At 44.2% G+C, this 116,907-nt stretch overlaps 1 pseudogene; it reads left to right on the forward strand.

Moving 5' to 3' along the window:
• Positions 1-45,962: 45,962 nt before the first annotated feature.
• On the forward strand, positions 45,963-113,804 carry LOC118363985 (partitioning defective 3 homolog B-like; annotated as a pseudogene).
• The last annotated feature ends 3,103 nt before the right edge of the window (positions 113,805-116,907 follow it).

Below are 116,907 nucleotides of genomic sequence, written 5' to 3' on the forward strand. Positions count from 1 at the left end.
TTCACGTGCCCCTTTAAGGCAGGAGATTGAGTATGAATCGTGGAAGCATTGCCTTCTCTTCCCTAGCAGTTGAAACTCCAACATAGAACAACAACCTAGCTTGTGAACAAAACAATATAAATAGCCAAGAAACACAAAAACAAAGTCTCACTTCACTCGACTTTTGTTTCAAGTAAATTAGACAGAATTTTATGCATGTGCACTCCGCTTCTAAAAATGAATCTTTCACTTAGCTCTTCATGTGTGCACAACGAGGTGAAATAGCCTATATATGATTGTTTGTTCTTTGACTTTGTGCCGTTCATTTACCAGCTATGAAACGAAAAGGCAGAAATACTTTGAAAACAGGTACTGCAGCATTTATTTGACTGTAAATGTGATCATATTTGACACTTTGTATCCACAAACTCGAGTGAAACGCTCGTTCTATCGAGGCCTGATCACCTGCCAAGTGGCTGGTCAATAGACATCTTAACCGCCAATGCCAAAATCTACAAGCATTTGGCAGGTGGTGGGTGTTCATTTTAGGCCCTGGAACTGGACGTGGCTCGGGTGACTGAGGTCGTTCATAATCTTCTTGCCTTCCTGTGATACCGGGTGCTGTAGATGTCCTGGAGGGCAGGCAGTGTGCCTCCAGTGATGTTGGGCTGATCGCACCACCCTCTGGAGAGCCCTACAGTTGCAGCTGGTGCAATTGCCGTACAAGGTGGTGATACAGCCCAACAGAATGCTCCCTGGTGCATCTGTGGAAGTTTGTGAGAGTCTTAGGTGCCATGCCAAATTTCTTCAGCCTCCCACCATGGTGTCGGTGTGGAGGTAGGTTATTTGCCTGTAAACCACTCCACCAGACTCTCACCTCCTCCCTATAGGTTGTCTTGTCGCTGTTGGTAATCAGGCCTCCACAAGGCTCATTATATAGTAGGCCTGTGTGTGTGGTTATGCGTGGAGAGTGAGTTGGGTTGGCTGATGCTCACAGCCATTTTTGTGTGTTAGGAGTGTATGTGCGTGCGTAGATGTGTGTGCGTTTTATACTATGTATGAATGCATTTGTGCGAGATTGGGGTATGCTGAAACCCACGTGTGTGTTTCAAGGAGGGCTCCCGAGTAGTGCAGTGAAATATGGCACTGCATCGCAGTGCTAGTAGGCATCACAACAGAGCCGGGTTCGATCCCGGGCTGTATCACAACCGGCCGTGATCGGGAGTCCCATAGGGCGGCGCACAATTGGCCCAGCGTCGTCCGGGTTAGGGAAGGCTTTGGGCGGGGGAGTTTTACATGTAGGCCATCATTGTAAATAATGACTTGCCTGGTTAAAGGTTAAATAAATAAATAAAATCAAACATCTGGATGTATGTTACAGACACACAGGGAAGTAGACATAGGATTAGGGGAGTCTAGATGGTAATCGATCCAATTTCCTACTTGTTTTTAACAGCTGTGTGTGTGTGTGTGTGTGTGTGTGTGTGTGTGTGTGTGTGTGTGTGTGTGTGTGTGTGTGTGTGTGTGTGTGTGTGTGTGTGTGTGTGTGTGTGTGTGTGTGTGTGTGTGTGTGTGTGTTCGACTGACTGTGTGTGTGCACAGATGCGTAAAGCATTGCATCATTGGAGTACATTTGGGTATACTTTTTTTACACCGCATGAAATGATGACTCATGACATCAGTAGGTTTTCTTCCATTCATAACACCCTCAGCACCAGAGTCACCTGACACTGGACTCTACAAATGCCAATCAGGCAAAACTCAAATGCATTCTTTCTTCCTCCCTTCCTTGATGACTTGATTAGTGTAAGGTTGGGAACAGTTCTATAATACACAGTAAGTAGCCTTTCACCAATCCAGCCAATGTCAGATCAGTGATTGCTTCAAAGAAAGGAGGAAGGAAGGATGCATTTTAAGGGCCCAGCAGTTTTCCCTTCGTTCTATTCTTCACAGTTTTGACACGTGATTCCGCTGGAATTTCAGTTTCTGAAAAGCAACTTCCATCAGGTTTGGGTTTGAGATCTGATTCAACCTATGACTAAGGCTGTGTACCAAATGGCACCCTATTCCATTTGGGTCCTGGTCAAAAGTACTGCACTACCTAGGAAATATGTTACCGTTTGGGAAGCAGACTAGCTGTGTGCTAACAGAGGTGTAAGGTTTTCTACTTCTTTCAGAGGTTTAGAGTAGACCCTATATTTAAGAGAAGGCCCCCCCCCCACGCTTTCAGCTAAACAGTTCCTTGACTGCTTGTGCGTGGAAGGGTGTAGGGAGACGGAGATGATTGGATAACTGTATTACCGTCACGATGCAGCCCGCGCCTCGCTTCCCGCATTATGCATTCCAGGAGTTTCAAAGGAGAGAGGGGGGTAGGAAGAGAGTGGGGGGACTCTTAAGATGCATGACAGGCAGACAAAAGCACAGCAGCTCAATAGAGATGTGCCACACACCAACAGAGGCGATGGAGAGCGGAGAGAGAGAAGGGAAGGAATGTTTGGAGAGAGATGAAGTATGTATGTGGGGGGAGGGGCAGGTGTGTGTGTGTGTGTGTGTGTGTGTGTGTGTGTGTGTGTGTGTGTGTGTGTGTGTGTGTGTGTGTGTGTGTGTGAGAGAGATATGGTTGAAAGACAATGGGCTGTAGTTGCTGTTGCTTTGAGCTAGGTGGCACTGTTCATCTGTTCCCATGTTCCTACATGTGAACCTCTGTAGACTGAGTGGCTGATTACTTTGTTTTGGACATGGAGGAAAGGGAGCTTGTTACAAGCCACAGACATTTGCACTAAATCTACCTGGACTGTATCCCCTTTGACAACAGGGTCATATATAGGACTACCTGATCTTTCTTGTCCAATAAGAAACTCTTGTTTTCATTTTCCATTGCGAAACATTTTGCTACAGTGTAATGAATATGACCCAGTCAACCCAGCATTGTGTATAGGTCCAGAGAGCGTAAACATCAGTGTTCAGGTGTTCAGCTTGGCTCTTGAGAGGTACAATAGGGGAATAGTCCCTCAGGAACACACACACCAGTCCACAACACACTGTTTATTATTCTCTCTGAGTTGTTTGATTCAGATGTAAACTTTTAGCTATGGCCCAAGGCTGTTTGGAGCAGCCAGGTCACTCAAGATCCAAGGTGATTATTCAACGTTTGTCCAAGTCCCCAGGAAGTCGGGAGATTAATTCAAAACCGGACACTAGAGGCAAAGGTGAGCGCTATTACCAAGTAGGCTTGCTAGGGTTTTGTGGATGGAGGATGGGTGTAAGCCGCGAGAGCTGGCTTCAGTCAATCAATCAATCAATCAATCAATCAATCAATCAAATTCATTTATAAAGCCCCTTTTACATCAGCCTATGTCACAAAGTGCTGTACAGAATCCCAGCGTACAACCCCAAACATCAAGCAATGCATATGTAGGGTTGCTCGTTCAATCCCAGTGCTAGGCACTCCTTACATTTTTTGGGGGTTTTAACCCTGTCCCAGACCTTAACCCTTACCTTAACCGTTTACACTCATGGGAATGGTCCTATATCGGGTTAGGCCTAAATTGAAATGTTTCCTAAAGAAGAAATATGGAAAGTATATGCATAAACATGGAAGTAATCAATATGGAACAATTTTGAGATTACCGGAAAATTATTAGACTAGACTGTTGATTTTATGTGCATTTTACATTAACTGTAATTTTCGCCGCATTTGTTAACGAAATCTGAAAATACTATGGATACGTTCAGTAACATAAGAATATTATTTGAAAATGTGGGATAGGTGCAACATAAGACAAAAAAAATGACATGGGTTTGAGTTAGAGGTCAAACTGGTGTCCCAAGTGGCCACACAGTGTGCACAGTTCCCAAGGAATTTCAATGAACTTTTATGACTCGAAGACGGGTCCAACTAAAATTTTAGCTCCTATAGCCCTGCATCCCTGCCGACACACAATTACTTCTTACGCAATACTAAGACGGTCCATTATAAATCGCAATCTGGGTCAAGTGGGCATCATTGGGAAAGCTTGTTCTATTGCAAACATGACTAGCTAAGAAATTAAAATATATTTACAATAAATATATATGGCAATTATGCAGACAATTACATTGATGGAAGCAACAATCTATCTGCAATATTAAAGCTGATCTACCCCTCTAAAAAAGTGTTTGGCTTTCTCATGGCAATTCAGAGAAGATCGTAATTTTGGTGTCATGAGTGCATTCAGATGCGTGGTCCGTGACAAATTGTTTTAGGCTCATTCTGTTGAGGACAACCCAGGGTACGACGGCATGTCATCTTGTAACTAAATCAAATATTGTGATCATAAAAGTCGGCACTGTATATTTGGACTCAGGTGTTTGGCTTGCTTGTATGACATCGACATGATATTTCTTATAATCCTCAGCGTCTCATCTTTCGAGTCCTCTTAATTTACAGCATTTCCCTCACTCAGATTTTTTTTTTTTTCAAAAGTTGCCCAATTAGCGGGATGGATGGAGGCAATTTGCGGTGCTCAAATTTATAACGACTGTCAGTCATAACCCATACAGGGCTGTGAAGCCTGAGCTCTGAGCTCTGACGTCATGTATAGCTAAATCTGCCTAACTTAATTCCTAAACTTAAACATAGAAATGTTTTTTTTTTATCCCCCCCACTTCAGTATTCCACAAACGTGCAAACTTGTTGGTTTAAAGCATACTGATGATCATAGTAGCTGTTGTGTGCAAACATCTTTGTGTGCGCTTACACCATCAGAGTCTGGTCACGCGTTGTAGAGAGAGAGAGCCCTCCGTTTCCACACCTATTGTGGTGATTCATTGACCGTCTTTATATGACTATAAATAAAGCCAGTGTGTCTATGTATGCGGATGACTCAACACTATATGCGTCAGCGACTACAGCAAGGGAAATCCTTGCAACACTGCAGTTAGCTTCAGAATGGGTGGCAAGGAATAAGTTGGTCTTAAATATTACAAAAGCTAAAAGCATTATATTAGGGAAAAATCATTCATAAAACCATTATTGACCAGATTGAGGTGACTAAACCGCTTGGAGTAACCATGAATCGTAAACTGTCATGTTCAAATCCTGTTGATACAACAGTAGCTAAGATGGGGAGAAGTCTGTCTATAATAAAGCACTGCTCTGCCTTTCAACAACACTAACAACAAGGCAAGTCCTACAGGCCCTAGTTTTGTCGCACCTGGACTACTGTTCAGTCGTGTGGTCAGGTGCCTCAAAGAGGGACCTCCGAAAATTACAATTGGCTCAGAACAGGGCATTACGGCTGGCCCTTAAATGTACACAGAGAGCTAACATTAATAATATGCATGTAAATCTCTCATGGCTCAAAGTGGAGGAGAGAGTGACTTCATTACTTGTTTTTGTAAGAATTGTTGACGTGCTGAATGCACCCTCTGTGTCAAACTACAAGCACACAGCTCGGACACCTATGCATACCGCACAAAAACAGCCACCAAAGGTCTCTTCCTAATCCCCATGTCAAGAACAGACAACGGGAGGTGCATGGTGCTACATAGAGCCATGGCTACATGGAACTCTATTCCACATCGGGTAACTGATGCAAGCAGTAGAATCGGATAGAGAAAAACCTGATAAATACAGCGGGGACTGTGAAGAGAGACACAGACACACATACACGTGATAAGAAATGCAATCTACACACACGTGCACGTGGATGGTGTATTGTAAATATGTGGTGGCATGTGGCAACACTTAAGGTGTTATGAAATGTAATGTCATGTAGTATTTTTAACTATCTAACTGTCATGTAGTATTTTATAACTATCTAACTCCCTTGGCAGCAGCTAATGGGCATCCTGAATAAATACAAATACTGAGTTCACAAAACATTTGGAACACCTTCCTAATATTGAGTTGCACGCCGTTTTCCCCTCAGAACAGCCTCGATTCAGCCACAATCCGGGTCTCAATTTTCTCAAGGTTTAAAAATCCTTTCATCTTTAATCTCCCCTTCATCTACAGGTGACATCAATGAGGGATCATAGCTTTTACCTGGATTCAACTTATCAGTCTATGTCATGGAAAGAGCAGTTGTTCCTAATGTTTTTTACACACAGTGTATGTGATCGTATACAAATGTAAGCAAGGTTTGAAATTATTATGTTTTAGTCCAATATCTGTTTGGGCTTCTTGTGATCAATTTGCAGTCTACAAATGATTTGTATTTAAGAAACAATCGTCCCGCAGCTGAATCTAGTTGATGATCCCTGTCCTAAAGTATGCACTTCCACACTTCCTGTCATGAATTTAACATTGGTGGAAACTCATTCCAGCTTATGAACCACCAATCCAATGGATTTACATGCATGATGGGAGGTGTGCCTGTCCACACTTTGGGTAAAGGGTGGAGAATCGGGATAGTGAGACAGTGTCCCCATCCACCCATCAGGCCAATTAGGACCCCACTGATTCAGGTAATTATATCATCAAGTTAGGTTGAGATGGCATAATAATAATATAATAATAATATATGCCATTTAGCTGACGCTTTTATCCAAAGCGACTTACAGTCATGTGTGCATACATTTTACGTATGGGTGGTCCCGGGAATCGAACCCACTACCCTGGCGTTACAAGCGCCATGCTCTACCAACTGAGCTACAGAAGGACCACGGACCATGGTATGCGTTGCAATGCATATCACCTGTCAGTAGGGTTGGGCTGGGCTGCATACCGTATACAGGGGTATTTGGAAATGCACACGGAACAGTGTTTACCGATACCATTGAAACTATTTTGTTAAAATTGTTGAATACATCTAAATATTTGTAGCAACTTTTTAAGTAAATACCTGCAGTAAACTTGTCCAGTATGTTAGGAGATAAAGCAGACTGTGTTCTTCATTTTGCTTGTCACATTATTTTTCATTATGAAGCTTACCATATTTCCCCAGAACAGCAGCCAGTCAAGTGTTGGTTGTAAAGAGCACAATGGGAGAACACGGGAGCGGGTGAGTCCACAGCGTTCTGTATCTATCGCTGAGTCTCTCTCTGTTGTGCGTCGCACATTGATGAAGTTACCCTTGTATGCAATTCACTACTAGATGTTTGCCATCCGATATCTTATAACTGTCTAAGATGTGCTACACTCTCCAGCTGTGTTTTTGTTAGTTCGCTAAGTAAGTGGCTGAATTAATAAGGAGATTGGGTGTTAGCTTTCTACTGTGTTTGAGAAGTCAAAGAGTTCTGGATGAGCTACAGTTGAAGTCGGAACTTTACATACACTTCGGTTGGGGTCATTAAAACTCTTTTTTTCAACAACTCCACAAATTTCTTGTTAACAAACTATAGTTTTGGCAAGTCGGTTAGGACATCAACTGTGTGCATGACACAAGTCCTTTTTCCAAAAATTGTTTACATACAGAATATTTCACTTACAATTCACTGTATCATAATTCCAGTGGGTCAGAAGTTTACATGCACTTCTCAAGTTGACTGTGCCTTTAAACAGCTTGGAAAATTCCAGAAAATGATGTCATGGCTTTAGAAGCTTCCGATAGGCTAATTGACATCATTTGAGTCAATTGGAGGTGTACCTGTGGGTGTATTTCAAGTCCTGCCTTCAAACTCGGTGCCTCTTTGCTTGACATCATGGGAAAATCTAAAGAAATCTGCCAAGACCTCAGAAAAAAATTGTAGACCTCCACAAGTCTGGTTCATTCTTGGGAGCAATTTCAAAACGCCTGAAGGTACCACGTTCATCTGTACAAACAATAGCACGCAAGTATAAACACCATCGGACCACGCAGCCGTCATACCGCTCAGGAAGGAGACGCGTTCTGTCTCCTAGAGGTGAACGTACTTTGGTGCGAAAGGTGTAAATCAATCCCAGAACACCAGCAACGGACCCTGTGAAGATGCTGGAGGAACCTGGTGCAAAAGTATCCATATCCACAGTAAACAAGTCCTATATTGACATAACCTGAAAGGCCGCTCAGCAAGGAAGAAGCCAGTGCTCCAAAACCGCCATAAAAAAAGCCAGACTACGATTTGCAACTGCACATGGGGACAAAGATCGTACCTTTTGGAAAAATGTCCTCTGGTCTGATAAAACAAAAATAGAACTGTTTGGCCATATTGACCATCATTATGTTTGGAGGAAAAAGGGGAAGACTTACATGCCAAAGAACACCATCCTAACTGTGAAGCACAGGGGTGGCAGCATCATGTTGTGGGGGTGCTGTGCTGCAGGAGGGACTGGTGCACTTCACAAAATAGATGAGGGAGGAAAAGGATGTGGATATTTTGAAGCAACATCTCAACACATCAGTTCAAGCTTGGTCGCAAATGGGTCTTCCAAATGGACAATGTCCCCAAGCATACTTCCAAAGTTGTGGCGAAATGGCTAAGGACAACAAAGTCAAGGTATTGGAGTGGCCATCACAAAGCCCTGCCTGACCTTAATGCTATAGAAAATTTGTGGGCAGAACTGAAAAGCGTGTGCTAGCAAGGAGGCCTGACTCCGTTACACCAGCTATGTCAGGAGTAATGGGCCAAAATTCACCCAACTTATTGTGGGGAGCTTGTGGAAGGCTACCTGAAATGTTTGACCCAAGTTAAACAATTTAAAGGCAATGCTACCAAATGCTAATTGAGTGCATGTAAACTTCAGACCCACTGGGAATGTGATGACAGAAATAAAAGCTTAAATAAATCACTCTACTATTATTCTGACATTTCACATTCTTAAAATAAAGTGGTGATCCTAACTGACCTAAGAGGAATTTTTACTATGATTAAATGTCAGGAATTGTGAAAAATTGAGTTTAAATGAGTTGGCTAAGGTGTATGTAAAACAAGTACAGTTGAAGTCGTAAGTTAACTTTATGAGCTGTATTTGCGATTAGTGCACTCGTTAGCATTTAGTTAAAAGCGTCCATGAAAATTCACTATTAATTATTTTGTTAGCATTCTGGTAATAGCACCCCCTTGTGTGCTATGCCGGTAATAGCATAAATCCCGGGATGGCAGAAGAACTGTATGAAAATCTGGATACCGCCCAAGCCTACCTGACAGTGCTCCTCAGCGTGCGCATTATCAGCCCTTAGCAGTCTACCGGATTTGTTAGCACCCTTTGGCACACATGAGCCCTCTTTATCCCACTTTGGCACTCCTTAGCACTGACTGCCTGCATGTTTGACTCATCAGCTAAGATTAGGGTTAGATAAACAGTAAGCTTGCATACACACACACACACACACACACACACACACACACACACACACACACACACACACACACACACACACACACACACACACACACACACAGGAAGGCTCCAGAGTTTTCCTGACTGAGTATAAAGAGGTTGGGACTAGAGGTCGACCTACTATGATTTTTCAACGCCGATACCGATTATTGGAAGACCAAAAAAAGCCGATACTGATTAATATTAATAATAATAAAAATAAAAAAAATAAAAAAAATAATAAAAAATATATATATTAATAATAATTTTAAACGTATTTGTAATAATGACAATTACAACAATACTGAATAACTTAATATAATACATCAATAAAAATCAATCTAGCCTCAAATAATGAAACATGTTCAATTTGGTTTAAATAATGCAAAAACTAAGTGTTGGAGAAGAAAGTAAAAGTGCAATGTGTGCCATGTAAAAAAGCTAACGTTTGAGTTCCTTGCTCAGAACATGAGAACATATGAGAGTTGGTGGTTCCTTTTAACATAAGACTTCAATATTCCAAGGTAAGAGGTTTTAGGTTGTAGTTATTATAGGACTAGTTCTCCCTATACCATTTGTATTTCATATCTTTGACTATTGGATGTTCTTATCGGCACCTTAGTATTGCCAGTGTAACAGTATAGCTTCCGTCCCTCTCCTGGGCTTGAACCAGGAACACATCGACAACAGCCACCCTCGAAGCAGTGTTACCCGTGGAGAGCAAGGGGCACAACTACTCCAAGTCTCAGAGCGAGTGACGTTTGAAACTCTATTAGCGCGCACCCCGCTAACTAGGTAGCCGGGTGCTTCAGCCTAATCATCGGTTACACCAGCCTAATCTCGGGAGTTGATAGGCTTGAAGTCATAAACAGCGCAATGCTTGAAGCATCATGCTTACGAGCATGCTGCTGCCTACAATCGCTCAGTCAGACTGCGCTATCAAATCATAGACTTAATTATAACAATAACACACAGAAATACGAGCCTTTGGTCATTAATAAGGTCAAATCCGGAAACTATCATTTCGAAAACAAAACATTTTATTTCAGTGAAATACGGAACCGTTCGTTATTTTATCCAACGGGTGGCATCCATCAGTCTAAATAGTCCTGTTACATTGTACAAACTTCAATGTTATGTCATAATTACGTAAAATTCTGGCAAATTAGTTGTGAGCCAGGCGGCCCAAACTGTTGCATATACCCTGACTCTGCGTGCAATGAACGTAAGAGAAGTGACACAATTTCACCTGGTTAATATTGCCTGCTAACCTGGATGTCTTTTAGTTAAATATGCAGGTTTAAAAATATATATATAATATATATGTATTGATTTTAAGAAAGGCATTGGTGTTTATGGTTAGGTACAGTCGTGCAACGATTGTGCTTTTTTCGCAAATGCTCTTTTGTTAAATCATCCCCCTGCGTTGCATCGATTATATGCAACGCAGGACACGCTAGATAAACTAGTAATATCAACCATGTGCAGTTAACCAGTGATTATGATTTATTGATTGTATTTTCTAAGATAAGTTTAATGCGAGCTAGCAACATACCTTGGCTTACTGCGTTCGCGTAACAGGCAGGCGCCTCATGGAGTGCGATGTAATAAGGTGGTTAGAGCGTTGGACTAATTAACTGTAAGGTTGCAAGATTGAATCCTGGAGCTGACAAGGTAAAAATCTGTCGTTCTGCCCCTGAACAAGGCAGTAACCCACCGTTCCTAGGCCGTCATTGAAAATAAGAATGTGTTCTTAACTGACATGCCTCGTTAAATAAAGGTGTTAAAAAATGTTTAAAAATCGGTGGCCAAAAATACCGATTTCCGATTGTTATGAAAACTTGAAATCGACCCTAATTAATCGGCCATTCCCATTAATCGGTCGACCTCTAGTTTGGACTATGTTGAAGACCACTACCTACTGTTCCTATGGCTATTGGCTTGCAGTGCGCGCTATTGGCTTGCTGTATAACCCTCTACTACCAATTTACATGCTACTCTAGACTTTCCTTGGTACTAGTGCCCAGAGGCTAGACTAATTGAGGAGATCTGTGTGTGTCACCATGACTATGGGGACACTGAGGATAGGTGTATCAAGGAGTAGAGATGGCTCTTGCTCTCTTTTTGAGCTGTTTGTGACACGGGTTTCTACAACTCTCATCACATCCACATTAGTCAACTCTCTCATCCTCTGTGAGAGACAGTCATCTGATTTAGAAAGAGGTAAAGAACAGGAAAAGACCAGGGAAGAGAGGAAAAAGGAAAAGACGAAGAGGCATCAATCAATCAAATAGTGCATATGCTTTTTTTTCTGGCCCCTCCCTCCCTCCGGCTGATGCTCTGTGGCCAATTTCCTCTGGTTTGGGGCGTGGAGGTGTCAGGATATTGAATCATGGCAGAAAGGGTGAGAGTGAGAAGCGTGACATTCACGCCATGATTTATGATTTATTTCTACCCACCATGTTATTGCTTATTGTTTCCCCCCCACCCCCCAGTTATGGGTGCAGATGATTCCGAAAAACTCTCTTTCTCTGTTTCTCTTCCTCTTTCTCACTCATTTTCTCTCACTCACTCCCTCTCGCTCTCTTGCGTGCGCACACACACCTCCTTCCTATGAATCTATGGCTCTCTCTTTCTTGCATTTGTGTCTCACTATTCTTCCTCTGTCTTTGTTTTCACTTCCCCCCCCGGTTCTGATTATCATTCTCTTTCATTAAGTGGCCATTTCCTGTGCTAGCACTGTTTAATGAGAGCGTCACGCCAACAAAGTGCTAATTTGTCAAACGTCAAATTCACGGCAGCGTGTCGGAGGACCATTACCCTCTATTCTCTCTCTCTCTCTCTCTCTCTCTCTCTCTCTCACACACTGTCTCTCTCTCTCTCTCTCTGTTCTCCATCCCTCGCTCTCGCACCTCCATCCCTGTCTCCGTCCAGCTCGTGGAGGCAACTGTGTCATTGTGTTTGACAGGTTCTGATTCTCCTGTCAGATTTAATTTGACTATTTATTCCGACACTCCTCAAATCCTACCACTGCTGGACTGGGTTTCTGTGGTGTGTGTGTGTGTGTGTGTGTTTTTTAGTAAACACAGTTAACCAATAGCGATTAACACATGGGAACACAGACACACACTGTGCATATGTATGTTTCTGATTCGTAAGGCTAACTGAGTTTACTAAACTGGCCTCATGGAATGTGTTTTGCTGCCACGATAAGACAAATTACTCGTAACTTCTATGTGTTATTATTATCTGGAATGCACAGATCACATTCGTATGCTGCTCTTGTTGGTATGCCCTCATATACCGTCTTGGGTTGACAGAAAGCGATAGAGCTGTTTTGATCCCTATAAATCACGTAGGGCTTGCCTGGCATTCACACACACACACTCACTCACATACACACCTTCTCTTTCTCAATATCCCTCGCTCTCTCTCTCCATCGCTGTTGATTGATGGTATTTGTGGAGCACCACATACTCTTCCTGGCCAAGAGAATGCACAGCCCTCTCCCTACTGTTTGGCAGATAAGTCTGTTTTGTGCGCTTTGCGACTGCGTACGTGTGTGAGGATGCGGGAGGCGGTGTGTGTGTCTGTCAGGCTTATGCTAATGTTAAGTGCATTTCCCACCAGTTCGCTTCCCACAGAGATGAATTGCAGTTGTACGTGCAAAAAGCATGAACATGAGCATTTACTATTGTCACACCATTACATTCCATAAAAGGGTCTAACGAGACTAGATTGTCCCTCTGTCTGTTGATAACCACTCTTTCTTTGTTGACAGTAGGACCACTTTCACACATTCTGACACCCACCCACTCAGGTTTTACTTGCCACCCATTTGGAAATAGGCCATTTGACTCTGTGTCTGGTTGGTGTACAGTATGACTCTACTACAGAATGATTCTATTGATAATTATGTTGTATTTAAATAAATAAAATGCATGTTTTATTGTCACATACAACGGATAGGTGCAGTGAAGTGTGTTGTTTTACAGGGTCATCCATAGTAGTATGGAACCCCTGGAGCAAATTAAGATGAAGTGCCTTGCTCAAGGGAACATCAACAGATTTTGTTTTTACCTTGTTGGCTTAGGTATTCGAACCAGCGACCTTTCAGTTACTGGCCCAGCGCTCAAACCGCTAAGCTCCCTTATACCACCCTATTGTTTCTATTCCTGTATGATATCAGTCCGGTTGTGCGTCTGTGCTTATATTTTAGCTGGTGGCAGTGTTCGAAGCACAGGAGTTCCAGAGGAGGGCGACAGCGAGCCCAGCGGGCAGCGACGGGGGCTCCACGGGCCACTCTAGCCCCAGCCCTTATCCCGATCCTGAACCCTACGAACACCAGCCATCCTACTTTCAGCCAACCAGAGGAGGAGAGATAGAGGTTAATGCCTCCACCCTCAAAGACAGTACGTACCACAGTAGAGCGTCACTAACAAATTTTAATGTACAGGGCTATGGCATCAACAGTTAAGTAACACCCATGATTTGGTGGTACATGTTGGTGTGGGACAATGCTTGATATGAGCCAGTACACAATTCAAATGGTGAACTGCTTGAGTACCAGCACCTCTTATGGAATATTCACTTTATAAATATGTTGAGTACCGGCACCTAAATATAAAGACTAACTGCAGTCAAATTGTGTACTGGCACATAGAGTATTTCAGTCCGCTTCAACTATTGGTATAGGATGGTAACACTGTTGGGTAGTAACATAGTAATGACATTTAAAAAAAATATTTCTATAGTTTTACGCAGGAGCACAACTTTCACTGGGGATGGGGGGACGCCCCCCCCCCCACACACACACACACACACATATTCTGAAATTGCATTTTTGTCCCCTTCCAGGTGTATCATTGGAATGTGACACAAAACGAGGCAACAGTGTAATTTATCATAGGTACACTTTAACTATGACAGACAAAATGAGGAACAAAAATCCAGAAAATCACATTGTAGGATTTTTTATGAATTTATTTGCAAATTATGGTGGGAAAAAAGTATTTGGTCGAAAACAAAAGTTTATCTCAATACTTTGTTATATACCCTTTGTTGGCAATGACAGAGGTCAAACGTTTTCTGTAAGTCTTCACAAGGTTTTCACACACTGTTGCTGGTAGTTTGGCCCATTCCTCCATGCAGATCTCCTCTAGCGCAGTGATGTTTTGGGGCTGTTGCTGGGCAACACGGACTTTCAACTCCCTCCAAAGATTTTCTATGGGGTTGAGATCTGGAGACTGGCTAGGCCACTCCAGGACCTTACATATATACATATATATATATATATATATATACATACCTTGAAATGCTTCTTACGAAGCCACTCCTTCGTTGCCCGGGCAATGTGTTTGGGATCATTGTCATGCTGAAAGACCCAGCCACGTTTCATCTTCAATGCCCTTGCTGATGGAAGGAGGTTTTCACTCAAAATCTCACGATATATGGCCCCATTCTTTCCTTTACACGGATCAGTCATCCTGGTCCCTTTGCAGAAAAACTGCCCCAAAGCATGATGTTTACACCCCCATGCTTCACAGTAGGTATGGTGTTCTTTGGATGCAACTCAGCATTCTTTGTCCTTCAAACACGACGAGTTGAGTTTTTCCAAAAAGTTATATTTTGGTTTCATCTGACCATATGACATTCTCCCAATCTTCGTCTGGATCATCCAAATGCTCTCTAGCAAACTTCAGATGGGCCTGGACATATACTGGCTTAAGCAGGGGGACACGTCTGGCACAGCAGGATTTGTGTCCCTGGCGGCGTAGTGTGTTACTGATGGTAGGCTTTGTTACTTTGGTCCCAGCTCTCTGCAGGTCATTCACTAGGCCCCCCCCGTGTGGTTCTGGGATTTTTGCTCACCGTTCTTGTGATCATTTTGACCCCACAGGGTCTTGCGTGGAGCCCCAGATCGAGGGAGATTATCAGTGGTCTTCCATTTCCTAATAATTGCTCCCACAGTTGATTTCTTCAAACCAAGCTGCTTACCTATTGCAGTTTCAGTCTTCCCAGCCTGGTGCAGGTCTACAATTTTGTTTCTGGTGTTCTTTGACAGCTCTTTGGTCATGGCCATAGTGGAGTTTGGAGTGTGACTGTTTGAGATTGTGGACAGGTGTCTTTTATACTGATAACAAGTTCAAACAGGTGCCATTAATACAGATAACGAGTGGAGGACAGAGGAGCCTCTTAAAGAAGAAGTTACAGGTCTGTGAGAGCCAGAAATCTTGCTTGTTTGTAGGTGACCAAATACTTATTTTCCACCATAATTTGCAAATAAATTCATTAAAAATCCTACAATGTGATTTTATGAAAAATGTTCCCTCATTTTGTGTGTGTGTGTGTGTGTGTATATAGGACCAACTTTGGTTTTAGAGGTGGGGGGGGACATAATTATTTTATTTATATTTAATAGGCCCTAGCCTATTTGCCGAGGAAACACCACGGCTGTGTCCGAAATTTGTCTTACTTTTACTTACTAAAACTACATAAAACTACATAATCTGCACTAATAAACTACATACTATTGTTTTGTGAAAATGTATGCAGTAAGCAACAAATATCAACATTGTACACTCACACTCTTCCTCCACAGCATACAAGAATTCGTATTAAATGAAAAGACTAAGTGAGTGTAACATTCTGGCATTTATAGCATACCAAATTTCACATATTAGACATTTTGAATACTCCAGCAGCCTACTATTTAGGATGCAGCTATGGGTATCAGACACTTCCCACATCTCATGTTTTGTCAAATGGTGTTTCACTGGCTGTGTGAGAAATATGAGTATCCGACCACAAAGTATGGCTGTTGGGCCAGAAGCTCTCCCTGTATATCCCAGCTTGGGGCCCTCCTAGACAGCTGAGCCCTTCTTAGGAGGCTCTCCAGGGTTAAACAAACACTACGTTTCCCAGGTCTCCCCTCTGCGGTGCTCCTAAGGGCTACCCATGCTCCCCAGGTGGGTTTCACTTTAGCTGCCTGCCAAGGCCAGGCTGAACGCAGGCGCACGCACGCAGGCAGGCAGGCAGTTAAACTCACACGCACTAGATGGGGGAAAAACATTGGGGCTCTGTGTGTGGGTGTGTGTGTGGCGTACGTGCGAGATGGCGCAACAATGTACGTGTGTGGGCACTGTAGTTTGTTAGTATACGTGTGCAGTTTTAGGTGAGTGGTTGCATGACTATGCATACTTGCATGCATGTTCATTTAACAACCTCACATAATTTAGAACTGCTATGTAAAGAGAAGCTCAGCTTTTAATTCACTGCCTGTGAAAGAGGATGTAAGTGCGGCTCTGGCATTCTTTGGGATAAGTCATGTCCTTTAATGTAAACATCTAGGCCAAGGTGTACCATTACAGAAAAAACTTAACCTCCGGCTCTCACACTTTTCCCAAATCCCCTTCTTCCTCCTAATTTTCTTCTTCCCTACTTCCCCTTTCTTTCTCTTCCATTTCTCGCCTCATTTTCTTCTTTCCTCAATGCCCCTTTATTTCTCTTACCCTTCTCCTCATATTCTATTTTTTTTTCTTCTCACCTTTATTTAACCAGGTAGGCCAGTTAAGAAGTTCTCATTTACAACTGCGAACTGGCCAAGATAAAGCAAAGCAGTGCGACAAAATCAAACAGCACAGAGTTACACATAAACAAACGTACAGTCAATAACACAATAGACAAAATCTATGTACAGTGTGTGCAAATGTAGAAGAGTAGGGAGGTAGGCAATAAATAGGCCATAGAGGCAAAATAATTACAATTTAGCATTAACACCGGAGTGATAGATGTGCAGATGATGATGTGCAAGTAGAGACACTGGGGTGCGAAAGAACAAGAGGGCAAGTAATAATATGGGGATGAGGTAGTTGGGTCGGCTATTTACAGATTGGCTGTGTACAGGTACAGTGATCAGTAAGCTGCTCTGACAGCTGATGCTTAAAGTTAGAGAGGGAGATAAGTGTTTCCAGTTTCAGAGATTTTTGTAGTTTGTTCCAGTCATTGGCAGCAGAGAACCGGAAGGAGATGTGGTCAAAGGAAGAATTGGTTTTGGGGGTGACCAGAGACATATACCTGCTGGAGTGCTTCAGGTGGGTGTTGCTATGGTGACCAGTGAGCTGAGATAAAGCAGGGCTTTACCTAATATAGACTTATAGATGACCTGGAGCCAGTGGGTTTGGCGACGAGTATGAAGCGAGGGCCAGCCAACGAGAGCGTACAGCTCGTAGTGAAGGGTAGTATATGGGGCTTTGGTGACAAAACGGATGGCACTGTGATAGACTGCATCCAATTTATTGAGTAGGGTATTGGAGGCTATTTTGTAAATGACATTGCCGAAGTTGAGGATCGGTAGGATGGTCAGTTTTACGAGGGTATGTTTGGCAGCATGAGTGAAGGATGCTTTGTTGCAAAATAGGAAGCCAATTCTAGATTTAACTTTGGATTGGAGATGTTTGATGTGAGTCTGGAAGGAGAGTTTACAGTCTAACCAGACACCTAGGTATTTGTAGTTGTCCACATATTCTAAGTCAGAACCGTCCAGAGTAGTGGTGCTGGACGGGCGGGCAGGTGCAGGCAGCGATCGGTCGAAGAGCAGCATGCATTTGGTTTTACTTGTATTAAAGAGCAGCTGGAGGCCACGGAAGGGAAATTGTATGGCATTAAAGCTCATCTGGAGGGTTGTTAAACACAGTGTCCAAAGAAGGGGCAGAAGTATACAGAATGGTGTCGTCTGCGTCTATCTGAGAAGTAGTTGGTGAACCAGGCGATGCAGTCATTTGAGAAGCCAAGGCTATTGAGTCTGCTGATAAGAATGCGGTGATCGACAGAGTCGAAAGCCTTTGGTCAGGTCGATGAAGACGGCTGCACAGTACTATCTTTTATCGATGGCGGTTATATCGTTTAGATATCGTTATAATATTGTTCTTTCCTCACACCCCTTTCTCTCTCCTACTACTGTCCTCCTTTTCTCTCATCCTACTCCCCCTTTCTTTCAGTCTCTCCTCCTCTCCCACCATCCATCAGATGTTCCATGACCCAGAGCAGAGTGCCAACCCCTCTGACCCCCCCCCATCCTCTTTCTGCCACCCACTACCACACCATTCACCACCTGCCAGTCACTCACCCAACCCCCAGCCAGACCCCCCCCATCTCTCTCACCGCATCCTCCCTAACCCTTGGCTTTTGGATCACAGCTCCTCGTTAACCAACCACAGTGCTCTGGGATGGGGCTCAGCAACTAACTGGATTAATGCTGTAGCCTGTTAGCGTGCCCAGGGTCCAGCCGAGCATGAACACTTTTTTCCAATGCCTCTCATTTCAATTCTTTAAAAAAAAACATTTTAGGGCCCCTTCCTGCCACCCCTCAACCCCTTATAGAGTTAGGACATGGCCCTGTGGAGCTCTACCACATAGGTTGAGATGACAAAAGAAGCTTATTTAATTAGTCTCAGTCTACTAACAAAAGCATGGGTGGATAACTCACTTAAACAGGCTCAGCCTAAACCCGATCATCCAGCCACTGCTATGACTGTCTGACAGGGACCACTCTGTATGTGTGCACAGGGGCCTTTTTTGTTTTGATGATCTTCCTCAGAATGCCCTCCCAGGAATCCCAGTTCCACAATAAATGTTTGTTTTGATCGATAATGTCCATTTTTGTCCAAATAGCTACTTTTGTTAGCACGTTTGGTAAACAAATCAACTCACAAAGCGTGTTCACTAGTTGCAGACGAAATGTAAGTTCCGTTACAGTCCGTAGAAACATGTCAAACGATGTATGGAATCAATCTTTAGGATGTTTTTAACATAAAACCGCAATAATATTCCAACCGGAGAATTCCTATGTCTTCAGAAAAGCAAAGTAACGAGAGCTACCTCTCATGTGAAATGCGCGTGGCCAGCGCGTGACTGCTGGCAGACCTCTGACTCATTCCCCTCTCATTCAGCTCCCCTTCATAGGAGAAGTATCAAACAAGTTTCTAAAGACGGTTGACATCTAGTGGAAGCCTTAGGAAGTGTAACATGACCAATATCCCACTGTATCTTCAATAGGGGCTGAGTTGAAAATTGACCAACCTCAGATTTCCCACATCCTGGTTGGATTTTTTTCTCAAGTTTTTGCCTGCCATATTAGTTATGTTATACTCACAGACATCATTCAAACAGTTTTAGAAACGTCAGAGTGTTTTCTATCCAAATATACTAATAATATGCATATACAGTATGAACAAAAAGTATTTAGTCAGCCACCAATTGTGCAAGTTTTCCCACTTAAAAAGATGAGAGGCCTGTAATTTCCATCATAGGTACACTTCAACTATGACAGACAAAATGAGAAAAAAAATCCAGAAAATCACATTGTAGGATTTTTTCATTAATTTGTTTGCAAATTATGGTGGAACGGAGAGCGATATCACGCAGTCACCTGGAACAGCTGGTGCTCTCAAGCATGCTTCAGTGTTGCTTGCCTCGAAGTGAGCCTTAAAGGCATTTAGCTCGCCTGGTAGGCTCGCGTCACTGGGCAGCTCACGGCTGGGATTATTTTTGTAGTCCGTAATAGTTTTCAAGCCCTTCTACATCCGAGTGTCAGAGCTGGTGTAGTAGGATTCAATCTTAGTCCTGTATTGATGCTTTGCCTGTTTGATGGTCCGTCTGAGGGCATAGCTGGATTTCTTTATAAGCAGCTGGATTAGTGTCTCGGTCCTTGAAAGCTGCAGCTCTACCCTTTAGCTCGGTGTGGATGTTGCCTGTAGTCCATGGCTTCTGGTTGGGAAATGTACGTGCGGTCACTATGGAGACAACACCGTCGATGCACTTATGGATGAAGCCGGTGACTGAGGTGGTATACTCCTCAATGTCATTGGATGAATTCCAGAACATAGTCCAGGCTGTGCTAGGAAAACAGACCTGTAGCATAGCGTTCGTGTCTTCTGACCACTTCCGTATTGAGTGAGTCACTGGTACTTACTGCTTTTAATTTGAGCTTGTAAGCAGGAATCAGGAGGATAGAATTATGGTCCGATTTGCCAAATGGAGTTTATGTATGTGTGTCTGTGTGTGGAGTAAAGGTGGTCTTGAGTTTTTTTCCCCCCGGTGGTTGCACATGCTGGTATAAATGAGGTAAAACCGATTTTTAAGTTTGCCTGCATTAAAGTCCCCGGCTGCTTCTGGGTGAGCATTTTCTTGTTTGCTTATGGCCTTATACAGCTCGTTGAGTGTGGTTTTAGTGCCAGCATCGGTTTGTGGTTGTAAATAGACTTCTACGAATAATATAAATGAGAACTCTGTTGATAGATAGTGTGGTCTACAGCTTATCATGAGGTATTCTTCCTCATGCGAGCAATACCTTGAGACTTTAATATTAGACTAGCAGTTATTGACAAATAGACACACACCCCCGCCCCTCGTCTTACCAGATGTAGCTGCTCTGTCCTGCTGATACATGGAGAAGACGGCCAGCCCTAATTATCCATGTCGTCATTCAGCCAAATCTTGGTGAAACATAAAATATTAGTTTTTAATGTCCCGTTGGTAGAATAGTCTTGATCGTCCAGTTTGTTTTCCAATGATTGCACGTTGGCCAATAATACTGATCATCTGCGAATTCTTACAAGTTACCCCGCCCTCTTCCCCCTTTTCCTCCATCTTCACGCTTATGACGAATTTGGGCCTTGTCTTGACAAAGCAGTATGTCCTTCGCGTCAAACTCGTAAAAAAAAAAAATCTTAGTCCAGTTCGAGGTGAGGTAATCGCTGTTCTGATGTCCAGAAACTATTTTTGGGACATCAGAGACAGTAGTAGCAGCAACATCATGTACAAAATGAGTTACAAACAATGCAAAAAGACGAATAAAATAGCACAGTTTGTTTGGAGCCCATAAAACGGCAGCCCTCCCCTCCAGCATCACTCTCCCTCAAAACTTGAGACATCTGTGGCATTGTTTTGTGTGACAAAATTATTAATTTTAGAGTGGATTTTTATTGCCCTCAGCACAAGGTGCCCCTGTGTAATGATTATGCTGTTTATTCAGCTTCTTGATATGCCACACCTGTCAGGTGAATGGATTATCTTCTCAATGGAGAAATGCTCACTAACAGGGATGTACAAATGTGTTCCCAAAATTTGGGAGAAGTACTTTTTTTGTGCTTAGGAGACATTTCTGAGATGTTTTATTTCAGCTCATGAAACATGGAATCAACACTTTACGTGTTGCGTTTATGTTTTTGTTCAGCGTACATGGTCTTGTTTTATGATCGGTCATGATGTCCTACTTATGTGCCGTAACTAGGGCACAGTTTTTTTTCTGTTCATAGTTTTGTCCTGTGGTGAGTGCATTTTCACTTCAGTTTCTCCTCAATTCACGCACCTTGATTGGAAAGCGAGATAACGGCAGACAACAGTAGTTCCTTCGCTAGCCGCTGTGGTGAGGAAATACTTCTGGCCCCAGTCATAACCCTGGGTGTTGTTTAGTGGTACAATTTGACAGCTGTGTGTGGATGTGCTATAGCAGTGTAGAGGACAGGATTGGAACTTGGTTGTTTTAACATTGTGATTGAGCCACAGCAGAGTCCCAGTTGGATGATAAGACCTGCATCGATCCCTGTACTGCACTGAGCGCGCACACACACACTCTCCTGTCGACGAGAGGGGATGACAGTCCTTATCACTGCGTCCCACAAGCACCCTGGGCAGGAGGGTTCTATTGATCTGACTAGACAAGATCACTCTGGGCCCGCACAGACACGCTCCCACAGAGACGCGTACACTCACATCCAGGACTGCATGCCAAATGGGAATGGTTATTTCATCTGTGGCTTTGCCTTAGTTTAGATGAGCTCAATAACTGTTTTGAAGAGGCTTTTTTTCATTGAATATTCAACATTCCATTACAGATTACAAACAGAATTAGCAGTCCATTAGGATACATACTCCTCAATGGATTATCATTAAACTCAACATTGAGACAGAGAAGACTAAACAATCTACTGCCCTTCTCTTCTGGGCCTTCTGATCTCCCATGAACCTATGCTTTAGGGTCAGAGGTCATAGACGTTTATCTGTGGGGTTGGACCTCTGGCTTTCTCATCCAATGGGTTTTTGAGAAGGAGCCGAGGCGAGAGGACGTGAAGAATATGCAATTGAGATTCTCCCTCGCTCTCCCGAAATACCTCAGGTTTAGGAAGCACATTTTCAATCCCACTTAAGCAAAAAACGTAATCTCCCATTGAAAATTCTACTTAAAAGTGGGAGTTAGGATTTGCCCCTTAAAGTGGGAGCATTGAAGAGAGAGACATTTTACTGATCTGTAGTTAACCTCTACCTTGGTCATGAGAGTTTGTCCTGGTCAAGTCAGGTGAGGATAAACTCTGTGGCCCTAAATTATGTGTAATCAGCCTCTTCATATAACAAAATCATAGGTACCTTTCCCTGGGAGGACTCTGAAGTGCTTTTTGTCTGAGCCGGTATTTGGTAGGACTGGGAATTGCCAGGGACCTCTCGATATGATATTATCATGATACTTAGGCGCCGATACGAAACTGTGCCTTCAGAAAGTATTCATACCCCTTGACTTATTTCACATTTTGTTATGTTATTTCCTGAATTCAAAATGGATTAAAATGTTGTTTTTTTACACACCCATCTACACATTATACCCCATAATGACAAAGTGAAAATGTGTTTTTTGCCAATTTATTGAAAATGAAATACAGAAATAACTGTTACACAAGTATTCACACCCCTGAATCAATACTTTGTAGAATAACCTTTGGTCGTGATTACAGCTGTAAGTCTTTTTGGATAAGTCTCTTTGCACACCTGGATTGTACAATATTTACTCATTATTTTTTTCAAAATTCATCAAACTCTTTCACGTTGATTGTTGATCATTTCTAGACAGCCATTTTCAAGTTGTGCCATAGATTTTAGTCAAAATTGTAACTAGGCCACTAGGAACAGTCAATGTTGTCTTGGTAAGCAACTCCAGTTTTGGCTTTGTGCTTTAGGTTCATGTCTTGCTGAAATGTGAATTAATCTCGCAGTGTCTGTTGGAAAGCAGACTGAACCAGGTTTTCACCTGTGCTTATAGATTCCGTTTCTTTTATCCCCCACAAAAATCCCTAGTCCTTGCCAATGACAACATACCCATAACATGATGCAGCCACCACATGCTTAAAATATGAAGAGTGGTACTCAGTAATGTGTTGTGTTGGATTTGCCACAAACATAACTATTTTTTGCAGTATTACTTAAGTGACTTGTTGCAAACGGGATGCATGGTTTGGAATATTTTAATTCTGTGCATTCTTTCTTTTCACTCTGTCATTTAGGTTAATGTAATGGAGTGACTTCAACGTTGTTGATCCATCCTCCATTTTCTCATTTCACAACCATTAAAATCACCATTGGCCTCATTGGAGCGGTCTTTATATGTATCACAGAAGAACCAAGAAATGAAGAGGGACACCATGGCTGTCCTTTTTGGGCTTTTATGTAGATCTGCAAGGGTATTATGAAAAGTCAGGTTAGGAATGATTATCAGTCTTCAATGCACCGTCTGACAAGTTGTTCTCTCTCTCTCTGTTTTCACGGACCCACACAATCACATTTATAGATAAAGCAATACTGTATAGACTACAGTAATAAGCAAACTTCAATACACAGACTGTATAATAGCAATTCATAGACGATATAACCATACCTGCAATGGTATTATGAAAACGTCAGGACTGGAATGCATCATTCTTCAATGTCAAGTTGTTCTTTGGAGGAGCATGGAGGAAAGTAAAAACGCATTCTGTCTCACATCTCCATTTATTTATTGTGTGCTGGATTTCACATTATGGACTTCTACACAGGAGTAATCAGCGACACCCATTTCTCTCTGTGTTTTCACGGACTGAGGAGAACGGGAGCTACGGGTAGTACCGGGGTGTTAGTAGGTGACGTAAGCACTTAGATGAAATGAAGTAGATTTAATCAAATAAAAACTGAAGATGTTAATATCATCCAGCTGCTGTAGCTACCTCCTTAACATCAACAGGCAGTACTAGTAGCGCAACAGATGAAAATATAAATCAAAGTATGGTTCCTGGCGATCATAGCGATCTGTTTCCTCCTTCTGTCTGAACTTGGAACATTCCTGTTCGCGATCTTGTGCCTCTGAACCTTAACCTGGATGTACTGTTCTGTTTTGTGAACTATTCTAATAATTTGAAGTGTGATGGAATAACCATTTTAACTCTCCTATACTATGGTGAAATCCACCTTTAACCACTATTGAACATGTAATGAGGTCATGCAACGTATTGTGCAATTTGTTTGGTACATTTTTTTAGGCTTCCCAAAAATAACAGAGGGGTTGAATACCTATTGACATTTCAGCTTAACATTTTTTATTAATTTCTAAAATGTACTAAAAACTCAATTCCACTTTGACATTATGGGGTATTGTGTGTAGATCAGTGACACAAATCTCAATTTAAACCATTTTAAATGCAAGCTGTAACACAACAAAATGTGAGAAAGGAAAAGGCTTGTGAATACTTTCTGAAGGCACTGTATGTATTGCAATTCGATATTGCAATTTGATGTTCCAAACATCTTGCTGAAGAGACAGCATGAGACAATTGGTTTTGATCAGTAATGGAAATAAAATTGATACTCCGTAGTCAATACTCGTAGTCAAATATCGATTATAATTACAACTCTACGTGTATTTATTTGGATCTCTTGAGTGGCACAGCGGTCTAAAGCACTACATCTCAGTGCTAGAGGCGTCACTACAGCCCCTGGTTCAATTCCAGGCTGTATCACAACCGGCTGTGATTGGGAGTCCCATAGGGCGGCACAAAAGTGGCCCAACTTCATTAGGGTTTGGCCCGGGTAGGCCGCCATTGTAAATAAGAATTTGTTCTTAACCTTTATTGAATTAGGCAAGTCAGTTAAATAAAATAATAAAAAAATATATATCGAGCTGCGTGTGTGTGAACGTAAAGTGTCAATGCATATGTGTTTTAGTTTGTGTTTAAGTCATATTGAGATGTCATGCAGGTAGGTCCACCAGTAAGAGAGACTGACAATATTGGTTGTAAAGCTGTCCATTAAGGTTTTACTAGGGTACTGCTTCTATATACAGAACCCTTTTTAAATATCAACCCTATGTGTACAAATGGAAATGTCAGTGAGAAAAAATCTGGGTTTGGGGTGTACCTAGAGTTATTGCCTGGTCTCTGCCTCGAGATGTCATGAGCAACATTTTAGATTTAGTATTGTTTTTAAAGAACAGTTTAGTTCATTTAAGTCAGAGAACCTAGAGTAATTGAGAGAGAGAAAGGCACACACACACACACACACACACACACACACACACACACAGAGTAACAGACAAATGCCGTGATAGACAAATAGGAAATGGATCCAAGTGACATAGAGAGGATTAAACACAGAGCTTTACCTCACAGACAGACAATACATCATCGCCTAACAGAAGCAGTGTTCGGTTTAACATTGGGGACACTATTCTAATGTGTCTGTTTCTTTGTAAATCGTTGGAAAAATGGGCTTCCAGATGGTAGGTCTTTTATAGGAGCATAGCACTGTAAGGGTTTTGAAATAGGTTGTTAAGGTGGAGGCATTTCTGGATTCCTTAAGATGTGTGCCTGCCTCAAAGTGTGTGTGTGTATTTACTCTAGAGAGCACCTCCTGGTAGGTCTGGTCTGAGGTTGTCTGTATGGTGTAGGGTGACTTGCTTGGTTGATGTGGTCAGCAGCCTGGGTGGGTCAACACTAGGAGCAAGGAGCGCTTGTCCTGGTCAGGTCATGTGGTCAATAAAAATGATTGGCCCCTACTCCTGTCTCTGCAGAGGATCTATCCTTTAGGCCTTTCATACCGCTACCATAGGGACGGACATTCCACCATAGTCCTAACATCAAAGCAAGGTCAAAGGAGCAAAGTGGGACTGGCCGATACAGTGCACTAACACTTCTTCTCCTTTGAACTTTTTCATATACTTGATACTCATCCGTCTTTTATTTTGGCCCAATTGGACCAGAAAGACCTGGCCTCTTCCCCTTTAAAGTGAGATTGATGACGGGATTATAAAGATCAGAGGGATCACTTTGGCTTCTCTCCCTCACTCCTCCCTCTCCTTCGCCTTTTTCTATCTCGCTCCTCTGTGGCTTCCTGGTCTAACCAACTCTCTTTAGGTTACAGTCGTATAAAAAGCTCAGTTGCCCCTACAGCTCTTTAGATGTGTCCCAAATTGCACCTTATTTCCTATGTAGGGCACTACTTATGACCAGGGCCTCCCTATTCTCTATATAGTAGTGTACTATATAGGGAATAGAGTGCCATTTGCGAGTTAGCCCAGGCCTATTTGAGGTCTGGCCCTGATGCCGCTTTTAAAAGCAGAGTAATAATATTTTCCTCCCCCGTAGTTCGGTGTACCTCTCTGGTACCCCAAGCCGTTTCATGTGGTGTAATTGGCTTGATTGCGTAAGGGGGAGTGGGTTAGGTTGCAAGGCATGGGTGTGTTTGGGGGCGCAGCAGCTGCTGATCAGATTGACTTCCCATTTAAGGAGGGGTGGGGGGCGCAAAGTATGTTTGTCCCGGCTCACTCGCTCTTTCTCTCCCTCCCTCTGTCCCTCCGATGCTTATTTCATCCTCCTGTCAAAAAGGCACTGAAATCATATCTTGACAATTCAAAATCGTGGGCAAATTTACAGTGGATTTGTGTTGTTGGAAAACAGTGCCTAACTTAATACCAAGCGTAGATCAGTTTACACAAACACAATCAGTGTACTACTGCATGAGGCTCACATTTGCATTGATGGACAACATTGACCTCCCTCTCTGTTTCTGTGTGTGTTGGTATTTCCCAGACATCCCTCTACTGGTGAGGAGCAGCAGTGACTCTCCCCTGGCCCCACCACTGGAAATTGTGACACCTCGCCCTGATGACCTCAATGCCAGACCAGCTGAAATGGTGAGAAAGACTGTCTTAACATTTACATTTACATTTAAGTCATTTAGCAGACGCTCTTATCCAGAGCGACTTACAAATTGGTGCATTCACCTTATGACATCCAGTGGAACAGCCACTTTACAATAGTGCATCTAAATCTTTTAAGGGGGGGGGGGTGAGAAGGATTACTTTATCCTATCCTAGGTATTCCTTAAAGAGGTGGGGTTTCAGGTGTCTCCGGAAGGTGGTGATTGACTCCGCTGTCCTGGCGTCGTGAGGGAGTTTGTTCCACCATTGGGGGCCAGAGCAGCGAACAGTTTTGACTGGGCTGAGCGGGAACTGTACTTCCTCAGTGGTAGGGAGGCGAGCAGGCCAGAGGTGGATGAACGCAGTGCCCTTGTTTGGGTGTAGGGCCTGATCAGAGCCTGGAGGTACTGAGGTGCCGTTCCCCTCACAGCTCCGTAGGCAAGCACCATGGTCTTGTAGCGGATGCGAGCTTCAACTGGAAGCCAGTGGAGAGAGCGGAGGAGCGGGGTGACGTGAGAGAACTTGGGAAGGTTGAACACCAGACGGGCTGCGGCGTTCTGGATGAGTTGTAGGGGTTTAATGGCACAGGCAGGGAGTCCAGCCAACAGCGAGTTGCAGTAATCCAGACGGGAGATGACAAGTGCCTGGATTAGGACCTGCGCCGCTTCCTGTGTGAGGCAGGGTCGTACTCTGCGGATGTTGTAGAGCATGAACCTACAGGAACGGGCCATCGCCTTGATGTTAGTTGAGAATGACAGGGTGTTGTCCAGGATCACGCCAAGGTTCTTAGCGCTCTGGGAGGAGGACACAATGGAGTTGTCAACCGTGATGGCGAGATCATGGAACGGGCAGTCCTTCCCCGGGAGGAAGAGCAACTCCGTCTTGCCGAGGTTCAGCTTGAGGTGGTGATCCGTCATCCACACTGATATGTCTGCCAGACATGCAGAGATGCGATTCGCCACCTGGTCATCAGAAGGGGGAAAGGAGAAGATTAATTGTGTGTCGTCTGCATAGCAATGATAGGAGAGACCATGTGAGGTTATGACAGAGCCAAGTGACTTGGTGTATAGCGAGAATAGGAGAGGGCCTAGAACAGAGCCCTGGGGACACCAGTGGTGAGAGCGTGTGGTGAGGAGACAGATTCTCGCCACGCCACCTGGTAGGAGCGACCTGTCAGGTAGGACGCAATCCAAGCGTGGGCCGCGCCGGAGATGCCCAACTCGGAGAGGGTGGAGAGGAGGATCTGATGGTTCACAGTATCGAAGGCAGCCGATAGGTCTAGAAGGATGAGAGCAGAGGAGAGAGAGTTAGCTTTAGCAGTGCGGAGCGCCTCCATGATACAGACAAGAGCAGTCTCAGTTGAATGACTAGTCTTGAAACCTGACTGATTTGGATCAAGAAGGTCATTCTGAGAGAGATAGCGGGAGAGCTGGCCAAGGACGGCACGTTCAAGAGTTTTGGAGAGAAAAGAAAGAAGGGATACTGGTCTGTAGTTGTTGACATCGGAGGGATCGAGTGTAGGTTTTTTCAGAAGGGGTGCAACTCTCGCTCTCTTGAAGATGGAAGGGACGTAGCCAGCGGTCAGGGATGAGTTGATGAGCGAGGTGAGGTAAGGGAGAAGGTCTCCGGAAATGGTCTGGAGAAGAGAGGAGGGGATAGGGTCAAGCGGGCATAGGGTCAAGCGGGCAGGTTGTTGGGCGGCCGGCCGTCACAAGACGCAAGATTTCATCTGGAGAGAGAGGGGAGAAAGAGGTCAGAGCACAGGGAGGGCAGTGTGAGCAGAACCAGCGGTGTCGTTTGACTTAGCAAACGAGGATCGGATGTCGTCGACCTTCTTTTCAAAATGGTTGACGAAGTCATCTGCAGAGAGGGAGGAGGGGGGTTTCAGGAGGGAGGAGAAGGTGGCAAAGAGCTTCCTAGGGTTAGATGCAGATGCTTGGAATTTAGAGTGGTAGAAAGTGGCTTTAGCAGCAGAGACAGAGGAGGAAAATGTAGAGAGGAGGGAGTGAAAGGATGCCAGGTCCGCAGGAGGCGAGTTTTCCTCCATTTCCGCTCGGCTGCCCGGAGCCCTGTTCTGTGAGCTCGCAATGAGTCGTCGAGCCACGGAGCGGGGAGGGGAGGACCGAGCCGGCCTGGAGGATAGGGGACATAGAGAGTCAAAGGATGCAGAAAGGGAGGAGAGGAGGGTTGAGGAGGCAGAATCAGGAGATAGGTTGGAGAAGGTTTGAGCAGAGGGAAGAGATGATAGGATGGAAGAGGAGAGAGTAGTGGGGGGAGAGAGAGCGAAGGTTGGGACGGCGCGATACCATCCGAGTAGGGGCAGTGTGGGAAGTGTTGGATGAAGTTGGATGAGGAGAGGGAAAACAATAGAAAAAAGCAGTACTTTGGACCTCCAGCAGGGCCTAAAATTACATTTTCAAATTAATTTCTGCAGTTTTGTTTGATATTAAGTAATGCACAAAGAAATCGGACTCCTACCGTTATAGCTATCCCACCTCATGCAGCAATACTATCTGTCTGGGGTCTGTGAGCACAGACAGTGAAGTACTGAAAAAGTAGTTTTTAGAAACAATGCGCACAGGCATAAAAGTTGGTCTAATTTACTCAAGTCTACTAAAGTGAGACATTGTCCTCACATTTCCTTTCAATTTACATTGTTTTGTTCAAAAGGTTACCTTTCAATGTTTGATTTTGCTTCCACTGCTAGCAAAAAGAGACATTGTCAGCCTCTACTAGTGAGATTCTCGCAGGAACAAGTGATGACTTGAGTGGCCCTCTTACCAAAGTAACCTTAAAGGGGCAACATTTTTGCCTCTGTGATATTTTGGTTAAAAGAATATTAAATTGAGCAGTATACCACATTGTTACTAGTAATACATTTCTTGTTTTAAAACGTTACTAAGCATTCTCGTGTTTTTTGGTGCAATTATACTGAAAAAACAAACATTGTGTCTGGTAAAAAAATCTGAGTGGCTGGTAGATTTCTTTATTTACCTGTCACAGTGGCTGGTATACAGAAAAGTTAGTCTTTGGCCCTGACCTCCAGGGTAGGATTTGAATACCCCTGGTCTAGAGGTTACTTTATTTCTTCTCTATTTTTGAGACTTGACTATGTTTCCACCATCTCACAACTTACGTCCTGTAACCCAGACAAGTCACTGTTGCCCTGTTACTGCGTTGGAGGACATGCAGTTGTACTCCTATACCCTTATACCCTTATACTCCTATACCTCCATCCTTGCCTCACACACCTGTACACTCTTCAGAAAGCAGGCTCCTACAGTCACTCCTTGTAAGAGGCTCCACACAGAGCCGAGCGTGTATATACACACACAATGTTCCCTCAGCCTCCCAAACATTCCGTGACCGGGTCATGGAAATATGATCTGTCTCGCTTTACACTCTTTATGTCTCTCCATTGTCTTTACCCCTGTCTCCCTCTCTTCCGCTCCCTGTATCACCGATTTGTATTCCGATTCCCTCCTCCTAGTCTGCAGGCTATTGCAACCTGTAACTCCTCCATGTCTCCCCCCTTCTTTTTGTCTCTCCTTCTCTAGCACCCCCTTTCTCCCTCCTCCTTGCGCCCTCTAGCTCATTCTGCCCCCCCCAAAAAAAACCTCCTTTCCTCCGAGCAGCCCTGTGGTCTCAGTAATTTCCTCTCTCTGAGGTTGTTTTTAATCCTCATGGCTAGCAGCACCTGCAGCCCTCTGTGAGACCTCACCACCAAGCCCCCCCCCAACCACAGAGTTATTTTTGTCCAGGGTCTCACAGCACATAACATATGCAGGGATGCAAACTAGTCACCTTTCGGCAAAATTTGCCGTTTTGAATCCAAAATAGGTGACCTAAGTGAATCGTGTAGATCCAATGAGAAAAAGTTGGGGTGGGGGCTTTGGATCATTACTGGCTGTAAGTGAACGAGTGATGCATGTTTGGAGCAATACTGGCTGTATCCAAGGCTCAGCCAATCGTTCACATAACAACAGAATGCCGCATGTGACAGTAGAGAGAAGAGACCACCAATTTGCTGGTTACAGAATCAGCGCGTGCTCTGGCAAGACAGCAGATCGTGCAATGCAGTTACAGCAGCGCATCCCCTGAACGATAACGGAGAGGTAGGTGAGAAGCCTTACAGGTTGACTGCATGCGATGCGAGCATTGAAAAAATAAATTTTGAAATCTATATATTTAAATTATTGCACCCACACGGCTCGCGCGAGCCAACGAGCGTCTGCGTTGCTAAGGGCTAACATGGAACCCAAACTGGCTTCGAGTGCGCCATCCTGCATAAATTTATTTTGTCCCCCCACACCAAACGCAATCACGACACGCAGGTTAAAATATCAAAACAAACTCTGAACCAATTATATTAATTTTGGACCGTTCGAAAAGCATTGAACATTTATGGCAATTTAGCTAGCTAGCATGCACTTGCTAGCTAATTTATCATATTTAGTTAGCAAAATAGGACAAAATACATTTATGCATGATGGCGCACGTGTGCTGCCGGTTTGGGTTCCGTGTTAGCTAGCCAGAGAAGTTGAGCAACAATAATTGAGTTTGTGTGAAAATTAGCTGACTAATAGTCAAACAGCTAACATTAGCTAGCTAAACGTTACAACATCAGATGAGCTAACATTCCTCAAGTTTTAACGAGTTAGTTGCTTACACGGAACCCAAACCGAGCCGTCCATGCTCCATTGTGCATAAATGTATTTTGTCCCCTCACACCAAATGCGATCATAACGCGCAGGTTAAAATATCAAAACTATTTCTGAACCAATTATATTAATTTGGGGACAGGTCTAAAAGCTATAAACATTTATGGCAACGTAGCTAGCTAGCTTGCACTTGCTAGCTAATTTGTCTCATTAAGCTAGCTTGCTGTTGCTAGCTAATTTGTCCTGGGATATAAACATTGAGTTGTTATTTTACTGAAATGCAGAAGGTCCTCTACTCCACCAATTAATCCACACATAAAACGGTGAACCGAAAAAACGGTCATCGTTCATCCTTCCAGGCCTTTTCATCTCTAGACTTTATTTTGCGATAGGCAACTTTCATAAATTAGGTGCATTTCTAACCTTGTTTGTCTTCAGTCACCCACATGGGTATAACCAATGAGGAGATGGCACGTGGGTACCTGCTTCTATAAACCAATGAGGAGATGGGAGAGGCAGGACTTGCAGCACAATCTGTGTCAGAAATGGAACTGACTTCTATTTTATCCTTTGGCAACGCAGACGCTCGTTGGTGTGTGCGAGCAGTGTGGGTGCGAATAATTGAATAATATAGATTTCTAAATGTATTTTGCAACGCTTGCACGTGTCGCGAGCGGTGTAGTCAGCCTGTAACTGGACCTTGGCAATCTGTGTGAAATGTTAGCAGTTGGTTCGTTAACTGAATCCTACAGACGAAGAACCATATATGTGACCATTTTTCCATTTTAAGATAATCAGTTATTATTAATTGTGTGTACCACATTAGGTGTTTTATGGTTGACAAATAATTCACCATACCCACATCTTCCAACAATTTATATTTTTTTATTTCAAAAAATACTTTTTATTGCCGTTTTTAATTTTTAGAATGTGGAAGAACAGTATATCTCCAGTGATGATTTCAGTTTGTGGAAGATGTCCTTTTTAAACACCTGATATGATGTTTTAAGTACTTTAAAGTACAGATGCACTTCATGTAAATAACTTAAATGCAATATGTTATTCATTCATTTGTATGGAGGTTCAGTTAAAGGTGGTCTATCAACTTTAGCACTGATGACTTTTCTTAAAAGTTTAGTCATGAAATCATTTAAAATGAAGCCCTCAATGTGAACATACAATAGAATAACTACAAAAATAGAATACAATTAAATTAATTCAATCAAAACAAGCACAACTTGTACATATCAAATATGGATTGTTAAGAAAACCATTCTCTTTGTGTTTAACGCTATGATCAGCAATTGTGTTTTGAATTGCGTTAAACCCATGCTAAAGGCAAGAAAGGTCCTTTTGTACTGAGGTGACAGCAGTACATACAGTGCCTTGCGAAAGTATTCGGCCCCCTTGAACTTTGCGACCTTTTGCCACATTTCAGGCTTCAAACATAAAGATATAAAACTGTATTTTTTTGTGAAGAATCAACAACAAGTGGGACACAATCATGAAGTGGAATGACATTTATTGGATATTTCAAACTTTTTTAACAAATCAAAAACTGAAAAATTGGGCGTGCAAAATTCAGTGCAGCAAACTCTCTCCAGAAGTTCAGTGAGGATCTCTGAATGATCCAATGTTGACCTAAATGACTAATGATGATAAATACAATCCACCTGTGTGTAATCAAGTCTCCGTATAAATGCACCTGCACTGTGATAGTCTCAGAGGTCCGTTAAAAGCGCAGAGAGCATCATGAAGAACAAGGAACACACCAGGCAGGTCCGAGATACTGTTGTGAAGAAGTTTAAAGCCGGATTTGGATACAAAAAGATTTCCCAAACTTTAAACATCCCAAGGAGCACTGTGCAAGCGATAATATTGAAATGGAAGGAGTATCAGACCACTGCAAATCTACCAAGACCTGGCCGTCCCTCTAAACTTTCAGCTCATACAAGGAGAAGACTGATCAGAGATGCAGCCAAGAGGCCCATGATCACTCTGGATGAACTGCAGAGATCTACAGCTGAGGTGGGAGACTCTGTCCATAGGACAACAATCAGTCGTATATTGCACAAGTCTGGCCTTTGTGGAAGAGTGGCAAGAAGAAAGCCATTTCTTAAAGATATCCATAAAAAGTGTTGTTTAAAGTTTGCCACAAGCCACCTGGGAGACACACCAAACATGTGGAAGAAGGTGCTCTGGTCAGATGAAACCAAAATTGAACTTTTTGGCAACAATGCAAAACGTTATGTTTGGCGTAAAAGCAACACAGCTCATCACCCTGAACACACCATCCCCACTGTCAAACGTGGTGGTGGCAGCATCATGGTTTGAGCCTGCTTTTCTTCAGCAGGGACAGGGAAGATGGTTAAAATTGATGGGAAGATGGATGGAGCCAAATACAGGACCATTCTGTAAGAAAACCTGATGGAGTCTGCAAAAGACCTGAGACTGGGACGGAGATTTGTCTTCCAACAAGACAATGATCCAAAACATAAAGCAAAATCTACAATGGAATGGTTCAAAAATAAATGGAAGGAGCAACCGATGCTTGCTCCGGAGCTGGCCAGCTCCGTCAGTCGCTCCTGAGCTCCGTCAATCACTCCTGGGCTGCAGTCACCTATCCGGACCGGATTTTCCCGCCTACGCGGAGCCCCACCGGGCCTTCACAACTGGACTGCCGGCGTTATCTACCCGAAGGAGATCCGGCTGGCTCCTCCGTCGCGACGTTACCTGAACGCCCATCTGCGGCCTGCTAACCGTTAGCTGTCTTACCGGCTGCTCTCAGAATAGACAATCGGACAATTTATTTATTTTTATTATTATTATGTTTCTTCTTGGGCCTCTATAACTATATCTATCTATTGTTTTTATTTTATTTTTGTTGTGTGATTTGGACTAATCCCCTCTACCACACGGAACCCCACTAATCTACTTACGGAACGCAAGAGGTGGCTAACAACAGACCTCCATCCTATGCTAGCTTGCTACCGATGTCCTGGCTAGCTGTCTAAATCGCCGTGACCCCCAAACCAACCACTCCACTCACTGGACTCTTTTGATCACTCGACTAAGGATGCCTCTCCTTAATGTCAATATGTCTTGTCCATTGCTGTTCTAGTTAGTGTTTATTGGCTTATTTCACTGTAGAGCCTCTAGTCATGCTCACTATACCTTATCCAATTTATTAGTTCCACCACCCACACATGCAATGACATCTCCTGGTTTCAATGATGTTTCTAGAGACAATATCTCTCTCTTCATCACTCAATACCTAGGTTTACCTCCACTGTATTCACATCCTACCATACCTTTGTCTGTACATTATACCTTGATGCTATTTTATCGCCCCCAGAAACCTCCTTTTACTCTCTGTTCCAGACGTTCTAGACGACCAATTCTTAATGCTTTTAGCCGTACCCTTATTCTTCTCCTCCTATGTTCCTCTGGCGATGTAGAGGTGAATCCAGGCCCTGCAGTGCCTAGCTCCACTCCTATTCCCCAGGCGCTCTCTTTTGATGACTTCTGTAACCGTAATAGCCTTGGTTTCATGCATGTTAACATTAGAAGCCTCCTCCCTAAGTTTGTTCTATTCACTGCTTTTAGCACACTCTGCCAACCCGGATGTTCTAGCTGTGTCTGAATCCTGGCTTAGGAAGACCACCAAAAATTCTGAAATTTTAATTCCAAATTACAACATTTTCAGACAAGATAGAACTTCCAAAGGGGGCGGTGTTTCAATCTACTGCAAAGATAGCCTGCAGAGTTCTGTCCTACTATCCAGGTCTGTACCCAAACAATTTGAACTTCTACTTTTAAAAATCCACCTCTCTAAAAACAAGTCGAATCGTGGCGAATCGCATCTCTGCATGTCTGGCAGACATATCAGTGTGGATGACGGATCACCACCTCAAGCTGAACCTCGGCAAGACGGAGCTGCTCTTCCTCCCGGGGAAGGACTGCCTGTTCCATGATCTCGCCATCACGGTTGACAACTCCATTGTGTCCTCCTCCCAGAGCGCTAAGAACCTTGGCGTGATCCTGGACAACACCCTGTCGTTCTCAACTAACATCAAGGCGGTGGCCCATTCCTGTAGGTTCATGCTCTACAACATCCGCAGAGTACGACCCTGCCTCACACAGGAAGCGGCGCAGGTCCTAATCCAGGCACTTGTCATCTCCCGTCTGGATTACTGCAACTCGCTGTTGGCTGGGCTCCCTGCCTGTGCCATTAAACCCCTACAACTCATCCAGAACGCCGCAGCCCGTCTGGTGTTCAACCTTCCCAAGTTCTCTCACGTCACCCCGCTCCTCCGCTCTCTCCACTGGCTTCCAGTTGAAGCTCGCATCCGCTACAAGACCATGGTGCTTGCCTACGGAGCTGTGAGGGGAACGGCACCTCAGTACCTCCAGGCTCTGATCAGGCCCTACACCCAAACAAGGGCACTGCGTTCATCCACCTCTGGCCTGCTCGCCTCCCTACCAATGAGGAAGTACAGTTCCCGCTCAGCCCAGTCAAAACTGTTCGCTGCTCTGGCCCCCAATGGTGGAACAAACTCCCCACGACGCCAGGACAGCGGAGTCAATCACCACCTTCCGGAGACACCTGAAACCCCACCTCTTTAAGGAATACCTAGGATAGGATAAAGTAATCCTTCTCACCCCCCTTTAAAAGATTTAGATGCACTATTGCAAAGTGGCTGTTCCACTGGATGTCATAAGGTGAATGCACCAATTTGTAAGTCGCTCTGGATAAGAGCGTCTGCTAAATGACTTAAATGTAATGTAAATGTAAGTCTCTCACCGTTGCCGCCTGCTATAGACCACCCTCTGCCCCCAGCTGTGCTCTGGACACCATATGTGAACTGATTGCCCCCCATCTATCTTCAGAGCTCGTGCTGCTAGGCGACCTAAACTGGAACATGCTTAACACCCCAGCCATCCTACAATCTAAACTTGATGCCCTCAATCTCACTCAAATGATCAATGAACCTACCAGGTACCCTCCCAAAGCCTTAAACAAGGGCACCCTCATAGATATCATCCTAACCAACTTCCCCTCTAAATACACCTCTGCTGTCTTCAACCAAGATCTCAGCGATCACTGCCTCATTGCCTGCATCACTGTAAAACGCTCCCTGAAACACTTCAGCGAGCAGGCCTTTCTAATCGACCTGGCCGGGGTATCCTGGAAGGATATTGATCTCATCCCGTCAGTAGAGGATGCCTGGATATTTTTTTAAAATGCCTTCCTAACCATCTTAAATAAACATGCCCCATTCAAGAAATTTAGAACCAGGAACAGATATAGCCCTTGGTTCTCCCCAGACCTGACTGCCCTTAACCAACACAAAAACATCCTATGGCGTTCTGCATCAGCATCGAACAGCCCCCGTGATATGCAGCTGTTCAGGGAAGCTAGAAACCGTTATACACAAGTAGTTAGAAAAGCCAAGGCTAGCTTTTTCAAGCAGAAATTTGCTTCCTGCAACACTAACTCAAAAAAGTTCTGGGACACTGTAAAGTCCATGGAGAATAAGAACACCTCCTCCCAGCTGCCCACTGCACTGAAGATAGGAAACACTGTCAACACTGATAAATCCACCATAATTGAGAATTTCAATAAGCATTTTTCTACGGCTGGCCATGCTTTCCACCTGGCTACTCCTACCCCGGTCAAAAGCACTGCACCCCCAACAGCAACTCGCCCAAGCCTTCCCCATTTCTCCTTCTCCCAAATCCATTCAGCTGATGTTCTGAAAGAGCTGAAAAATCTGGACCCCTACAAATCAGCCGGGCTAGACAATCTGGACCCTTTCTAAAATGATCTGCCGAAATTGTTGCCACCCCTATTACTAGCCTGTTCAACCTCTCTTCCGTGTCGTCTGAGATTCCCAAAGATTGGAAAGCAGCTGCGGTCATCCCCCTCTTCAAAGGGGGGGACACTCTTGACCCAAACTGCTACAGACCTATATCTATCCTACCATGCCTTTCTAAGGTCTTCGAAAGCCAAGTCAACAAACAGATTACTGACCATTTCGAATCTCACCATACCTTCTCTGCTATGCAATCTGGTTTCAGAGCTGGTCATGGGTGCACCTCAGCCACGCTCAAGGTCCTAAACGATATCTTAACCGCCATCGATAAGAAACATTACTGTGCAGCCGTATTCATTGATCTGGCCAAGGCTTTCGACTCTGTCAACCACCACATCCTCATCGGCAGACTCGACAGCCTTGGTTTCTCAAATGATTGCCTCGCCTGGTTCACCAACTACTTCTCTGATAGAGTTCAGTGTGTCAAATCGGAGGGTCTGCTGTCCGGACCTCTGGCAGTCTCTATGGGGTTGCCACAGGGTTCAATTCGTGGACCGACTCTCTTCTCTGTATACATCAATGAGGTCGCTCTTGCTGCTGGTGAGTCCCTGATCCACCTCTACGCAGACGACACCATTCTGTATACTTCCGGCCCTTCTTTGGACACTGTGTTAACAACCCTCCAGGCAAGCTTCAATGCCATACAACTCTCCTTCCGTGGCCTCCGATTGCTCTTAAATACAAGTAAAACTAAATGCATGCTCTTCAACCGATCGCTACCTGCACCTACCCGCCTGTCCAACATCACTACTCTGGACGGCTCTGACTTAGAATACGTGGACAACTACAAATACTTAGGTGTCTGGTTAGACTGTAAACTCTCCTTCCAGACCCATATCAAACATCTCCAATCCAACGTTAAATCTAGAATTGGCTTCCTATTTCGCAACAAAGCATCCTTCACTCATGCTGCCAAACATACCCTTGTAAAACTGACCATCCTACCAATCCTCGACTTTGGCGATGTCATTTACAAAATAGCCTCCAATACCCTACTCAACAAATTGGATGCAGTCTATCACAGTGCAATCCGTTTTGTCACCAAAGCCTCATATACTACCCACCATTGCGACCTGTACGCTCTCGTTGGCTGGCCCTCGCTTCATACTCGTCGCCAAACCCACTGGCTCCATGTCATCTACAAGACCCTGCGAGGTCCCCCCTTATCTCAGCTCGCTGGTCACCATAGCATCTCCCACCTGTAGCACACGCTCCAGCAGGTATATCTCTCTCGTCACCCCCAAAACCAATTCTTTCTTTGGCCGCCTCTCCTTCCAGTTCTCTGCTGCCAATGACTGGAACGAACTACAAAAATCTCTGAAACTGGAAACACTTATCTTCCTCACTAGCTTTAAGCACCAACTGTCAGAGCATCTTACAGATTACTGCACCTGTACATAGCCCACCTATTATATAGCCCAAACAACTACCTCTTTCCCAACTGTATTTAATTTATTCATTTATTTTGCTCCTTTGCACCCCATTATTTTTATTTCTACTTTGCAAATTCTTCCATTGCAAAACTACCATTCCAGTGTTTTACTTGTATATTGTATTTACTTTGCCACCATGGCCTTTTTTGCCTTTACCTCCCTTCTCACCTAATTTGCTCACATTGTATATAGACTTGTTTATACTGTATTATTGACTGTATGTTTGTTTTACTCCATGTGTCGTTGTATCTGTCGAACTGCTTTGCTTTATCTTGGCCAGGTCGCAATTGTAAATGAGAACTTGTTCTCAACTTGCCTACCTGGTTAAATAAAGGTGAAATAAAATAAATAATTTTTTGTGCATTTGTGTATATTAAGGTATGTGTGTAATTGGCCCCTGTCCTATAAACTTATACATTACGTACCAATAATTATAAAAGCATTGGACTGGTGGAGGCGGCATGGTCTTTCTTATACCAGTCATTTCCTTTTCAAATCATTGAAGGAATGTGAACAAGATAACACTTTGGGATGAAGAAGAAATGGTTGGGACAATCATGGATTGAGAGAGAAAAAGGGACGCCGCCACCCTCTCAAGAATAAAATCACATTTTATTTGTCTGTCCTTCTGCTGGCTCCCGCACGATGGGATGGACTGTTGCGTAATCTTTCTGATGGATGGGAGAGAGAGACCCCCCCCTGAGAAAGTATTCACACCCCTTTTTCCACATGTTGTTACAGCCTGAATTTAAAATGGATTCAATTTAGATTTTGAGTCACTGGTCTACACAGTATCCCATAATGTAAACATGGTATTATGTTAAACAAATGTTTACTGATAAATAAAAAATAAGTATTCAACCCCTTTGTTATGGTAAGTCTAAATTCAGGACTAAAGATTTGCTTAACAAGTCACCGTGAGTTGCATGAACTGGCAAGAATAGTGTTTAACATTGATTTTTCAATGACTACCTTATCTCTGTACCCCACACATACAATTATCTGTAAGGTTCTTCAGTTGAGCGCTGAATTTTAAGCACAGATTCAACCACAAGACCAGGGCGGTTTTCCAATGCCTCACAAAGAAGGGCACCTTCCTATTGGTAGGGTATAAATAAATAAAAAGTAGACATTCAATATCCCTTTGAGCATGGTGAAGTAATACATTTAACTTTGCATGGTGTATCAATACACCCGAAGATACAGGCGACCTTCCTAATTCAGTTGACGGAGAGGAAGGAAACCACAGGGATTTCACCATTAACATTACCATAAACTTAAAACAACTTAAAACAGAGTTTAATCGCTGTGATAGGAGTTACTCCACAATACTAACCTAAATGACAGAGTGAAAAGATGGAAGCCTTTATAAAATACACACATTCCAAAATATGCATCCTGTTTGCAATATGGCACTAAAGTAAAATGTGGCAAATAAATGAATGGCTGCATCATGTTATGGGTATGCTTGTTGTCAGCAAAGACTAGTGAGTTTTGGGGGGAATATTAATCTAGGGAATAGAGCTAAGCACAGGCACAATTCTAGAGGAAAAACTGGTTGTCTGCTCTCCAACAGACACTAGGAGACCAAATCACCTTTTAGCAGGAAAACCTACAACACATGGTCAAGTATACACTTAAGTTGCTTACCAAGAATAAATTAAATGTTCCTAAGTGGCCTAGTTACAGTTTTTATTTAAATTGGCTTGACAATCTATGGCAAGGCTTAAATGGTTGTCTAGCAATGATCAACTTGACAGAGCTAGAAGAATTAAAAAAAAAGAATGCGCTAATATTGTACAACCCAGGTGTGCAAAGCACTTACCCAGAAAGACACACACCTCCAAAGGTGAATCTGACATGTATTGGCTCAGGGGTGTGAATAAATTACATTCCTGTATTTCATTTTCAGTAGATTGCTAATATTTCTAAAAACTCACTTTCACTTTGTCATTATGAGGTATTGTGTGTAGATGTGTGAGAGAAAAAGATTTAATCAATTTTGAATTTGGGCTGTAACACTGTGCTGTATTAGGCCACTCTATTGTTTATGGTTTTGTTTACATGGAGGACTGATTGGACTCATTGCTTCAAGTTGAAAAATAAATGCTGCTTTCATTGAATGGGATGGTTTGAGCACTACCGAAAAATGCTATTTGCATGTGAATAATGAATGCTATTTGCTGCATTTTCTATAGGCCTCTTGTTTTTGTTGGTGACACTTACCTGCAAATGATCACGATTGCAATCTAAGTCTTTTAAAAGTGTGCGTGTTTGACTGTGTGTAGGCCTTTTAGAGATTTTTTTTATCAGCACTTATTAGATTGAGCAATAAAATCCCCACAGATGGTCTTCTTAAATGAACTTGTTTTTGACAGTATGGAGCACAATACCACGGAGGAGTTTAGAAGGGAGGATTTATTCATATTTCTTCCATCAGCTGGGATCCGCACTATGCAGCTGTTGCGAAAACACTTTTTTTTTCACTGACTGTCCCCTGGTTGCAAAAACAATGATTGTTTGGCTGCTTAAACTTTTAAATTCAACCATTATTGTGTTAAAATACGCAAACACATTTGTGAACAGCCATCCACAACAACCACAATCCGTAAAGCGCAAATAGCTCATAGAGGGCAGCAGTGTGATTCACATCAATGTGGTACAGTATGTAGATATCAATGAAAGTGATATCCGTATCGCCCATAGGCTACACCACGGCTGTTGGCCTTACCAGTTGGAATAGCTTGTATGTGGTGGCAACCCTAGCTCCCTTACTGTCGCGCCCTTAAACAAGATTGAGGCTGCAGTCCATATGGCACTGTATTTCCTATGGTGCACTACTTTTGACCAGAGCCCTATGGGGGACCTTGTCAAAAGTAGTGCGCGATGTAAGGAATAGGGTGCCACTTGGGATGTACTCTTTTTCCAAGGGCCGATGCACTAGCGTCTCATCCGTACTCTTCTACTGCATCCTTCGCTTCCCTCCTTTTGATCCAGCTCTCTCACTCTCTCTCCCTCTCCCTCTCATTCCCTCATCTTCTCCTTCAATCTCTTTCCTTGGGAAGATCTCAATTGCATACTCCTCGGGTCATCTCTCATCTCCTTCTCAAAACTCATCGGATCCAAAAGCCAGAGGTCCCTCCCATCTGACCTTCTCCTCCAATGGGCTTTGAGAAGGAGGCGAGGACGCGAGGAGTATGCAATTAAGTTTCTCCCCTTCTCTTCCCCTCCCTCTCTCCCTCTCTTTCTGAAGAGGGGATGGCGAAAGTAAGATTGTGTAATTAAGGTCAGTGCAGCAATAAACATCCCAGTTTGTCCCCAAATAGATGTTTCTGCTACGGTGGTGTTCTCGGAAGTCGCACAGAGTGAGGTATCAAACGTAGCAGGACCTGCACCCTCTCTCTGCCGAGGCGGCTCAGGTGAAACCTTTCCACCCTGGAGCTGTCTACACACACTTGCGCACACGCAAAAACACATACGCACACACACTCCGGTGGGCTTTTTTTAGGGAAGTGAACACTGCCCGTGAGAAAGAAAGTCTTACACCCCTTGAGCTTTTATCACATTTTGCTGCCTTAAAGTTTTTAAAATGACCTGTCGGTTATAGAAAAATGTACAAATTATAAACATTTGCAAATATCCAATAAGATATTTAAGTTTAAGTCTCCGCTCCCCTGAGTTAATACTTGGTCGAAACACCTTTTGGCAGCCAAACTACAAGGTTAGGTCAAATCCAATACAACACAACAGAGTGAAACCCTCTCTATTTTCAAATATTGTGGTGGCAGCATCATGTTATGAGTATGCTTGTCATCGACAGAGACTGGGGAGTTTGTCAGCATCAAAATAGATATAAAAGGAGCAAAGCCCAGATAAAAAGTTTGAGGAAAACCTAACCCTGGGTTAGTTTAATTTTTCAGCGAGGCAATTACACAAATATAGATGCCAAAGACACACCATATTGGCTTTCCAAAAGGTGGTGACTGTTCCTGAGTGGTCTAGTCAAGATTTGAATATTGCAGTCCATCCATCACTGATTTCCAACAAAATGTACATTACACCGGCACTGGCCACAATAAACAGCCACTCTAAAAAGTGCAGTTTTGTCACACATTACAATGCCACAGGTGTTTAACATTTTTAGGGAGTGTGGAATTGGCGTGCTGACTGCAGGAATATCCACCAGAGCTATTGCCAGAGAATGTAATGTTTGTTTCTCTACCATAAGCCGCCGCAGTACATCCAACTGACGACCATGTGCATGGCATCGTGTGAGCGAGCGGTTTGCTGATGTCAACGTTGTGAACAGAGTGCCCCATGGTGGCTGTGGGGTTATGGTATGGGCAGGCATAAGCTACGGACAACGAACACAATTGCATTTTATCAATGGCAATTTGAATGCACAAAAATACTGTGACGAGATCCTGTTGCTCTTGTGAGGCCCATTTAAAGAAAAGTTATCTGTGATTATCGTGTGAAATCCATAGTTTTGTGCCTAATGAATTTACTTCAATTGACTGATTTCCTCATATGAACTGTAACTCGGTGAAATCTTTGAAATTGTTGCATTTATATTTTGGTTCAGTGTATATATATATATATATATATATATATATATATATGCTGCCATAAGAGTTGTCATGTCAAAAGATTCATAGCTGTAATGGCTGCCAAGGTGCTTCCACCAAGTATTAACTCAGGGGGGGGGGTGGAGACTTTTCCAATTCTCATATTTCACTTTAGATTTTCTCTGAATTTGGAACATTTTCTACAACTTTCTTTCACTTTGAAAATGTGGAGTAAGTTGTGTAGATCTGTAGGGGGGAAAATGTAATTGTATTCCCTTTTGGATTACATTTTAAGACGGCAACATGTGAAAAAAGCTCAAGGGGATGTAGACTTTCTATTGGCACTGTATTGGGACGTAGGCCATATTTCACCTCCAAACACTGAAACTAACATGTATCACCCCACATGTAAACAAGTGAAGGGTGTGAGTGTAGGGAAAGTTTTAAAGGGCAGCAGTTTTGGTGTGGTTTTACTGCTCCATACCCTGTAATGTTGAGTGAGAACTGTACAGAGGAGCTCACGTCAGTAGTACGTGTGTGTGTGTGTGTGTGTGTGTGTGTGTGTGTGTGTGTGTGTGTGTGTGTGTGTGTGTGTGTGTGTGTGTGTGTGTGTGTGTGTGTGTGTGTGTGTGTGTGTGTGTGTGTGTGTGTGTGTGTGTGTGTGTGTGTGTGTGTGCGTGCGTGTGTGTGTGTGTCCTGACCCCTTCCCTAGAGGGGTAATGCTTCAGCTGTGAGTAAGGGGCAATTCTGTGATGGATATGACAGGGGTCAAGGGTCACAGGAAAGTACTCCCCGACACAGACACACACACACCATTTCTCACCACATCTGACGTTTAGCAGATCACAGAAGCGTTCCCAGAGAACACACTCACACCTCATTTCTCATGCGTATGACAACAACCACACACACACACCTCATTTGTCATGTATGTTCTCGCTGGCCCCGGCATGTATTTGGCCACAGAATACTTAATTTCTCCTGAGGAAAAAAAACGGTCACAAGAAGAAAAAACGCAGCGGCATACAATTATTTACTTTATGAAATCCAAGCATCAGTGCGTTTCTATTAGAATGTATTGGATACTAATCATGGGAGATAATTAATAAGGCGGTTTGAGCACAGCAACAACAAGAAGTTGCCCCCATCCCTCCCGGTAATTGGGCCCCTTTTTCAACTTTTTTGTCGTCTGAGTGAGCTGTCATTGAAGAGAACTCGCGTGAGTCCAAACGTGCACTTCACATTTCCATGTCATAAAACTCGTGTGTCAACGTTTATGATCACAATGTTTGATGCACAGTTAAAAGATGACATGCCGTCATACCCTGGGTTGTTCTGAACAGAATGAGCCTATGTTAAGTCTATTGTTAAGAAAATTAGCTGTGGAACACTCACCTGAATGCACTCAAATAACGATCTGTTTCTCTGAATTGCCTTGTGAAAACCTAACCCTGTACGATAGTATTTTCTAATTTAGCTAGTCATGTTGTCAATTGAACAAGCTTTCAAATGATGCCCACCTGACGCAGATTGCTATTTAAAATGGGTGTTTTTTGGATTGTGCTAACAACAATAGTATTTGTGTGATGGTGAGGATGGTGTGTTTCTGTTCCAAACAAAACAACTACAAGTGCGCTTGCTCTAGTTCCTCAACGGCACAGCTAGAAGAGTAACTTAAAAAATAAAAAACGTATTGTTGACTGTTCTTTGAGTCATAAAAGTGCGTTGAAATAACTTATTAACTGTGCACACTTTAGAGAGGTGTGTGTGTGGCCACTTGGAGACACCAGTCTTCTCACTCAAACCCTTCAAAATGTTTCGTCTTATGTTGCACCTACCCCCACATTTAACAAGAATATTCTTATCATGTTACTGAATGTATCCAGAGTATTTTCACATTTAGTTATCAACAAATGCAGTGAAAAGTACAGAATGTAAAATGCACATAAAATCAACAGTGTTTGGATTAAGTCTTGTCAGGTGAACTGTTGTGTCCTCAACTTTGGTCTAATAATTTTCCCATTATCTCCAACACGTCCCCTTTCAATTGCTACCATGCTTATGCATATTTCTTCTGTAAGAAACATTTAAATTTACCCCTATCCATATGGGGTTAAACTCCATTTTAGCCTTTTGTCCTCTCCCCCCTCACACTCGCCCTCTCCCCTTCTTTCTCTGTTTCTCTGTCCATTTTCCCCTGGGCCGTGTGAATATAGCAGAACTCTTAATGGGTGAGATGGAGGAATCGAGGTGCGATGCACAATCACAATGGAGACATGGTAACATGTGGCCCATTGTGGATAACAGCTTAGCGGGCCTAATAATTGGGCCACTATTTGTCTACCTGTGCACGGATCATTGTGTGTTGTGGTGGTGTTGAGATGTGTGTTTAGGAGAGGAGAAGCAGGGGTTGGACCGAGGGTCCTGGCTGGCCAAGGGCGTAGGGATCGGGGAGGGGTAAGTGGGAGGCCCCCCTGTATGTGTCATTACGAGGGGGTTGAGACAATGGAGGAGGTTGGTGACACAATGAAAGTGACTAGGCAGAAGGTCGTCATTTTTTTTCCCCCATTTTTTTTTTCTCGTCCGTCAACACTCTGATTCCGCCGTTTTTATTTATTTAATATATTTTTTCCTCTTTCCTTTACATTTCACTGCGGGGCTGCTGTTGTGGTGCTAGCATGCATGACTTCAAATGAGCCTCTCTCTCCTGAGCGATATGGAAGGAGAGCAAAACAAAGAAGAGCAGATCGAGTTGACGGAGGAGAGAGGGACACTCACGGATGAGGTTGGAACCCAGGTCCATCTGGCCATTGTCATGTCTAAAGGTCTTTGACTCTGTGATTGATATCAACTGAAGATGTTGTTGGGTTGGTTGGTGTCCCTGTTAGTGGACTAGTGGAGAGCGAGGGACTGAGATACCAACAGTAGACTTGGCTAACTGTGTGTGTGTGTATGTGTGTGTGTACACAGGATGACAGCCATCCACTGACCCACAGAGGAGAACCCGAACACCGACTGAGGCTTGACATCCCCACCACAGCCAAGATGAGCCGGGTCACACTCAGGTAGGGGGGGTGTGTGTGAACACACAACTACATATTCACATGTTTGCATGGGTTGATATGTTTACAAGGTTTGTGTGTGTGCTGTTCTCTTATTTCATAAGCATGTCTGTGTTTGCATATCTGTAACTACTTGTCTCTTATGTGTGTGCATCTCTCGCTCGCTCTCTCTCCCTCTCTTGCTCGCTCACTCTCTCGCTTTCTGGGCTGGACTGACAACATTGAGAGGGATTACAAATGCCTCCGTTCTTTGTTCTCCTGCTGTGAGAAGATTAAACTGCCTTAGCCGTTAGCCGTGTGTGTGTGTGTGTGTGTGTGCTAGAGAGAGTTCCATTGTGAGAGAGTTTTTAGTCCACCATACCTTTTGACTCCTGCCCAGTAGCCGCCCAGAGACTTCACTCTGCAAGCTGAATTTGTAGAGACCTGGCTAGGCGGGTGTGTGTGTCTCTCCATGGCAACCACTGCTGTCTGTTAGTGCCGCCCATGGCTAGTGCCCCAAGAGACGATTATATCCCAGTCTGTCGGTGGTCATGTGACTCCCTGTGGCGTGTGACTGTGTGTGTGTGTCTCCACTTCCTGTAGTTGTCACAGTCCCAGGTGCCAGGATGCACAACCTAACCTGATATACAGTAAACCATGACCAATATATTGACAGTGTGCTCCAGTATTTTCGTTCTGATTTAAGAATGGATTCAATGCCTATAGAGTTTAAAGAACTGTACTTTGTAAATGGAGAGAACTCGCCTATCTTACGAGCAGTGAAAACACTTTCAACACCAGCAATTGGCTTCATTTATCACCAATAATTTGCCATTTATATGGCAAAAAAAATAGAAAGCAAGTTTGGTAGTGAGGAGATTCTTCAGACCAAAGTAGATCTACGACTAGTCAGAAAAGAGTGGGTGTTCCATCTCTTTCTCCTCTCCCTCTTTCCCTCCCTCCACCACCTCAGAGGAATGGATGTGTTTGTTTGTGTATGCACGGGATGCTAAAAAGGGAGAGGAGCGTAGCATGCATGTATTATAGCCTGGCGCTAACAAGCTCTGGCTTCCTCTGATGAGCTTGTTTGTGCCAGCGTTTGTTTTTGTGAATGTAAATTTGTTGCAGAGAAGGGGGAGAGAGTGTGTGTGTGTGTGTGTGTGTGTGTGTGTGTGTGTGTGTGTGTGTGTGTGTGTGTGTGTGTGTGTGTGTGTGTGTGTGTGTGTGTGTGTGTGTGTGTGTGTGTGTGTGTGTGTGTGTGTGTGTGTGTGTGTGTGTGTGTCTAACCTGGGATGCAGGTGTACTCTCTCTATGAACTTCCCCATAAACAAAAGGACAGAACAGAGGAAAAGAGAAATATAATAAATGACAGTGATGAGTTTGTGTCTCTCTTTCACCAGTTTATCTCCAAAGCACTGAGCTGTGGCTTTCAACCAGAGATAAACAAGGACATCACAGCGCCGATAGTCAGAGAGCACGGCCTTTGATAGTGATAGAGTTCCCATAGATAAGATCAGAGGAAACCGCAGTTTGTATGCTTGTGCGTATTCACGCGTGCGTGTGTGCATTTGCGCATGTGTGGGAGTTTGCACACGTGTGTGTGTGTGTGTGTGTGTAGAGCTCAGGGACATAACTAATGTATGAGGATCATTATGGTAGTCATTAGTGTGTGCAGTATAATGACTAGGGAAGGGTTGTTTTGAGAAAGGACAGAAGAGAAAACGGTCACTGGAAAGTCCAGGATATGTTAGAATTGAGTACGGGTTGTATCTGGGTGGAATGGGTCAGGTTTATTCCCTACATGGCTGGCATCATTTGAGAGAGAGGGAGGACTCCACTGTCACACTATTCTTTTTAACCTTCACTAGGGTCTCTCTCACTCACACACACACTCACACACTGCATACATACAGTACTGGATTGTACTGTGCACAACCTCTATGAAGTGACATTAACACATACTCACACATCCAGTTATGTTCATTGTATATTGAGGCTCACACAGCCTTACCTAAATTGAATGCATGCAAACATGCATCCATACTAGTGGTGCTTGTACCTTAAAATTATAAGTATTCACCTGCCTACCTTAATAAAATTACAGTCGTCTAAATGCACAATTGCTAACAAATCACGTGCGAACACACACACACATGCATGCTTCCTCTCTCTCTCTCGCTCTTTTTCGCTCTCTGTCACTAACGTGCACACTCAAACACACACACACCCTTCTTTCCTCCATTGTTCCACCTCCGCACACCTACATTTTTAAGCTCATTTGTTTGTCTTAGTGTAGCTTTCAGGAAACAGCAAATGGATCTGAAGTGGATGCTAAGGGGAGGGAGAGGGCGAGTGTGTGCATCTGTGTTTCTCTAGTGTGTGTGTGTGTCTACCATGTCCTTTCTGCTCTCCACTAACATGGTCCTGTGTTATTGATAAAGGCTTATATGATAGGCAGTTGATTACCTTGCTCATTCAGGTTGATTTGCTTGCATCTCGTTTTCTCTCGCCCTCCCTTTCATCCTTTTATTCCTCTTTTGCTGACTTACCTAATGCTCATTCCTCTCTCTCCCCCCTCTTTCCCTCTCTCTCTCTCTCGCTCGTGCTCCCCTCACTCTCTCTCCCCCCTCTTTCCCTCTCTCTCGCGCTCCCTCTCACTCTCTCTACCCCACGCTCCCTTTTTCTTTGATGCATAACCACTCTAATCAGGCTCCTGTTCTCCTTCTCTCTCTCTCCCTCTTTCTCCACCTTCCTTCCCTCCCTCTCCCTCCCTCTCTCCTGTCTGTGTGTATGAGTGATAGTCAGTTCTCCTGTGTTTGTAGCAGACCCCCAGAACCACAACTAATTACACTGCCCTAATGAGCAGGACAGGCAGCCAGCCAGCAGGTCATCCCTTGTGTGTGTGTGTGTGTGTGTGTGTGTGTGTGTGTGTGTGTGTGTGTGTGTGTGTGTGTGTGTGTGTGTGTGTGTGTGTGTGTGTGTGTGTGTGTGTGTGTGTGTGTGTGTGTGTGTGTGTGTGTGTGTGTGTGTGCGCGAGAGAGGGAAAGTAGTTGTGTTTTTGCATATGTATTATTCATGTTCATGATGCCCAGCCCACATGGGCCTGTAAGACAATGAGTACGTTTACATGCACACTAATACTTCGATATTAAACTGATTATGGCAGTAGGCTGAATATGGCAATAGCCATGTAAACGCTTTACTCTGCTTATCTTGAAAGTTCAAAATCGAAGTAAGCATACACTGATTAAAACACCTGGTTTTCTGAGCTTAATCAGCGCTCCAGCCGTGCATTTGATCTGGTCATGTGTCAGCAACGGTAGCGCAAGCCTCCCTCTTATTCACAAGTGAAGTTCACATTAAGTTCACATTAAAAAAATGTATAAAACGTTATAGTTTTCACATACAAACTTTATATGTCCAAACTCCTAATAGGCTTCGCAAAAATAACATGGTCGCTGTGGTAGAACTTTTAAACATTTTAAACAAACTATTACATTAATATATCCATAATAATTGTATTATACTGGTAATGGTGAGAGGTTCATCTCCCCTGGTACTGGTAATGGTGAGAGCTTCACCTCCCCTTTTACTGGTAATGGTGAGAGCTTCACCTCCCCTGGTACTGGTAATGGTGAGAGCTTCACCTCCCCTGGTACTGGTAATGGTGAGAGCTTCACCTCCCCTGGTACTGGTAATGGTGAGAGCTTCACCTCCCTTGGTGCTGGTAATGGTGAGAGGTTCATCTCCCTTGGTGCTGGTAATGGTGAGAGGTTCACCTCCCCTGGTACTGGTAATGGTGAGAGCTTCACCTCCCCTGGTACTGGAAATGGTAAGAGGTTAGCATCTCGTGGGGGTATCTTTGTGCCTCTGTAACGCTCTCACACAATTATTCATGATTCTTTCAGGATTACCGTGAATCATGGTAGCATCCACATTAATGTAGACGTGTTCAGAAAGCCTTCCGAGGGAAATGAAAATAGTTTAAACTTAAAACATAAAAACATTGTCTTATCTTCTAAGCTTTGGAAATAACATTTGCACCCAGGAACACTTATTTTTCTAAATATCCATTCAAGTTTGTCTTAATCACTAATCCAGAATTGCTATGGTTTACAGTAAAAGTACAGTAAAATGAAAGTACCATTCATTCTCCATCCCGTTCCTTCTTCTTCCCTAAATTGCAGGCTGTACATAGCCGCTTTTCTTCATCGATGGCATTGGACCTACATACTTCAATTTCCAGAGGCAGTATCCCGGTTCTCAACTGGGCATACAGGGTCTTTTGATGCACATTTGAGTGTGTATGTGTGTAGATTTGTGGCCAGCCAGATCTAGTCATTAGCTCCATTCCCCTGCTCAGTGGTGTGTTGGTAAATCTATGCACATTCACTGTGAGAATCCTTCCCCTCTGTCTACTAGGGTCTAATGGCAGCCTGGTATGTGTGTACGCGAACTAGATTTGTTACAGTAGAGGGTGTGTGTATACAGTCTTGGAATGCGTCCCAAATGATACCATGTTCCCTCTATAATACACCACTTTTGAACAAAGTCATGGGGCTCTTGTCGAAAGTAGTGCACTATATATAGAAAAGGGTGCCATTTGGGACACACACTAGGTCGAAGGGCAGCATGCCCTGTGGCCTGAAACCAATCACGTTCGAAAGGCAAGCAGCTAAACCTAGCATCACACACCTCTCCGCTCCACCACGCTCCAGCATCATACTTACACAACCTGACAGGGCAGGTTTCACACGCTTGCATAAGCGCAGCTGGACCATGTAAATGCCAGTTAATTCACCTTGACCTTGTTCACTCAACCACTGTCTGGCTCAGAGAGCGAGGGAAGGGGGGAGAGAGTGACTCTGTTTTTTGTCTCTGTTTTGCAAGTGTTTAAGTTCTGTCACTGCAACGTATATACATCATATGGATTCTAGAGAAGTCGTTTTTTGAGATCCGTGTAGATCCACGATAAAAGTCTCTGGGGTGTTTGGGGGTGGGCTGGTTTGGAGATGCCAGCCTAATACAGAAGCATGTCTGTTCTACGAAATACAAAACTTTATTTTCACTGTTACGCTTTGTGTGCTGGACTGACATGCACGATTGTTGCTGACACTGAGGTTCAGATGAAGGGAATTAAACCATCTATAATGCTCACCACCACCGCGGCGCACAACTAAAACTGCTAATGGCACAAATTTTTACGCATTTTTTCTCAATTCTTACCAATATGTTATTGGGCTAATTTCTCGAGGTGGAAATTATATTTTAGATGGTGTCAGTATAATGACATTTTTATTCATTTGGGAGTAGAATGTCCTTTTTAAAAAGTAATCAGAACTGAGCTTCTCAGTCCTTCTTCATAAAAAATTATCTCAAAGGACACAGGACCCCTTAAGCAAGGGGATTGGAATTGGTCAAACTTGCAGGTAAATAAATGTACAAAATAATCCCCTTTCCCTAGAAGCACTATGGTCATTACTTTTTGACATGAAAGGGGAGGTTAACTTGCACCCAGAGATAGATGTATTTGTTGTTGCTTTAACCCGTGTGTGTGTGTGTGTGTGTGTGTGTGTGTGTGTGTGTGTGTGTGTGTGTGTGTGTGTGTGTGTGTGTGTGTGTGTGTGTGTGTGTGTGTGTGTGTGTGTGTGTGTGTGTGTGTGTGTGTGTGTGTGTGTGTGTGTGTGTGTGTGTGTGTGTGTGTGTGTGTGTGCTCATCTCACAAGTGCCAGTAAGATCTTGTAAATGTAAAGACTGAACGTACTCTAGAAAAGGGATGTGGGTGTATGTATTACTGTGTGTTCCTATTTGTAGGTATCTGTGTTCTTGTTACCATTTTTGTGCGTGAGTGAGATTGACAAACACATACTCCCTATCTCTTGACTGTGTGTTTTGTCTCTTCAGCCCCCTGACCGAGACAGTGGGGAGCTCTATGGAGAACAGGGACCGCTGGGGATCCATGTCGTCCCCTACTGCTCCTCGCTGAGTGGACGGTGAGGAACGCACACACACTCACTTTCACTCGCTCACTGTAACGCACTCACTGTAACGCACTCTCTTACACATTCCCTACCCATGCATTGAAGGCTGTTTGTGTGTGTGTGTTCAGACTGTGTTTATCATCCGTTCTCAGGAACCTGGGCCTGCACATTAAAAGTATCGAGGCGAATAGTCGCTCCAAGAGAGAGGGCCTTTTCCGGGAGGATGAGCGCATTCAGATTAGCGGCACCGAGCTAATGGACAAGACATTTGCCCAGTACGTACCTCGGCTCTACGCTATCGCAGGATGAGTTTCAAATGTCTCTGTATTCCCTTTATAGTGCACTCCTTTTGACCCATAAGTCCCTGGTCAAAAATAGTGCACTATGTAGGGAATAGGTTGCCATTTGAGACGCGTCCTGTGTCATTTTGGATGCAAGCCTGCCCTACACTATCACAAATCTACCAGTATGAGGCCAGTCTGTCACTCAGTTTCCCTTTTATTTTCCCTTTTATTAGGAGCCCTTCTTAATCCCTGCTCTTACAAATCCTCCCTATTCCTGGATTTATCTCACACCCCATCTCCACAGCAACAAAAGCGTGTGAGAGAGAAAACGAAAGCGAGAAACACTCATTCTCTCGCTTCACTGTTGTCGGGAATAGGTTCATTTATGACCATAACAGCATTTGGTTAGACTTCAAAAGGAGTGGGGCTAGTGAGTGAGAAAGATAAGAGATAGACAAACAGTAAAAAGAGAAGGAATTGGTGGGCATCAAGGAGGATTGTCTAATCCCCTACCTGAATGAAATGCCCAGTAAAAGAGGTGGACCTTGTTAGATCTGATAGTATAGCCCAGAAGAGGCTTGACAATAGGTCTGACACTGGTTCTGGATAAGCAGTTGCTGCTAGTGACTACTACTATAGATTACTTGTCTAAAGACTATTGTCTCTAATGAATTGACTCTTGAGGGTCTAGTCTGTGACCTCTAGTCAATGCGGGTGTTGAATGAGAACTTAGTAAGCTTGAGTTTGTACTGGTGTTGATACCAATGGAAGCTCTGTGCTTAGTGGAAAACTGTACAATTAAGTCTGATATAACAGTATTCTCAACCTTCAGTCATGTCCTCCAGAGGCGGACATTGATGATGTCACTTCCTCACACCCATAGGTCCCAGGAAGTGTTCCGTCAGGCCATGTGTTCCCCTCTGGTGCGCCTGGAGATCCTGCCGCTGGCTAACAAGCAGCGATACGAGAAACGCCTCATCGGGCAGCTCTTCACCGACAGTCACGACTCCGTCCCCAAAGCCAAGAGCCCCCTCATGATCCACCAAAAAATGGCCGCTAAACCAGAAGTGAAACCAGAAACCGTGAAACCAGAGCAGATCAGTCCCAAACTGGAGCCGAGACGTCCAGAGCTCCGTGTCCTCCGCTCCAAGACCCCGATCTGCCAGCCTCTCTCACCCCGCTATGGGAGCACCAGACTGGCCACGTCCCCGAGGAGATGCCCCTCAGTGTGTCCCCAGCCCCGGTGGTCAGATATCGGGATGGGGCCTCCCCCACGGTGGTGTGGGTCAGCGAGAGCCCCCTGTCCCGGGGAAAGAGTCCCACTGGGCTCCCTAACCTGGCCAACCTGGCCAACCAGAAGGGAGGCCGGAAGCTGAAGATAGACCGGAGGAAAGGTATGGAAGCACTATGGAAAAGGGGGTATAGCTGTGTTCGAATACTCATACTAACATACTGTATACTACATACTTAATGGGTATATACTTCATACTTAATGAGTATATACTACATACTATTAGTTCATTTTAGTATACTAGAAACAAACTACAGTATATCCTTTCAGATGAGCGTACTAGAGTTTCGCCTGTCTACCGGAAGTTGATGCTGCTCCTATGCAACCTCTTGCTAGCTTGTTAGCTTAACAAATGACTAACTAAACATTTTACGATTTCGGGTGTGTTCGTAAATTCAATCTGGAGTGCTAGAGTGTGCTCTGGGCATTCGTAAATCCAGAGCGTTGTCAGAGTACAGAGCGCACACTGGACGCTCTGGCCGAGGAGAAGGGTTGATCCGAGCATTCAATGGCAGTCAGGCACCCAAGCTAACTGGCTAACGTTGGCTAGCTACTTCCAGACACGAATGAGAGAACACCTCACAGAGGATTTTACTTGCCCTAGCAGAGCTGGTTAGGCTGTTCATGTTATCCAGTGCGTTGGTGACTGTAATTGTGCTGCTGGCAACAATTAAATAACTTTTTTATTTTGCTGATGTTTACTGACATCGGCCGTATTCAACGGGTGTTGAGTGTTCGTAAATTCATCAGTTATTCTGCACGAGAGTGCTCTGAAATCGGAGTAGATAGCCAATGAATCGCACGACTATACCACTTAGCTAAGAATTATGTAATTAATCAAGTCAATAAATGTTGGGCAGATGGTTAGATAGCAGATAGTTAATATACTGCCTGGCAATTTCGATGTACACTACCGGTCAAAAGTTTTAGAAAACCTACAGTACTCATTCAAGGGTTTTTCTTTATTTTGACTATTTTCTACATTGTAGAATAATACTTAAGACATCAAAACGATGAAATAACACATTATGACATCATGTAGTAACCAAAAAAGTGTTAAACAAATCTAAATATATTTTATATTTGAGATTCTTCAAATTGCCACCAGTTGCCTTGATGACAGCGTTGCAAACTCTTGGCATTCTCTTCACCTGGAATGCTTTTCCAACAGTCTTGAAGGAGTTCCCACATATGCTGAGCACTTGTTGGCTGCTTTTCCATCTCAATTGGGTTGAGGTCGGGGGATTGTGGAGGCCAGGTCATCTGATGCAGCACTCCATCCCTCTCCTTCTTGATCAAATAGCCCTTACACAGCCTGGAGGTGTGTTGGGTCATTGTCCTGTTGATAAAGAAATTATAGTACCACTAAGGCCAAACCAGATGGGATGGCGTATCGCTGCAGAATGCTATGGCAGCCATGCTGGTTAAGTGTGCCTTGAATTCTAAGTAAATCAGACAGTGTCACCAGCAAAGCACCATCACACCACCACCTCCTCCATGCTTTACGGTGGGAAATACACATGCAGAGATCATCTGTTTACCCACACCGCATCTCATAAAGACACAGCGGTTGGAACCACAAAAAGACAAATTTCCTTATCGTTTTTCTTGGCCCAAGCAAGTCTCTTCTTATTATTGGTGTCCTTTGGTAGTGTTTTCTTTGCAGCAATTGAACCAGGAGGAACCCACTAAGCCCCACAACAGATTGTTGTACTTTTGTAAAGGTATAATGTGTTGCTGTGTTGGGGTCAATTTAGTTTTCAATCCAGTCGATTCAGTGAAATTAATCATCCTAGAAAACTGATAAATTGGGAACTGAGTTCTTAGGCTGTGTTTACACAGGCAGCCCAATTCTGTTATTATTCACATCAGATATTTTGCCAAAAGATCAGAATTGGGCTGCCTGTGTAAACCTAGCCTTAGATTGTGGTTGTGCGTCAATCAGCTGTAGAAACAATAATTTATCCCCGCCCCTGTTTCGGTATAAAGCTGAGGTATGGGGCTGGAGAAATGTAACCACTCTCAAATCAATAGTTTAGATAGTTATAACCATGTTTTGAGGCTATATTGTGTTTTTTTTTTTACATTTACTTTGTTTACAAACATTTGAGTAAATGTATATTTTATTTATTTAACCTTTATTCAACTAGGCAAGTCAATTAGGAACAAATTCTTATTTACAATGACGGCCAAACCCGGACGAAACTGAGCCAAATGTGATATCGTCTGGATTTGAAGCAGGGTGTCTGCAGTGACGCCTCTTGCACTAAGATGCAGTGCCTTAGACCTCTGTGCCACTTTTGGAGCAAACAAGCTTATATTTTGTAATCTGATGGGGTACGACAGTTGAACTAAGCTCATAAGGCATTCATAAATTACATTCATCAAGAACCATTGGGTACATACCACTAATTTATAAGTCAAAAAATGTATGTAGCAAATAATGATTTCCCCTTTAAAGACTACTCTCCCACTGTGAGTGACTGCTAGGAGGTTTAGAAGCGTTAATGGAAGGTAGGCAGAAGCTTAGCTGCCAGATGAGATTTTATCACTTACTATCTTTTAGTATGCCTCTTTTGACTTTTCTCCACTGCTCACCAAGGTGGCAGTTTTCACTCATTGCTTGGAGGCACGTGCACAAACACACAAATAGATACACATGTGAGCTTGGATGGACACACACACACACACACACACACACACACACACACACACACACACACACACACACACACACACACACACACACACACACACACACACACACACACACACACACACACACAAGCACTCTTGAAATCAAACTGTGAGTCCACAGGGAGAGGAGCCATGCGAGAGGGAATGATATCTCCGGATACCTCTCTCTCCCTCCCCTCACCTTCCTTCTCTCCCTTCACCTTCCTCCATCAGGCAGTGTGAGGCCTGCTCACACGTGAAATTGAAGGCAGTCCTCCTCTTAATCCACATAAGAAAACTGTTTTTCCGCTGGCTTTTGGCTGAGGTCTGCATCCCGAATAGCACCCTATTCCATTTATAGTACCACTACTTTTGACCAGGACCCGTGTGCACTATAAAGGGAATATGGTGCTAGCAGAGAGCGCCCCACAGCAGACCAGTGGAAGTTGATCACCAGTTTACTCAGGAGGAACCCACTAAGCCCCACACCGGATGCAGGGCAAGTGGGGAGATGTCACCCTGCATTTATTAGCACACCAAGTGACTTATTGCGACGTGATGGGATGATGTGGGGTCGTGATGATGGGGACAGGTCTGTCCGTAATGCTCTGCTTTTTTGACACCACACTCCAGTCCTGCAGGCGCTAGTTTTATCTTATCATGATTGTTGTCCAGTCATATGATCAAGTGCTGCAAAGAAAGACCTAAGCTGTGTTCGAATACCCATACTAATGCACTGTATACTACATAATGAGTATATACTACATACTATATATTATTAGTTCATTTTAGCATACTGTTCAGTTGAGCGTACTAGCTCTTCGCCTGTCTACTGGAAGTTGATGCTGTTGCTAGTTAGTTAGCATAAAAAATGACTAGTTAGACTTTTTATTACCCCTTTTCCTTCCCAATTTCGTGGTATCCAATTTTGTTTCGTCGCTGCAAATCCTGTACGGACTCGAGAGAGAGGCGAAGGTCGAGAGACATGCGTTCTCTGAAACACAACCCAACCAAGCCGCACTGCTTCTTGACACAATGCCCACTTAACCCGGAAGCACACCGTACACCTGGAGACCGTGCTGTTGTGCGGAGTCAGTAGTGCGCGGTGGGACAAGGACATCCCTGCCGGCCAAACCCTCCCCTGACCCGGACGACGCTGGGCCAATTGTGCGCTGCCCCATGGGTCTCCCATGGCACAGCTAGGACTGCAGTGCCGTAGACCACTGTGCCACTTGGGAGGCCCTCTAGTTTGACATTTTACATTTGTGTGAGTTCTTAAATCCAATATGGAGTGCCAGAGTGCACTCATACATTCAGAGCGTTTCGCTCTCGGAGCGCACACTGGACGCTCGGGCCGAGGAGTAGGGTTAATTTGAGAGTTCTGACCTTAAAACGTCAAGCACCCAAGCTAACGTTGGCTAGCTACTTCCAGACACAAATGAGACCACTCTGACCATTCTACTTGCCATAGCAGAGCTGGTTAGGCAGTTTTCATGTTATCCACAGCGTTGGTGACTGTTACTTTGCTGCTGGCAACAATTTAATTACCCTTTTTTTACCGACGTTTGCTGACACCGGCTATATTCAACAGGTGTGGAGCACTTGTAAAATTAACTACAAATTCAAGGAAACATAAAGTATTATACAGAGCCATGAGTGCATGGAACTCCCTTACGTCTTATAATAAAGCGCAAGGGAACAGCAAACCAGGTTTCAAAAAACAAATAAAGCAACGCCACACGACACAATGCCTCTCACCCATGTCACTTGTTGTTGTGTGTATGTACTGACATGTATGTGTAACTGATTGATGCGCGCGCACACACTACGTGTGAATGTCTGTAAACTGTCAAGTATTTTGTGTGTAATCTCTTTTTCGTTATGTTGGACCCCAGCCATTGGCGTCAGCTAACGTGGGATCCTAATCAATCCAATCAAGGAAAAGAAAGATGGTATAGTTAAGACTGTTATCAGGATAGCTAATATCCCTCTGTCCCCCACTCACCTTCTATCGCTCTTGTTTTTCATCTCTTTTCCTATCTCTTCATCATTCTCTTTCTTTCCCCCTCTCTGTCCCTCTATCGTTCCTCTCCAGGTACCGAGGGGCTGGGTTTCACCGTGGTGACTCGACAGTCCATGGCCCGGGGCCCATCCTGATCAAGAGCATCCTTGCCCGGGGCGCCGCCATCAAAGATGGCCGCCTGCAGCCTGGCGACCACATCCTGGAGGTGAAACCTCTGACCTTTGAATTTCTTAAAAGTGCATCCTTCCTGCCATCCTTAAAGTAATGACTGATTCGGCATGATTCGATAGGTGAACTCAAGTGTTCCACCACACGGCATTCACCTGTCCATTCATTTCTAATCATCAGTGATTGCTTCATGGAATGGAGGAAGGAAGCACTTTTTCAAGTATTCAAACAGTGCCGTCTGGCTGATAAACTAGTTGTATTTCTTTCTGGAAGGTGGTCCTTAAACCTTTAAAAATCTAGGTATAGGTATTCATTCTATGTATTTATATGCACTGTGAAGCACATTGTGTATATACTGTACATATTTGAACCCTTTCCTGTGATGTGTGTAGGTGAACGGTGTAGACCTGACGGATCGAACTCAGGAGGAGCCGGTGGCCATGCTGCGCAGCACCAAGCAGGGGGAGTGTGTCTCTGTGGTTGTGGCCAGACAAGAGGAGATCTTCCTACCCAGAGAGCTAGTGAGAACAGACACCTTTACAGTGCCTTGCGAAAGTATTCGGCCCCCTTGAACTTTGCGACCTTTTGCCACATTTCAGGCTTCAAACATAAAGATATAAAACTGTATTTTTTTGTGAAGAATCAACAACAAGTGGGACACAATCATGAAGTGGAACGACATTTATTGGATATTTCAAACTTTTTTAACAAATCAAAAACTGAAAAATTGGGCGTGCAAAATTATTCAGCCCCCTTAAGTTAATACTTTGTAGCGCCACCTTTTGCTGCGATTACAGCTGTAAGTCGCTTGAGGTATGTCTCTATCAGTTTTGCACATCGAGAGACTGAAATTCTTTCCCATTCCTCCTTGCAAAACAGCTCGAGCTCAGTGAGGTTGGATGGAGTGCATTTGTGAACAGCAGTTTTCAGTTCTTTCCACAGATTCTCGATTGGATTCAGGTCTGGACTTTGACTTGGCCATTCTAACACCTGGATATGTTTATTTTTGAACCATTCCATTGTAGATTTTGCTTTATGTTTTGGATCATTGTCTTGTTGGAAGACAAATCTCTGTCCAAGTCTCAGGTCTTTTGCAGACTCCATCAGGTTTTCTTCCAGAATGGTCCTGTTTTTGGCTCCATCCATCTTCCCATCAATTTTAACAATCTTCCCTGTCCCTGCTGAAGACAAGCAGGCCCAAACCATGATGCTGCCACCACCATGTTTGACAGTGGGGATGGTGTGGTCAAGGTGATGAGCTGTGTTGCTTTTACGCCAAACATAACATTTTGCATTGTTGCCAAAAAGTTCAATTTTGGTTTCATCTGACCAGAGCACCTTCTTCCACATGTTTGGTGTGTCTCCCAGGTGGCTTGTGGCAAACTTTAAACAACACTTTTTATGGATATCTTTAAGAAATGGCTTTCTTCTTGCCACTCTTCCATAAAGGCCAGATTTGTGCAATATACGACTGATTGTTGTCCTATGGACAGAGTCTCCCACCTCAGCTGTAGATCTCTGCAGTTCATCCAGAGTGATCATGGGCCTCTTGGCTGCATCTCTGATCAGTCTTCTCCTTGTATGAGCTGAAAGTTTAGAGGGACGGCCAGGTCTTGGTAGATTTGCAGTGGTCTGATACTCCTTCCATTTCAATATTATCGCTTGCACAGTGCTCCTTGGGATGTTTAAAGCTTGGGAAATCTTTTGTATCCAAATCCGGCTTTAAACTTCTTCACAACAGTATCTCGGACTTGCCTGGTGTGTTCCTTGTTCTTCATGATGCTCTCTGCGCTTTTAACGGACCTCTGAGACTATCACAGTGCAGGTGCATTTATACGGAGACTTGATTACACACAGGTGGATTGTATTTATCATCATTAGTCATTTAGGTCAACATTGGATCATTCAGAGATCCTCACTGAACTTCTGGAGAGAGTTTGCTGCACTGAAAGTAAAGGGGCTGAATAATTTTGCACGCCCAATTTTTCAGTTTTTGGTTTGTTAAAAAAGTTTGAAATATCCAATAAATGTCGTTCCACTTCATGATTGTGTCTCACTTGTTGTTGATTCTTCACAAAAAAATAGAGTTTTATATCTTTATGTTTGAAGCCTGAAATGTGGCAAAAGGTTGCAAAGTTCAAGGGGGCCGAATACTTTCGCAAGGCACTGTATCTCTCTCTAGCCACCTTCAATTGCTCTTGACTCTGCATGATCTTTGATGCAGATACGTTACCAGGAATTTCCACCTTTCCCCTCCTTGTCTTGTACATGTTGTTACCCCTTGAAACGACTTTATCTTTCTATTACTAGTGAAAGGCGTTCAACCTCTTTCAACTGCCCTTTTGCCCCCCTGCACGCATGCACTCACCTCCAAACAAGCACTGACACACACACACACACCCAGGCCCAGCACACATACCCAGAGCCCCATTCCTCTTCCTGCCCTTATCTGGGTTTGTTGACTCAGAGGCTGACAGGAAGTCACACACACGTCCCTGCGGCCTCGCAGGAAGTGGTGCGTGCCGACACACGCAGGTGTTAAGTGACCGTTTAGCTGTGGCCAGAGACCTTTCTGACTCCTAGCCGGGTGGCGTGTTTTGACCCCTTTATCTAAATAAGCTGCCTGTCAACTGCCCCGGTGGTACCCTATAGGAGCGTGTGTGTGCATGTGCGTGTCCTGTGTATTGAACTGTGTGTGTGTGTGCATGTGCGTGTCCTGTGTGTGTGTGTTGGTCCTCTCAGAAAACAGAGCTCTGTCCTTGTGTGCCACTCACTACTCCTGTGATTATTCACATTATTCAATTTCCTCAACTTCAAAGCATTCAGGAGGGACAACTCTGACGCTTTGTAGTGAACGATGCATATTCACATGGAAACACGCATGCATGCACACATACACACCGTGCTCACATTAGCCCTCATTAAAATACCCAACATTTCCACAACATCCACACTAAGGTGCTTCTTGACTTCCTCTTATCTTGTTCTTTTTGAACTCTGTCTTTATCTGGGCTGTTGAAGTTAGATTCCCTTAAAGATGAACCCCTTATCTTCTCTGCAGGCCTCCTCCTCAAATATAGTTTCATGTCCTTCAAACTCATGTACATGTTCACCCTCACTCAAGTTTAGCAATACTCACAGACAGAACTTATGCAGGCAGGCGCACACACACACAATCGACCACAACTCATTCCAATACCTTAAACTTCCACATTTAGATGCAATTGTGGTCCGTTGTACAGCAAACGCATACGTTCATAACACTTGTCTTCTCTCCTTATTCTGCCTCAGTCACAACCCTAATACTGCAACTGCGCTCACAAAGCCCCCAATACAAAGACCCATCTATTTAGCCCCCCCCCCCAACAACAGAACCGCTGCTGCTGGGAAATCAAAACTGCCCAACTCCTTGGAGCAGCTTGTGATGCCCATCAGCCTTAATGCTTCATCCTCAATAAGTCGCATTCTTGAGGCCGTATTTACTCTGTTTTGGAGAAAGAATCCCCCCTCGACGGGCACACTGGAAACAAGGACAATCAACACAATCTTCAGCTAAAGTCCCTTATGAAGACCTGACGTCTAATGTGTGAGTAGAAATAGAAACACACACACACACGATACTAATTTCCAAGCAGCTTGAGGATTTATTAGCCTGTAGTGGTTTTGCCTTTGAAGTTGAAGCACATTGATATTTCCATCAATGAATAAAAAGCATGATTTTGCATAATTTTTTTTTCTTTCTCCCGGACAATTTGGCCGGTAACACGTACGTTGTTATTCTGTCCTTGTTGGGACCTAAAATGTACTTCCATTCAAAATCCTATTTTCCCTCAACCTAACTCCTCAACCTAACCCCTTACCCTAACCCTTATTGTAACCCCATGTGTAAACCTAAACCTAACCCCTAAGCTAAAAATAGTCTCCTGACTCCGCACAAAGTGCCTTTGAACGTGGGATGGCTGAAGGTGCCAGGCGCACTGGTTTGAGTGCGCCAAGAACTGCAATGCTGGTGGGTTTTTCATGCCCCACAGTTTCCTGTGTGTATCAAGAATGGTCCACTACCCAAAGGACATTCAGCCAACTTGACACAACTGTGAGAATCATTGGAGTCAATCAATCAATCAAATTGATTTCTAAAGACCTTTTAAATCAGCCGATGTCACCAAGTTCGATACAGAAACCCAGCCTAAAACCCCAAACAGCAAGCAATGCAGATGTTGAAGCCCGGTGGCTAGGAAAAACAAAGCACGGTGGCTAGGAAAGCATCCCCGTGGAATGCTTTCGACACCTTGAAGAGTCCATGCCCTGACGAATTGAGGCCCTTATGAGGGGAAAAGGGGGGTTCTTAATGTTTTATACGCTCAGAGTATACTGCCATGTAAATTACTGCCACATGCTTATTAATATTGTTTGGAAATATTCATACAAGCCACAAACTGTGCTGTCCATCAGATGAGCTGAGGCCCTTGTTTAGAAGCGAAATGATAGCTTCAAGTTCAATTTGCACATGCGCAGGACGTGACTCCGGTTACTTAGACAATAACTGGGTCCCGGGCCTGTTCTTAGTAGTTTGAATCGAGGTGTGATCCTCGCCTTTCAAGAATAACTTGCTGATAAAAACCTGATCTGGACTTGATTGTCAGTGTTTAGTTTGTCCTTCGGATTGAATTTGTGATGCAAGGTGGTTTGTAGATCTCAATCAGTCTCGACTCGCCATTAAACGTGAGCTGCGTTGGTCGCTCCTTTTGTCTTTCTGTCCATCCGTCCGTCTTCGGACAAGCTCAGCGTGGTGGTCACCTACACGTCTGCATGCCCATCACGCATAGAACTGTCGGCATGCCCATCACGCATAGAGCTGCTTCCTCTCCCTTCTCCACTCCTCTGCACTTCTTTTCTCATTCTTGGGTTGGCACCAGGGTGGTTGTGTCCTGGAACCATGGTAGCTAACCACTCAAGGTCACAAACACACACACACAAATGATCCCAACCATCAGCAATTTGGCTTCCCCTCCTCCCCCTACTGAGGCACAGGTATAGGGAACATAGGAACTCAACACTACTTTCAATAATTGGCAGACTTCATTTCTCTCCGATCGAGCAGTAGCGAGAAAGATCTCATCTTAATTGAATGTCGCTCTCGTCGCTAATCTGCCACTTTGAAAAGCGTCTTTTCAGAAGCCCGGCTGACAGGAGTGTGTATTAATCGGTCTCCTTACACCCCCACCTCTTCTTCTTCCCCATGGGTAGAAAGGTTCCTTTTGTCTTCCTCGTTCCTCTGATCAAGGGTGGTCTCCCCTCTTAAAGCCTGTTAACAAGCACTTGAGGAGAGACAATGAGGCGTGTTGTGCGCCAGTGGAGCCACAGGGCTCAGGAATGGAAGGGTTTTGCTCTGTGTGTGTGTGGGGGGGGGGATTATATGTGTGTGTGTGTGTGTGTGTGTGTGTGTGTGTGTGTGTGTGTGTGTGTGTGTGTGTGTGTGTGTGTGTGTGTGTGTGTGTGTGTGTGTGTGTGTGTGTGTGTGTGTGTGTGTGTGTGTGTGTGTGGACCACCAGGGGTGTGTGTCTTACACCGGGAGATTTAGTTGGCTGTTTAAATGTGGTTTAGTCCCTTAAGAACGGTGGACATATCTTGTGTGTGTGTTTAACTTAGCCTGCCACACAGTGACCCAAAAAGACAGCTCTTTGCGTCAACAGATCAAACCAAAGACATTCATAAAAAAGTTTAAATAACTTTAGTTACAAAGTGCTGCTGGAATATCTCTCCCCTTACACTGACAATGGAATATCCTGCAGCTGTTACGTCTCTTCAGATTCCACCTCTCCTCTTCTCCTCCTCTCCATTATGGATGTGTGTCAGGGATAGAGATGCCCAACGAGACCCGTCTGTCTGTCACGTCAGCTGTCAAAGTGTCTAGTCTGAGCTGGATTGCTGGATCCTTGCATCAGTCTTCTCACTGACTCCATTGAATAAAGAATAAATGAAGCTTCGTTCCGAATGAAAGCTTCCCATCTTTACTACTCAGTGTACAACGGAGTTTCCACAATAGCTCAAGGTGATGGTGATGGAGCTCCATGAGAGTGAGGCCCCAGACTAGACTGCCCATTTTCCTAAGGGGCTCTACCCAGGTAAAGAGGCTTTCAGGTCTTCCCCTGCTGAGGATCAAGGGGTGGAGAACAGTGGGGGTGTTCTGTTGGCTAAACAAGGGCCTCCTCAGGACTCAGGTGAATGTCACCCAACACTAGTGGGATTATAGTGAGAAACCTGTAAAGCTACACTGAGCCGTTCTTTCCTGCCTCTGTCGCTAGACCGCTGGCCATATTATATGGCAACCTGGGAGGTTCAAAATAAATCTGCTTCCAATAACAGATAAGGTATGAAGGAAAGCAGCTCAATGAGCTTTTGGATTTTATATTGGGCAGCTGTGCAAAAACAAAATCACAGACACTTCACATACACACTCGGTGTCTCTTAGTTTGGACTAATGTGGCGTAACACACACCATTATTGTTAACAAATGTAAACATATACAGTACACACAGTATTTTTCCCCACCTGCGTTGTTCGCTCTCCTCCTCACAGGAAAATAGGCCGGCTATGTGAAAGAGCCTCAAAGCACCTCTTTACAGGCCCGTTTCCCTGGTGACAAAACCCTAGCACCACTTTCTCTCTCACCACTCTGTCATAATGACAGACATTTTTCTTTTCTTTTGTTGCCATTTCTTTGTCTTCTCTCTCTCTCTCTTTCTTTCATTTGGTAGCCAATTCTCGCTCCCCGAACCACCGGGTCATTTTGTTCACGTTAAGAGTGGGATGAAGGAGGAGAGAGAAAAGAGGGGGAGACTGCGAGGGGGAGAGAGTGAATGGGAGAGTGGGTATCTCCAGGGATGGGTTATTACTTTTAAATGATCCCCCTGTCGCCCTCCCTCCATCGCTCTCTAGAAGGATGTATAAAAAGGTTATTGTGCTTCCTTTTGAAATGGCACGCTCTCTGTCTGCCTTTCATGTTCAAATGGAATTACCTCTCTGCCTGCCGTCTCCTCCCTCGTTCTCTCTTTCTCACCACCTGCTCCTTCTCACTTCCCATCATCCTCTTCCTCTTTTTAAATTTTTTTTCCACCATCTTGGATCCATAATGCAAATATCCCTCTTCTTTTGTGTTTGACCTTTTTCACCTTTGACGAGATGTTTCATTTTCTGTGTGTCTATTTCACTCTCAGCGTTGTATTATTTTTTTTTCATTAACTGCCCTATGCTTGTTTCACTATCAAAACAATCTCTCTTTCTCTCTGTCCTCTTCTTCATTCTTCTCTTTCCCTCTTTCAGAAAAGGGAGGAGGCAAGCCCCCTGGTGCTGGAGGATGGGCGGGAGCAGCTGATGTTCGAGGTGCTCTTGAACGACACTGGCTCGGCCGGCCTGGGCATCAGCCTCAAGGGCAACAAGTCCCGGGAGAAGGGCGAGGACCTGGGCATCTTCATCAAGTCCATCATTTGCGGAGGGGCCGCCTTCAAGGTACAGAAGCAGGAATGAATGGTGCTGTTTTGCTTCGGCCTTTTTTCTATCTCAATGTTTCCTTTCTCTGTTGTCTCTCTTTTCCTCTTTCCAATTCTCGCTCAGCCTGCTCTCTTTCTGTCTCTCTCTCCACCTTGGTTCCCTTTCTACTGTCGCTTTCCTTCTATCTTCCGGCTCTCTCTGTCCCATCTGTTTCTCTTTACTCTGTAAACCCCGATACTCAGCAGTCCTGTCCAGTCTGAAGCCCACATCTGTTTCAGTTCCCCTGACCTCTGACCCCTGGTGACCCCATTGACCTCGGCCCTCTGGCAGTGTGCTCAGACTTTTTTCTTAGACTTTTCTCTTTTCGGGTGGATCGGATTGAGGGCCCTTTCTAGACTCTTCCACTGAGGGCCACACTCCATCACTGTAGTGACACTTGGAGTTGATAGATACACTCTGAACTCCCCTGGTTCCCATCTCTTTCCACAGATCAGATGAAAGCAGTAGGGCAGGTGTTGTGTCCCTGTGTAGATAAGGCTTGCACTGGGAACAGGGAGATGAGGTACTTGAGCAATACTAGTACATCAGTACTTCGATGGAAGCCTCAAACTGGACTTATAAACTCTTCTCTCAGAGGTATTTGGTATCCATTAGGATCCCCATTAGGATCCCACTGCAAAAGCAGCAGCTACTCTTTCTGTCCACATGAAGCATGACATAATACATGGTACAGAACATTGTTAGTCAAGGACTGAACTACATCAATTTAAAACGTCTCACACAGTCTACATCTCAGTACATACATACTATATCTAGGTCTAATGCATAATACAGTGCAAATTACAAGACAAGATATATAAAACGGATGTTTCTCTTCAAAGTCCCCTTTTGTGCAGAAATGTATTATTTTAGTTGTTTTTTTTTAACCCTGGTTTTATTGCTAGCTTCCATGTCTTCATAGCTCGATTTAATACTGTTTTTTCCAAGCCTCTGTTCTGGACCTGGCGACTGTGAAGAGACTTCTGGATGCGCGTGTCTTGTGTTGTACCGATGAGTGTCTGAACTGTGTGCCAACTGCTTGAAGAGACAGTTTGCGACCTTCAACACATCAGTACATCACACAAAGACCAATATTGATGCTGTCAATCTCTCTTTAACTTTGAGCCAGGAGAGATTGACATGCATGTTACCGACACTGGCCCTCCGTGTACATCTAGGGGCGATACACGCTGCTTTGTTCTGGACCAACTGCAATTTACCTATACTACCAGTCAAAAGTTTGGACAGACCTACTCAGTCGAGTGTTTTTCATTATTTTTTTACTATTTTCTACATTGTATAATAGTAGTGAAGACATCAAAACTATGAAATAACACATATGGAATCATGTAGTAACCAAAAAAGTGTTAAACAAATCAAAATATATTATATATTTGAGATTCTTCAAAGTAGCCACTTCTCTCAACCAGCTTCATGAGGAATGGTTATCCAACAATCTTGAAGGAGTTCCCACATATGCTCAGCACTTGTTGGCTGCTTTTCCTTCACTCTGCGGTCTAACTCATCCAAAGCCATCTCATTTGGGTTGATTTAGGGTGTTTGTGGAGGCCAGGTCATCTGATGCAGCGCTCCATCACTCTCCTTGGTCAAATAGCCCTTACACAGCCTGGAGGTGTGTTGGGTCATTGTCCTGTTGAAAAACAAAGGATATTCCCTCTAGGAGTAAACCAGATGGGGTGGCGTATCCTTGCAGAATGCTGTCGTAGCCATGCTGGTTAAGTGTGCCTTGAATTCTAAATAAATCACTGACAATGTCACCAGCAAAGCACCCCAAACCATCACACCACTTCCTCCATGCTTCACGGTGGGAACCGTTTACCTTCTCTGCGTCTCAGACACGGCAGTTGGAACCATAAATCAAAATTTGGACTCATCAGACCAAAGGACAGATTTCCAGTGATCTAATGTCCATTGTTCGTGTTTCTTGGCCCAAGCAAGTCTCTTCTTATTATTGGTATTATTAGTAGTGGTTTCTTTGCAGCAATTTGACCATAAAGGCCTGATTCACGTAGTCTCCTCTGAACAGTTTATGTTGATGTGTCTGTTACTTGAACTCTGTCAAGCATTTATTTTGGCTGTTATCTGAGGTGCAGTTAACTCAAATGAATGTATCCTCTGCAAATCAAAGACAATTTTATTGGTTACATACACGTGTTTAGCAGATATTATTGCGGGTGTAGCGAAATGCTTGTGCTTCTACCTCTGACAGTGTAGTAATATCTAACAAGTAATATCTAACAGTTAAACAACATACCGAAAATACACGTACATCAGTAACGCTTGTCGTCTGGGGAAGGAGAGGAGGACCAAGGTGCAGCGTGGTAAGTGTTCATATTATTTAATGAAATATGCAACACTAGACAAAACAACAAACACGACAAACAGTCCTGAAATGTGAAACAAAAACACTAAACAGGAAACAACCACCCACAAAACACAATGGAAAACAGGCCATCTAAATATGGTTCTTAATCAGGGACAACGATTGACAGCTGCCTCTGATTGAGAACCATACCAGGCCAAACACAGAAATAGAAAATCATAGACAAACTAACATAGACAACCCACCCAACTCACGCCCTGACCATACCAAAACAAAAGACAAATCAAAGGAACTAAGGTCAGAATGTGACAACATCTAAGTAAGGAATGGATTAAGGATATATATACATAAATCAGAGCGGCGTTGGACTAAGGTAGCGGCATAGTACAGAGTACAGTATATATATATATATATGAGATGCTTGATGCGATATTTACAAACAATTCAAGTGACTAAGATGCTGTAGAATAGTATAGAGTACAGTTTACACATATGAGATGAGTAATGCAAGATACAGAGACATTATTAAAGTGGCTAGTGTTTCATTTCCTTAAAGTGGCCAGTGATTCCTAATCTATGTCTATAGGCAGCAGCCTCTGATGTGCTAGTGATGGCTGTTTAGCAGTCTGATGGCCTTGAGACAGAAGCTGTTTTTCAGTCTCTCGGTCCCAGCTTTGATGCACCGGTACTGACCTCGCCTTCTGGATGATAGCGGGGTGAACAGGCAGTGGCTCGGGTGGCTGACGTCTTTTTGGCCTTCCTATGGCATCGGGTGCTGTAGGTATCAAGAAGGGCGGGAAGTTTGCCCCCAGTAATGCGTTGGGCAGACCACACCACCCTCTGGAGAGCTTTGTGGTTGTTGGAGGTGCAGTTGCTGTACCAGGCGGTGATACAGCCCGACAGGATGCTCTCAATTGTGCATCTGTAAAAGTTTGTGAACTTGATGCTTTCCACCTTCTCCATTGCGGTCCCATCGACATGGATAGGGGGGTGCTCCCTCTGCAGTTTCCTGAAGTCCACGATCATCTCCTTAATTTTGTTGACGTTGAGAGGTTATTTTCCTGGCACCACACTCCCAGAGCCCTCACCTCCTCCCTATAGGCTGTCTCATCGTTGTTTGGTAATCAAGCCTACCACCGTAGTCTGCATAATTGATGATTGAGTTGGAGGCATGCTTGCCACGCAGTCATGGGTGAACAAGAGGGGGCTGATCACTCTGGGTCTTCCTTTCCTATGGCAGTCCTCATGAGAGCCAGTTTCATCATAGTGCTTGATGGTTTTGGCGACTGCACTGTTTTTCGACATTTTCCAAATTGACTGACCTTCATGTCTTAAAATAATGATGGACTGTCGTTTCTCTTTGCTTATTTGAGCTGTTCTTGCCGTAATATGGACCTGGTCTTTTACCAAATAGGGCCATCTTCTGTATACCAACCCTACCTTGTCACAACACAACTGAGTGTCTCAAACGCATTAAGAAGGAAATAATTTCCACAAATGAACTTCTAACAAGGCACACCTGTTAATTGAAATGCATTCCAGATGACTACCTCATGAAGCTGGTTGAGAGAATTCCAAGACTGCAAATCTGTCATCAAGGCAAAGGGTAGCTACTTTGAAGAATCTCAAATATAAAATATATTTGGATTTGTTTCACACTTTTCTGTTTACTACATGATTCCATATGTGTTATTTCCTAGTTTTGATATCTTCACCATTATTCTACAATGTAGAAAATAGTAAAAATAAAGAAAAACTCTGAAAAGAGATCTATCTCCTCTTCTGGTTGCCTTCTCAAAATGTTTTAGTCTAAACCTTTTTCAAAAACAAGAAACAGGGAAGAAAGGGGATTGAGAGAGATTTAAAAAAGGCAAACTTGGAGCGAGAGAAAGTTGATGAGATATTTTAGCATAAATTGAAAGTGTGTATGTTTGGGGGGCTGAGGTGTGTATGTGTGCGCGTGTCTCTCTCTTCTTGTGTGTTGCATGTGCGTGTTGCTCGTTGTCACAGGCTCTCTCCCTGCGCTGTGTGTGTGTGTGAATGCTAATTGAAAACTCTAAAGAGGCTAGCTAATGAGCGTGTGCAGGGAGGGCTGAGACAATCCATCTGTCCCCAGTGTCTCTCTCTCTGGCTGTCTCTCTACAGGCAGCCAGGGGAGGAGAAGCCACAGCCTCACACTGAAACTGGGACCTAACCCAATTCTGACAGTGTTTGTGTGTTTTTGTTTGTTTTTGTGTGGGGGGGAGGGTTACTATTCTTGTGGGGACCAGAAGTCATGTGGAAGTCAGTTTCCTTGTGAGGACCAGAAGTTGAGACATTTTGCTGGTCCCCACAAGGAAAGAGGGTTAGGGTTAGATACATTTTTGAATTTATTTAACTTTAGGGTTAGAATTGAGGTTAGGTTTAGACGTCGACCGATTAATCGGAATGGCCGATTTAATTAGGGCCGATTTTCAAGTTTTTGGATATATTTTGGACACCGATTTTGCCTATTTTTTATTTTTATATATATATATTTTTTTACACCTTTAAAAAAATAACTACAACCTAAAACTTCTTACCTGGGAATATTGAAGACTCATGTTAGAAGGAACCACCAGCTTTCATATGTTCTCATGTTCTGAGCAAGGAACTTAAACGTTAGCTTTCTTACATGGCACATATTGCACTTTTACTTTCTTCTCCAACACTTTGTTTTTGCATTATTTAAACCAAATTGAACATGTTTCATTATTTATTTGAGGCTAAATTTATTTTATTGATATATTATATTAAGTTAAAATAAGTGTTCATTCAGTATTGTTGTAATTCTCATTATTACAAATACATTTTAAAATCTGCTTTTTTTGGTCCTCCAATAATCGATATCGGTATCGGCACTGAAAAATCGGTTGACCTCTAGTTAGGTTTGGTGTTATGGTTAGGAAAAATTTGATTTTTTTGTTGTTGTTTTTTAAAATTTTACCCCTTTTTCTTCCCAATTTCGTGGTATCCAATTGTTTAGTATCAACTATCTTGTCTCATCGCTACAACTCCCGTACGGGCTCGGGAGAGATGAAGGTTGAAAGTCATGCGTCCTCCGATACACAACCCAACCAAGCCGCACTGCTTCTTAACACATCGCACATCCAACCAGGAAGCCAGCCGTACCAATGTGTCGGAGAAAACACTGTGCACCTGGCAACCTTGGTTAGCGTGCACTGCACCCGGCCCGCCACAGGAGTCGCTGTTGCACGATAAGACAAGTACATCCCTACCAGCCAAACCCTCCCGAACTCGGACGACGCTAGGCCAATTGTGCGTCGCCCCACGGACCTCCCGGTTGCGGCCGGTTACAACAGAGCCTGGGCGCGAACCCAGAGTCACTGGTGGCACAGCTGGCGCTGAACCACTGCGCTACCTGGGAGGCCTGGAAAAATAGGATTTTAAAAATCAATTGTTTGGTCCCCACAAGGATAGTGAAACAAACGTGTGTGTTTGTGTCTGACTTCCTGTTTGTGCATGTCTAAAGGTGTGTGTGTGTGCGCTTGCTCACACACGTATGTGTAATTCTCTGTGTGTGTGTGTGGGCTTCTGCTTGCCTGTACGTGTTACTTGGTGTGTGTGCTTGCTTGCATGTCTTTGAAATTGTGTGTGATCTGATAGGATCAGAAGGTTATTGGTGGTGTGAGAGGTCAGGGCCCGGCGCGGGCTGCTTAATGACTGAGGTCAGTGGTGACTAATGGCTTGATGGGGCTGGTGGCACTGGGGAGTCTTTAGTACCTCTGGCCATGTCTCTGTATGTCGGTCTCTCTCACTATATATATATGTGTGTGTGTGTGTGTGTGTGTGTGTGTATGTATATATATATAAATAATATATATATATATATATATGTATATGTATGTATATATACACACACATGTATGCATATACACACACACACACACACATATATATATATATATGCACACACATATATGCATATACATACACACATATATGCATATACACACACACATATGTGTGTGTGTCTTGGTCTCTATAACAGTAGCTACTACATACAAATTATCTCTCTCTCTCTCCACCTCCTTGTCTCTCTCTCCTTAATTTCTCCATGCCTCTTTCACTCTATCATTGTTCCTACCCCTCTCTTTCTCTCTCACTGCTCTCCCCCACCTCTACTATTTCCCACCGACTCCCCTCTCCAGGACGGCCGCCTGCGGGTCAACAACCAGCTGATTGTGGTGAACGGCGAGGAGCTGCTGGACCTCTCCAACCACGTCGCTATGGAGACCCTACGCCACTCCATGTCCTGGAAGGGCAATCCCCGCGGCACCATCCAATTGGTGCTCCTCCGCGCCGCCCCCTCATCTGGCTCCGCCCACAGCGCCAACGCACAGGTACGCTAAGAACAGGGCACAGGGACAACGATCGCCACGGTTCACTACTTCGCTGGCAAGCCTCTGACCCGAGGGGTCTCCGATACAGGCACAGATATATGCAGGGCTCAGCGCAAAGCTATACACTTAGTGATATACACAGGTACACAACGCAAGGGAACTTGCATAGTCCAACACTCGGTAACATACACAAACACATGCAAGGAGCACACAGCAAGGTACAGAGCAACACACACAGATACTCTAAAGGCACACACGTAGCCACTCACCCGACAACATACGCATCAGCAACACACATGCCTATGCAGAGAGCATAAGGGTGCTGACAGGGGCAATGTACGGTGACTTACACAGACACGAAAAAACACACAACCACTTAGACAGAAACAGAGACACACAGGGATCCAACTACACACACAACCAGGACCTGATGCGACATCACCACCGCAGGCTCTCGGGAGGACTTTGAGAGAACACACACATGTTTGTGCGGATATTTATATATATATATATGTGTGTGTGTGTGTGTGTGCATTTACTGATACGTGTGTATCTATGTGAGGTGTGTGTGTGTGTGTGTGTGTGCAGCATTAACTCTTTCCCCTTCCCAAACTTTTCCCTCTTCCCACAATGACCACCTTCATACAGGCAATGACTGTTAACCAGAAACCCACTGTGACAAAAACAATGTCTGTGCACTACTTATAAATAATGAATTGCGTATTAATGACCATTATTAAGAAGTTACCACTAATTTTGTAGACAATAGTTGTAACTCACAAAAATGTTTCACTGTCTTCAAATCTTTGTCTGCAATGCTATTGACAATCGGGTAATATTACCATTATCCCTGAAATGCTTGTTAAACCTGTTCTGTTCCTTGTATTTGCTAATTTATTTATTTTCATTATTTTTGTGTTGTTCATTTGTCAAGCAACTAGTCACTCAATGTTATGGTTTTAATCTCACAATAGTCCTTTGTTCAATAAAAAGTCTTCCTCTTGCATGCTGTCTGTTTCACTGTGGTGGGGGTGGTGATTCCTTTCTAATGGCTAGTACTCCTTTCCTCTCTTTCCCTGATGTTTATATACCTATCCATCTCTCTTTGGAATGATTTGTTTCCATCTTTGTCTCATTCTCACTCTGGCCTTATTCTTTCTCTCTCTCCGCTGGGTATCGTCCCTTATCCCACATACCGACCCCTAACACACACAGTCAAGTGACTCGCTGAGTCTCATCTAAAGAAGCCAAAGAAATGTGGAAAAACCAATTTCCAACTTAGTGATGGTCACGTTTTCTACTACTGTGTAGTTTACTGCACTATCCTCTTTCTATGAGTATATGCACTTCAGAATTCCACGGTCAGAAAGGGAAGAGCAGTATGTAAGCGGCTATAGCAATATGACAGAAAAGGAAGAGCAGTATGTAAGCGGCTATAGCAATATGACAGAAAAGGAAGAGCAGTATGTAAGCGGCTATAGCAATATGACAGAAAAGGAAGAGCAGTATGTAAGCGGCTATAGCAATATGACAGAAAAGGAAGAGCAGTATGTAAGCGGCTATAGCAATATGACAGAAAAGGAAGAGCAGTATGTAAGCGGCTATAGCAATATGACAGAAAAGGAAGAGCAGTATGTAAGCGGCTATAGCAATATGACAGAAAAGGAAGAGCAGTATGTAAGCGGCTATAGCAATATGACAGAAAAGGAAGAGCAGTATGTAAGCGGCTATAGCAATATGACAGAAAAGGAAGAGCAGTATGTAAGCGGCTATAGCAATATGACAGAAAAGGAAGAGCAGTATGTAAGCGGCTATAGCAATATGACAGAAAAGCGGACTCATGACAATATAATACAGACAGACTGCCATACTTAGTTGTTTTTTGCACTACTACCAATTATTTTGTTTTTTGTTACTGATTTGTTCGCATTCTCAGTTAATAAATGTAGGGGCGAACTCGGTCTTGCTTTTAAACTTCCTCTTGAAAGTTGGAAATTGGGTAGTGTATCATCACTTCCTCTTGTCACGTTAGTCATTATATACCTTGGAGAGCTATTTTATAATTTATCAGAAATGTCCAGATTAACTAGATCATGTCAGCTAAAAAAATAGTTTTTGTGACACGTGCGCACGGGTGGCGCGGGATGTTCCCCAATGCTAGGGGGGGGGGGGGCCCCCCCGAGTAAAAAAATAAGTTTGATTCCCAGCCCTAGTGAACAGCTGTACCTTGGTTAATCACAACAGCCATTCAGAAGCATTGTGAACCGTGACGAGGTAGCTATTAGTGGAAGAAGAAAGACTAGAAAAAAATGAACTATTACGGTGTTAATGGCTGATGGTAGGGTATAATGGAGGGGCAGGGTGGAGAATGAGATGAGACAGCAGGGGGTTATGGGATTAAATGGGTGTGACCAATGACCCGCCCCTTTTGTGTCCTCCTGTCAGTCTCTCCTTGGCCACACCAAGTGGTGCGGTCTTAGGAAATTGGCATGGAAAATTGTGTATGTGGGTGCAAGATCCCTACCCCACATCCTTCCAAATCGGCAGAAAAAGACATTGTGTTTGTGCTCCCTCAGAGCCTGTAGGAAAATTGTATAACTGCCAGTGTAGTTCTCACTGCATATCTCGGTAGGCCTCAGCCTATGTTCACTCAGCAATCCACACACACACCAGGTCTAATCTTATCACACCACGAGACCCCAAGATGAAAGACCAAAGCCTTGAGGGTAGCTCCAGGACCCCCACCTCTCTCTCTCTCTCTCTCTCTCGCTCACCCTACCCAACTCCGAGGAGCGGGTGTTGGGGGACACCGTGTGCGTTTGGTGGGGTGTTCCTCCATAGCCTCATTGTGTTGACCAGCAGGTTCTTATTGTTCTGCGGATTAGGATGTGAGCTCCTCTCTGGCTTCTTTGATGGCTCTGCCTGGCTGTCAAAGCCCCATGAGACAGATGGGTGGATGGAGCAGTACCGTGTGTGTGTGTGTGTGTGTGTGTGAGAGCCGTTCTGACAGACTAAGATGTGTGTGTGTGTGACAGTAATACATGTAAAGAGCTGTGGTTTGCCGGCTAATGATACCATTGGGAACGTGTGTGACTGCACGCAGGAACAAAAGCACAACGGACACCCCCCAAAGCCTAACTCACACACTGTGCTACCGAACGCACACAATGAAAATCCCCTTTGATATGAGGATGATGGCCTAATGAAAAGAGTTATCACATAGAGACGGTGAGCGTGCAACACCACCACTGCTCATTACATATAATGTGTCGATGATGCAAAGCCCATAGCCACACACCCACAGAGTTCGAGAGAGACTGGGTGTGGGTGATTTTGTGTCTATCCATTTATTTGTGTGTGTGTGTGACAGCTGTAGATCCCACCACACATCGCTCTCAAAGGAGAGTCATATCTTATCTGCGGTACATCTCACTTTGCCACCAGCCCTTCCTATCTGTCTGGTTGCGTCCCAAATGGTGTCCTATTCCCTACATCGCACGCTACTTTTGACCGGGGCCCAGAGGGTGCTTTTCCGCCTGTTCCTCTGTGGCGGTGGACACTGTTCGATAACATGCCTGTCATCAGCACGAGGGATTCATGTAGTTACGCTATTTATGAACCCTCAACCAAACAGTCTCAGTGGCGCTATTGTCCTCTCACTGATGAAACACAATGAAAGCCAATGGGAAGATGTCCGTTATGTTTTCAATATGAAATAGGTAGAGTTCTTGTACAGTGCATCAGGTAGAGTGTGTGTATAGTGCATTGATTCTGTGCAATAGCCGTTCAGAAACTGACACTACTTCCATGCGAGCCAGTGCATGCCGCCGCCAGATAAGCTTGAAAATCGATAGACCAAATAAGCGATTTGATTACTTCCTGTGGTCTCTCATGAGAGCATGAGGAAGATTCCGACTGAAGTCAATGGAAGAGTGGCACACTCTCATTCACTGGCGTGTTGAGTTTCTCGGTTTTCAAGCTTCTCTGACGCTAGCCCACTGTGGCTCGAACGGAAGTAGAACGATAGTGGGTAAGCGGCTACTGTGTCTCCGACTGTAGTCATAGATATAGTACTCTGATTCTCAAAGATATTCTATGATCGTAAGTACACTTCAGCACGACATATGTGCATATATGCACTTATTGTCCTCATACCTTTTCAATTAAAAATCACATATATATTTTTATCACTCTGATTTAATGTCCAGTGTCATCCTTCTCATATTTTATATACGTACCTTTTACATACCTCTCACATGAAAACTTAAAAACACATTCAATGTGCATCCATTGTGGGAAAACTCTGGGCCATTCCAAGTCAAGTGATCAGGAAAAACTCCCTAGGAGCAGGAAAAACTCCCTTGGCCCTAATGCAATGCACTGACCTCTGCTCCTCTCCCCCTGGCTGTGACAGGAGAGCCAGGAGGCGGCTTGCCACCAGATCCCAGACGGCCCCTCCGGAACCCCGGCTCTAGCTGCAGCCCTGGAGTCCCACCACCACAGCAACGGTCCCAGCCCCCAGCCGTCCATGGTCCCAGCTTTGGAGGTGAGAGGACACAGTAGGGCCTGAACTAGGGAAGAGATGAGCACACTCATACTGGTGCTTGACTTACACACCCAGATGAATATAGTATACACACAGACGCAAACATTCACACTTGCCATAAAAACAAACAGTGTACAGCGGCTTTATCACAACAGTTATATACCCTGAACAAAAATATAAACGCAACATGTAAAGTGTTGGTCCCATATTCCATGAGCTGAAATGTTCCATACCCAGAAAATATGTTTATATTTTGTGCACAAATTTGTTTATATCCCTGTTAGTGAGCATTTCTCCTTTGCCAAGATAATCCATCGACATAACAGGTGTGGCATATCAAGAATCTGATTAAACAGCTTGATCATTGCACAGGTGCACCTTGTGCTGGGGGACAATAAAAGGCCACTCTAAAATGTGCAGTTTTGTCACAAAACACAATGCTACATATGGATCAAGTTTTGAAGGCGATTGCAATTGGCATGCTGACTGCAGGAATGTCCACTAGAGATATTGCCAGATAATTGAATGTTCATTTCTCTACCTTAAGCCACCTCCGTTGTTTTAGAGAATTTGGCAGTATGTCCAACCGGTCTCAACTGCAGACCACGTGTATGGCGTCATGTGGGTGACTGGTTGTGAACAAGGTGTCCCATGGTGGCGGTGGGGTTATGATATGGGCAGGCATAAACTAAGGACAACGAACACAATTGTATTGTATCAATGGTAATTTGAATGCACAGAGATGACGAGAGCCATTGTCATGCATGATAATGCATGTCACAAGCATCTGTACACAATTCCTTATACAAACTGTAACTAGGTCAAATTTTTCAAATTGTTACATGTTGTTTTTATATTTTTGTACAGTGTCTGTTAATATATAAACTCAGCAAAAAAGAAACGTCCCTTTTCAGGACCCTGTCTTTGGGTGGGTTTGTGCCCATAGGCGACGTTGTTGCCGGTGATGTCTGGTGAGGACCTGCCTTACAACAGGCCTACAAGCCCTCAGTCCAGCCTCTCTCAGCCTATTGCGGACAGACTGAGCACTGATGGAGGGATTGTGCGTTCCTGGTGTAACTCGGGCAGTTGTTGTTACTGTCCTGTACCTGTCCCGCAGGTGTGATGTTCGGATGTACTGATCCTGTGCAGGTGTTGTTACACGTGGTCTGCCACTGCGAGCATGATCAGCTGTGCGTCCTGTCTCCCTGTAGCGCGGTCTTTAGCATCTCACAGTACGGCCATTGCAATTTATTGCCCTGGCCACATCTGCAGACCTCATGCCTCCTTGCAGCTTGCCTAAGGCACGTTTACGCAGATGAGCAGGGACCCTGGGCATCTTTCTTTTGGTGTTTTTCAGAGTCAGTAGAAAGGCCTCTTTAGTGTCCTAACTTTTCATAACTGACCTTAATTGCCTACCGTCTGTAAGCTGTTAGTCTCTTAACGGCCGTTCCACAGGTGCATTTTCATTCATTGTTTATGGTTCATTGAACAAGCATGGGAAACAGTGTTTAAACCCTTTACAATGAAGATCTGTGAAGTTATTTGGATTTTTACTAAATATCTCTGAAAGACAGGGTCCTGAAAAAGGGATGTTTCTTTTTATGCTGAGTTTCTATGTGTGTGTGTGTGTGTGTGTGTGTGTGTGTGTGTGTGTGTGTGTGTGTGTGTGTGTGTGTGTGTGTGTGTGTGTGTGTGTGTGTGTGTGTGTGTGTGTGTGTGTGTGTGTGTGTGTGTGTGTGTGTGTGTGTGTGTGTGTGTGTGTGTGTGTGTGTGTGTGTGTGTGTGTGTGTGTGTGTGTACACTACCCTTTAAAAGTTCGTGGTCACTTAGACATTTCCCTGTTTTTGAAAGAAAAACTTGTTTTTGGTCCATCAAAATAACATGAACATGATCAGAAATACAGACGCCTCACAAGTCCTCAACTGGCAGCTTCATTAAATAGTACCCGCAAAACACCAGTCTCAACATCAACATGGAAGAGGCGACTCCGGGATGATGGAAAGAAAAGCCATATCTCAGATTGGCCAATAAAAATAAAAGATTAAGATGGGCAAAAGAACCTAGAAGGCCTGCATCCCAGAGTTACCTCTTCACTGTTTACGTTGAGACTGGTGTTTTGTGGGTACTATTTAATGAAGCTGTCAGTTGAGGACTTGTGAGCTGTCTGTTTCTCAAACTAGACACTTTAATGTACTTGTCCTCTTGCTCAGTTGTACACCGGGGCCTCCTACTTCTCTTTCTATTCTGGTTAGGGCCAGTTTGTGCTGTTCTGTGAAGGGAGTAGTACACAGCGTTGTACAAGATCTTCAGTTTCTTGGTAATTTCTCGCATGGAATAGCCTTCATTTCTCAGAACAAGAATAGACGGACGAGTTTCAGAAGAATGTTTCTTTCTTTCTGTCCATTTTGAGCCTGTAATAAACCCACAAATGCTGATGCTCCAGATACTCAACTAGTCTAAAGAAGGCCAGTTTTATTGCTTCTTTAATCAGGACAACAGTTTTCAGCTGTGCTAACATAATTGCAAAAGGGTGTTCTAATGATCAATTAGCCTTTTAAAATGACCAACTTGGATTAGCTAACACAACGTGCCAGTGGAACACAGGGTGATGGTTGCTGATAATGGGCCTCTATACATCTATGTAGATATTCCATAGAAAGTCAGCCGCTTCCAGCTACAATTGTCATTTACAACATTAACAATGTCTGCACTGTATTTCTAATCAATTTTAGGTTATTTTAATGGACAAAAAAATGTGCTTTCTTAAAAAATCAAGTACATTTTCTAAATGACCCCAAACCTTTGAACAGTAGTATACATGCATACATACATACATACATACATACATACATACATACATACATACATACATACATACATACATATATATATATATATATATATATATATATATATATATATATATATATATAATATAAAAATAAAGAAAAATAAAGAAAAAATGAGTAGTTGTGTCAAAACGTTTTACTGGTACAAATCAAACTATATATATATAGTACCAGTAAAAAAATCAAATATATATATATATATATATATGTGTATATATATATATATATATATTTTTTTTTTTTTTTTTTTTTTTTTTTTAAAATTTTTTTACTGGTACTATATATATATATAGTTTGATTAATTACAAATTTTTTCTTTATTTTTACTATTTTCTATGTTGTAGAATAATAGTGAAGACATCAAAACTATGAAATAACACATGGAATCATGTAGTAAACAAAATAAATGTTAAACAAATCAAAATATATTTTAGATTCTTCAAAGTAGCCACCTTTTGCCTTGATGACAGCTTTGCACACTCTTGACATTCTCTCAACCAGCTTCATGAGGTAGTCAAATGGAATGCATTTCAATTAACAGATTTAACCTATTAATTTGTGGAATTTCTTTCCTTCTTAATGTGTTTGAGCCAATCAGTTGTGTTGTGACACGGTAGGGGTGGTATACATTTACATTACATTTACATTACATTTAAGTCATTTAGCAGACGCTCTTATCCAGAGCGACTTACAAATTGGTGCATTCACCTTACGACATCCAGTGGAACAGCCACTTTACAATAGTGCATCTAAATCTTTTAAGGGGGGGGGGGTGTGAGAAGGATTACTTTATCCTATCCTAGGTATTCCTTAAAGAGGTGGGGTTTCAGGTGTCTCCGGAAGGTGGTGATTGACTCCGCTGTCCTGGCGTCGTGGGGGAGTTTGTTCCACCATTGGGGGGCCAGAGCAGCGAACAGTTTTGACTGGGCTGAGCGGGAACTGTACTTCCTCAGTGGTAGGGAGGCGAGCAGGCCAGAGGTGGATGAACGCAGTGCCCTTGTTTGGGTGTAGGGCCTTATCAGAGCCTGGAGGTACTGAGGTGCCGTTCCCCTCACAGCTCCGTAGGCAAGCACCATGGTCTTGTAGCGGATGCGAGCTTCAACTGGAAGCCAGTGGAGAGAGCGGAGGAGCGGGGTGACGTGAGAGAACTTGGGAAGGTTGAACACCAGATGGGCTGCGGCGTTCTGGATGAGTTGTAGGGGTTTAATGGCACAGGCAGGGAGCCCAGCCAACAGCGAGTTGCAGTAATCCAGACGGGAGATGACAAGTGCCTGGATTAGGACCTGCGCCGCTTCCTGTGTGAGGCAGGGTCGTACTCTGCGGATGTTGTAGAGCATGAACCTACAGGAAGGGGCCACCACCTTGATGTTAGTTGAGAACGACAGGGTGTTGTCCAGGATCACGCCAAGGTTCTTAGCGCTCTGGGAGGAGGACACAATGGAGTTGTCAACCGTGATGGCGAGATCATGGAACGGGCAGTCCTTCCCCGGGAGGAAGAGCAGCTCCGTCTTGCCGAGGTTCAGCTTGAGGTGGTGATCCGTCATCCACACTGATATGTCTGCCAGACATGCAGAGATGCGATTCGCCACCTGGTCATCAGCAGGGGGAAAGGAGAAGATTAATTGTGTGTCGTCTGCATAGCAATGATAGGAGAGACCATGTGAGGTTATGACAGAGCCAAGTGACTTGGTGTATAGCGAGAATAGGAGAGGGCCTAGAACAGAGCCCTGGGGGACACCAGTGGTGAGAGCGCGTGGTGAGGGGACAGATTCTCGCCACGCCACCTGGTAGGAGCGACCTGTCAGGTAGGACGCAATCCAAGCGTGGGCCGCGCCGGAGATGCCCAACTCGGAGAGGGTGGAGAGGAGGATCTGATGGTTCACAGTATCGAAGGCAGCCGATAGGTCTAGAAGGATGAGAGCAGAGGAGAGAGAGTTAGCTTTAGCAGTGCGGAGCGCCTCCGTGATACAGAGAAGAGCAGTCTCAGTTGAATGACTAGTCTTGAAACCTGACTGATTTGGATCAAGAAGGTCATTCTGAGAGAGATAGCAGGAGAGCTGGCATAGTATACAGAAGATAGCCCTATTTGGTGAAAGACCAAGTCCATATTATGGCAAGAACAGCTCAAATAAGCAAAGAGAAACAACAGTTCAATTACTTTAAGACAGTCAATACGGAAAGTGTGTGTGTGTATTCTGTACATGTTTCATGAGACGTACAGAGTTGGCCTTGCTCAGCTAAATGAAGTATGGATCCATTATTCAAGGAGAATCAGTTGCATTCATTTCCATTGTGTATGTGCTTGCGTGCACACAGTTGAAAATCTATCCCTCAATACTGTTTGTCTCCATCAGTTGATTGAGTGTGTTTAGGTCTACTGCATTACTCTCCTAGGCAGGCAGTCTTACAGACAACTAGCATTGACACAGCTTCCAACGCAATGGCTGTATACCAAATGGCACCCATCGGGCTCAGAAGTATTGCACTATATAGGAAATAGGGTGCCATTTGGGACATATCCAATGCCTCCTGTCTCAGTGGCCCTTCATGAAAAGTGATGACTGCGTTAGCTCCAGCCAGAGGAAGACATATGTCTCCTCTTATAACAGGACTATCACTTTTGCCAAATGTGATCCTGCATTTACATGGCATAGACCTCATTCATGTGTCTGAGATTTCCTGTATGCGTGACACAGTAGTAGTAGAGTAGAAGTTGCCAGTCAGCACTGATCTAGGTTCAGCTTAACCACCCTCAATCTTAACCGTCGTCTTTAGGGCGATAGACTCAAAACTGGTCTTAGATTAAACACCCCATCCTACTCTTTTAAAGGTACTGGTCACTGGTGGAATTTCTGATTGATATGTGTCTGTCTGTGCTGTTTGTCCATATCCTCTCCCCGTCCAGCTCCTCCCACTAACGGTGGCTACGCCCATCACGAGGAAGAGGAGGCGATAGAGGAGGATTTTCCCCTCGACACCTTCGTCTGGCTCCGTGGAGGAGACGAACGCTAAACTCCCATGCACAACACAACCTCACCGGAGGTCATTACACTGTGGCCCTGTTTGAATTCCAGACCAGGTCAAAAGTAGTGCACTAAATAGGGAATAGATTGCCATTTGGGACGCGTTCCTTTAAAATTATACATTGGTCATATTCATTAGTGTACATCAAAGCAAAAAAAATCTGCACGAAAACAAACATGCTTCCATTTGGTTCCTAGTGAATACGACCATGATTGGATAGGTGGACGCATGGGTTCCACCACGTACTGTAGCTTTCACCTGTCCAGTCCTTTCGAATAAGTGATGCATGATTCAGCTCAGATCATGACACAACTATGTTATACACTGAGTATACAACACATTAAAAACACCTGCTCTCCATGACAGACTGACCAGGTGAATCCAGGTGAAAGCTATTATCCCTTACTAATGGCACTTTGCTCAGTGTAGATGAAGTATATGGTTGTAGGTGCCAGGTGTACCAGTTTGTGTCAAGAACTGCAGCTCTGGTGGGTTTTTCATGCTCAACAGTTTCCCGTGTGTATCAAGAATGGATCTACCACCCAAAGGACATCCAGCCAACTTGACACAACTGTGGAAAGGATTGGTGTCAACGTGGGCCAGCATATATATATATATATTGAAAACTCAACTTAGATAAATTGCAATGAAAATCTTTAGTCGCAAAACTTACTGTTATTTTCCAGTCCATTTAAATGTTGAGCTCGAGGTGATTTAATCCTCTAACCGCTAGAGTGTCCCAAGTTAGGTGGTGTCCCATGTTGGGGGAAAATTAGCTAATACATGTGTAAGATTTGAATATATGTGTTTAGGTGGCCCACTGCCACCACTACAAAAAATATTTTGTAAATGTTGTTGTATAATCATTTTTTGCCAAGACATTCTTTTAAATGGACTGTCATTAGCTCAATGACTGGAAGTCTATAGAAACAGCTACAATGTTATTGCTCTAATGCTAGTAGCAATGCACCCCCCCACCCCCCACTACCCTTGCCACCACTGCTGGAAAAGAAGTAACACTAGAAGTATATTTACATAAAATACACTATGAAAGCGAGGTTAAACATTAAAATAGGACATAACAAACGTACAGGCTACAATGTTAGTAGTGTTGATTATAATCTGTGGTGGTTTTTCTCAGTGAGCGGAACAAGACTCCCTATTCTCCTGAGGGTCCCCTTCACCCAGACACACAGAGAGCACAGCAACCCAGGCAGACGGACTACCCTCAGACAAGGAACTCTTAAGAGCACGGACCTGGGTGAGCACACAGTGTTGCACACATGCACTCTTATTCCGATATGGAGGGATTTCAGTGCCAACCGAAATTGCATTTGAATTCCATAGTTTTTAATTGGTATTGAATTTGAATTTATTATTTTTTAATTGGTAATGCACAAATTGAATAATTTCATTCATAAATTCAGTATTGTATTTCATGATTTGAAACGGACTTGAATGAATATTGCATTCAGTTTAAAAATCACTTTTCAAAAAAAGATTTATATTGAATTTCTGTTTGCTGATGTCAATGTTGTGAACGTAGTGCCCTATGGTGGGGTTATGGTATGGGCAAGCATAAGCTACGGACAATGAGCACAATTGTATTTGATCGATGGCAATTTGAATGCACAAAAATAACGTGCCGAGATCCTGAGGCCTATTTATTTTATTTTAAAATATCTATGACCAACAGATGCATATCTGTATTCCCAGTCATGAAATCCATAGATTAGGGCCTATTGAATTAATTTCAATTGACTGATTTCCTCTAATGAGTGTCTGTCACTCAGTAAAATCAATGAAACTATTACATGTTGTGTAAATATTTTTGTTATTATATATAATATATGTGTGTGTGTGTGTGTGTATAACGAGTAGGTGTGCAAACATTTCACTGTAACCAATGTTTTTAACAAATCAAATCAAAGTATATTTTATATTTGAGATTCTTCAAAGTAGCCACCCTTTGCCTTGATGACAGCTTTGCCCAGTCTTGGCATTCTCTCAACCTGCTTCACCTGGAACGCTTTTCCAACAGTCTTGAAGGAATTCCCACATATGCTGAGCACTTGTTGGCCCTTGTTGACCCTTCCACTGTCCACCATGCATACAACATCTGTAAGGTCCCTATTGCATTCCAAGCACAGATTCAACATTAACACATGGGCCCATTGTAATGGTCTTATAATGTTATGTTAAGGCACGCATATGACATGAAATGTTTGCCAATTTTTTTAACATGATATATTTTGGGGGGTATTTTACCCTCTTTTTCACCCAATTTCAATTATGATCTTGTCTCGTCGCTCCCCAACAGACTCGGTAGAGGCGAAGGTCGAGGAATTCGTTCCCCGAAACATGACCAGAGTGTCAGAGTTAACGCACCGAAGTCAGCCTGCAGGCGCCCGGCACGCCACAAGGAGTCGCTAGAGCGCAATGAGCCAAGTAAAGCTCCCACCCCGGCCAAACCCTCCCCTAACCCGGACGACGCTGGGCCAATTGTGAACTGCCCTATGGGACTCTGTGACACAGCCTGGGATCGAACCCGGGTCTGTAGTGACCCCTCAAGCACTGCGATGCAGTGCCTTAGACCGCTGTGCCACTTGGGAGGCCTGACCTTATCAAGACAACAATTCCTGAACTAGACTTGTGTGTCTAGTCAGTCTGACACTGCTCTGTGTGCGTGCGTATGCGCACGTCTCCGCATGACACTGCCAGTCTGTGCCAAGCATGGATCCTTCAGTCGTACCCAACTTTCCCTGAAAGCTGAGAGCACAGCAGCTTATTTCCTCATATTGGCCCCTGGGTGACCCTGTTAGCCTCTCTTTTCTTCTTGCTCCCGCCTTCCTTTTTTTTGTTGCTCTCTTCTCTCATTCTTCCCTCATCTCTCTCTTTTCTGTGAAGTTTTTTATTTGCCTGTCGCTGGTTTCCAATCCCAGTTCATTAGTGTTGTGGATTGGGTTCCCCCTCCTAAACTAGTTGCCCGCCACTACTGCACATTTATTGGCTTTTATTAGGAAGAGACCCCCGCATCCTGCTCACTGCTTCTCTTGTCTTTCTCTTTTTCGTAATCTCTCTCCTTCTTTCTTGTTCTTTCACTCCCTTTCCGTCCATCTTTCTCCTTCTTTTCGCGCTCTCTGTGGATCTCTCTCTCTCTCTGTGTGGATCTCTCTCTCTGTGTGTGGATCTCTCTCTCTCTCTCTGTGTGGATCTCTCTCTCTCTCTGTGGATCTCTCTCTCTCTCTGTGGATCTCTCTCTCTCTCTGTGTGGATCTCTCTCTCACTCTGTGTGGATCTCTCTCTCTCTGTGTGGATCTCTCTCTCTCTGTGTGGATCTCTCTCTCTCTCTGTGTGGATCTCTCTCTCTCTGTGTGGATCTCTCTCTCTCTGTGTGGATCTCTCTCTCTCTCTGTGGATCTCTATCTCTCTCTCTCTCTGGATCTCTATCTCTCTCTCTCTCTGGATCTCTATCTCTCTCTCTCTCTGGATCTCTATCTCTCTCCCTCTCTGTGTGGATCTCTCTTTTTCTCTGTGGATCTCTCTCTCTCTCTCTCTCTCTGTGGATCTCTCTCTGTGGATCTCTCTCTCTATGGATCTCTCTCTATGGATCTCTCTCTGTGGATCTCTCTCTCTCTCTCTGTGGATCTCTCTCTGTGGATCTCTCTCTCTCTCACACACTCTCACACTCTCTCACTATCTCACTCTCTCACTCTCTCCCTCATGAAAATGACAGATTGAGATGAGGTTGTTATCTGAGGATGGGGGAGGTTGTTATCTGAGGATGGGGGGGGGGGTGTTATCTGAGGATGGGGGGGTTATCTGAGGATGGGGGGGGGGTTGTTACCAGAGGCATGGGGACTGTATGACACTGTGACCCTGTGCTGTGTGTCACATTTGTAAGGATCACCCCCTTTACAAAGGGGTAGTTTCCCATTTCCAAACGGGGGTTAAGCTGGTTGAATCAAGTCTGAGGGTTTATTTTTTGCACTAAGCAAAAAGTAATAAGCAATCTAAGCTCTGGTGCTTAGCAAATGTTTTATTATGGGGACTGTAGGGTGCACAAGCAAAACAAGGGCTGCATCTCAAATGGCACCCTATTCCGGAACTTTTGGCCAGAGTGTGTACTTATACATCAAGCTGCCTCATGCTACAAGGCTATTTATTTGACTTACTATAATAGGGAAGAGGGTGCCATTTAGGATGCACACATGGCTTCTTCAGCATTCCAGAGGTATCAGACGTTGGTTAAATAGGCTTAGCCAAGACTGTGATCCTAAACACTCGCTCTCAAGTCTTTCTTAATGGTTGCACCTGGGCCCGTATTCATAAAGCCTTTCAGAGTAGTAGTGCTGATCTAGGATCAGTTTTGCTTTTGAAATCATAAGGAGCATAAGGTGGGGACTAAATCGGCACTTCTACTCTGAGACACGTTTTGAATTCAGACCCAGGAGTTTTTCCCTTGACCACATGACCTGATCCGACATTAGTTGAGTCATGTACATGAAGGCACACGCGTGGAGAAGAAACCGTGGAATTCACTGAGCAGTAGCCATAGTGAGCTCACCAACACCAGCGACAAATTCCTATCCCAGCAGCAGAACATTTATCTGTGGGTGGGTGAGAGATTGTTGATGCTTCTCTCCGAACAGGGGGGTGGGGGGGTCTCTGTAACAATAAAAGCAGATTCATATGCACATTATTCTTTAGCTTCGAGCCACACAGCTCACACACACACACACACACACACACCACCAACCTTTTTGTGGCTACTGTATTTGAGGGAAAACGTAACGCGTGAAGCCAGCAAATATAACAGCCAGTCTCATCCTCTGTCGCAGCTGCATTTCCTCTCCCTCTCTTTTTTTTCCTTTTTTTTTTTTCCTTCCGCTCTCTCGTTTCTCTGCCGGGAGAAAATTGACCTCATAAAATATGAAAAGGGATTATTTCAGAGAAATTGCAACGTAATGAAAACCTATTATTGTGTCCCGTGGTGCAGTGCCCCTCTGGCAGCTGATGCCGCTCCCTGCCTGCCTCCTCAATCCTGTTGGTGTGGATTAGAGAGGGGGAAAGAGTGATGAGAGAGGGGGGGATGAGGGAGAGAGTACCCAGTTCTTGCCCTCCCCACCCTATCGCTCTTTCCCTCTCACTCTTCTCTCCGTGTCTTGCTCCCTCTCTCTTTTTCTCCATCTCTGCTCAGAGAAAGCAAAGGCAACAGTTTATGGTGTTCCAATATTCACTGTGTGTGTTTTCTGTGTTTCAGTGGCTGATGAGAGCAACATGAGATCCCTGGCAGAGCAGACCAGGTGAAGAAACACGCTCTTCCCCCTATCCATATCCCCAACACATACACACACACATCACACACACATACTCTTCTCACACACCACACGCACACTCTTCAGACACACAAACACACACCTTCTCAAACAAAGAAAGCATTGAAAAAAGGTATGAAAAATAATCCTAATTTTCAGTGTGCTGTCATACTTACCGCAAAACAAGTTATGACCTGTTCAGGACCCTTCCGTAGTAGGGTGAAGTTGTCCCTAGACACTGGTCATGGGTCAGTTTTGCATTTCCCCACTAATGGTTAATGTAAGGATTGAGGGAAGGGGAAGCTGATCCTAGATCTGTACATTTGGGGAAACTTCACCCTGGAGGGAACACACTTCAGCGGGGAGATGCTTTGTGTCACTGCACCTGTTTTATGTGTTCTCCTTACTCAGCTGGAAGCAGCAGGAAGTGATTTGTTGAGCTGCCTCTTTGCTCCGACAGCCCTAGATTGCATTAGACCGGGATGTTCTTAATTTGTCTCCTTTCACTTAAGTGAGAAAGAGGGTGCAGGGATTGAGTGATAGGCTTTGAACGCACGCCCCCTGCTGACACGCGCCCACACACACCTTAAATCTCCCGCAGCAAAAACCTGTTGCCGCATAACAACAACTCTACAAGTCCCCACCCCCACAGTAAAGTACCAGGCTCAGCCCCCCACCATGATTTCCCTCAAAGCCCATTTTCTGATCGGTAGTCATAATAACCCTTATGGGCTATGATAGATAAAGAGATTCATTTTCTACATCAGCCTCTAACTGATGTGGAAGCTAATGTGTATTGACAGGCTGCACTGAGGCCAGTTTGCTGACAGGGCTGTTTTGGACTTGGCCCCGTGCATGATTCTTTAAATGGCCCCATGCTTCTTTATAGGCCTTGACATATTTCATTAGTAGGATGGTCTTTAAGAGGGGCTCCGCCTCCGGCTTTAATCTGGCTAAAACCTCTGTTCGGGCTGAGGGGGGGGTGTAGTATGATGCAGAGTTACTCTTTCCTTCTATTTCTCTCTCTCGCTCTCCTTCTATTTTCCTGTCTCTCTCTCCCAACTCGCTCGCTCTCTTTTCCTACTATTTCTTTCTCTCTCTCCTATTTCGGTCATGCTTTGTCTATCGCTCTCACTCTCTCATTTGCTTTTGACTTCTTCCTCTCTTGCTCTCCCTCTCTCCATACCTTCTCCATTCCTCGCTCTCTCCGTGCTCTCACTCCCTTTCTATCTTCCTCACCATTTTATGTGTGTTTTAAGCGTCTTTCTTGTTACTCTTCTTAGTCTTCTTTCTCTACTATCTCTCTCTCCTCTCTCTCTCCTCTCTCTCTCCTCTCTCTCTCTCTTTCTCTCTCTCCGGAGCGGTCAGTCTTGTCTCTCTCACGCTTAGTCTGTCCCCTCCTATCCCCATTTCATCTTCTCTTATTCTCCATATCCCAATTATCCTCCTTCCTCTCTGTTCCTCTGTGCTTTCTTAGTGTTATGTGATTATAGGTAACATGCTCCATCCTTTGAGCTTCCCCTTCCAAATAATCCTCCCTTTCCCTTCTCACCTAGTGCCCATATATCTCCTTCGCTCTCTACCTTCTCATAGCTACAGCCTGTATAAGCCCAGTCTTTAAAGCCTCCTGGTTTAGGTTCTCTCTCTCTCTTTCTCTCTCTGTGCGTGTGTGTGCGTTGCGCAAAGAAACACTAATGCATAGAAACAAGAAACTTGTGGATTACACATGTGCGTGTGTGTTTCTTTGCATGTATGTAAAAGAGGGCAGTAATCCTCAGGTCCTCTGAATAGACTAGTGTGTATCAACAGCCGGAGGAGAACATGCTCATGTAGGAGAGGGGGATAGATGGATGTTTGGAGGGGGACTCTCTCACTCCATTTCGGTGTGGTCTCTGTCACCATCTCTCCATCCTCCTCTTTGTCTGTCCCCCGGCTCTTAACATCTCCCTCTGGCAGCTCTACTCACACACAGGTCTGGGAACGCTTCCAACACGCGTGCGCGCACACACACACACACACACACACACACTCCACTTAGTAGCCCTGCCGCGCACACAGGTCTTCTAACAAATGTTGTGGTGTGTGTGTGCATGTTTTGCTCTGCTGATGCCTGGGTTTGTTTCTGTTGGAGATGGGGGATATCCACCTACGCTGAAGCCCTGTTAGATGCGGCAAACACTGGCTAGCTTCTGGCCTGCTGTGCAACTGGCAGTGTCCATTATTCTGTCTTGTCCCCTTCTGCAATTAGACTTTGAAAACATGTAGCCTTCCCTTTTCCCCTGCCAACATGGAACCCTGCTTTGTTGTAGTTCGTATCGCTCTCTCTCTACCCAGCCCCCTTCTCCCCCATCTCACTGTTGTTGATTCAAGTTGAAAGTCACCATGTTGGGCTGATTTGAATTGATGGATCACTCTGTAGCGGGAAGGGCCATCTGTCTGTCTGTCTGTGTGTGTGTGTGTGTGTGTGTGTGTGTGTGTGTGTGTGTGTGTGTGTGTGTGTGTGTGTGTGTGTGTGTGTGTGTGTGTGTGTGTGTGTGTGTGTGTGTGTGTGTGTGTGTGTGTGTGTGTGTGTGTGCTCTGCCCACACTACATGCTTTGTGTTCTACCGCAGCATAGTAGTGTATTTCATTAAACCTAGCTTTAACAAGTGGCACATGTCCCATCTCTAGTTCCTGCCCCCCATCCCTCCACGCGACTAATCCACTAAAGGTGAGTCTGTAATGATGAAATGGCCTTTTAAGTCCCCGACCATTATTAGAGCCATACGTCCAACGGAGCAAATATGCAGCCTGAGGCTCCATCTATACATCTAAACAGGATTACTGCCCACTGCCTGCATCTGTGTCCCGTCTGGGGACGCAACGTTAGTGATTTATCAGAGTGCAGTCAGGGAGAGTAGATCAACTATGATTGGTTGCAACGTTAATTGGAACTAAACTGTGATTGGTCGGGACGTTAATTGGACTGTACTTTGATTTGAACTTTTGGGTTAAGTGAATTATTTCACACAAGACAGGGTAGTGGCTACTTTCATGTGCATTGCTTACTGTACCACTCTAAAACCTGTTTGTTTTGTTGTGTCTGCCTCTCCTATACTTTACCTTGCCCTATGAACACTAAATTATTCAGTTTTCATCTGGTAGAGCTCAAATGTCAACACCCAAAGGTTTTGGTATTAAAATAGGTTTGAAGGTTTCCACCCACCCACATTGAAACCGTTATATACCTTTTCCATTTATTGGAAAGGGTTCAAATATAGGTTGTTTCACTAGTTCCCATCACAGTGAACGTGGTTTTATAGGCTAGCCGAGAGATTGAATCCAGGGTTCTCCGAGTTGGAAAGATAGACATTATCGGTTTATCCTCCGTGATGATGAGAAGAAGAGGGAGGCTCACACACACACACACACACACACACACACGCCGACACGGACAGAGGTGTCTCCATGACAACTGACCTTTTTAAATCATCCACTGCAGGGAGAGGCTGCTTAAAAAGTGGCATTTCCATCACCGGTGGCGCCCTTGCTCAGCTGAGCTGCAGAAATGCTCACTCTAGTCAAAGAGTGAAATGCTTACAAGTGCATCAATATCTCAAGTGCCACCTACTGTCGATGTTCCCTTGAGCAAGTAAATTAACCCCCTAAAATTGCTCATTGGGCGATGCACTGTGGCTGCCCTCTGCTCCAGCCTCTCCAATCTAATGTGTGTTTGTGTACTATATGTATATCGGGGGTTGAATAAAAGCAGAATTTTCATCTCGCGTGGACTAATAAAGTATATCTTATATTCTCTCTATACCACACCATACTGTACCATTGAGGTCCGCCCTATGCGCGTTACCTCGGCCCTCTGCGCGTTACCTCGGCCCTATGTACACTGCGGTAGTATCCTAGCGCTGGGTGTGTTTCGAGGCATTCTGGCGTGTGCATCTATGCTTCTCTGCATCGTACTTGTGGTCCTAATGTGTTTTGATTTGAAATACGCAGGTGTGTGTTGCTGGAGGTAGTTGCGTAACATTACTCATATTGTTCGAAGTTGTATTCAGATGGGCAGTATTGGTTTGTGTGAATCCCCCTACGGAACTCCTGTCAGAGGATTGCACCTATCACCGATGCTTGTTGACCTGACATGAGTGAGTGAACCCACATTGAGCATCTGGTCCACAGCAGGCAGTGATAGGAGTCAAATGCTTGTTTCACCCTTGAAATTCTGCAGGCGGATGATCGCCCTCCTGTAGCGCTCATTATTCAGTTACATCTACCGTCACCCGTGTGACATACCTACACTGGATATGGACGAAGAGCAGACACACACACACACACCCTCTCTCAAACATGTAGACACACACACACACACACGTGCCCACGGGCGCGCACAAACACACACACAAACATGTATGCGTGCATTTGCGCACGCAATGCACACACACACACATACAGGTGGTGTTATGCTTGCAAATGCACACAAGTGTGTACTGCACACACACACACACACTCTGAGCACAGCGTTCACTGCAGAACCCAGCAGCAAGCGGCTTAATTCTATCAAGCTGCTTGCCGGACAGCCACAATTACATTTGTGACACAAATCCTGCTTCTCAAATTGAGTGTTTTATTCCTAAACGTACCCGCTCTCTATTTATAAACCCTTATTTCACACAAATCCAACTTCTTCCTCAAAGTCAATTTAGGACTTAAAAGCCACTGCCGCTGCAGCTCTGGCTCACTTTCCCTCCTTTCCCCTCGACTCTATCGCCCACTCTCCAAAGATCAATTTCAATGAGGAATATTCTCATGCTTTGAAGACTGAGTCGACAAAAGAGAGTCTAAAACGAGAACATTTTGAGCGTTTACCATCTCCGAGAGCGTTTTGAAGCGTAAAAGTCTGGCAAATCCCCGGTGGGAGTTAGAAACAGACACTTAGAAATAGTCACTTTTTCAGTCAGTTTTCAACTATTTTCCATACCTTTTTAGCAAAATAGCGTTAGGGCCAAATGAAAGATAAGGGAACGATTTGGGACTGGCTGTGTGTTTCTCGCCACATCCCCTTTGCTTGTCTGTTTCTGCGGCCTACTCATGCATGCCCTGCTCTGGCGATGGACCTCTGTGACTAACCTACAGCACTAGCCATTGGACCGACCTTTCTCCTGGAGAGCTATACCCTCCTGCGTGCTTTTGTTCCAACCCTAATTTAGAACACCTACTGCACTAGCTGCTCACCGGGACCTTTTGTTGTGTGTTCCAGCAGGGTTGAAGCAAACACCTGTACACCCAGGAGCTCCCCTTGAAGAGGGTTGGCCATGTGTATGACATGTGCAGTAGACCTTTTCCTGCCTGGCCCTTTTCTTCTTTGTCTCTTCTTTCTTTGTCCGCTCCCTTCTCCTCTGTGTCCTCCCGCTTTTGTTTCTTCTCCTTTATCCTCCTCGCGCTCCTCCTCCATTACCTCCACCTTGTCTCTCTCTTCTTCTCCCTCTTCATTAACTGCGATCTTCCTCTTTTTCGCCTGTCCAATCGTCTTCGTGGTCCATGTCCTCTTTTTTTCTGTCTCACTTCCTCCTAACTGTGGCCCGTGCGTGTCTACTCACGGCAGTCCTTTGGCTCTCCTCCATTCCCCTTCATCCTCTTCCTTTGCTTCTACATGAATGCATCCTTTCCCCCTCTCTCGCCTCCCATCTCTTACACCTGTCCCTATCCATCCTTTTTACTCTAACTCCCCATTTTTAAATTGTCCATCCATTTCTTCCCAACCGCTCATCTCTCTTTCTCTCTCTCTTTCCACTTCCAGTCCTCCTCCTCCATCCTTCTATCCATGCTGACTGGGGTCTCCTTCCCCTCCCTCCCCATCTCTCCCCTTGTCAGCGGCCTCATCCAGGGGGAGTGACCTGGGTCCCACCTTGGGCCTATGGAAGTCCTGCTCCTTGGAAAGCCTGCAGTCGGCAATGTCGGAGGCCCGGCAGCTGAGCCAGGTGCCCTTCCACCGTCCCAGGCCTCACATTGTGCGCCAGAGCTTCCGTGCCGCCATCAACAAGTCCTACGACGGGCCCTCGGAGCCGGAGGGCGGTAAGGGAAATCACCATAAACTTTAATGCAACACTGAACATGACTATGTTCCCTTGGACGTATGTACCCTGGGTCCTATGTTCCCTCAGTTCCCACAGCCCAGTGTTCCCACAGCCCAGTGTTCCCACAGCCCTATCTTCTAAACCAGGGGTCGAAGGGGCAGGGAGGACAAATACGTATTTTAATTTAGAGTATTTTGTCATTTGTTGAAAATAGACACTTTGTCCAAAATTGACACTTGCAATGCACACTGGGTATCATTCCAATTATCCTCTTCCCCAAATAAGGCCAAATCTCATTACAATACAAATAAGCATTTGTGCCCATTTTGATTTGAGGAGACAGGTTAGAGAAGGATTTTTAAGCTTTGAAGCTTTTATTGTTATTTATTTTTTACTCGACCTTTATTTAACCAGTCAAGTCAGTTAAGAACAAATTCATATTTACAATGACGGCCTAGGAACAGTGGGTTTAACTGCCTTGTTCAGGGGCAGAAAGACAGATTTTTTAACCTTGTCAACTCGGGGATTTGATCTTCCAACCTTTTGGTTACTAGTCCAACGCTCTAACCTCTAGACTACCTGCCAAACACACCCTTTGAAACACGGATTGTGTATGTGTGCCACTCAGAGGGTGAATGGGCAAGACAAAAGATTTAAGTGCCTTTGAACTGGGTGTGAGACGCACTGGTTTGAGTGTGTCAAGAACTGCGACGCTGTTGGGATTTTCATGCTCAACAGTTTCCCGTGTGTATCAAGAATGGTCCACCAGCCAAAGGACATCCAGCCAACTTGATACAACGGTGGGAAGCATTGGAGTGAACATGGGCCAGCATCCCCGTGGAATGCTTCTGACACCTTGTAGAGTCCATGCCCTGACGAATTAAGGCTGTTCTGAGGACAGAAGGATTTGCATCTCACTATTAAGGTGTTCCTAATGTTTTGTGCACTCAGTGTAGGATTGCATTTGGACCGATTATTCAGAAATATCCACACATGAGTTGTATAAACTTTGAGTTATCACGGATATTAATAATGAGTCAATTAGCCATTGCGTAACTCGCTGGTGTCCAGCAAACGGGGGGGTCGCAAAAGGACACACTGTTTTTAGCGGCTCAATGAATATGTAGTCAGCGTTTCTGGCCAGGGAACTTATTTAATCCCACAGCTGCACATTTTTGATGTAACCTCTTTCATCTGAAGCCAAAGATCTGTCTGTGTGTGTGTGTGTGTGTGTGTGTGTGTGTGTGTGTGTGACCATCTGAGCATCCAAACTGAACTGTAAAGCACTAGAATTGCCTCTGACTTTCCCTCTGGCCTCAGGGAGTGGATGCCTCAGGCTTAGAGGGGGGAACCAGTGATTCTGAATACAAGATTGGAGTCAGCACCACTTTCCCAAAAAGACATGTCGGTGAACCCGGCTGCAAAGTGGTGAGTCACTGCAGGAGGGATGGGGGAGGTATATGAGTTTGTTTTTGTCCGCCTAGTTTATTGGGTGTACGGCATCTGTGTTGACCTTAAGGCTGTCCCTGGCTAAAAAATACATCTTGGTCGACTGTGAGTCGTCCTGTTCACATTGTTTGGTCGAAATGTTTAAACTTATTTTTCCACATATAGACACGCCCAATGTGTTTGAATAAAATCAACTACATGTGCACTGAGCTTGTCTGGTGCTTTAAGCACACTGTTTGATGAAATAGTTAAGACACACAAATGACTCAAGAAAGAGCTCGATGGCCACACTGTTAAAACAATGACATCGTGTGACTGGCGCACGTTGTCTCGCTCTCCTCCCTCCTGCAGCGTGAAGGCACCACAGCACAGCAAGTGTTTAACACACGGTGTTAGCTGCAACGTCCTGTTCAGCCATTTAGTTCAATACTTGTTTCTGACTGAAAAGTTCCGTTACGGAAATCCCTAATTTGTTTAGGGAAAATATTCCCTGAACCCTGAGCTCTCTTTACTTGAAACATGCAAGTGTCGCATGTACAGTATGTGGCCACGGCCTGACTTATAGCCTTTCATAATCACATCAATAAATTGGTTTGAACAATCTCGTAACACGTGACAGTGAGATGGATGTGGCGGACGTGAAAAAGAAACTCGAAACGGGTGAACGTTTGCTCAGGAGGTAGAGGGGAACTCGGATCTGTGGAAGACATTTAACTTAGTTGTGAATGCTACTGGCGATCAAGGTAAAGGAGGGCAGAGGAGCAAGCGGGGCGCGAGTATTATGTGTACCAAACGGTTGCTGTTAGATTACAATATTCCATTTTGTTCCTGACCTTTTAGAACAGCGTATACAACACTAAATATGTAAGCGCACCAGAGAGCCGGTTCTAATTACAGCAAACTGAAAACAGTTGCAAGCGTTCGTGAATTGCTCTTTTATTTATTGTTTAGGCTAATTATTCAAAGCTCCCCTTATTACATTTTGAACAAAAATTCTTGATTCCATTTCAAAGCATGAACGCCTCGTATGCTGTGTGATGGCATGAACAAATGAATGAATGATTGATTGATAGATACTATATATTGAAATATAGGCCTAAATAAGTTATGGTATTAAGACGAAACATGATGTGCTCTTAAGCCTACATACAGCTCAATGGGAGTTACTATACAAAGCCTCCTAATGATAACGAAATTGCTTATTATTATAATAATGATGATGATAATAATTGTAATGACTAAGTAGGAGATCAAGAAAACGAGGGTGTGGGAGCGAGAGCTGCTGGCATATTATGTGTGACAAACAGGTGCTGTTGGATTACAACATTCTTTTTCTGCCTATCTGGAACAGTGTAAACAACACTAAATAAATTATAAGTAATAGCAGTCTTTTGTAATGGGGGAAAAAAAGTGTAACGCATTTATTAAAGCATAGCAAAGATTTAAAAACAGCCGAATCTGTGAAATTGCTTTATCCAACATTTTGCCTGTTGCATGAGGCTTGGTGCTCACGGAATCAGTAGGCTATTAAACAAACACTCAGACAGGCAACAAAAGCAAGATCTGTCTTACTTCTGTAGATATATAGGGATGATTTATAAAGCCAGGCACATCTAAGTTAGACTATTGATTATAGACCTAATTAAGTTGGGTTTGCCACCCTCCTACATTTTCTGAGACAATTAGTCTAAGGCAAGGGCTGTTTCCTCATCTCTGCTGCTGTTGCCTCTGCTGCATTGTTCTACATCTCAATATGCTGGTTATCTTTGCTATTATGCACATAGTGACATAGGGAAAGGCACCAATTCTACGGCGAACGGAAGATCATGTTTCAGAACTGAAGACAGTGACCGTATCCAACGCAGGAGAAAACGCATTTGTTACAAAATAATATTAGTGTTGCGCCATTATTTTTGACATAATATAACCACATACAATTTCAGTGTCACGTGTCTTAGTGATGAACTGTGCCATCCCCGTGGCCACAGCAATGGATTAGTCCACTGAGACGGGCGCGAAACAGACAGGTGGTGTCTTGTGCACCATGAAAGAAAGAAATTGTGACTGCTCGACTAAAGAAATCTCGGGCGACCATCAGCCTATTGACAGAACAATCAACCAGACTAAACGGAGTCAGCCCTCGTTGACATTTTTGACCTTTGATACCTCCCTCTCAGGTGACCTGTCAGAGCAGAGCTCCGGCCGAGACACGCCCGTCAGTGGCTCATCCCGCCAGGACCAGATCGAATCAGGGGCAGAGAAGAAGAAGAAGAAGAAGAAGAAGAAGAAGAAGAAGAAGACCAAAGGGAAGAAGAAGAAAGAGAAGAAAAGCAAAGAAAAAGTAAAGAAAACTGCGAATTCTGAGGACCAGGAGAAGGCTAAGAAGAAAGGATTCGGCCTCTTAAGGTAGGGAACCATTCACAATTTTACAGATGCTCTTATCCAGAGCAACTTACAGTAGTGAGTGCATACATTACGTTTTTGTACTGGTCCCCTGTGGGAATCAGACCCACAACCCTAAGCGTTGCAAGCTTCGTGATCTTCCAACTGAGCCACACGGGACCAATGTTTCCCCTCTTTACGTTTCATAATATGTATCTCTGAATTCTAGTTCCATTCTTGCCTCTTTTAGCACTCCCCTTTTCCAACTGTTCAGGTCATTCAGCCAAGGCTTATTACAATATCACTCACCCAACGTTTTCTCGCCGTTTTCCCCATCCCAATAAGCACCTAACACACCTCTCAATTTATTTCACTAGTACAGGGCATACCAACCCTGCTCCTGAATAGCTACCCTGTAGGTTTTCACTGTAAACTCAGTTGTAACTAACATAGTTCAGGTTATCAACTAGCTAATTATTAGAATCAGGTGTGCTAGATGAGGGTTGGAGAGAGAACCTACAGGAAGGTAGCTCTCCGGGAATAGGGTTGGAGAGAGAACCTACAGGAAGGTAGCTCTCCGGGAATAGGGTTGGAGAGAGAACCTACAGGAAGGTAGCTCTCCGGGAATAGGGTTGGAGAGAGAACCTACAGGAAGGTAGCTCTCCAGGAATAGGGTTGGAGAGAGAACCTACAGGAAGGTAGCTCTCCAGGAATAGGGTTGGAGAGAGAACCTACAGGAAGGTAGCTCTCCAGGAATAGGGTTGGAGAGCCCTGCACTAGTTCTAAGCTAAGAATTGTCTTGCTGAGATTTTGGGTAATGTGATACTGTATAGCAAAAAGATGGTTATCTATCTGGTCTTGTTATTAAACCATAGAAGTTCAAACATTTGTGATTCGATTGCGATCATAGATGGACTTATATAGAGCCTCAATGTCTATCGATTTTAGGCCCTCCGATGAGAATCCAATCGTCCAGCATGTCAGTGGTAATGGTGGGGAGATGTACGCTGTTAACATCTGACTTGGTACCAGGATGGACACACACACACACACAACCTTTTACTTGGTTGGTTTATGGGAGGGTTGCAGGCGGGAGATGAAGAGGTCACAGGACAGGGCTGTTGGTATTGGACCTCTTATCACACACATACACAGATATGCATGCACACAGATGCACTTGAGAGAGGCGAAGGTCGAGAGCCATGCATCTTTAACGGCTTCTTAATAACACACTGCTCGCTTCACCCGGAAGCCAGCCACACCAATGTGTCACCGCCCAACTGAAAACCGAAGTCAACTTGCAGGCGACGGCCCGCCATAAGGAGATGCTAGAGCACGATGAGACAAGGGAATCCCACCCTGCCAAACCCTCCACTAACCCGGACGACGCTGGGCCAATTGTGTGTCGTCCCATTGGGCTCCCGGTCTGTAGTGGCGCCTCAGCACTGCGATGCGGCGCTTTAGTCCGCTGCACCACTCGGGAGGCCCTACACACACACAGACTTGCAAGTGTACACACACACACACCCATGCTCGCACACTTACACACTAACCACACTCACACGTACTCTCACTTACACCACACACACACACTCCATCACAAACTCTCTTGCTCCCCAGCATGTTCTGATACAGTGAGGGGGAACCTCAATGGAGAAGGTTAGAGACAGAGCCCTGTGCTCTCTCTGACTACTCAAATGGGTTGAAGGCTTTAGCCAGGACATTCTTGAACCATTTGACTGAATCAAAATTCCAAGACACATTTACATCGGAATTCAACTTCCAGCCAAGTGTAGTCTTAAACGCGGAGTGCAGTTGGAGCAGAAGTGGAGGGCAAGACACTTAAACGCTCCCATATCCAATCTAATTGTTGATCACAAATGTTTTACTCTGATGGCTGTATTTCAAACTGGAAAATGAAAAACATATGATTCTAATTCCCCTCTGATCGAAAGTGTGTGCAACACTGTAGCGGGACAAATGTATTTTGAGTTATTTTCACGGCCGTTATGGTTTTTATGCATGTGTACCATATTCTTTTTGGACTGCCAGATCCTTTGTTTGCGTCGGCAGGACTTCCACAATCCATTTCGTTAGTTGGGACTCACCGCTCAACAAGGCTATTCTGAAATCAAAACACTGACCGTGCCAATATTAACTGGATTATTGCCCTCTGTCTTTTTCGCGTTACTTTGCTCTTTCTATCTTATTGTACTTAGTTTCTTTATTTCTCTCTTTCCCTCTTTATTTTGTCCCCTTTTCCTTTATTTTATTCTTCCTCCCACTCTTGAGAGGACAACAGTATGGTCTCTATTGCATTCACAAAATCTAGTAGATACTTCCATCTCAGATTCTTCTTCCGAACAGCTTCTACCCCCAAGCCATAAGACTCCTGAACAGCTAATCAAAATGGCTACCCAGACTATTTGCATTGCCCCCCCCGTTCTACGCTGCTGCTGCTCTCTGTTATTATCTATGCATAGTAACTTTAATAACTCTACCTACATACATATTACCTCGACTAACCGGTGCCCCCTGTATATAGGCCCGCTATTGTTATTTACTTCTGCTCCTTAATTATTTGTTGTTGTCAAAGGCATGTTTATAGGTGGCAAGGAAGCCAGGCGCAGGAGAATTTATCTTGGTAAAATGGAGTAGTTTAATGACGTACAAAACAACTCCAAAACCATAAAAAAATACACAAAACAAAGTGGATAATAATAACAAACCATCTCTGACAAAGACATGAGGGGAAACAGAGGGTTAAATACATAACAGGTCAAGAATGGGATTGGAACCAGGTGTGTAGGAAGACAAGACAAAACCAATGGTAAATGAAAAATGGATCAATGATGGCTAGAAGACCAGTGACGTCGACCGCCGAGCACCGCCCGAACAAGGAGAGGCATCAACTTCGGTAGAAGTCGTGACCGTTGTTCTTATCTCTTACTTGTTCTTATCTCTTACTACTTTTTTTTTTTGGGGGGTATTTTCTTAAAACTGCATTGTTGGTTAAGGGCTTGTAAGTAAACATTTCACTGTTAGGTCTACTACACCTGTTGTATTTGGCGGATGCGACAAATGAAATTGGATTTTTATCTCAACTGCACTCCCCTCGCCATCCACACACTCCTACATACTTCATATTCCTATCCCCCCCAACCATAAAGACAGTCTTTGATGCGAGATGACTGGTTGTCCCTTCAGTACCTACAACAGTAGAGATAGAAGTGTCCTTGCCGAGCGAACCGCCTGAGGGAGTTTCGGCATTGACAGGCCTTTTGAAGATCAGCCACGTTACTCGTCCGCCACGTGAGACTCCCCACCGTGTGCACACATATAAAGTACACTCTCTCATAGGCTCTTATGAAAGATGTGTACAGTATGTTCAGTACAGAGACTGGTGTGGCAGCTTTTTCAAAGTGCTGGCGAAGCCTAAAATTGACGTTATATCCTCATGGGTATGTGTGCAAGATGTCTACATTTACTGCACGATGAGATGTCACAATGGTCCCGTCAACACGAGCCTGCCTGTTTTGAGGTCCTCTTCCTGACTGTGGCCGACTGACCGTGCCCGAATACCCAACCCATAATTGTATTCTTAATAGTTGGCTGATTGGGTATGCGAAAATAGGTAGTTTTATAGTATGTGACATTTAGAACATTTTGTGCACTTTAAATGCCAAAATGTCATACTCATTTCAGCTTTTCATCTTGTACAAATTCGCTGCCTGCTATTAAGGAAAGATATTGTCTTTTCAGACCCACGTCTGTTTGACAGCAGCTGATAATGAGCTGATAATCAGAGAAGGGCAATTCCACAGTAACAAAGATTTTTCACTTTAAAATGTATGTCAAACAAAAACCGATCATTGCAAAGTTAAACCTTTACAACTCTACTTATAACAATTTCTCCCCTATAAAATAAAAATGACCTGAAGAACAGTGCAGATGCAAAGTTTGGTAACAGAAGGACAGTTTGTGCTGTTTGTGCCGTCATTCTGTTACCAAACTTTGCACTGATCTTCAAGTAAATGTGTTTTTGTAATACTTCCAGTGAAAATTTATAAAAGTCGTTCTCGTGCATAGTTGTACAGTTAAACTTTGCAATCATCGGTTTTATTTTGGCTTACATTTTACCATGTTACCAAGGAATTGCCCATAAAGAGACTCATTGTGCCAAAAGGAATGAATGGCGCCAACCTTACAATTGCGCATCAGTGAATGCATTCTCAGTATGGGTGAGCCAAGTATGTTATTTGTTGCTTACTGCATTTTTTTTTTACTAAACCGTATGTTCTAAATAGTATGTAGTATAATAAGTACGCAATATTTTGTTTTAGTAAGTAGTAGTAAAGACAAATTCCGGACACGGCCTGTGTGTCTGTATGCATTCGTCTGTGTGGCTGTTTGTAGGTTGTATTTACTCTTCTGCCTGATCACAGCTCCAATAACGCACTTTCCTGTGACCTGTATGTGTGCTTATCCTTGTACATTTGTGCGCCCGGTCTTTCTATCCCACACTGCTTCCTCTCTCTCTCTCCGTCACCCTCCCCAACTCTTCTGCCCGTCACTCCGGCTCAGAATGGCTGTCACTGAGGCCCTCGGTGTGACAGACAGACAGGACACGGCCGTCCCCGCTACTACTGCCAAATTGGGGACATGAAAGCCAGCATGCTGATCCGCTGTTTACAAATCCCCTTCCGCTTGCTTCGATCCTCTTGCCTCTCTTTCTCTCTTCCCGGGGATGGATGAAATCCGACAGGGAACCAAGCCAATTAGCAGGGCCAGTTCCGGACCTACATTCTCTCATTTCCATCAGAAAGCCCAGTATGTGGTTATGTTATCCTAAAGGATGGGCGCCAAAGATGGGCCACACCCTCCTCAGACCTACCGTAAATCCCCCATAGATGGCCTGCATCCCGATTTGCCACCCTTCTCCCGAAGTGTACACTTGCACTTTTTCCATCATGGATTTAGCCAATGCTTACACCAATCCAATACTTTTAAATCCGGGGAGTGTGCAAGTGCACACTTTTGGGTGAATTGAGACTTAGGCGTAGTTCTTGTAAGTGAACTAGAGTGACGCTGGAGCTGTAAGACGTGTTTAGATGTGTTTACGTGTCGGTGACATTAAGCTGTGACGAGCTGAAGCTGGGATGTTTTTCTTAACCGTAATGTTGTTAGCTAAGTTTGTCATGGTTTACCGTTTTGACGCTTTGAAGGCTAGTGGCTCTTTGTCCTCACAGGAGGGGATTTGTTGACCTTAGGTTTTCACCTCGAAAACATGTCAGTGTCTTGGAGAATGTTTGTCTTGTGTTTTTTTGTGTCTGTTTTGCAGGTTGTGTTCACTCCCAAGTTTGACTCACCACTCATCCTGTGGGTAAATGACTTACTTAACAACTAGAATATTTGAGTAGTCAGGGCAGTAGTTTTCATTTCATATTTTGTTTTTCTTTCAGTTTTCTGGAATGTTGATTTAAAAACCTGTCCAATGTCCATCAGCAACCACCACCAAATTGCCTCCTCCCTGAAAATGTTTGTCGTTCTGAGGCACGGTGCATCCTATATCCTATATTTCTGGCATGGCGCAATTCTAATTTATATATTTCCTATGGACGTCAACAGCGGGTCACGCTATCGATGTACGCAGCCCGAGAAAAACAAATTATATATATTTTTTTGCTCTATGTTGGACTGCTTCCTGAAATGATTTGGTAATTTACTTGTTGCTGCGGTGACCTGTCAATCAAGCATTAGAGGGATTTTGGAAGAAGAAAAAACAGCCAAAGAAAGGGAAAATCCCCATGCATATATATCGGCTACTAAACCGTCAACATGACGGGCAGGCTTCTTCTTCCCTGTATAGCATAGCTCCCTTAGTACAACACCATTGATCTATGTCAAGAGGTTTGGACCTCTTGGTGTAATGGCTTGGGCTTTGGACTGACAAACAAAGGGCATGCGGGTTCAAGTCCTTGTATTGCTAATCCCGCATTCAGTGCAATATATTGGCATGTACGATGACAACCTCTAAGGTAAATTGCTTCAGGATACGTATATCAAATCAAATGTATCATGTAGCCCTTCTTACATCAGCTGATATCTCAAAAGTGCTGTACAGAAACCCAGCCTAAAACCCCAAACAGCAAGCAATGCAGGTGTAGAAGCACGGTGGCTAGGAAAAACTCCCAAGAAAGGCCAAAACCTCGGAAGAAACCTAGAGAGGAACCAGGCTATGAGGGGTGGCCAGTCCTCTTCTGGCTGTGCCGGGTGGAGATTATAACAGAACATGGCCAAGATGTTCAAATGAATAAAGGTTCATAAATGACCAGCATGGTCAAATAATAATAATCACAGTAGTTGTCGATGGTGCAGCAAGTTAGCACCTCAGGAGTAAATGTGAGTTGGCTTTTCATAGCCGATCAGTAAGAGTATCTCAACCACTCCTGCTGTCTCTAGAGAGTTGAAAACAGCATGTCTGGGACAGGTAGCACGTCCGATGAACAGGTCGGGATTCCATAGCCGCAGGCACAACAGTTGAAACTGGAGTAGCAGCACGGCCAGGAGGACTGGGGACAGCAAGGAGTCCTCATGCCAGGTAGACCTAAGGCATGGTCCTAGGGCTCAGGTCCTCCGAGAGAGAGAAAGAAAGAGAGCATTAGAGAGAGCATACTTAAATTCACACAGGACACCAGATAAGACAGGAGAAGTACTCCAGATATAACAAACTGACCCTTACCACCCTGAGACAAGGCCGAGTATAGCCCACAAAGATCTCCGCCACGGCACACCCCAAGGGGGGGCGCCAACCCAGACAGGAAGATCACATCAGTGACTCAACCCACTCAAGTGACGCACCCCTCCTAGGGACGGCATGAAAGAGCACCAGTAAGCCAGTGACTCAGCCCCTGTAATAGGGTTAGAGGCAGAGAATCCCAGTGGAAAGAGGGGAACCGGCCAGGCAGAGACAGCAAGGGCGGTTCGTTGCTCCAGAGCCTTTCCGTTCACCTTCACACTCCTGGGCCAGACTACACTCAATCATATGACACACTGAAGAGATGAGTCTTCAGTAAAGACTTATATATGGACGTCTGGATATTCCAGACATATGTATATGGCTAAATGAAAACACCAGTCAACCTCAGACGACGGATGCTCATCATCGTCCAATGAAGCAGCTCATTGAGCCATCGGCGAGTTGTCTCCTGGTCATCTGATCTCCAGCACTTCAGGTCCTTCACGTAACTGGCTGAGTTCGACGTTGCAGTCGAGACTGACTGATCTACGAATCTCCTTGCATCATAAATAACTACTCAAAATGATTTGTAGATCAGTCATAATTCAGCCATGACGCATCACGGTTTTGATGCTCGTGATTATGGCCTCTGTCTTCATGGAGGCTGATCCACCAATGAAAGAAGCTCATTAAGACCTCTTCAACCAATGTAAGAAGCCCATTGAGCTATCAGGACGTTGTCTCCTGGTCATCTGATCCACAGCACTTCAGGTCCTTCACTCTATCTTCATCCAGAAACATGGAGGCTCATCGACCAATGAAAAAGCCCATTGAGCCATCAGGAAGTTGTCTCCTTCTACTGGTCATCTGATCGCATTGCTTTGTGTCATTCACTCTGTCTTTATCCAGAAACAAAATACGCCGGGAAGCGATTACACCTCTTCCCATTGCCGCCGTCCCGTTGTCAAGCTCAATGTGATCGATATGTATCTGCCGGCTGCCTGTGTGTGTGTGTGTGTGTGTGTGTGTGTATGTGTGTGTGTGTGTGTGTGTGTGTGTGTGTGTGTGTGTGTGTGTGTGTGTGTGTGTGTGTGTGTGTGTGTGTATATGTGTGTGTGTGTGTGACGTACCCTCCCTCACAGGAAAAGATTAAGTGGCTCTTATGAGGTCTAAGGAGAAGGGCAGGAGTGGTCACAGCACGTTAACCTCTAACTGTGCCCTTTTCATGGGGTAGGAATGCAGTCTGTAGGGGGGAGTTGGAGATATGGAGGGTCACACTTCTTTCTTATTCTCTCGTTTTCTTCCTTTGACTGTTTTGAAATCAAAGTGCAGTGCAATTATTGGCTGGCAAATGGTGCGGCTGCCTTTTTTCCTCTCTCTCGCGCGCGCTCTCTCTTTTCCTTTTCTCTGTCACGTACATTCTCTCTTTCCCCCCCCCTCTGTCTTTCATTACAACTGCTCACTACTTGTTAGGGTCTTTGTCATTGTTCTGGTGTGTCTGAATCCTCGACACCTTTAGTAACCTGGATGGAGTAGTTCTACTGGGACCTTTGATCAGTCACTCTCTCACCCTAAGGTATCTCTTCATCGCGGTTTCTGTGTGCTGTCCTGGACTCGCGGCTGGACTAGTGACTGGCTCAAACAGTGCTTGGAGAAACACACACACACACAGATGAGCACATACACACACACACACACAAACGCATGCGCACACACATGCTCACTCACTCACACACACAAACACAAATAATCACTCACTTGCACACACACACACACACACACACACACACACACACACACACACACACACACACACACACACAAAGATCACTCTCTCACTCCCAAATGAGTGTGAAAATAAGATGTGTAACTGACTTGTTAAATATTCATTTGTTTTTGACAGAAATGGGGGGGAATTGGAGACAAGACAAATTGCCTGGAGCTAGCGCTTTGTGCATGAATCGTTAAAATATGCCAGAAGTCACAAACGCAAACAATTAAAATAAAGCCCATATTTCACGTGCCGCCCTTGGGTGACAGATGCATCTCTCACTCTGTGGCTGTCAGAGAGGGAGTGCCCCCCTCCCTATCTCCTCTCATTCCTCTCTCGGCTAAGCAGTCTGATTGACGCAGCGTTACACCCGGGACTGGCCAGACACTGTTTAAAGATGCACACTCACACGCACCTTTCACTTTTCTCACACAGACACGCCATACACGCTTTCACTTCACACATACACACTCGTCCCTCGTTAATGAAGACACTCCTGATAACATTCTATCTATCACCGACCTCACACCCTGAAAACATATTTTTCTCTCCGTCTTGTCGCTTACCCACTTTTACTCTCTCGGTCTCTTTCTCTCTCACTGCTTACAACCCTACTTTCTCCTCGGTTCTTCTTCCATTCCCCATTCTGCCTCTCGATATCGGTAATCATATATTTTGTGTTGCGTTCATTTCTTAGACTGTATATCTTGATTTGGTCTGTGCGTGCTGCTGGATTTCCAGGCAACTGGGACGTCAATGCAACTGGATGTGTGCGGGTGCATGCGTATTGCATCCATCGAGGACCCGTTAAATCAGTAACACCATACATTTTGGGCCTACAGCTGAACTAAACGGTATTTCACTCGACGCTCGCTTCAACACCGTCTTTATTGCAATGATCCGAGTTGGCTCGACGATGATCCGAGTTGGCTCGACGATGATCCGAGTTGGCTCGACGATGATCCGAGTTGGCTCGACGGCAGTGGCGGTTCTAACGGCAATAGATTCATCTGGGAGGGTGGTTTTGATCCATTTGGTCGTATAACTCGTAATACGAAGCGTTAATGGGAGGTGATTTAGCCCAAATTGCCGCCGCCTGCTGCAGTATGCATATGGAGAGAAATAGATTTAATTATGCCCCGTGGGAATAACGAGAGACAAGAGACTCTGTTTTAATTATTGAAGAGGGGCGTAGCTTTCTGCTGCCAGGAAGGAACTGGGATTAGCTTATCATGCTGTCAATCAAGGGAAGAGGAAGGTAGAGAGGGATATAATGGGGAAGAGTGTGGAGGGTGGCAGAGTTCTGTGTGCGTGTCTGTGTTTCTGAATGAAAGGACACAAATGAGAGTCATGACCCCCTGATTTTTTTAGATGGACCGTTTAATTCTTTCTCAACATACTTGTAACCTTCTAGCTTCTTAACTGTCCCCTGCGTGATGTACACTACTGCACAGAACACTGCAGCATTCCAGTGTTCTGTACCAGAAGACACCAAAGAGCCCTTGTTACATCACACCTCTTTATCTACAGTTGAAGTTGGAGGTTTACATACACTTAGGTCGGCGTCATTAAAACCCGTTTTTTTCAACCACTCCACAAATTTCTTGTTAACAAACTATAGTTTTGGCAAGTCAGTTAGGACATTTACTTTATGCATGACACAAGTCATTTTTCCAACAATTGTTTACAGACAGATTATTTCACTTAAAATTCACTGTATCACAATTCCGGTGCGTCAGAAGTTTACATGCACTAAGTTGACTGTGCCTTTAAACAGCTTGGAGAATTCCAGAAAATGATGTCATGGCTTTAGAAACTTCTGATAGGCTAATTGGCATAATTTGAGTCAATTTGAGGTGTAACTGTGGATGTATTTCAAGGCCTACCTTCAAACTCAGTGCTCCTCTGCTTGGAATCATCGGAAAATCAAAAGGAATCAGCCAAGACTTCAGAAAAAATGATGAACCAGACCTCTGCGAGTCTGGTTCATCCTTGGGATCAATTTCCAAACGCCTGAAGGTATCACGTTCATCTGTACAAACAATAGTCCGCAAGTATAAACACCATTGGACCACGCAGCCTTCATACCGCTCAGGAAGGAGACCCGTTCTGTCTCCAAAAGATGAACGTACTTTGGTGCGAAAAGTGCAAATCAATCCCAGAACAACAGCAAAGGACCTTATGAAGATGCTGGAGGAAACGTGTACAAAAGTATCTATATCCACAGTAAAAACGAGTCCTATATCGACATGACCTGAGAGCCCTCTCAGCAAGGAAGAAGCCACTGCTCCAAACCGCCATAAATAAGCCAGACTATGGTTTGCAACTGCACATGGGGACAAAGATCGTACTTTTTGGAGAAATGTCCTCTGGTCTGATGAAACAAAAATAGAACTGTTTGGCCATAATGACCATCGTTATGTTTGGAGGTAAAAGGGGGAGGCTTGCAAGCCGAAGAACACCATCCCAACCGTGAAGCAGGTGGGTGGCAGCATCATGTTGTGGGGGTGCTTTGATTCAGGAGGGACTGGTGTACTTCACAAAATAGATGGTTCTTTCAAATGGACAATGACCCCAAGCATACTTCCAAAGTTGTGGCAAAATGGCTTAAGGACAACAGAGTCAAGGTATTGGAGTGGCCATCACAAAGCCCTGACCTCAATCCTATAGAAAATTAGTGGGCAGAACTGAAAAGCGTGTGCAAGCAAGGAGTCCTACCAACCTGACTCAGTTACACCAGCTCTGTCAGGAGGAATGGGCCAAAATTCACCCTACTTATTGTGGGAAGCTTGTGGAAGGCTACCCAAAACGTTTGACCCAAGTTAAACAATTTAATGGCAATGCTACCAAATTCTGATTGAGTGTATGTAAACATCTGACCCACTGGGAATGTGATGAAAGAAATAAAAGCTGAAATAAATAATTCTCTCTACTATTATTCTGACATTTCACATTCTTGAAATAAAGTGGTGATCCTAACTGACCTAAGACAAGGAATTTTTGCTAAGATTAAATGTCAGGAATTGTGAAAAACTGAATTTAAATGTATTTGGCTAAGGTGTATGTAAACTTCCGACTTCAACTGTAGTTGTTAATTGAACTTATCCCAACTTGTCTCTCTGGCTTCCAAAACCTCCAACTCCACCGAGGTACCGGTAGAAAATACACACAGCAATCTAATTACCGTGATAACATTTATAGGCTGTGAGATTAAGTGTTCTCTCTCTATCTCTCTCGCCGCCTCTGGAAGCCTCACTGTTCTCTCTATATATTCCTAAGCTCCAACCGTACCCTACTTTCATGGGAGCTTTAGTTTATCCCTCCCTCTCTCATTCTCGTTTTTTCTCTCGTTCATTCTCCATGTGCGCTTTCTCGTTATCGTTCTCGCTCTTTCTCTCCCAGCTTGTTATTTTGGTACTCAAAGGCAGATGCATATTTAGCTGGCATTATGGGCAATCAACTCCTCGTGCTGTGTGTGTGTGTGTGTGTGTGTGTGTGTGTGTGTGTGTGTGTGTGTGTGTGTGTGTGTGTGTGTGTGTGTGTGTGTGTGTGTGTGTGTGTGTGTGTGTGTGTGTGTGTGTGTGTGTGTGTGTGTGTGTGTGTGTGTGTGTGTGTGTGGTGCTTCAGCTGGCCTAAGAGGTCAGTCCTGCCCATCTGGAAAAATGTCAGAGGTTTTGTGTGCGTGGAACTGGAAGTGTGCGGGTGCCCGCAGTGTGTGCGTATATGTAACACCAGACGCACCATCTCAGCTATTAGCCTCATTCATTTCCATCATAAAAGACAGACGCCATCAATGAACTCCCCTGACAGACCGACAGACAGACTGTAAACTGTCTCCTGACACATCACTCTTGCCGACTGAATGCCTGTTTAGCTACTCGATAGTGCTCACCGGTAACCAGTGTCCCACTGGCTCCGTCCACCAGCTCTGAAAGAAGCCTGTTTATTCACCACTCCCTGCTCTCTGCTTGTTGTCACACTGTAAAAAATAAAAGCAGCTTCATTTCCTGAGCTGCCAACCACAGAGATGATAATGGAGGAAATGAGTCTAGCACACATAGGTAAAAGCTGTTATATCGTGTAGCTAGCACACATACTGGTTAATAGGCCACAGTATGTTTCTTCTCTTACTCTCTCTATTTCCCTCCCTCACTCTCTCTGCCTCGTCTCTGTTTCTCCCTCCCTCCCTCCCTCCCTCCCTCCCTCCCTCCCTCCCTCCCTCCCTCCCTCCCTCCCTCCTCCCTCCCTCCCTCCCTCCCTAGGGAGCCAATTCCACAGGTCGCAGGGCAGTTACATCACCCAGGCTGTCTGTGATCTCACTGTGTTTTGAACCTCATTAGAAAGAAGACACAATCCTTTTATTTTACCCCCCCTCCTTCTCTCACCCACTTCCTCAGAATGTCATGTAATGAGCATGGGGAAGCTTCTGGAAGAGGTGATTAAAGATGATGAGTAAAGGCACCTTCCAAGAAAGCATATTTTCACTGGGACTCAACCGGACAGTCTTTTGTCTTGTCATACTTGGACATTTTGGGGATATTGGTTCTATTTTTTTCATTTCCTCTCAGGGGGAGTGTCACCGTTGTAAACCCAGGAGACATTCTGGTGACTCTGGCACACCGGCAAAGGCAGACTAATGATGACAGTGCTATGCTAATAATGGTTCCGTTTGGCCCCTTGTGACAGTAGGACCACATTAAACTGTGACACCAATGACCCAGTAACCCAGAGCATCCATATTACACCATTGTTTGAAAGTAATGCAGCCAGTGCTATGATGTAGGTGTAGTGTGTTTTAAATGAGATCTCCCACTCTTTGTGTGGCTGTGGGTGGCTCCCAATGAGCTTTCCCACACAGGGTGGCGACCATCTTCCTGTGTTGTTTTCTCTAGCGTGTGGGACTGTCAGGTATCTCAGCATCAAATGGGAACAGGAAATGACATCTGTATGTCTGAATAGACATGATTTGATATAAGGACAAATTTGCACAGCTAGATAGAATCCAGCTCCGAAGAGTCTCGCTCGATACATTTTTGTTGTCTTAAAACAAATCTGACCACCAATTCAGATCTCCACAACCTGATTGTTTTGGGAAAAGAAATGGTGAGGAGAGAGGGAGAGATTATGGAAATGAAGGAGCGAAACGTTATGATGGAAGGGAAATGGGTTTGAACCTTCCCCATGGCAGGTACATAATGAGTGTCAGTGGTGAAAAGTACGTAAGTAAAAATACAGAAAGCTATGATCCCTCATTCATCCACTTCAATCAGTCCAGATGAATGCGGAGGACACCGGTTAAAGAAGGATTTTTATGCTTTGATACATAGATTGTGTATGTGTGCCATTCAGAGGGTGAATGGGCAAGTCAAAATATTTAAGTGTCTTTGAACAGGGTATGGTAGTAGGTGCCAGGCACACCGGTTCGAATGTGTCAAGAACCTCAATGCTGCTAGGTAGGCTTGGGCAGTATACTGTATACCGGGGTACTTGGGAAAAGACACGGGATAGTTTTTCGATACCTTTAAAATATGTGTACATTATGAAGCTTACCGTTGTTCCCCAGAACAGTTGAGCCAGTCACGTGTTTGTATGCAATTCACTACTAAATGTTTGCCATCAGATATCTTGTGGCTTTCTGCCATCAGTTTTTCTCCCATTTGCTCCATGTACCCATGCTGCATCACAGCTGTTCATTTGCACAATTTATCTTGTTAACTTTCACTTGTAAATGTCTGCACTCACCGAAAATGACTTTCAGTAGCTACTAGCTATGCTTGTATAACTTTATGATCTGGATTTGCAATTACTTTGTTCGTTTTCTCTCATTAGCATTTAGCTACCAGCGTCTATGTGATTTTGACTATTCGCTTTTTCACATTTTGTTCGCATTCTGGTAACAGAAGCCCAGCGGGCTTTTCTTGTGTTTTTAGTGCCCCATTGTGTGCTATGCCCGTAATACTGTAAAACCCAGAATTAGAGGACTGTGTGATGATATGAAAATCTGCATACCGCCCAAGCCTAATGCTGGGTTTTTCATGCTCAACAGTTTCCCGTGTGTATCAAGAATGGTCCACCAGCCAAAGGCCGTCTAGTCAACTCAACACAACTGTGGGGAGCATTGGAGTCGACATGGTCAAGCATCCCTGTCGGATGCTTTCGACACCTTGTAGAGTTCATGCCCAGACGAGGCTGTTCTGAAGGAAAAGGGTAGGGGGGCTCAATATTAGAAAGGTGTTCCTAATGTTTAATATCGATTTTGTGTCTCTGTCTCACTCACTCACTTACTCACTCACACAAGAAGAGAGAGGTGGTCTAATTTATGGACACAAGGTTCAGGCCATCTGTGGATCTCCATCACATACACAATACTGTGTGAAAGAGCGGGACGAGCCACCCAGCTCACTTCTCTCATTGTGGGCCAGACTGCCAGTGTCTGTGAAATAGATACTACTGCCAGCACCATGCTAAGAATGGGCAATAATATTGGCCATTCGTATTACGATTCTTCTAACAGTGATTCAATGTCTGCAGGTTGTACGGGAAGCAATGCTAGTTGGCCTTGAAGAAATGTTTGAATGCCAAGTGAGATTTTTTATTCCTAGAGCTGTTTTTATAGTCTGGAGATGTAATCTCGAGTAGGCTGATGGAGGCTGCACTCTCATATTCAAAGGTATTAAGTGTCACTGGTGCAAAGTTGACTAGCATTAGCTTGCTTTCCAGAGTCCGTATTTATCCAGCATCTCAGAGTAATTTGCTGAACTAGGATCAGGTCCTCCCTGTCCATAATGTACAGGCAAAAGTGATCCTACCCCCGAGAAGCTTGAAAAATATGGCCTAGGACTAACCCATGCACCCGAGTCAGCTGCAAAGTGACAAGGTTAAAATGCGATTGTATTCTGTGATAATTCCCCTCCAATCTGGCAACCCAGCAGCAGTGCAGTGATCATCGGCTAATTTGAGTGTGTCCTCTGTCCTCCATCTGGGTTGCCATTCACACCATGTCCCCCTCAGGGCTTTAATGAGAAGAGCCAGTGACAAGAATTAAGACAAGCCCCTGTCCCTAATGAGCTAAACACAGACATCAGATTGGACTCAGCAGGGAGCTGACAGGCACATAATAAGTAGCTCAGAGAACCATGTTTTGGTTGAGAGTGTCCCTTAAAAAGCTGGAGAGTGACATGTGATTCAACTCCATGCCTGGAGAGCAAAAACACTGTAGGGCCCGTAATCACAAAGTGTGCTGTCTAGGATCATTTTTTCATTTTTTCATCCAAATGATTGAGGGGAGATTTGTTTCTAGATCAGCACTTCTACTGATGTTTTGTGAATACAGGCCCTGGTTTTGAATCTTCTAATCAGGGACTGGTTCAGACCCGGTATACCAGGCAAATAGACTTTGGCCAATTACTGACATGAATCAATCACATTTACATTACATTTAAGTCATTTAGCAGACGCTCTTATCCAGAGCGACTTACAAATTGGTGCATTCACCTTATGACATCCAGTGGAACAGCCACTTTACAATAGTGCATCTAAATCTTTTTAGGGGGGTGAGAAGGATTACTTTATCCTATCCTAGGTATTCCTTGAAGAGGTGGGGTTTCAGGTGTCTCCGGAAGGTGGTGATTGACTCCGCTGTCCTGGCGTCGTGAGGGGGTTTGTTCCACCATTGGGGGGCCAGAGCAGCGAACAGTTTTGACTGGGCTGAGCGGGAACTGTACTTCCTCAGTGGTAGGGAGGCGAGCAATCAATAAACTATACAGAACAAAAATATAAACGCAACATGTAAAGTGTTGGTCCCATGTGTCATGAGCTGAAGTAAAAGATATCAGAGATGGTCCATACACACAAAGCTTATTTCTCTCAAATGTTGTGCACACATTTGTTTACATCCCTGTTAGTGAGCATTTCTCCTTGACCAATGTAATCCATCCATAAACCTGACAGGTGTGGCATGTCATGAAGCTGATTAAACAGCATGATTGTTACACAGGTGCACCTTCTGCCGGGGACAATAAAAGGCCACTGAAATGTGAAGTTTTGTCACACAATGCAATGCCACAGATGTCTCAAGTGTTGAGGGAGCGTGCAATTGGCATGCAGGAATGTCCAACAGAGCTGTTACCAGAGAATTTAATGTTAATCTCTCTACCATAAACCGCCTCCAATGTCGTTTTAGAAAATGTGTCAGTATGTCCAACCGGCCGCACAACCGCAGCCCACGTGTAACCACGCCAGCCCAGGACCTCCATATCCTGTTCCTTCACCTGCTGGTTTGTCTGAGGATGGGGGGGTTTGTGTCTGTAATACAGCTATTTTGTTGGGGGAAACTATTTCTGATTGGCTGGGCCTGGCTCCCAAGTGGGTGGGCCTATGCCCTCCTTGGCCCACCCATGACTGCAGCACTGCCCAGTCATGTGAAATCCATAGATTAGGGCTTAATGAATTTAGCATGTTGCATTTATATTTTTGTTCAATATATGGGAGAAGATAAAACTAAAATATTTTAAGGGTCAGATTAAGGTGACGTTTCCTGTAGATGCTGACTCTGGGTCTGTTTTGCATTTTCCCCACTAACGGTTAAGGTTAGGGTAGGGGGATGGGAAACTGATCCTAGTTCTGTACCTAGGGGAAAGTTCTCCCCGGAGCAACACACTCTCACTCACCTCTGTCTGTCAGAAAGCATGTGGTATCAGTTCAGAATACATGCTGTATATTAATACCAGTTAATCATCATCTCAACCACATTTCCAACTCACTAACACACCCACTGCATTAACACACTGTGGAAAATGATCACACTGCATTATCACCAACCTTTTAACCGTTGTACCAGAGGAAAAGGCGCTAAAAGGCGCTAACGTTTGGGAGTGAGTTTGGTTCATATGTGTGTGGGTGTAATAGTGTTTGTGTGAGCGATGGGTACCATTTCTCAGCTGTGAATTGCTAGTGTGTGTGTGTGTGTGTGTGTGTGTGTGTGTGTGTGTGTGTGTGTGTGTGTGTGTGTGTGTGTGTGTGTGTGTGTGTGTGTGTGTGTGTGTGTGCGTGTGGTTGACATGGAATCTGTGTGTGCACATACGTACAGTACCAGTCAAAAGTTTGGGCACACCTACTCATTCCAGGGTTTTTCTTTGTTTTTACAATTTTCTACATTGTGGAGTAATAGTGAAGATATCAAAACTATGAAATTAAACACATGGAATCATGTAGTAACCAAAAAGTGTTAAACAAAAGAGATTCTTCAAATAGCCACCCTTTGCCTTGACAGCTTTGCAAACTCTTGCCATTCTCTCAACCAGCTTCATGA

This window comes from Oncorhynchus keta, chromosome 30 (assembly GCF_023373465.1).
Source record: "Oncorhynchus keta strain PuntledgeMale-10-30-2019 chromosome 30, Oket_V2, whole genome shotgun sequence".
Classification (NCBI taxonomy): Eukaryota; Metazoa; Chordata; class Actinopteri; order Salmoniformes; family Salmonidae; genus Oncorhynchus; species Oncorhynchus keta.